The 133,538-nt window shown below is 40.7% G+C and overlaps 1 protein-coding gene and 2 pseudogenes across 10 annotated transcripts; 1 reads left to right on the top strand and 2 right to left on the bottom strand.

Annotated features, from left to right (window-relative positions):
* The first annotated feature begins 11,924 nt into the window (after positions 1-11,924).
* Positions 11,925-12,936, top strand: LOC139033540 (zinc finger CCHC domain-containing protein 17 pseudogene; annotated as a pseudogene).
* Positions 12,937-19,475: 6,539 nt separating this feature from the next.
* On the bottom strand, positions 19,476-82,026 carry LOC110122304 (adhesion G protein-coupled receptor E2-like). 10 transcript variants are annotated; one of them, XR_011486076.1, is made up of 21 exons: positions 81,784-82,020; positions 78,636-78,689; positions 78,199-78,318; positions 77,520-77,675; positions 74,231-74,362; positions 73,121-73,267; positions 72,503-72,649; positions 72,377-72,423; positions 72,186-72,263; positions 71,598-71,775; positions 59,746-59,853; positions 59,346-59,563; positions 58,976-59,155; positions 57,172-57,369; positions 56,662-56,897; positions 34,315-34,381; positions 33,950-34,041; positions 32,894-33,062; positions 32,702-32,812; positions 22,947-23,298; positions 19,476-20,992 (listed from the first exon to the last, which is right to left on the bottom strand). XR_011486076.1 is itself a non-coding variant. In XM_070462839.1 (20 exons), the coding sequence occupies exons 1-20, from the start codon at positions 81,812-81,814 to the stop codon at positions 20,984-20,986; spliced, it is 2,478 nt and encodes an 825-aa protein (XP_070318940.1). In that variant the 5' UTR covers positions 81,815-82,016; the 3' UTR covers positions 19,476-20,983. The 10 variants fall into 10 exon arrangements, 5 of the variants coding, with proteins under 5 accessions (XP_070318940.1, XP_070318937.1, XP_070318945.1 ...); XR_011486084.1 differs by having other exon boundaries at positions 81,804-82,019; XR_011486088.1 differs by lacking the exon at positions 73,121-73,267 and having other exon boundaries at positions 81,784-82,017.
* Positions 82,027-82,256: 230 nt separating this feature from the next.
* LOC110122303 (14-3-3 protein theta pseudogene) lies at positions 82,257-83,720 on the bottom strand (annotated as a pseudogene).
* Positions 83,721-133,538: the final 49,818 nt, after the last annotated feature.

Raw genomic sequence — 133,538 nt, 5'->3', positions numbered from 1 at the left:
GTACCATAGCTTTCTTATCCATTCGTCTGCTGATGGGCATCTAGGTTGCTTCCATGTTCTGGCTATTATAAACAGTGCTGCGATGAACATTGGGGTACACGTGTCTCTTTCAGATCTGGTTTCCTTGATGTGTATGCCCAGGAGTGGGATTGCTGGGTCATATGGCAGTTCTATTTCCAGTTTTTTAAGGAATCTCCACACTGTTCTCCATAGTGGCTGTACCAGTTTGCATTCTCACCAACAGTGAAAGAGTTTCCCTTTTCTTCACACCCTCTCCAGCATTTATTGCTTGTAGACTTTTGGATAGCAGCCATTCTGACTGGCGTGTAATGGTACCTCATTGTGGTTTTGATTTGCATTTCTCTGATAATGAGTGATGTTGAGCATCTTTTCATGTGTTTTTTTGCCATCCATATGTCTTCCTTGGAGAAATGTCTGTTTAGTTCTTTGGCCCATTTTTTGATTGGGTCATTAATTTTTCTGGAATTGAGCTTCAGGAGTTGCTTGTATATTTTTGAGATTAGTCCTTTGTTGCTTCATTTGCTATTATTTTCTCCCATTCTGAGGGCTGTCTTTTCACCTTGCTTATAGTTTCCTTTGTTGTGCAAAAGCTTTTCAGTTTAATTAGGTCCCATTTGTTTATTTTTGCTTTTATTTCCAATATTCTGGGAGGTGGGTCATAGAGGATCCTGCTGTGATTTATGTCAGAGAGTGTTTTGCCTATGTTCTCCTCTAGGAGTTTTATAGTTTCTGGTCTTACATTTTAATCTTTAATCCTTTTTGTGTTTATTTTTGTGTATGGTGTTAGAAAGTGTTCTAGTTTCATTCTTTTACAAGTGGATGACGAGTTTTCCCAGCACCACTTGTTAAAGAGGTTGTCTTTTTGACATTGTATATTCTTGTCTCCTTTGTCGAAGATAAGGTGTCCATAGGTGCGTGGATTTATCTCTGGGCTTTCTATTCTGTTCCACTGATCTATATTTCTGTCTTTGTGCCAGTACCATACTGTCTTGATGACTGTCACTTTGTAGTAGAGCCTGAAGTCAGGCAGGTTGATTCCTCCAGTTCCATTCTTCTTTCTCAAGATTGCTTTGGCTATTGGAGGTTTTTTGTATTACCATACAAATTGTGAAATTATTTGTTCTAATTCTGTGAAGAATACCATTGGTAGCTTAATACGGATTGCATTCAATCTATAGATTGCTTTGGGTAGTATACTCATTTTCACAATATTGATTCTTCCAATCCATGAACACTGTATATTTCTCCATCTATTTGTGTCCTCTTTGATTTCTTTCACCAGTGTTTTATAGTTTTCTATGTATAGGTCTTTTGTTTCTTTAGATAGATATACTCCTAAGTATTTTATTCTTTTTGTTGCAATGGTGAGTGGTATTATTTCCTTAATTTCTCTTTCTGTTTTCTCAATGTTAGTGTATAGGAATGCAAGGGATTTCTGTGTGTTAATTTTATATCCTGCAACTTTACTGTATTAATTGATTAGCTCTAGTCATTTTCTGGTAGAGTCTTTAGGGTTGTCTATGTAGAGGATCATGTCGTCTGCAAACAGTGAGAGTTTTACTTCTTCTTTTCCTATCTGGATTCCTTTTATTTCTTTTTCTGCTCTGATTGCTGTGGCCAACACTTCCAAAATTGTGTTGAATAGTAGTGGTGAGAGTGGGCACCCTGGTCATGTTCCTGACTTTAGGGGAAATGCTTTCAATTTTTCACCATTGAAGATAATGTTTGCTGTGAGTTTGTCATATATAGCTTTTATTATGTTGAGGTATGTTCCTACTATTCCTGCTTTCTGGAGAGTTTTTTTTTTTTTAATCATAAATGGATGTTGAATTTTGTCAAAGGCTTTTTCTGCATCTATTGAGATAATCTTATGGTTTTTATTTATCAATTTGTTAATGTGGTGTATTACATTGATTGATTTGTGGATGTTAAAGAATCCTTGCATTCCTGGGATAAAGCCCACATGGTCATGATGTATGATCTTTCTAATATGTTGTTGGATTCTGTTTGCTAGAATTTTGTTAAGGATTTTAGTGTCTATGTTCATCAATGGTAATGGCCTGTAGTTTTCTTTATTTGTGGCATCTTTGTCTTGTACCACAGCTTTCTTATCGATTCATCTGCCGATGGACATCTAGGTTGTTTCCATATCCTGGCTATTGTAAACATTACTGTGATGAACATCGGGATACACGTGTCTCTTTCAATTCTGGTTTCCTCAGTGTGCATGCCCAGCAGTGGGATTGCTGGGTCGTATGGCAGTTTTATTTCCAGTTTTTAAAGAAATATCCACACTCTTGATGTCTTATCACAGGAAGAATTCAGTGAGAGACAAAGTGATAGGTAAGAAGTGGATTTATTCATAGAGAAACACACTCCACAGACAGCACGTGGGCCATTGCAGAGGGTGACTGCTGTGGCCCTGAAATGTGGTGTGGTTGATTTTTATGAGATGGGTGATTTCATGGGCTAATTAGTGGGAGGTATTATAACAATATTCCCATCTGATATCTGAATAGCTGATGGGAAAGATATTTCCATCTGAATGCAGATTTCCACAGAATAGCAAGGAGAGATTAAAAAAAGCCTTCCTCAGTGATCAATGCAAAGAAATAGAGGAAAACAACAGAATGGGAAAGACTAGAAATCTCTTCAAGAAAATTAGAGATACCAAGGGAATATTTCATGCAAAGATGGGCTCAATAAAGGACATAAATGGTATGGACTTAACAGAAGCAGAAGATATTAAGAAGAGGTGGCAAGAATACACAGAAGAACTGTACAAGAAAGATCTTCATGACCCAGATAATCACGATGGTGTGATCACTCACCTAGAGTCAGATATCCTGGAATGTGAAGTCAAGTGGGCCTTAGAAAGCATCACTACAAACAAAGCTAGTGGAGGTGATGGAATTCCAGTTGAGCTATTTCAAATCCTGAAAGATGATGCTGTGAAAGTGCTGCACTCAATATGTCAGCAAATTTGGGAAACTCAGCAGTGGCCACAGGACTGGAAAAGGTCAGTTTTCACTCCAATCCCAAAGAAAGGCAATGCCAAAGAATACTCAAACTACTGCACAATTGCACTCATCTCACACGCTAGTAAAGTAATGCTCAAAATTCTCCAAGCCAGGCTTCAGCAATACGTGAACTGTGAATTTCTAGATGTTCAAGCTGGTTTTAGAAAAGGCAGAGGAACCAGAGATCAAATTGCCAACATCCGATGGATCATCGAAAAAGCAAGAGAGTTCCAGAAAAACATCTATTTCTGCTTTATGACTATGTCAAAGCCTTTGCCCGTGTGGATCACAATAAATTGTGGAAAATTCTTCAAGAGATGGGAACACCAGGCCATCTGACCTGTCTCTTGAGAAACCTGTATGCAGGTCGGGAAGCAACAGTTAGAACTGGACATGGAACAACAGACTGTTTCCAAATAGGAAAAGGAGTACGTCAAGGTTGTATGTTGTCACCCTGCTTATTTAACTTATATGCAGAGTACATCAAGAGAAATGCTGGGCTGGAAGAAGCACAAGCTGGAATCAAGATTGCTGGGAGAAATATCAATAACCTCAGATATGCAGATGACACCACCCTTATGGCAGAAAGTGAAGATGAACTAAAGAGCATCTTGATGAAAGTGAAAGGAGGAGAGTGAAAAAGTTGGCTTAAAGCTTAACATTCAGAAAACTAAGATCATGGCATCTGGTCCCATCACTTCATGGCAAATAATGGGGAGACAGTGGAAATGTGTCAGACTTTATTTTTTTGGGGTTCCAAAATCACTGCAGATGGTGATTGCAGCCATGAAATTAAAAGATGCTTATCCCTTGGAAGGAAAGTTATGACCAACCTAGACAACATATTTAAAAGCAGAGACATTACTTTGCCAACAAAGGTCCGTCTAGTTAAGGCTATGGTTTTTCCAGTAGCCATATATGGATGTTAGGGTTGGACGGTGAAGAAAGCTGAGTGCAAAAAAATTGATGTTTTTGAACTGTGGTGTTGGAGAAGACTCCTGAGAGTCCCTTGGACTGCAAGGAGATCCAACTAGTTCATCCTAAAGGAGATCGGTCCTGGGTGTTCATTGGAAGGACTGATGCTGAAGCTGAAACTCCAATACTTTGGCCACCTCATGTGAAGAGTTGACTCGTTGAAAAAGACCCTGATGCTGGGAGGGATTGGGGGCGGGAGGATAAGGGGAAGACAGAGAATGAGATGGTTGGATGGCATCACCAACACTATGGACATGGGTTTGGGTAGACTTTGGGAGTTGGTGATGGACAGGGAGGCCTGGCGTGCTGTGGTTCATGGGGTTGCAAAGAGTCGGGCATGACTGAGCGACTGAACTGATTATAATAATCAAATAATATTATATATTAATATAATACAATAATAATTATTCCAAGTATTTTGGGGAAGAGGTGGAGATTTCCAGGAATTGGGCCACTGCCCCCTTTTTGATCTTTTGACAGTACCTTGACACTGTCGTGGTGTCCCTGGGTGTGTCATTTAGCTTGCTGGTTGAGGATCAAGGTGTAGTTGAAGTTGACTTGGACTAGGACTCATTTGATTCTAATTGGTTTATGTTGTGTCCTTGGGCTACGTCATTCTTTCAAATGTTGTGCCCTGCCCCTTCCCTCCTGTTTCGTGAGAAGTCAGAATAGTGCCTACTTTGGGGAGTTATCAACTAGGAAGATGTTGAGAGGACTTTCTATGGGACTGGAAATGTTTTACATCTTGATTATATGGGTTTACACACATATAAAAATTTATTGAGCTGTGAACTTAAGTGCATTTCATGCACATCCTTAAATGAGTTTTATACCCCCCACCCCCATATTATGTGGGACCTATTTGCCCAGTTTGGGATTTTTTTTTTCTTGCTTTTTTCCCCTTGACTTGTTTTTGCAGTATCTGGAGAAATGAAAGAATAAATGGGAAAATAGGATTTTACTTTAATTAATTTCTCAGAGAGAAGACGATGACACTTTGGTTAAAGGAAGGACTTGGAAGTTCTAGGTGATTTGTAATTTTTTCACCTATGGGATTATTGCTTTGGGTTAAATTCCATGAATCTATTACCTTTCCCTCCCCAAATGTGTTAAGAAGGATGAGAAAGAAAGATAAGTAGTAAATCTATTGACTTTTTGTGTGCGATTGGATAATTTGAGGTACAATAGTGTAGAATGGAGGAGGACTTCCTTGAGATGTCAACTTTAATTTCTTTTTTATCTCAGGTGCCCAGTGAGTGTGTGGGTGTTCAGTACATGCTTTCTAAGTTGTTTCCTGATTGTGAGGAAATATTTGTCACACATGTATACACCATTCTTATTGGTTTGCTGTGGGAAATGCAATATCTGACCAGTAGCCACTTTTCTTGGTCAACTTCTGCATATAAAACATTGGCCTATGAGAAATTGAGTATTTCTTGCCATGTAAGTAAACATGGGTTCTCAGGTGGCTCAGTGGTAAAGAATCCTCCTGCAATGCAGGAGCTGCAGGAGTCATAGGTTTGATCCCTGGGTCAGGAAGATACCCTGGAGGAGGGCATGGAAACCTACTCCAGTATTCGCGCCTGGAAAATCCCATGGATGGAGTAGCCTAGAGGACTATAGTCCATGGGGTCGCAAAGAGTCGGACACGACTGAGCAACCTTATTAATGTGAGCCCTAAGGGAACATAGGAAGGAGAAGGCTACTTCCAATCTATCAGCCACCAGGCTATAGCCACTCCCTATGGTGAGCTCTGAGAAAAGGAAGCTCAGGATGTGAAAATACAGGATACTGGCCCCAGATAGTAGAGATGCATAGGGAATAAATGATTTCAGTGAGCTCAGACCCTTGCATCTTTCCAAAGAAAAGTGCTAAATTCCTTAATTTGGGATATCTGGTTTTACTTAATTAACAATAATCTTTTATGTTCAGACTGCCTGTCCATTGTTGTAAAACTTAAATATAGCTTGGCTCTTCCCTTTGCCTCTTTGGAGCAGTTATCTTAGGGCTACTTGAAGTGCTGCTTCCTGGTCTTGAAGTCCTAAAAACTCCCACTGAATAAAACATAACTCTCAATTTTTAGGTTTTGAATATTTTTAAAACCAACACCTACCTGCTATGGAGACTGTAAAAGCAGTAGAAAGCTTTTAGATGTTCATATATAATACAGTAAAAAAAAATCCATGATGTGAACTAATATGTAAAATCACATATCTGATACCAGAACTCATTTCATACTCTGGGAGTCACATTTTAGGAAAGGGCATAATGAGAAAATGAAAAGGGAATTGCTTGAGAAGCTTAGAATTTCAATATTGAAAGGAAAAATTTGGAATAGATTGTTGGATACAAGGGCTTCCCTGGTGGCTCAGCAGTAAAGAATCTGCCTGCCAATGCAGGAGACATGAGTTCCATCCTTGGGTTGGGAAGATCTCCTGGAGAAGGACATGACAACCCACTCCAGTATTCTTGTCTGGGAAATCCCATGGACAGAGGAGACTGGTGGGCTACAGTCCACAGGATGTCAAAACGTCAGACATGACTTAGCAACAAAACAACAACAAATTGGAATACAAATCCGCTCATGATTGATTTCACTGGTAGTGGAAAAGCTGATTTCAAACCATTATACATAATACATAGTAATAGTGTAATGAGTATATTAATGCTGCTGCTGCTGCTGCTAAGTCGCTTCAGTCGTGTCCAACTCTGTGCAACCCCATAGACAGCAGCCCACCAGGCTCCCCCGTCCCTGGGATTCTCCAGGCAAGAACACTGGAGTGGGTTGCCATTTCCTTCTCCAATGCGTGAAAGTGAAGTCTCTCAGTCGTGTCCGACTCTTCACGACCCCATGGACTGCAGCCTACCAGGCTCCTCTGTCCATGGGATTTTCAAGGGAATAGTACTGGAGTGGGTTGCCATGCTGCTAACACTTATTGAGCACATACTATTGTGATAGTTACTTTAGTAAGTAGTTTATGAGTCTCACTCGTTTAATCCACACACGTCTTGTGGGGCAAGTGCTGTTGTTATTCCAACTTTATGGATGAGAAAACTGAGGCAAAGGAAAGCTCTGTAACTTGCCTAAGGACACACACGAAGTGCTGGAGCCATATTAAAACCCAAGCAGGTTGGTTGGACAGGGAAGCTTGGCGTGCTGCAGTCCATGGGGTCGCAAAGTGTAGGACATGACTTAGCGACTGGAAATAGGTTGACTCCAGAGCCTGTATCCTAGATTCAGATCCAGCTTGTAGTTTCCTGCAGCTTGTATAACATTATCACAAACTTGATGGCTTTGAAAAACAGAAATCTTCACATTTCCATACCAGAATCAAGATATTGGTAGGGTTATACTTCCTCTGAAAGCTCTAGGGGAGAATCCTTTATCACCTTTTCCAGCTTCTGGTGGGCCCAGATGTTACTTGGCTTATGGCACTCCTCTCTCTGCCTCTGTCTTCACATGGCCTTTCCCCTCTTTCTGGGTTTCAGTGTGTTCTCTCCTCTTCCTATAAGGACACTAGTCATTGGATTCAGGGCCCACCTCGTTCATCCAGGATGACTGCATCTCAAGATCCTTAAATAATCACACATGCAAAGGCCCTATTTTCAAATAAGATCTCATTCTGATATGAATTTTCAGAGGAAACTACTGTTATCCACTGAGCTGCATCCCCTTTAAATGCTTATGTTGAACACTTGTGTGCTTGTGTGCTTAGTTGCTTCAGTCATGTCCAACTCTTTGTGACCTTATGGACTTAGCCCACCAGGCTCTTCTGTCCATGGGATTCTGCAAAGAGTACTGAAGTGGGTTGCCATGCCCTCCTCCAGGGGAGCTTCCCAAGTTAGGGACTGAATCCTTGTCTCTTACGTCTCCTGCATCGGCAGTCAGGTTCTTTACCACTAGCGCCACCTAGGAAGCAAAGGTTGAAGTCTCGTGTGCTAAGTTGCTTTAGATGATCTGATTCTTTGCGACCCAATGGACTGTAGACTGCCAAGCTTCTCTGTCCATGAGGATTCTCTAGGCAATGATACTGGAGTGGGTTGCAAGACTATAGGGCCTTTAAAGAAGTAATTAAGGTCAAGAGGGTCTTCCCTGGTGGCTCAGTGGTAAAGAAATGGCCTGCCAATGCAGGAGACACAGGTTTGATGACTGGATTGGGAAGATACCTTGGAGAAGGAAATGGTAACCCACTCCAGTATTCTTGCCTGGGAAATCCCATGGTTAGAGGAGGCTGGACGGCTATAGTTCATGGAGTCACAAAAGAGTTGGATATGACTTTCAGCACTAAACAACAACAAAAGGTAAAATGAGATCATACGGGTGGGACGCCTAATAGGACTAGTGTCTGTATAAGAAGAGAAAGAGATACCAGGAGTGTACGTGTGTGTGCCTGGAGGAAGGGACGAATGAAAGCATGACAAGAAGGTGGCCATTTGCAAGCCAAAGCAAGAGCGCTCAATCAGAAACCATCCCTGCTTGCAGCTTAATCCTGAACTTCCAGACTATGAGAAAATAAATTTCTGTTTTGACAACACTCTTGTCTCTGCTGTTTTGTTATAGCAGTCTTATCTGACTAATACACTATTCAGCCCACTTCATAGGTGATCTTAAGTTAGGGGGACTCACAGACTGAGTTAGTCACATGGTCACTCCACTCATTCTCTTCTTCTCACTGTATCCCACCGGGAACTCACCCCAACAGGGCAACCTCAGGGCCTTTGCACAGGCAGCTGAATCTGAGCAGGACTTTTAGATCTGGCAAGATTTTTCCTTACTCATGAGCTACATTTAGGCTTTGGTTAGAAAGGATCTTTTCTTGTTGTTGTTGTTCAATGCAAAGTATATTTTTATCATGGGTGTGCAGACAGATACCTCACTGCAGCTGGGGTCCTGGACACCACTATGGTCATCAGTTAAAAGAATGAAAACAGTCAGATTCACTTTGCTGTATACTGAAACTAACATAACACTGTAAGTCAACTATTGTTGTTGTTTATCCACTTAGTCATGTCTGACTATTTCATGATCCCTTGCACTGTAGCTCACCTGGCTCTTTCTAGCCATGGGATTTCCTAGGCAAGAATACTGGCTGCTGCTAAGTCGCTTCAGTCGTGTCCGATTCTATGCAACCCCATAGACGGCAGCCCACCAGGCTCCTCTGTCCCTGGGATTCTCCAGGCAAGAATACTGGAGTGGTTGCCATTTCCTTCTCCAATGCATGCGTGCATGCTAAGTCGCTTCAGTCATGTCTGACTCTGTGTGACCCCATGGACAGCAAACCACCAGGCTCCTCTGTCCAAGGGATTCTCTAGGCAATACTGGAGTGAGTTTCTATTTCCTTCTCAAGAGTATCTTCCTGACACAGGGATCAAACCCACATCTCCTAAACTGGCAAGTGGATTTTTTTTTTTTTAAACCTCTGAGCCACCAGGGAAACACAATCAACTATACCCCAATAAAAATTATAAAAGATAAAAACCATACTTGCCAAATGTACCCAAGTGGAAATGTGGGGAGAAGTAATAAATTAGGAGATTTAGATTGACATACACACTACTATATTTAAAATAGATAGCTAATAAGGACATACACAGGATAGCACGGGAATTCCACTCAATATTCTGTAATAACTAACCTATATGGGAAAAGAATCTGAAAAAGAATGGATATATATCTTTATCTATATATACACACAACTGAATAACTGATTCACTTTGCTTTACACCTGAAACTGAAAGGTTGTTGCTGAACGATAAGATGCGGGATTCTTGGCCTCCAGAGGAGACGAATTCAATCCGGGGCCAGAGACGAGGCTGGATCGCTCAGAGCTTTTGTGTAATAAAGTTTTATTAAAGTATAAAGGAGATAGAGAAAGCTTCTGACATAGTCATCAGAAGGGGGCGGAAAGAGTACCCCCCTCCTAGTCTTTAGCTGTAAGCTATATAGTCTGTTAATGAAAAGAAAGGAATGTCTTAGAATTTAGAATGGCACCAAATAATTAATCCCTGGCCATAAAACGATTGACTTGAATCTTGTAGAAGGGCAGATTACCAACAAATAATTTCATTTACATAGATTAGGGAACAATATCTGAGTAAGTAGGTTAGGCCATTTGGCGGAACCAACTTGAAGATAGAGTCTGGGGTACATTAACATAGCTTAAGACAACATTTCCATAAGAAAAAGAAATGTATTGGTTAACTCAAGGTTTGAGAGTAGTTAGCTTCAGGTGAAACCAGGTGTCATGGCAACACAGCATTTTAAGAGAAACCTTCTTTTAAATTTGTATAGAGAAGAAAAAAATATTGCTGGTTTGTTTCTTCCTGCGCTTTAGAGAGATAAAAATGTCTGGCACTTGTAGCCTATTTCCTCCGTTTGGAGACCTCCGGCCTTCCTGCCTGTTACCCTCTCAAAACTAACACAGCATTATAAATCTATTCAATCTATAAGTTTATATAATTTTTACTTCATAAAAATGTAAAACATTTAATACAATTTTAAAGGTTACAGTCCATTTACAGTTATTATAAAATATTAGCTATATTACCCATTTGTACAATACATAGAAAGGATCATTTCTTAGATGGAGTTGGAGGCTCCTTGAGGCAGGAGCAGTGTAAGATAAGCTGGCCTTCCAACATCCAGGTGTCAGAGGAGCACTGTCTGGTGTGGAGGGGAAGATAAGGCTGAGAAGATAATGTCAAGCCTCATCGAGGAGAATTCTCTTATGGGGTGTATTAGTTTTTAATGGTTTTATCACAAATTACCCCCCAAACTTACCAGCTTAAGACAACACAAATTTATTATATGACTTTCTCTGTGTCAGGGATCTGGTAAGCTGGCTTAGCTGGGTTGGAGAAAAAGGTGAAAACAATGACAGATTTTATTTTCTTGGGCTCCAAAGTCACTGTGGATGGTGACTGCAACCATGAAATTAAAAGACGTTTGCTCCTTGGAGGAAAAGCTATGACAAAACTAGACAGTGAATTAAAAGGCAGAGACATCACTTTGCCAACAAAGGTCTGTATCGTTAAAGCTATAGTCTTTCCAGGAGTCATGTCTAGATGTAAGAGTTCGACCATAAAGAAGGTTGAGTGCCAAAGAATTGATGTTTTTGAATTGTGCTGGAGAGACTCTTGAGAGTCCCTTGGACTGGAAGGAGAGCAAGCCAGCCAATCCTAAAGGAGATCAGTCCTGAATAATCATTGGAAGGACTGGAGCTGAAGCTGAAGCTCCAGTACTTTGGCCACCTGATGCGAAGAGCTGACTCACTGGACAAGACCCTGATGCTGGGAAAGACTGAAGGCAGGAGAGGAAGTGGGCGACAGAGAATAAGATGGTTAGATAACACCACTGACTCAATGGACATGAGTTTGAGCAGACACTGGAGATAGTGAGGGAAGGGAAGCCAGGCATGCTGCAGTCTATGGGGTCGCAAAGAGCAGAATGTGACTTAGTGACTGAACAACAAATATATGTGTGTGTGTGTGTATATATATATATACATATATATATATATATAATATCTATATTTTAGAAAACTTACAAATTTTTGCTTAGTTAAAAAATATGACATTTTGGCTTCATACTTTGACTAAATATGAATAGAATGCTAGTTTTCTAACTTATATTTGCCCAAAACTTTGCATAGTTCCACTTGTTCTGGCATCTATTATTACTGCTAAAAATCTAGAAAGCTTATTATTTTAGTGATTTTTTTTAAAAAAGAAATTTGATGAAGCTTGCAATTTCTGATCTACTTCTGAGAATATAAAGAGATGCTATGCTGTAAAAAAAAACCCCAGGAAATTAACATGGGAAACAGTATTATTGACTAAAGTACAGATTTTGACCAAATTTCACAGTATTTTTTGCTAGTGTTGCATCCATTATTTGTTTTCATACCTTATTCAAGATTTTCAGGCAATGCTGCGAGGGGAAGATCAGAAGCTGACTACGAGATACTTCAGTTAGCTTTAGCAGAAGAGAAATGGAGGAACCATAGAGCATTAAGGATGAATTCAGGAAGACCCGAGACCATGGAGAACTTGCCTGCTCTCTACACTATTTTCCAAGGAGAGGTTGCTATGGTCACAGACTATGGAGCCTTTATCAAAATCCCAGGCTGTCGGAAGCAAGGTCTGGTCCATCGAACTCACATGTCATCCTGTCCCGTGGATAAGCCCTCTGAGATAGTAGATGTTGGAGACAAAGTGTGGGTGAAGCTTATTGGCTGAGAGATGAAAAATGATAGGATAAAAGTATCCCTCTCCATGAAGGTTGTCAACCAAGGGACTGGGAAGGACCTTGATCCCAACAACGTTATCACTGAGCAAGAAGAGAGGCGGAGGCGGTCCTTCCAGGATTACACTGGGCAGAAGATCACCCTTGAGGCTGTCCTGAACATCACCTGCAAGAAGTGTGGCTGTAAAGGCCACTTTGCAAAGGATTGTTTCATGCAACCAGGTGGGACCAAGTACTCTCTGATACCCGATGAGGAAGAGGAGAAAGAAGAGGCAAAGTCAGCAGAGTTTGAAAAACCTGACCCCACGAGAAATTCTTCTAGAAAAAGAAAGAAGGAAAAGAAGAAAAAGAAACATAGAGACAGGAAGTCATCTGACTCTGACAGCTCAGACTCTGAGAGTGATACAGGCAAGAGGGCAAGGCACACGTCAAAGGACAGCAAGGCAGCAAAGAAGAAGAAAAAGAAGAAGCACAAGAAGAAGCACAAGGAGTGAGAGTGGAGAGCAGAGAGGGTGGCTGAGAGAAGGAATCCGGAGCCTGTGCTTTGAAGCTCTGGCTCCTAGAAAGACTCAGTGTGAGAATATGGCCTCCCACCCTCTTCTCTCCCATGGGAGATGGCGTCCCCTTGTGCCACAGGCAAGTCTGGGAGTTAGGTATCAAAAGCATCTGCCTGAATGAGTTGTTTCCTTATCCCTCTTGGTCCCTTTGCAAGTGACCCCTGCAGCTCACCCATTCATTCACCCAACTTCATTCAGCAGGAGGTCGTATTACCCTCTCCACCTGCCACTGCCAGAGCCATCCAGGCTAGAGCCACAGGAGCTGCTGTAGGGGTGAGTCTGGCTATAGTTGAGCAGAGTGATTGGCCCCTCTCTATTGGCCTGCCTGCCCTGGCCTGATTGGTGGATGGTCTCTGTTACATCCAGCACACGGGCAGAGGGAGATTGGCAGTATGAGGGAGAACACGGTAAGAAGTGGTGCTCACTTTTTTCATCCCCCAACATGATTCTGCTATGTTAGAAGTGACAGCCAGTGGTCACAGCCAGAAAAACATTGTTTGCAGTGACTTAGCTTGTTTGTGACATTCCACCAGACCACTGAACCAGACAGCTCAAGCCGAAATCATTGCTTTACTTTGTCTTCACTACAGTGTGAGTCAGTTGGTCCCATTTCAGGTTTCTGCTTAAATTCCTGGAACTAAATGGAAGTGTGTCTGGTTTAAAAAAAAAAAAAAAGATTTTCATATTGTATTGCGTTGCACTGAGTAACCTCAGCTAACTGCAACAAATTCTGATATATTATTTTTTCATTTTTATTCTGTTACAAATATTTTCTAATTTTCCTTGTTATGGCTTCTTAGGTACACCGATCATTTAAAAGTGGACATTTAATATTCAAATGCATGTGGTTTTTTTAAGTACCTCTGATATTCATTTTCTCATTTAAATACTTTCTTCTCTGCAATCATCCTCTGTGCTTTTTCAGTCTTTTAACTTTATTGAGGGTTTCAATGGCTAAATCAAATCTCTTGGTAAATGTCACATAGCACTTGAAAATATGTGCATCATTTTCAAATATCTTTTGATATTGATTTCTAACATTATTCCAGTGATAAAAGAAGAGACTCTATGATTTTAATACCTTTGGACCATGAAACTTTTACACCTTGTTTTATGTTCCTGGAAATGTTTCATTGTCTACTGGCTTATAGTCTATGGGAACTTGAATAGAATTTGTATCTTGCTGTTGTGTGAAAATTACATAAATTTTAATTATGTTGAACTGGCTCATAGTTCAACATAAATAAATTTTAATTTATCTACTTAAAAAATAATTGTAATATATAGTGGAATTATATGTAAGTTTGTTCTGTATTTTCCAAATCTCCTGTAAATGTGTTATCATAATTTCATAATTTCAAAAATTGAAGAAATAAAAAAGAGTGACAAAAAGGGCATTTTCTTTTTTTATGTCTCTTAATAATTGCTTAATATATTTTTGTGCTCATATATTAAGTCTGTAAATATTAATATTAATAACTATCATGTCTTCTTGATGAACTGCCCTCTTTATCATTATATACTGTCTGCATTTATCTCTTGTTACTTTTTTGGCTTGAAGCATATTTTGTGTGATATAAGTATGGCTACACACACATTTTTTTGGCTATCATTTGCTTGAAGTATCACCTCCTATCCCTTGACTTTGAGCCTATGTTGTCCTTTAGAATTGAGGTGAGTCTCCTGCAGGCAGCATATAGTTGGGTCTTGTTTTTAATCCATCTAGCTACTCTCTGTTTTTTGAATGAATTCAATCCATTTACATTTAGGATGATTACTGGTAGAGAAAAGAATTAGTAGTGCCATTTTATCTTTTGCTTTCTGGTTGTTCTATATATTCACTGTTCCTTTTTCCAAGTATTTCTGTCTGCCAATTTTGGTTTGGTGATTTTCTTAGATGTTTTTCTCAGTTTCCGCCTTTTCAATGTTTTGCTTCTCTGACTTAGATGTATGTTTTGTGCTTGCCATGAGGTTTGTATACAGTGTCTCAGATTAAATAGTCTTTTTTTTCTGTTGATAACATCTTATCTACACCTACCTACATGGATTCCATCTTTTAAATTTTGTGTTCTTGTTGTCTCATATCATCTGATTTTATATTGTGAATTTGTTACCAAGTTGAGGTAATTATAGTTATTTTCTGCTTTATTTCCCTCTTTAGCCTTTTTGCTCTATTAAATTGTTATAAACCTATTCTGATAAAGAGTTGCAATTTCCTGATTCTGTGCTTATCACCTTGCTCAATTTCCAGTGCTGTCTAGTGCATACTTCAACTTGTTTATTGAGTTCCTAAGCTCCAAAATTTCTGTTTGGTTCTTTTTTAGTTCAATCTTTTTTGAAGTATATCTTTTGTTCATTAATTTTATTTCTGAGCTCACTAAACTACCTTTCTGAATTTTCTCATAGCTGGTTGAGTTTCTTCATGGCAGCTGTTTGAATTCTCTGTCAGTTCAGTCTCTATACTCTGTGATGTTAAGCTTGGTATCTAGAGGATTATCATTTTCTTCCTGTAATAGCGTTATTCTGGTTCTTCATAGTGTTCGATGAGTTGTACTTCTGCACATTTGAAGTATGGGACACCTTTCTGCTTGTTTCTGATGATTCAATGCATCAGACATTAAAGACCTCTCTTTTGTTTCCAGTAGGTGGCGATATAGCATTTTGATTGTTTATTTCTTCTACCTGAGCTGCTGCTGCTGACTAAGTCACTTCAGTCGTGTCTGACTCTGTGCGACCCCATAGACGGCAGCCCACCAGGCTCCCCCGTCCCTGGGGTTCTCCAGGCAAGAACACTGGAGTGGGTTGCCATTTCCTTCTCCAATGCATGAGAGTGAGAAATGAAAGTGAAGTCGCTCAGTCGTGTCTGACTCTTCGTGACCCCATGGACCGCAGCCCACCAGGCTCCTCCGTCCATGGGATTTTCCAGGCAAGAGTACTGGAGTGGGGTACCATTGCCTTCTCTGAGTTGCTTCTACTAGTCTGTTTTTAATTTTATTTTTTAATTGGAGGATAATTGTTTTACAATACTGTGTTAGTTTCTGCCATACATCAACATGAATCAGCCATAGGTAAACACAGCTCCTCCGTCTTGAACGTTCTCCCACCTCGCACGCCATGCAGTGTCTCTAGGTCGTCACCGAGCACTGGGTTTGAGATCCCAGCATCATACAGCAAGCTCCCACTGGCCATCCTTTTACATATGGTAAAGTATATGTTTTGGGGCTTCCCAGGTGGCACTAGTGGTAAAGAACCTGCCTGCCAACGCAGAAGACACAAGAGACGTGGTTTTGATTCCTGGATTGGGAAAGTCCCCTGGAGGAGGGCATTATAACCCACTCCAGTATTTTTGCCTGGAGAATCCCCATTAAACAGAGGAGCCTGTGGGGTCTACAGTCCATAGGGTCACACAGAGTCAAACATAACTGAATCGACATAGTATGAACACATGCAAAGTCTACGTTTCAATGCTACCCTCCCAATTTGTCCCACCGTCTCCTTCTCCAACTGTGTCCACACAGTTGGGTGTTTTTCTTTTTTTATATTGAGTTCTATGAGCTGTTTGTTATTTTGCAAATTAATTCCTTGTTTGTTGTATCATTTGCAAGTATCTTCTCCCACTCTGTAGGTTGTCTTTTCATTTCATTTATAGTTCCCTTTTGGAGAAGGCAATGGCAACCCGCTCCAGTACTCTTGCCTGGAAAATCCCATGGACGGAGGAGCCTGGTTGGCTGCAGTTCCTGGGGTTGCTAAGAGTTGGACACGACTGAGCGACTTAGCAGCAGCAGCAGCATAGTTTCCTTTGCTGTGCAAAACCTTTCGATTTTAATTAGGTCTCATTTGTTTGTTTTTATTTCCATTACTCTAGGAGATGAACCCCAAAAGATACCGCTGTGATTTCTATCAAAGGGTATTGTGCCTTTGTTTTCCTCTAAGAGTTTTATAGTACCTAGTCTTATATTTAGGTCTTTAATCTATTTTGATTTTCTTTTTTTGTATGGTGTTTAAAAGTGTTCTAATGTCAATCTTTTATATATAGCTGTCCAGTTCTCCTAGCACCACTTATTGAAGACACTGTCTTTTCCCCATTGTACATTTTCCCTTCCTTTGTCATAGATTAGGTGACCATAGGTGCATGAATTTATCTCTGGGCTTTCTATCTTATTCCATTGATCTGTGTTTCTGTTTTTTTGTGTCAGTACAATGCAGTTTTGATAATTATAGTTAGTAGTGTAGTCTGAAATTAGAGAGCTTGATTCCTTTAGCTCTGTGTTTCTTTCTCAAGGTTGCTTTTGCAATTCCATACACATTAAAAATTTTTTGTTCTAGTTTTGTGGAAAAGGCCATATAAGAAAAACTCACAATTAACATCTTACTGAACAGTGAAAAGCTGAAAGCATTTTCTCTGATTAAAAATTTAAATGAATTCCTCCTAATCATCTGTGCCAGCTAGATCATTGCTTTTTGTGCTTTGCGTATGTGTATCTGTGTTCCTTCCTGATGGTCTCTCTGTGGATGATACTGTCTTTTCTTAGAGTTTAGGTTACTTTGTTGTATATCAGCTCTCTCTGAGTCCAAGAAAATGAATGACTTTGTAGTTTATTAGGATATTTCTTATGAGTTTTCTTTTACTGATTGCCATTTTTTATTTCCTAAGCAGAAGTGGAAATACCCTCTATTCCTTCTGTATTATAATAATGTTATTTTTAATTTTTAGATTTTATAGCATCACCATGTAGAAATAAAATTCCATATATTTATAAGATATCTATATACAAAGTTAGCTTTGTAAACCTAAAAATTCATTAGTATATATATTTTAGGAATTAAGAGTTAATTATGCATTTATTTTTATGATAAATTTTATTTATAAGTCTAAACAGAGAATTTTGTGTAATAACACACTAAAATCTTATATATACTCTACCTTGAGACCACAGGTATTCACATAATGCCATATTAAAAATCTTTCACAATGTATTTACACGTACATATATTTTCCTGCTAATACATGATTTTCAGGGAACATACTGTAACACTTTTTTCTTTACTATATCTCCATCAAATATTGAAGAATTTATAGAATATGCTCTACATAATTATAATACTATTATATAAAGATAATTCCATAATATCTTTAAATATCTCATGCATGTACAATTTATCCCAATTGTTTCCAAAATATTTTTATAGCATATATCCAAATCGGAGTCCTTCTGAAAGGCTGTTGCTGAGCCGGGAAAGACACCAGGATTCTTGGCCTCCGCAGGAGAGGAATTCAATCCGAGGGCCAGTGACAAGGCTTGATCGCTCAGAGCTTTTGTGTAATAAAGTTTTATTAAAGTATAAAAGAGATAGAGAAAGCTTCTGACATAGACATCAGAAGGGGGCAGAAAGAGTGCCCCCTGCTAGCCTTTAGCAGCATGCTATATACCTATCAGCAATCTGTTAATTAGAGAAAGGAGATGTCTCAAAACTCAGAGTGGCACCAAGCCCCTCACCCACAACATGCATTTTGAGATAACATTAGCACCAGATGAGTCATCCCGGGCAATAAAATGATTGACATGAATCGTGAAGAAATGTTTTCAAGTAAATATATAGATTCATTAATATAGATTAGGAGAACAATGTATGAGTAAAACATACAGGTTTGTTGAGCCCTTATTTGTTCTAAATCTTAAGTGAGACTACTTGAAGAAAGACGGAGTCTAGGGTAAGTACATAGTTCATTTACATAGCTTAAGACAAACATTTCCATAAGAAAAATGCTTTGGTTAGCTCAAGGTCTGAGAAAAGTTAAGCTCAGGTGGAGACAGGTGTCATCATGGTAACACAGAATTTTAAGAAAAAACTCTTTTTAAATTTGTATAGAGAAGGGGAAAAAAAATCTAGCCCTTGTTTGTTTCCTCCTGCCACTTAAGAAAGAGATAAAAAATGCCTGACACTTGCAGTCTATTTCCTCCGTTTGGAGAGCCCTGGCCTTCTTGCCTGTTAGCCTCTCACTACTAAAGTTGACAGTGAATTTGATGGCCATGTCACTTTTGTCACTTTTATCTAGATGGCCTTATGCACCTTTTACAATGATACTGACATTAGAAAACTTTCCTATGTTCTGTATTTACCTGTATGGTTATTTAACTTGTGTGCCTTTCCCCTGTGTTTCATGTGTCCTGAAAGTCTGGTCTGAAAGAACAGGTACCAGAAAGATCTTTCTAGAAAGGACCAGATGGTAAAAATGTTTGGCTTTGTGGTCTTGCAGACTGTTTCACAAGCACTCGACTTCACACTGTAGCCTGAAAGCAACTATGGACAATAAACCAGTGAATAATGTGGTCATGAACCATTAAGAGTTTATTTGCAAAGACAGGCAGCTTCCTGAATTTGCCTGAAGGTTATATGTTGCTAAGCGTTGGTCTAAAGGTTAGATTAGATATAGGTTAAATTAATTGGGCTTCCCCGATGGCTTAGTGGGTAAAGAATCTGCCTGCAATGCAAGAGATACAGGCAGATGAGGGTTCGATCTCTCAAACAGAGAGATCCCCTGGAAGACATCAATACTAGAGGCAACCTACTCTTTTATTCTTGCTTGGAGAATGCCATGGACAGAGGAGCCTGGCGGGCTGGACACGACTGAAGCGACAGCACACACACACACACTTACGATATGGACACAAACCTTTATTTAGCACAAATGGGATGTTTTCAGTTCATGTCTTATCAGGAAATATATAATGTCAGACTGATATTATTGATGTTAAGATTGATCATTAAGTTCATTTGGTGCCTATATTTGATTTAACATTATAAAAATACACTTTGGTCCTTGTAATAAATCAATAATCACTTAAGAGAATTCTTTAGCATTGTGAGATTGGCCATTCTTTCAACAAGATTTCCCCCAGTGCTTTTAGTGGCGATTCACTGGATATTGAAAAATTGTCATTATCTACTTCTGTCATATCTTCTACACTTATTTTCAAATAGGCTAAGTATCACTATATACTCATGGATATTTTAAATTTAACATGTTATGATCATTTAAAGTCATTTTTCATTTGGTTTAAATTGATGCAAATCTGGTCAGTGGATGTCCATGGGACATTTCTATGTCCCTCTGGACTTGGATCTTGCCAAGATCACATTCTGAGAGTGAAATAGTTTGTTATACATGTAAGTAAAACTTAAAAAATGTGCAGCAGCAATGTACTCTTTCTAACCCAGCACATCTTACAATTGTAAGGATGCAGAGACTTTATTTATTCACAGGGTTCTGATTTTACTCTTCACAAAGACTTTTCTCTAACATGTAAGCGCTGTAAAATTAGAAACTAGATCTCTTAATTTAGTGCAGTCCATGGTGTGTACCAAGCTTCCATGGTGGCTCAGATGGTAAAGAATCTGCCTGCAGTGCAGGAGACCAGACTTCAGTCCATGGGTCAGGAAGATCCCCTGAAGAAAGGAATAGCTATCCACTCCAGTATTCTTGCCTGGAGAATTCCATGGACCGAAGAGCCTGGTGGGCTATGGACTACGGGGTTACAAAGAGTCAGACACTACTGAGTGACTTACAAACACTCACACATATGGTGAGTAGTAAAATATATTTTTCTAATGCCTAAGTTAGTAATCTTTAGATGGAGGGTGAAGAAGTTGAAGCATGTATGTATTGAAACCAACTGTCCAGGTTGCTTGTAATTCAAGTGTTTTTAGGACAAAATCCAGGAAAAAGTTGGGACATCATAGCAACTGTTTACCCTCCATGTAGGTGTTTGAACCTTACTTTCTTGTCTTTCAGTATTTTAAGACAGTTTTCTGAAGCTTGTTTTCCTTATCATATACCTTCAAATATCTTCATATACCTACAAACTTGAGGAACTTTGTAGAAAAAGGTTGAAGCAGGTGATTTAATCTAAGGCAACTGAGGAATTGCATCAGAGCCCTTTGACTATGCTGAGAGTGAGGTGAGCATCACATATGGAGTAGAAAAACAAAATCCTCCCAGAAATCTAAATATCAAGAATTCCCATCATATTTCCTTACACAATGGTTCTGTGAAGAGTTCCTGTAACAAACGTGAAGACATATTTTAAAAGTTTTCCCAAAGATGACAGTTCAGAAATTTCCTTGCCGACCAGGATAGAAGATCATCTGATTTAGTCGTTAATTTAAGTCTCCTGAGAAGGAATGTGTAAAAATGACACTTTGTTAGAAAATGCAAAACTTTTACACTGAAAACTAAAGAAGATTCTCAAAAGAAGTCAAAGAAGACCCAAAGAAATGGATAAACACGCCACATTCATAGATCAGAAGACAATATTGTTAATATGGTAGCATTCCACCAAATCGACCTATAGACTCAATTCAATCCTTATCAACATCTCAGTAACCTTATGATGTTGAATAAATATCCCCAGTTTCAATCAACTGATATTACTTTGAATGTTTTTTGCACATGGCTTTGTGCTGACCCTGTGCATTAAAAATAACACGGGCAAGATTTCTGATTTCACAAACCTTACCATCTAGTGGGAAGATAAATACAAATGGTCAATTATATTTGTGAAAAGGGAGGTCCCTCTGCCCTGGTCCCTGCAGTGATGTCCCTATCTTTTTCCTGTCCATGAAATGACTGAGAGCATTCTCTGTCCAGATGATTCTCTCTGTGTAAATGAAAAGAAAGCAATGGACCTCCCTGGCCTCTTAGAAGATGTGATAAGTAGATAATGAACCTGATTTCACCAGGTACAGTAGTGTGGATGAGGGTAGTGGGAAGTGCATGAATAAAGATATGGGCATGAATTGGTATGCTGGGTCCTGGGTCAGGTATGACATTTATCAGTAAAATGTCGAATAAATAACAAGCCCTCCAGATGATTTTTATGCACTGTAAAACTTGAGAGTCTTAGTCTCACCAGGAGAATAAAGAGTGTTCCCCAACCCATAAGAAAAGTACTACAAGCTAATAGAAAAATATGCCAAGGATGTGAACAAGTTGTTTCCAGAGATTGAAATATTACTGACTCATAAAGAAAGCTGTTCCCTTCCACTAATAATAAAAAGGATACAAAGATACAAATCTTTCCCTAGATATACTATTTACCTTTCAGATGGGTAAAAGTACAAAACTTGATAAGAACCTTGTGGTGAGGCTGTAGGGAAACATGTGGCTCAGGATAAAAATCTGCCTGCCAGTGCAAGAAATGCAAGAGATGTGAGTTTGACCCCTAGGTTGGCAAGATCCTGGAAGAGGAAATGGCAACCCACTCTAGTATTTTTGCCTGGAAAATCTCATGAATAGAGGAGCTTGCAGGCCACAGTACTTGGAGTCACAACAGAGTTCAACAAAATTGAGCGTGTGCATACACATACTGTTGGTGGCAGGGTCCATGGAGTGACCTCAAGATGTTGAAATATGGAAGTATCTACAAACCTGAAGTTGTGAATTTGATGCAGTATCCAACCTAACTGCATAATAAAAAATGAGATCAATGAAGTAAGTGTAAACAGTTGCAATATTATTTGTATTAGCAAATGACCTAACAAAAACACTCATTATAAGAGACTTGATATGTAATTTATCCAACAGAAGGCCACATGGTCAAAAAATAATGGAGAATCTCTTTGTAGTCTCAAGAGAATAATCTATCAGATGTCTGAAAAAAGAAGGAACAAATAAGAAATACATAGATTGGATTTGCTATGTAAAATATCTGTTGACACGTGCAGGAGAAACCAACTTTGGTGTTTGGACCAAGAGGACCTCAGTGTCTGGGGTTCGAAATGAGATGGAGATGGTTCTTTACTTATTCTCTTGGCATTCAAAGCCCAAATACTTTAACTCTTCACTAAATGTAAAATGGTGTATTATGTATGGATATTTTGACATCTAGTCACATGGCTGTAGGAAACCTGGCCTTGGATTGTTGTTCAAACTTCTGGGGGCTCCTGTGATTCTTAAGCATTTTGTGCTACAGTCATTTCATGCTTACTTTCATGTGAATGCCACTTTTGTTTCAGTAAATTCCCCAGGTAAATTTCAGGTTGCCAGAGAGTCTTGGTTTTGATGAGCCAGAGAAAGTAAGCAGCTCACTTGGTCAGGTGAAGAGGCAAAGATTTCTCCTGACTCACCTGTACTCACCGGTTCTTCTGGTCCCCTCCGACCTCTGCCATCATCAAATCTTTCTTTCTATAAGCCCTTGTGCACTCCATTCCAGAAGAGTCTCATGGTATTGAGAATTCTATTGACAACCGTATCACTATTCTCTGTGGTATACATAACCACTTCCAGGTTTGAAGTCAAATGCGAATCTGGGTGGGCTTCCCATGTGGTGATAAAGAATGCAGTAAATAACGCAAGAGACATAAGAGGCACAGGTTTCATCCTTGGGTTGGAAAGATCCCATGGAGAAGAGAATGGCTACCCACTCCAGTATTCTTGCCTGGGAAAGTCCATGGAAAAGGAGTCTGGGGGGGCTACAACCTATTGGATGGAAAGAGTTGGAGATGACTTAGAGACTAAACCACCATGGCTAATTCACATTGTTTTATCACTGAAACCAACACAACATTGTAAAGCAATTATCCTCCAGTTTGAGAAAAATACAAACAAAAAAGAACTTCCTCTACAAAAAAAGCAAAAACACAAATTGAGTTGCTTTTTTTTTTTTTTTGGTGAAAAGACTCAAAGTTTAGAGACCTTTCATGTAAGGAAGCTTCTCCTGGTGGCCTCCAGATAGAGACACTGTGAGAGGGTCCAGGAGAGGCCACCTGAGAAGGAACACATATAGGCCCTGAGAGCTATACCTGCTCCCTTGCTGACAGATAGGAAGACAATGAGACCTCAGTCTGACAACCACAAGGAACTGAACTTTGCCAGAAGTCAGAGGGTTGGATGAGGACTCCAAGCCTCAATAAGAATGCAGTCCAGGTGGACAGAAAGATTTCAGCATTGTAAAAATCTGAGTAGCCATCCCAGCTATACCACGCAAGATTTAATTTTTTCTGGTTTTACATGTGTTGGAATTTGTTACCCAGCAGCACACATTGAATGTAGTCACTCTGAGGCTTCCTCTCTGCACTTCATAGTGGGCCATGAGGACAGCAAAGCTGCTGAGGTGGTGCTGATGTCTGTGGTTCCCACCATCTTGCAGCCTATGGTGGTCTGGTGGTCTGTGACCACTTACATTCTGGCCACGCTCCCAGCAGATGCAGTACACCTTCTCCTTTGGCCCAAGCATCACTGACTATAGGGACAGGAAGTAGGTGTGAGCTGTGTGGGTCTATTGCTCGGAAATGCTGACCCAAAGCTAGCTTATGCTGGGCTTTCCTGGGGATATGATGCACTCGTGGGGGAGCCCCCTGAAACCCAAGGCTCTGCCCAGGACCCAGGAGGACTCTTCCACATCCACAGCTCCATCCCAGCAGGACTCACATGCTGGAAGACCAAGGTGATGGGGGAGCTGAGGTTCGGGGTGTTATTGTTGCTGATAAAGGTGGATATGCCATCTGACATCAGGGTGGGGGAGATTTCCCACAGCAAACCCCTGTGTGTCTCTTGTGGAATTGCCTGTTCCTCAGTATCCAGGACCAGGGGGACTTTATCCAGCAACTTTCCCATCCCAGGTGTGGAGATAAGCCCTACCACGATAGGACCTGCAGGACAAGAACAAGGTTGATATCTGGGAGTGCCCAACATGACCCCTCTTTTAGATGGACTCTGTCTTTGTAGCCCCATCATAACTCTCAATTCCTTTTAAACTTTAATTTTTTTCTTGGTTAGTGGCCACAAGAGGCTGCTGTGAGTGGGGCAAGGTTTCTCTAATAATTTGATACAGGAAAGTGACTCAGTTATGCACATATATACATTCTTTTTATATTATTTTCCATCATGATTTATCATAGGTGTTTAAAGTTTTTTGAATGCCCTGTCGGACACAGTAAAATTCTGGATTTGCAGGAATTGAGTAACCAGTCCGTCCACCGTCCACCACCATGACTTCTTTCACACAGATGACATGATGAATTTCTTGAAACCCACAGAACACACAGATACAAAAGTATCTTTTGTCCTCACTTAATGGCTCAAAGAATAACACTTCAGGTTTTCCAAGGGGTAAGAAGATACAATTCAAATGATTTTTTTTTCTGCTACTCCATGCAGCTTGAGGGATCTTAGTTTCTTGAACAGGGACTGAAGCTGGGCACAGAGCAGTGAAAGTGCCAAGTCTTAGCCACTGGACTGCCAGGGAATCCCTCCAAAGATCTTTTTGAAATTAATTAATTTATTTTAATTGGGGGCTAATTACTTTACAGTATGGGGGTGGCCTTTGCCATACATCAACATGAATCAGCCATAGGTGTACATGGGTCCCCCCATCCTGAGCCCCCCTCCCATCTCCCTCTCTTCTGCATCCCTCCAGGTTGGCCCAGAGCACCGGTTCTGAGTGCCCTGTTTCATGCATCAAACTTGCCCTGGTCATCTATTTTACATATGGTAATGTATGTGTTTCAATGCTATTCTCTCAAATCGTCCCACCTTCACCTTCTCCCACAAAGCCCAAAAGTCTGTTCTTTATATCTGCCTCTCTTTAGCTGTCTTGCATATAGGGTCATCATTACCATCTTTCTACATTCTCTATATATGCATTAATATACTGTATTGGTGTTTCTCTTTCTGACTTACTTCACTCTGTATAATAGGCTCCAGCTTTATCCACCTCATTAAAACTGACACAAATGCATTCTTTTTTTTTGTAGCTGAGTAATATTCCATTCTGTATATGTACCACAACTTCCTTATCCACTCATCTGTTAATGGACATCTAGGTTGCTTCCATGTCCTAGCTATTGTAAACAGTGTAGCAATGAACATTGGGGTACACGTGTCTCTTTCAATTCTGGTTTCCTTGGTGTGTATGCCCAGCAGTGGAATTGCTGGGTCATATGGCAGTTCTATTTCCAGGTTTTTAAGGAATCTCCACACTGTTCTCCATAGTGGCCATACTAGTTTCTATTCCCACCAACAGTATAAGAGGGTTCCCTTTTCTCCACACCCTCTCCAGCATTTATTGTTTGTAGACTTTTTGATGACAGTCATGCTGAAAGGTGTGAGATAGTACCTCATTGTGGTCTTGATTAGCATTTTCTGATAATGAGCAATGTTGAGCATCTTTTCATGTGTTTGTTAACCATCTATAAATCTTCTTTGGAGAAATGTCTGTTTAGTTCTTTGGCGCATTTTTTGATTGGGTCATTTGTTTTTCTGGTATTGAGCTGCATGAGCTGTTTGTATAATTTGGAGTTTAATTCTTTGTTGTCAGTTGCTTCATTTGCTATTATTTTCCCCATTCTGAAGGCTGACTTTTCACCTGGTTTCTAGTTTCTTTCGTTGTGTGAAAGCTTATAAGTTTAACTAGGCCCAATTTGTTTATTTTGTTTTTATTTCCTTTACTCTGGGAGGTGGGTCATAGAGGATCCTGCTGTGATTTATGTCAGAGACTGTTCTGCCTATATTTTCCTCTAAGAGTTTTATAGTTTCTGGTGTTATGTTTAGATTTTTAATCCATTTTGAGTTTATTTTTGTGTATGGTGTTAGAAAGTGTTCTAGTTTCATTCTTTTACAGGTGGCCAGCCAGTTTTCCCAGCACCACTTGTTAAAGAGATTGCCTTCTCTCCATTGTATATTCTTGCCTCCTTTGTCAAAGATAAGGTGTCCATAGGTGAATGCATTTATCTCGGGGCTTTCTATTTTGTTCCACTGATCTATATTTCTGTCTTTGTGCCAGTACCATAGTGTCTTGATGACTGTGGCTTTGTAGTAGAGTCTGAAGTCAGGCAGGTTGATTCCTCCAGTTCCATTCTTCTTTCTCAAGATTATTTTGGCTACTCAAGGTTTTTTGTTTTTCCGTATAAATTGTGAAATTATTTGTCCTAGCTCTGTGAAAAATCAAGCATCTTTTAAAGTACCTTGTAAGGTAATATTTTAGAAATGATACATGAGACCATAGAAAGATACATATTTCCGTTGAAAAAAAGAAATTTCAGAAGCCTTTAGTCAAAAAAATCTCCTTGTCAGATGGACTTCTCAGTATAAGATCAAAATGCCTATCAGACTGGATGAAACTTGGTTGAGCCTGGTCTTTCTCAGAAGTCCCATCTCCTTACACATACTAACCCTGAAGTTATAGAATATAATAACAGGTAAATGTCCTACAAAAAAAAAACACACACACACAAAAAACAACAACAACAACTCTCTGTTTCTAAATGTATGTCTCAATTCCTCTGCTCAGAGTTTGGAAAATGTTTTCTTCATGGAGTCATAAAATAGGGAAGTTTGAAAATTGATAAAAGTCTAGAAATGTTATCTGCTGTTAATCACCTGAGATGTAAAGGAAAAGACACTGAAGTCCTTTTGGACAATCCTTGCTACCCCCAATATGAGTTATTTATTCCTAGGTCTATAGAAAGCTCAGGGAAAATTCTGGTGTTTGGGATGGGCAAGTTCACATGATTATCTCTACTCAAGAAGGTTTCAAATATTGTGCTCCAGGAAATTATACACAATGAACACAGATAAATTATTTTGTTTTTCTTGAGCAAGATGACAGAAAGCCATAGAAGAGATTCCAGGATGAAAGAAAGACATTCTTAACTTTTAAGCACAAGAGACACCAAATTTTAGGAGAGAGTAGAAGATGAAATTACATTAAGCCATGGATTTATTTGGTCCTTTGCCCATAGATAGTAGAAATAGCTGATCAGATTACTTGAAGTTTAGGATCCTTCAATGGCTATCTGATGCTATTACTGTGTTTCTCTGTATAGAAAGTATATTTTGTTTCTTCACCATGTCTATCATCTCTGCAGGAAGTAGAGGACAGTGGCAAATATTTATTCAAATATATATAATATGAAGAAGATTTCAGTGTTTCTACTATAAATCATGAAATTAAAAGATGCTTACTCCTTGGAAGGAAAGTTATGACCAACCTAGACAGCATATTAAAAAGCAGAGGCATTACTTTGCCAACAAAGGTCCATCTAGTCAAAGCTATGGCTTTTCCAGTAGTCATGTATAGATGTGAGAGTTGGACTGTGAAGAAAGCTGAGCACCAAAGAATTGATGCTTTTGGAGAAGACTCTTGAGAGTCTCTTGGACTGCAAGGAGTTCCAGCCAGTCCATCCTAAAGGAGATCAGTCCTGAGTGTTCATTGGAGGGACTGATGTTGAAGGTGGAACTCCAATATTTTGGCCGCCTGATGCAAAGAGCTGACTCATTTGAAAAGACCCTGATGCTGGGAAAGATTGAAGGCAGGAGGAGAAGGGGACGACAAAGGATGAGATGGTTGGATGGCATCACTGACTCAGTGGAGATGAGTTTGAGTAAACTCCAAGAGTTGGTATGGACAGGGAGGCTTGGTGTGCTGTAGTTCATGGTGTTGTAAAGAGTTGGACACGACTGAGCAGCTGAACTGAACTGAACTATAAATGAAACCTGTGTGCAATAGATGTGCTAGCAGAAAAATGATCCCACAAAGATGCCAACATCTTAACTCTGGAAGCTGCAAATATATTAGCTTACATGGGAAAATGAATTTTTATGATCTTGAGATGGAAAATTTATCCTGGATTACCCTGATGAGCCAATGTAATGATCAGGGTCTTCATAAAGGAGAGAGAGAAGTAAGAGACTAAAAGGCGGGGAAAGATATAATGATGGAGGTGAGGAAGAGAGAGAGAGAGAGAGATGAAGGAGGAGGAGAAGAAGAAGAGGAAGAAGGAGGAGGATAGAGGTGAGCTGATTGATCTGAAAAGCTACACTAAACAGACTTTGAAGATTGAGTGAATCACGAGGCCACTAACCATGGAATGCAGGCGGCACCAGGAAGTTAAAAAAAGGTGAATAAATGCATATTTCCCTAATGTTTCCAGAAGGGATACAGACATTTTGATTTTAGTTCCATAAGATCCATTTGAACTTTTGACTTCTAGATCTGTAAGATAAATTTGTTTGTTTCTAGCAGCAAGTGTGTGGTAACCTTTTACAGCAACAGTAGGAAACTATACTATGGAAGTACAAGTTTTCTTGGGTTCTGAAGTGAGGGAAGCTCAGATCCTCTTCTGGGTCTCCCAGGGACAGGGTTATACCCTTGCTGAGGGTGAGTTGACTCAAGAACATGGAGAGTTAGCATTCCCTGAAGCAGAGACTCATGGGTTATTTGTTCTGTTCTGCCTGAATGAGTGTGATCCATGAGTGGGACGGGGCTGTGGTAGAGCAAGGCACTGAACCTCTCAGGTCTGTGGGGTCCTCCCTATGTGGACAGCATCAGTTGTATGAGGGAAGCCACATTAACTCCTGCTAGGTTATACTCTGCAACCTTGGCTGAATCAAAATTTAGTGTAAGGAGGATGTTCAGCACCTCCCACCAAGACTTGACTCACTTAGAGTCTGCAAAGTTCCCTTTGCACATGGTTAGTTCTGACTGAGTTAATCTGAGGAAATGGCCTTAATTTGGAGGGAGGAGACAAATGAGGCAACTGAAGGTTTAAATTGTTTCACAGCTTGAAAAGCAATTTGACCAAGCTTACACAGCAAACACTTGGTTGAGCTAATATTTCATTCCAGATTTGTTTCAGCCTGGGAACTAAGATCTACACAATGCTCTGGGATCATAACGAAATACTTGGGTGTTAATTGGTAGACAGGATGGGTAATAATTAAAAAAATATAGTAGGGCAGAGAATTATCTTGATATTTCCAAAGGAAAGAGGCACCATAAAAGAATTAATAATTTTTTTGGATATTTTATCCCCTTCATGATTAGGGAGTTCATTCATTCATTCATCTTTGTTTAGTAAATAATTGCTGATCATTTGGAAAATGTTAAACACTGGAGAGAGAGATTGATGAATAAGACAGTTTCTGCCCCTTCTTGCCATTGCAGATTAACTTAACCAGTCACGTAGCAATTATGTATTGAGTATTTCTACATGTCTGGCACTGTGTGAAGTGTTGAAGATATAACAGACAGGAAAAGCAAAACGGGGCCTGCAGACACTAAATCTAGAAGGAAACAGATATTAATCAAACAGAGAAAACCAAGAGTAAAATGACTCTGACAAAACTCTCTAGGGGATATTGGAGAGAAACATGGAGGAATCTGATCTAATCTGAGCAGGTACAGGCTTCATGGAGGAATTGACATATAGAGATATGTCTGAAGGCATATATAGTTTTGAGTCAAGGGATAAAAAAGATCATTTTTAAGAGAAGGACTATGTGCAAAGCCTTTGTCCCAAAGAGGCACATTGAATTTTCAAAACGGAAAGAAATTTGATGTGGCTGGAATAATGGTGAGTACATGGTATATGAAGCTGGAGAGGAAAGCAGGAGATGAATCAAACAAATTCTCACTGATGTATGGCTCTTGGTTTTGACTCTATATGTAATGGGTTTATCAAAGAGTGCAATGATTTGTGTTTTGAAAAGATCTTTGTGATTTCTGGGTAAAGGATGTTTTGGGAGGTGACAAGGATAGAAAGAATAGTCAGTTAGGTGAGCATAGCTGGTGTTTAGGCAAGCTGGCAGCCTGGCTAAGGAGGAGGTGATGGAAGTTGAGATAGCAGGTGAGATTGTGGACATATTGAAAAGATAAGAACAAAAAGATCAAGGGTGGTAGGTTGTGATAATAATAAGATAACTGTTGAGAGTACCTTTCAGGATCCAAACTTGTGCCACAGGATGAATGTGGTATCATGAAGATTGAGAAGGACACCATGGGAAAGAACTGGATTAGGGTAAAGATTGTAAGCATTAAATTGGAAAGCTGAGTTGAAGATGACTTTGAGATACCAAAAATGTCAAATACTCCATACTCCTTTAGATTTCAGAGGAGAAGTCAGAGATAAAGAAACTAATGGCCATCATTTGCAGCTATTGTGACTGAATCTAAGGACTAAATGTTGTTGTCTAGGAGAAAAGAATAAAAGAGGAATTAAAGTTGTTCTGGAACCAATCCCTTGTAGGGAACTACAAAGGAGACAGAGAGAATAGCAAGAGAGAACAGAAGAAAGACGAAGAGGAATGTAGAAGTAGAATCTAGTGAGGATAAGGATGGAGTGTTTTATGAGAAAACAGTGGAGAATGGCCAGAAATTCTGAGACTTTCTGGGAGATGGAGATCATTGTAAATGTAAGAGATATTTGTTTTGGTGAAATACAGGGGAAAGAAACTATAATTTGCATGGGCTGAAGGCATGAGTTTAAGGCAGGGAAATAAAGACGGAAATGTCAACTCTTGGCTGGTAGCTAGAAGATGGCCAAGTAGTACATGTTTGTAAGACAGAAGAGAACCAAACATGCATCCATGGCTATGGGGAAAATACTGTTGAAAATGAGAGGAAAGAGTGAGGGAAGAAGGGTAAGGGGAAGAGAGAATGAGAGAATGTGTGTGAAAAAGAATGTAAGGAAAATTGATAAGCACTGAGAGTGGGATTAAAATCATAGGTGGAATAACTGTTTTCAGAGAGGAGAAGGATCATTGTCTCAATGATACAAGAGGATGCATGCTGATATTTGTTATGGTGTAGAGTTCACAAAGTATCATCATGACAATGTTGATTTTCTTTGTGAAATAAGTGCTGAGAACATTTGTTGAGAAAGGGAGAAATAGAAGATTCAGTGGTGGAATCAGTCCTTATGGAGGTTGGGGGGACAGGTAATGTGAGAAATGCAGAAGGACTTCCAGGCATATAGTAGTTTCCTTTCAGTGAGATGGAAGATTGAAGGCATTAAATAGAAGATGGAAGAGGTCAGAAAATATAAGGAAAATAAGTTTGTAAGTCTAAACCAGTACGTGTTGTTTCTTGGTCATCACTGCCATCATTGTTACTACTGCTTATCTTTTTCGGTTTTGTGGTGGGTAGAGGGTACCAAGGGGCTTCCCCAGTGTCTCAGGGGTAAAGAATCTGCATACAGTGCAGGAGACCTGCATTCAATCCCTGGGTTGGGAAGATCCCCTGGAGGGGCGCATGGCAACCCACTCCAGTATTCTTGCTGGAGAATCCCATGGACAGAGGATCCTGGCGTGCTACAGTGCAAGGATAGCACGAAGTCAGACACGACTGAAGCAGCTGACCGCAGCGCAGCACAGGGCAGAGAGTGCCCAAAATATCAGGCAGTCCGGTTAAGACAGTCTAAAGCTCCAGCTAACACCTTTCTCTTTGGTGCACAGATAAGTACACAATCTCCCCCCATTTCCTGCATTTTTGAGGGGTGCTGCTGAGTGTTATGTAGAGACAGGTGTACAGCAAAATGGTAGGATAATGTGACTCTGAATAGAATGAGCCTCACCATTTCAGATCATTGATAGTTGCTATTTAGTTAAGCATGCATGGCATGTAGTAAGTGTTCAATAAGAATACTGATATGAGTCAAGATGGACACAGTTCCCTAAGGAACGCACGTGAAATACATTTTGTAAACAAACTGAGACCACTGCTAATGGTTACTGTGAGTATGTGTGTGTGTGTGTGTGTGTATTCACACATGCTCAGTGGTGTCCGATTGTGTGCAACCCAATGGTCTGTACCTGCCAGGCTCCTTTGTCCATGGAATTTTCCAAGCAAGAATATTGGAGTTCATTGCCATTTTCTACCTAGGGGTTCTTTCTGACCCAGGGTTCAAAGCCCGGTATCTGGCATCTCCTGCATTGACAGGTGGATTCTTCACCATCAATGCCACTTGAGAATGAGTCAAACAGTAAACAAAGGGTAAGCCATCCTAAGACGTCAACAGCTCATACGCAGTTGTCCAGTGTGCTAGGCATGTGCTGATCAATGAATTGGTTAGTGAAGTGCTCTGGGGGCAGCTCATGATCTTACCTCACTGTGTTTGCAGCCATCAGACATAGTCCTGCTGGAGAGTGTGAACTTCTCAGATTTGGCTTTGGTTTTCTTGATCCTTTTCAACCACTTCCTGTATTGCTCACGCACCTGCAAAGCATGCTCTGAGCCAGCCCACCTGAGAGGAGTGAGGATGGGACGAGTCCTGAGAGGGAGTCAAGACAGTGGTACCTGTTGGCTGAGGAGGCAGTGCACCAGGAAGATGAAGACACCCTGCAGGCTGTTGATGATGGTGAAGAGATAGGATATGACGTGGGCAGCCGGTCCCACCTGCAAGATTCCCAGACTCCACGTGCATCCCAAGATGAAGAGCTGAGCTGTGGCTTTAAATGTCAGTATCCTGGTAGAAGGAGAAAGTAAGTTCTTGATACAACCAGAGCCACTCTTATCTTCACCCGTGGATGCTCCTTCCTTTCCCTGTTGCTAATGACTTCTCAGACTGAGTTGTGATTGGTTTTATTCTTTGCTGTCAATGATGCTCCATAATAGAAACGCCACTGAGGTCTAGAAAGACATTTTGATTTGGATGGAAAGGGAAGCGACACGTCATAAGTTGCAAAAGCTTTATGATCCTCCATGGAGGTATCTAATTTCATTCAACCAATGTTCCTGAGGAAGTACCATGCATCATGCTCTGTGTTGTGTCCTGGGCATTAAATATCACAAAGGTGAGATTTCTAGTTTCATAAAGCTCATGATCTACTCAAATGACTAAAACAACAAAACAGTAAGATGTGTAATTTGGAAAAGATAATGGTAGAAATGCAAAAGAAAGAGCATCATATATGCACAAGATTTTCTGGAACAAAGGGCTGCCTAAACCTCCTAGAAGATTTAATGTTCACTGGGATTTTTACCAGGAAGAGGAGTGGGAGAGAGGTGAGAATGAGCTTGAAATGTGGGGTGTGAAAGTGTACTAGACTGTGGATGTGGTCACAGATTCCTCTAAGTGCTTCATGGGAACATAATTGTTCTCTGCACATTTGTCATAAGACTACTGACAAAGTCCAGAGAATGTTGCTGAGGGAGTCGCAAGTTCACAAACTGGAATTAGAGATGAACAGAAAACATCACTGGGTCTGAACTTGCTGCCTTAGGACACTTCCATCCATTTTACTCTGGGTTTCCTTAGAAAACCTGAGGATGGACACAAGGAACTGTTCAGGCACATGCCTTCACTCTTGTGACCATACATCTGCAGAGTTGTCAGTCTCTTCTCCATCTTACCTCGTGTTCCGGAGGGTAGACACCTCACTGTTGAGGGAACAAAGTTTGCTTTTCAAAATCCAAAGGGTCATCAGAAAGAAAGCTAAATTGACCTTCAGGTAACCAGAAAAGAGTTATTGAATAAAATTTCAGTCCATTGTCCAGTCTGTCCAACATCACTTCTGCACTTAGGTAGTTTCTATTTTTAACCGTATTAGTGTGTTAAATTTTAAGAATGGTCTCAGAAAATGCAACAAAACCCATGATAACCCAGGAACACACCTGTTCTTGTCACCTCTGTCACCAACCCATGCCCCCCACTTTTAGTTCTCCTCTTTAAATGACGCTTAGCTGAGTATTAATGATGCTTTGATGTCATCACTCACAGAGAAGATGGCACAGACTGGTCCAAGGAAACCCCATTTAAATCCCTTTTCTGAGTGGAGCCAGCAACTGAGAAGGAAGAGAATAAAAAAGGCATTGTGGTCAAGAAGATGTGGCACATATTTACAGTGGAACATTAGTCAGAAAGAACAAAATAATGCCATTGGCAGTGACATGGATGGACCTAGAGATTGTCATACTGAGTGAAGTCAGTCAGATAGAGAAAGACAAATATCATATAATACTGCTTATATGCAGTGTCTTAAAAAAAAGTGTATAAATGAGCCTGTTTACAAAACAGAAATAAAGTCACGGATATAGAAAACAAGCTTATAGTTACCAAGGGGGGAAAGGGGGATAAGTTGGATGACTGGGATTGACATATACATGCTACTATATTTGAAACATGTAACTAATAAGGACCTACTATAGAGCTCAGGGTACTGTACTCAATATTTTGAAATGACCTATATGCAAAAAGAATCTGAAAAGGGACTGGATATATGTATATGGATAATTGATTTACTTTGCTGTAAAGCAAAAACTAACACAACATTGTAAATCAACTATATTCTGATGAAAATTAATTTTAAAATGAATTTGTATTGCATATTAGTGCATATATATGGAATCTATAAAAATGGTACTGGTGAATTTATCTGTAGATCGGAAATAGAGACACAGACATAGAGAACAGACTTGTGGACACAATGAGGGGAGAATGTAGGTTGAATCAAGAGAGCAGCATTGAAACATATATACTACCAAGTGTAAAATAGTTAGTGGGAAGTTGTTGCATAACACAGGGAGCTCAACCTTGTGTCAGACCTGTGACAACCTAGAGGCGTGGGATCGGGGTGGATGGGAGGGAGTATCAAGAGGGGGAAATATATGCATATTTATGGATGATTCACATTGTTGTATGGCAGAAACAAACAGGACACTGCAAAGCAATTATCCTCCAACTAAAATCAGATATTTAAAAAGTGACTCCCTTAAAAAATTTAAAAAATACATTTATCCTTAGGGAATCTATAATAATTATATAATTCACTCATTACTCAATAAGTATTGAGTGTCTCTTTTTTGATAGGTTCTGTGATTGTCTCTGACAATACAGTGGTGAAGAGGCTATACATGTTCTTAAATCCCATATTGGCAGGAGATAGACAATTTAATGATAAAAAAGGGAGGTTATGACCATGTATCCTTGAATGTAATGCTCAGTTTTGGGTCTAAGGAAGTAGAAAGGTTAAGGAAGATTCCCAAAGAAACCATGTTTTAGTAGAAACAAGACCAATGAGTAGATGTTCCTGAGATAAACAGGGTTGAAGCAGGGACGTCTGTAAATGTGTTAGTTTTTGGGAGTCCTCTGAACATAGCATAGTTTTAAGAGCTTTTCTTGCATTATTCAATTTAATTTTTTATCTGCTGTAGAACTCATCCAACTGCTTTTTTTAAAATACAGTTTCATTGAGATATGATTTCACATCCAATGAAATGTATCCATTAAAACTGTACAGTTCAGTGATCTCTGGATAGTCACAGAGATGTGCAACCATCACCACAGTCTGACTTCAGAACACTTTCAACTCCTCAAAAAGAAACTGCATTCACATTAGCATGAGGAAATCCTCATTCCCACTTCCATGCGTCCCAGCCTTGATCCTAGCCCCAGGGTACCATTAACCAACTTTCTGTCACTATGGATCTGCCTGTTCAGGATACTCACATAAATGGAATCATATAGTATGTGGTTTTCTGTGACTAGATTCTTTCACTTAATGTTTTCAAGGTTCATTCATGTTGCAACATGGTTTTATGGCTGAAAATTCATTTTTAGTCTTTCGTCATAGCTGGATAATATTCTATTATGTGGCTATGCTACATTTTGGTATACCTTCATCTGTTGATGGACATTTATGTCATTCTCAGGTTTTGCGTATTCTGAATAATGCTGCAATGAACATTGATGTAATTTTTTGTGTGGATATGTCTTTTTATATGTTTGGGATATATACCTAAGAGTGGAATTGCTGGGTCACGTAGTACCTACATATCAAAACTTTTGAGAAACTGTTTTCTACAAGTGGTTACACTAATTTCATTTCAACAAGCAACATATGAGGGTTCTAATTTTTCCATAACTTTTCATTTTCTTTTTTTTTTTTAAATTTTTATTAGTTGGAGGCTAATTACTTTACATCATTACAGTAGTTTTTGTTATACATTGAAATGAATTAGCCATGGATTTACATGTATTCCCCATCCCAATCCCCCCTCCCACCTCCCTCTCCACCCGATCCCTCTGGATCTTCCCAGTGCACCAGGCCCGAGCACTTGTCTCATGCAACCAACCTGGGCTGGTGATCTGTTTCACCCTAGACAATATACATGTTTCAATGCTGTTCTCTTGAAACATCCCACCCTCGCCTTCCCCGAGTCCACAAGTCTGTTCTATACATCTGAGTCTCTTTTTCTGTTCTGCATATAGGGCTATCATTACCATCTTTCTAAAGTCCATATATATGTGTTAGTATACTGTAATGGCCTTTATCTTTCTGGCTTACTTCGCTCTGTATAATGGGCTCCAGTTTCATCCATCTCATTAGAACTGATTCAAATGAATTCTTTTTTATTTCCTTTAATCATTTAAGTGGATGAGTATGAAGTGACATGTCCTTTTGTGGGTTTTGACTTGTATTTCCTAATGACTAATGATGTTGAACACCTTTTCATGCACTTATTGTCATTTACTTATCTTTGGAGAAATCTTTATTCAAAACTAGTTTCTGTTTTTGGGGAATGGTGGCGAGTGGTAAAGAATCTGGTTTCCAATGCAGGAGATGCAAGCAAGTCAGGTTTGACCCAGGGTCAGGAAGACTCCCTGGGTATGGCAACCCATTCCAGTATTTTTGCCTGGGAAATCCGTGGACAGAGGAGCCTGGCAGGATACAGTCCATGGGGTTGCAAAGAACTGGATACATCTTAGTGACTAAGCAAGCAGGCAAGGAATCACTGTTGAACTTAGTATTAGAGACAGAAATTCTGTTTTCAGAAGAACAGTACTTGACATAAATACTTAACCAGATTGAGAAGAGGGTCATAACTAGCAAACAGGCAGAAAAATTGAAGAGACAGACCTGGAATCAAACCCAAAGTGGACTTGGCCTTTGTGAGTCACAACCAAAAAGAGACCTACAAGTGAAAGGGAGCGTGCCCAGGGCTTCTGATTCAAGATGGAGGAGTATAAGATTCTGCTCATCTCCTCCTGCAAAAGCACCAAAATCACAACTAACTGTTGAACAACCACAGACAGGAGGACTCTGAAATCTACCAAAGAAAGATACACTAGGCCCAAAGACAAAAAAGAAACTGCAGGAGATGGTAGAAGGGGCACAATCATGATAAAATCAAATCCCGTACCCACGGGGTGGATAACCCACAAACTGGAGAATGATAATACAGAAGAAGTACTCCCACTGTTGTGAAGGTTTGGAACTGCACGTCAGGCTTCTAGCTTGGGGGCCCAACAAAGGAACTGGGAATCCTCAGGGACTCTGACTGGGGAGGGCTAGTGGGATTTGATTATAAGACTTCCACAGAACTGGGGGAAACAGAGACTCTACTCTTGGAGGGCACAAACAAAACCTTGCATACACCAAGACTCAAAGGGAAAGAGCTGTGACTCCACAGGAAACTGAACCAAAACTACCTGCTAGTGTTGGAAGATATCTTGTAGAGGTGTGGGTCAGCAGGGGCTCATCACAGGGGCAGAGGGGACTGTCATTGGCTATCTGGAAATGTCTCCTTTGGTGTAAACCCTCTTGGAGATTAACCTGACCATATAACCCATAGACATGAGGGTTGGGTCACCTCGGCCAAAAAACTACTAGAGAGGAAGTGCAACCATGTCCATCAGCAGATAATTAGATTAAAGCTTGATTGAGTAAGGCCCTGCCCACCAGAGCATGACCCAGGTTTTCCCACCACCAGTCCTTCCCACCAGGAAGATTACACAAGCCTTTTAGCCTCTTCCATCAGAGGACAGACAGAAGAAGCAAGAAGAAACAAAATCCCACACTAACTAAAGCAAAACCACACTACAGAAAGTTAATCAGCATGAAAAAGCAGAAAGTTACATCCCAGATGAAGGGACAGGATAAACCCCCAGAAAAAACAGCTTAATGATGTGGATGTAGGCAACATTCCACAAAAAGTGTTCAGAATAATGATAGTGAATATGATTCAGGATCTCAGGAAAAGAATGGAGGCAGAGATTGAGAAGATACAAGAAATGTTTACCAAAGATCTACAAGAACTAAAGAACAAAGAAGCAGAGATGAATAATACCCTAGAAGGAATCCATAACAGAATAGCTGAGGCAGAAACACAGATAAATGACCTGGAGGACAGAACGGTAGAAATCACCGCCATAGAACAGAATATAGAAGAAAGAATGAAAAGAAATGCAGGCAGCCTAAGAGACCTCTGGGATATTAAATGCATGAACATTCGCATTATAGGGGTCCCAGAAGGAGAAGAGAGAGATAAATGACCTGCGAAAATATTTGAAAAGATAATAGCTGAAAACTTCCCTAACAAGGGAAAGGAAACAGTCAACCAAGCCTAAGAAGTACATTGAGTTCCAGGCAGGATAAACCCAAGGAGGAACACAATGAGACACACGGGAATCAAATTGGCAAAAATTCAAGACCGAGATAAAATATGAAAAGCAACCAGGGAAAAACAGCAAATAACATACAAGGGAACTCCCATCAGGCTATCAGCTGATTTCTCAACAGAAACTCAACTAGCCAGAAGAAAGTGGCATGACGTATTTAGAGTGATGAAAGAGAAGAAACTATAACCAGGAATACTCTATCCAGCAAGACTCTCCTTCAGATATGATGAAGTCAAATGCTTTCCAGACAACCAAAATTAAGAGAATTCAGCACCACCAAACCAACTATACAACAAATGGTAAAGGAACTTCTTTAGGCAGGAAAAAGAGAAGGAGAAGCCCTACCTAGAGAAAATGCACCCAAAACAATTACAAAAATGGTAATAAGATCATACATATCAATAATTATCTTAAGTGTAAATGGATTAAATGCACCAACCAAAAGACATAGACTGGCTGAGCAGATGAAAACATGTCCAGGTATACACTTCCACTTACCACATCACTCTGCTTGACCCCCCAAAATTGTATGTAATTATTTTATATTGTTAGATTAATCATGTTTCAGTTATGGTTTGCAGTTGTAATCATCTTTTATTTTTTGTCTGGATATCGATTGTGAAAACTGATGATCATCTATTACTTCTGTGATTCTGTAACTATTAAATTGCCAACACCTGTTGGATCATAGAAAAAGCAAAAGAATTCCAGAAAAACATCTACTTCTGTTTCATTAACTATGATAAAGCCTTTGACTGTGTGGATCAACACAAACTGTGGAAAATTCTTAAAGAGAGGGGAATATCAGACTACCTTACCTGCTTCCTGAGAAATCTGTATACAGGTCAAGAAGCAACAGTTAGAACCAGACATGGTACAACTGACTGGTTCCAAATTGGGAAAGGAGTATTTCAATGCTGTATATTGTCACCTTGCTTATTTAACTTATATGCAGAGTACATCTAGTGAAATGCCAGACTGGATGAAGCACAAGCTGGATTCAAGACTTCAGAGAAAATTATCAATAACCTCAGATATGCAGGTGACACCACCCTTATGACAGAAAGCAAAGGGGAATTAAAGAGCCTCTTGATGAAAGGGAAAGAGGAGAGAGAAAAGCTGACTTAAAACTCAACATTAAAAAACTAAGATCATGGCATCTGGTCCCAGCAAACTAAGATCATGGCATCTGGTCCCAGCACTTCACTGCAAATAGGTGGGAAAACAATGGATACAGTGACAGACTTTATTTTCTAGGGTTCCAAAATCACTGCAGAATGTGATTGCACCCATGAAATTAAAAGACACTTGCTCCTTGGAAGAAAAGCTATGGCCAACCTAGACTGCATATTAAAAAGCAGAGATATTACTATTCCAACAAAGGTCCCTCTAGTCAAAGCTATGCTTTTTCCAGTAGTCATGTATAGATGTGAGAGTTGGACCATAAAGAAAGCTGAGCACCAAAGAACTGATGCTTTTGTATTGTGGTGTTGGAGAAGACTCTTGAGAGTCCCTTGGACTGCAAGGAGATCCAACCAGCCCATCCTAAAGGAAATCAGTCCTGAATATTCATTGGAAGGACTGATGCTGAAGCTGAAATTCCAATACTTTGGCCACCTGATGTGAAGAACAGACTCATTGGAAAAGACCCTGATGCTGGGAAAGATTGAAGGCGGGAAGAGAAGGGGACAACAGAGGATGAGACAGTTGAATGGTATCACTGACTCAGTGGACATGAATTTGAGGAAGTTCCAGGAGTTTATGATGGACAGGAAGCCTGGCATTGTGCAGTCCATGGGGTCACAGAGTCAGTCATGACTGAGCGACTGAACTGAACTATTACTTAATATTATTGTATCATGATTGGTCAACAGAACAATTATAGAATTCTGTATCACCAAAACTAGCATTTATTAGAAAAATCTGTAATCACTTTTTAAAGTCCATATGTATATCAGAATTATCTTGGAATATTTGGAAAATACAAATGCCCAGGTATTGAATTTTTTATTTTTTTTGGCCAGGGCTCCAAATATATTTCTAATGAGCAGCCATATTAAAAAACAACTGGACTATATCAGGATCTTTTACTTTTATCTAGTTTGTTTCACTCTTTCTATTTCATGTTCACAGTTCCCATTTCATTTAGTTTATGTTTTCCAATTTCTTCATCTCTTCTTTTTTTTTTTTTTGACATTCTTTCTCAAGCCCTTATCAAGTGTAGTACAAAAGCTTTTGTATACATATATACAAATGATATGTGTAACATACATTTTCAAAAACATTAAATTTTGCCCAACTAAAAAATTTATGACATTTTGATTCCACTTGCTTGACTTAGTATGAATAGAAAGCTAGATTTCTAATTAAAAAAAAATGGAAGGCAACAAGCAACAAAGGTTTACTGTATCGTACAGGGAACTGTAGTCAATATCTTGTATAATGACCTATAATGGAAAATAATTTCAAAAATATTATATGTGTACATGTATAACTGAATCACACACAAAAAAGAATTCTACTTTTTGAAATTTAGTAATGTTTATCTTCTTGCCAGTTTTCCTAAATGTTCTATGGCCATCTAAGAACAACGTATAAGATTCAAAGTTTTAAATATATGTGTGTAGTATATGATTAATATAAATGAATTAAATATGAATCTATTTTATTTAAATTATTAAGACATCATTCAAGATGCTCCTATATTATTTTTTCTGCAATTGATAAAACATTCTTAGAGAAATATTAATATGTCTCACTATAATTATATATTTTTTCTTTTTCCTTATATTTCTTCTGATTTTTGCTTTATGTGTCTTTGTTTCTTTGTCAATAAGGTGTGTAATGGTTTATGATGTCTACTGTCTTTGTGAATTGTACCTTGTATCATTAAAAATATTAATCTGTTTCTTTAAAATAAATAAATTTAAAAAAATGAGCATGTCCACAGCACTGAGACTGATGGGTTAGTTTATCTCAGGTTCCAGCAATGTCAAGTCTGGAGGCTTGTTCCCACTATGAGCCTGGTGAGTGAGCCCATCCTGGGATAGTTTGTGTGGCAAATGTGAGTGGAGAGTCACAACTTGGCAGGGGAGTTTCTTATGAGGTCCTAGGGCTTTCTACTCTCCCAACTCCCAAAAGTTGTGTCCATTGTTAAATTGGGTTATTTGTCTTTTCTTGTTGAGTTATTCAATTTAATTTTAACAACAGTGAAAAGCAGAAGTTCTCTTATCCAGTAACTGATTAGAAGCTGACACAGAGAACTTAAGTCTATTGCTCAAGGTTTTACAGACAGACAGTGATAGAAATCACTCTTCATCTTACATTACGGTACAATAGAGAGTGAGACATTCTAGAACAACAGAAAACATGGTGGGACATTACAGGAAAATATAGTAGCTGCTGAGAAGAATGAAGAACACTTCATTGCATTAGCATGAAAAAACTGAAGTGTTCAAGGATTCCTGGAGAGAGCTCAGTTGATACAGATAAACATCAACTTTAGCAGCATGGTGTGGTTAAACTTGTATGTTCTGGGAGAATGAAATCCTGAACAGAAGACTGAAGACCTTGGTAAACTTGAACTCCTACTAAAACAACCAAAATGCAAGCAAAACAACTAAACCCAACCATTTCAAAACTCTGGCAGTTATCCAAGGCCACAGAACAAATTGAAAATGATTGATCCAAGAGAAACTATGGAACCTCAATAAGATGGGGAAAAAACATCTGTAATATTTCCCTTTGAACTATTTCCATTCCATCTCTTCCCAGCTAAGTGGGACAGCAGCCAAAAGCTAATAGCACTGCAAGCAGTAAAGATGTGTGACTGTTTCTGAAGTGTCATTAAAAGCATTATCATTATACCCAGAGCACAGTCCATATCTTTTTCTGACCCTTTAGCTCCCTGGGAACTCTTTTTTTTTAAATAAGTAAATTTATTTTTTTTTATTATTATTTTTTCATTTATTTTTATTAGTTGGAGGCTAATTACTTTACAATATTGTAGTGGTCTTTGCCATACATTGACATGAATCAGCCATGGATTTACCTGTGTTCCCCATCCTGATCCCCCCCTCCCACCTACTAACGCATATATATGGAATTTAGTAAATTTATTTTTAATTGAAGGATAATTGCTTTACAATATTGTGTTAGTTTTTTGTCATATATCAACATGAATCAGTTGTTGACTAAAAAAAAAGGTGTATAACTTGAGAGTTGCGAGTTTAGTTTTTTTGGGGCAAAATGAGGACTGCAGCCCAGGGGGCAGCATCTCAGATAGCTCTGAGCGATGCTCCAAAGTGGCAGTGGGGGAAAGTCAATATATAAGGTTTTGGTGAAGGAGGAGTTCAATGCCATGAAACACTCAATTTACAAAAGGTTTTTGTTAGTCATGAGGATGTCACCATGAAGTGATTTAGAGCTTCTCTAGAGGAGAAGCTCTAAATGAGGAGATGCAAGGATTGAGATCATAAAATCTGTTCCTAAAAACATCCAACTATCTAAAGACCTGTCCCACCAGATTCCCTGGAGCACAGAGTGCTTCACCCCACCCTAAACTCCCTCAGGAATTGTTGAAGTCCAACAGCTATAGCAGCTTGGGGTTCCATTTCCATAGAGGCAGATGGCAAATGCCTTTGTTGTTCAGTCATTAGCAATGTTCTTGGTAAGTGCCAATTTGTAGTTGACACAGGCATAGGTATACCTATGACCCTTCCCTGTTGAACCTCTCTCTCACCCCATCCCACCCCTCTAGGTTGTTACAGAGCCCCAATTTGAGATCCCTGAAACACAGCAAATTCCCACTGAGTATCTATTTTACATACGATTATTAGGAGTTAGAATAGGGAAAAGGAGTCCAAAATGGTGGTGGCTAAAGGACAGGGAAGGGAAAAGCCCGTGAAAGGAGAACAAAGGAAGGTCAAAGGAAGGTCGGAGGACCGGAGTGAAGACCTCAGATAGAACAAACAGCACTCCTGGATAAGCCCAATTTGCATAGGGCAGGCCTAGGGGGAGGAAAAAACATATAAAAGGAGGGGCCAAAGCGCTTTCCCTCTTTTCCCTACCCCTCCTCTTCTCCCACGTGCGTGCACTCTTTCTCTTGCTCTAGTGGTCTCCCCCTCCCCCCACCATGTGCGTGCGCTCTTTCTCTCTCCCCAGCATGCTGGCGTGCTCCACCACTGTCTTCTCTTCACATCTTTGGGTTGGCATGTCCTCATGCTTTGAGGATGGATTCTCCTGCTATCTTCTAAATAAAATAGAGCTGTAACACTGATATGTCTAAGAGCTATAACACGGTCTGTCCAAGACCTAACAGCTGCGATGCGCCAAGGGTTTTAATGTCTGTCACTCCAAATCTTTGTTGTGACGAGACAGAACCAAGGAGCATACACTCACCTGACATTTATGGTGCCATGACTCAGGTTTAACCTGGCTGAAACAACCTCGGCGCAGCCCCTGCAAGGAGGAGGCCACATACAGCAGGAGCCCAACTCAGCGAAAGCTCCTGTGGTTGAAGCGGAACGCGAAGAAAACCCAGAGCAAGGGAACTGACAAGAGGCCCATCCTGCTGGAAAATGGGACAATGGAAAATGAACTCAGCAGAAAGCTCATGGGGCTCAGTCTCAGATTCCAGAAGACCTCCGGTTAAGGTAGGAGGTCCTCGCTCCTATGGCTGGAGGGACATTTGCCTAATGAAATCTTAATTCCTTTTGCAATCTCTCATTTCTTGTTTCCTTGAACCCCTGGGAACAGGCGGGCGGCAGTGGGCACAATTGAGGGACTCTAGAGAGGCTACTCTTTGGTATGTCCCAAAGGCACTATCTGCTGGGCCCCAATAGCTGTTACCCAAGCTGGTGGGGGTTCTTCTGTCCCTACTCTTCTCTGTGCAAGAATCATACCAATGAAAACTGAGCACAGGCCAGGAATTTAGCAGGTTTTCCGGCAGGTTATGAAGGGGATTCCTTGGTACGTTTTCCCTACTGCTTTTCCCTTCTGTCCTTCAGCTCTCCCTCCCAGGCCAACCCAGGATGACTGGCTTTAGGACCTAATGAAGCTCAGGCTCTGATGTCTCATTACAAAAATTCATTGAGAGACAAAGTAATAAGTAAGAGGTGGATTTGTTAGGATTCAGAGAGAAGCTCTTCTACTCTTCAGGGTGTAGGCCATTGCTGAGGGCAAAGGCTCGGGCCATGGAATTTGGCCTGGCTAGGTTTTGCTAGCAGGGTGAATTCATATGCTAATGATGGGAGGATCATCCAAACCTTTGGGGAACCACCCACTCCTCCCTCTTCTGACAGTGCCTTAGAGCTGTTCTGCTCCCTCTGGGTATGTCTGTTGGCTTATAGATTGGGGATTACTTGAATTTGACTTGTCATCTTGGACCCAATTGATTTTAATTGGTTTATGTTATGCCCTTGTGCTATGTCATTCTTTCAAAGGTTGTGCTCTGCCTCCTTCCCTCCTGTTTCATGCTCCTTTCCTCAGCCCCATCTGGGCCCATAATGTTGCCTCTACAATATTCTGGAGGGACAACCAGAAAATAGCTGGCCTTGGGAGGGAAATACTGTATAATATCCAACCCCTTAAACCTACACAGCACTGGTCACGCTGGAGAACTTGGGGATGCCAAAACTCCAGTCCCGGGGCCCCAGGAGGTCAACCTGCCTAGGGATCTGGTCCTTGAAAGGTTGTCATGCCTCAACCTGCTCAGGGATCCACCAGTCCCAGGGGTCCCAGGAAGTTGTCATGCCTCCACCTGTCTGGGGATTCGATCTCTAGGAGGCTGTCATGCCTCAGCCTGCCTGGGGATCTGCACCCTGACCCAGGGACACCTGGCTCTCAGGTTGCAACAGTACTGGGTAGGATAAGCTTACATCATGATGTCTATTCCCATCCATGGTGGGCAAACCAGCAATGAGTTAAGATTACAACCCCTTAATCCTACCCAGCACTGGTCACACTGGAGATCTTGGGGACACTCAACTCCAGTCCAGGGGCCCCAGGAGGTCAACCTGCCTTGCCCTGCCTAAGGATCTGGTCCTCAAAAGGTTGTCACACCTTAATCTGCTCTGGGATCCGCCAGTCCCACGGGTCCCAGGAGGTCATCATGCCTCGACCTGCCCAGGGACCCAATTCTTGGGAGGCTGTCATGCCTCGACCTGCCTGGGGATTCAATCTCTAGGAGGCTGTCATGCCTCAGCCTGCCTGGGGATCTGCACCCTGACCCGGGGATGCCTGGCTCTCAGGTTGCAACAGTTCTGGGTAGGATAAGCTTCAGAAAGACTCACCCCTAAGGAAGTCCACCCATGGAAACAGAAGGAAGCCTATTACTTGTGGGACTGTGCCCAGTCTCAGCAATAACTCAGGAGTCCAACAAGACCCTCATTGCCTTTCTGGAAAGGCTAAAAGAAACCCTCCAAAAGTTTACCAATCTGGACTTAGACTCTTATGAGGGACAGGTGATTTTAAAGGACAAATTCCTGTCCCAATATGCATCAGATATCAGAATTAAGTTACAACAGCTACAGCAGCAGGACCCTGCTGCTTCTTTAGAGAAGATGATCCAGACAGCCCCCAATACCTTTTATAACAGAGAATAGGAGAAGGAGGCCAAGGCCCAGGAGAGGAAGAGAAGGAAAGAGGCAAGACATGCCCAGATGCTGGCTGCCCTCCAGGGAAGCCCTATGGCACACCCTGAGTCCTTGAAGGACAAGGCACGAGGCGAATGCCTAATCTGTAGACAGGCAGGGCATTGGGCCTATGAGTGTCCAAACCGTGACAAGTCTCCTAAAATGGTTTGCTACAAATGCCATCAACTGGGACATTGGGCCTGCCCTGGGGACCCAAGAGACTCAAGGTCAAGCACCAAGCCTTCCCTCATGATGTTTCAACAGGACTGAAGTGGCGTGCTCCAGGCAGCTCACCTGTCACGGATAACCATCACTGGGCTGGAGCCAAGGGTGCAACTGGATGTGGCAGGTAGGTCCGAGAATTTCTTGGTTGACACAGGGGCTACCTACTCTGTCTTGATCTCCTACTCCGGAGCCTTCTCTTCCTAAACCTGTACCAATTTGGGTGCTACAGGAAAAACAGCTACTAAAAGATTCACCCAAGCACTTCTTTGTTGCTGGGTTGGACGAATATTTTCCCAAAAGATTCTGGTGGCCCCTGAGTGTCCTACTCCCTTATTGGGAAGAGATATACTCACTAAACTGGGGACCACCCTTGTGATGGGAAGCTTTTCAGCCCCTAGGGCCTTATAGCTTCTGGTTGCTACTGAAGAACCCATTACACCTTCTCCAGCAGAGAGGGACCAAAAACTATGGGAGGACAAAATTAACCCCTAGGTGTGGGACCAGGGAATTCCAGGATGAGCCCACCAAACTGAACCAGTTGTCATTGTCCTCTGAGATCCCACTCGGTTTCCTAACCGGAAAAAAATATCCCTTCAAAAGAGAGGCTCGGGAGAGACTACAGCCTTTAATAAATAAATTCCTTGCTTGTGGGTTATTGGTCCCCACCAGTTCACCATGTAACACCCCAGTCCTCTCAGTAAAGAAAAAGGACGGAGCCTGGTGAATGGTTCAAGATCTTTGGATCATAAACGAAGCCACCCCACAGTACTTAATCCCTATGTAATCTTGGGAGAAATCCCACCCAGTGCCAAGTGGTTTACAGTCTTGGATCTCAAAGATGCATTTTTTTTTTTTTTTTTGCATACCACTTGCTAAAGAATCCCAATATCTTTTTGCCTTTGAGTGGGAGGCCCCAGGAGAAAAATACCAACAGATTACTTGGACAGTATTACCTCAGGGATTCAGAGATAGCCCCCACTTGCTTGGACAAGCCTTTAGCCGGGATCTCCTAGATCTGGACCTGGGACCTAGTGGGAAAATATTACAATACATAGATGACCTACTAATCTGCTCTCCAGATGAGGAAAATGCCCCCAAACTTGCAATTTAGGTTCTAACCTTTTTGGCAGAAAGGGGATATAAAGTCTCCTATTCTAAGCCACAAATGGTTGAGACAAAGGTCACTTACCTGGGAGTTCAGATTATACACGGGTCCTGGAGGCTGTCCTCTGATCGGGTATGAGGAATCCTCCAGTTGCCCTCCCCCATGACTCAAAAACAATTGCGTGTTTTCCTGGGGCCAACTGGGTATTGTAGAATCTGGATACCCAACTATGGTCTAATTGCCCAGCCCTTATATGAAAGCTTAAAGGGACAGGATGATTCAATCCCACTGATGTGGGGGAACTCCTCAAAAGAAGGCAGAGGCTACACTAAAACAAGCCTTAACTCAGGCACCTGCCTTGAGGTTGCCAGACCCAGAAAAAACATTCCAACTTTATGTCCATGAAAGAGAGGGAATAGCCTTGGGAGTGTTAACTCAAAGGTTAAAATCTGAGCCCCATCCTGTAGCTTACTTATTCAAGAGACTCGATCCAACTGCCAAAGGCTAGCCCCCTTGCCTTTGAAATCTTGCAGCTATTGCAATCATGATAGAAGATGCTTTAAAACTCTCCTTTGGGGCCAAACTAAATATTTTTACCAGCCACCGAGTAAAACAACTCCTAAATGGGAAAGGCCACTTATGGATGTCTGATCAAAGAATCCTCAGATATCAAGTAATACTGATGGAAAATCCAGGCCTCACTATATCCCCTTGTGAGGTTCTTAACCCAGCCACCCTCCTGCCTACCCCTGAGGGCTCTCTCCCCTTTCACTCTTATCTAGAAACCTTGGACCACTGGACAAATCCCCGAGATGGAGTGTCGGAAGATCCTCTGACCAATCCTGAGGAAATCTGGTACACTGATGGAAGCAGCTTTGTCTTATATGGAAAAAGAAGAGTTGGCAGTCAAGGTACCAGGACATGACTCCTGGATTCAGTACTCATGAGTCAAGCCATGGAAGAAAACAGAAGAGGACACTGAATACACCTGTGAGCCCCTGGGAGATCTCAGATACCTATTCAGAACTACAAATGAGTGCCATTCTAATGAACACCCCCAAATCTTGGTTTCTGGGGACAAGATTTCTCAGGATACCTCTAAAGAGCCAACACAGCTTGGTAGAGATTGTACTCCAAAATAGGCAGGAGAGAAATCTTATGATCCCTGAACAAGGAGGGACTTGAGCCATCCTGGCGATGGGAATTTAGAATTGGCTAATGCCCCTACCTTTTCTTAATATGTAAACTGAGAACTTCCAGATGTTCAAGCTGGTTTTAGAAAAGGCAGAGGAACCAGAGATCAAATTGCCCATATCTGCTGGATCATCAAAAAAGCAAGAGAGTTCTAGAAAAACATCTATTTCTGCTTTATTGATTACGCCAAAGCCTTCGACTGTGTGGATCACAATAAACTGTGGAAAATTCTGAAGGAGATGGGACTACCAGACCACCTGACCTGACTCTTGAGAAACCTGTATGTAGGTCAGGAAGCAACAGTTAGAACTGGACATGGAACCAAAGACTGGTTTCAAATAGGAAAAGGAGTACATCAAGGCTGTATATTGTCACCCTGCTTATTTAACTTATATGCAGAGTATATCATGAGAAACGCTGGGCTGGAAGAAGCACAAGCTGGAATCAAGATTGCTGGGAGAAATATTAATAACCTCAGATATGCAGATGACACCACCTTTATGGCAGAGAGTGAAGAGGAACTAAAAAGCCTCTTGATGAAAGTGAAAGAGGAGAGTGAAAAAGTTGGCTTAAAGCTCAACATTCAGAAAACTAAGATCATGGCATCTGGGCCCATCACCTCATGGGAAGTAGATGGGGAGACAGTGGAAACAGCGTCAGACTTTATTCTTTTGGGCTCCAAAATCACTGCAGATGGTGACTGCAGCCATGAAATTAAAAGATGCTTACTCCTTGGAAGGAAAGTTATGACCAACCTAGACAGCATATTAAAAAGCAGAGGCATTACTTTGCCAACAAAGGTCATCTAGTCAAAGCTATGGTTTTTCCAGTGGTCATGTATGGATGTGAGAGTTGGACTGTGAAGAAAGCTGAGCACCAAAAAATTGATGCTTTTGAACTGTTGTGTTGGAGAAGACTCTTGAGAGTCCCTTGGACTGCAAGGAGATCCAACCAGTCCATTCTGAAGGAGATAAGTCCTGGGTGTTCATTGGAAAGACTGATGCTGAAGCTGAAACTCCAATACTTTGGCCACCTCATGTGAAGAGTTGACTCATTGGAAAAGACCCTGATGCTGGGAGGGATTGGGGGTGGGAGGAGAAGGGGATGACAGAGGATGAGATGGCTGGCTGGCATCACCGACTCGATGGGCATGAGTTTGAGTAAACTCTGGGAGTTGGTGGTGGACAGGGAGGCCTGGCATGCTGGGATTCATGGAGTTGCAAAGAGTCGGACACGACTGAGCAACTGAACTGAACGGAATGCTCCTACTAGTCCTTGTTACACCATACTGATTCTGCTTATGATTGTTCCATGCATTATCAATTGTCTAACCTGTTTTGTCTCTGCTCAGGTCAACAAGCTACAACATGCGGTGCCAGTTCAACAAAGATATGAAACTACAGCCAACCATCAGAAATATCACTCACACTTAGATGGACACCACTGAGGACTCTGAGGCCTGAGACTAGCGAGAGGGGGATACCCAATACCGCTTGCCATCCCATTTCAGTAGGAAGTAGCCAGAAATACCTCGATGCCCCTATTCCCAAAGAATTGGGCCTCTCATCTCTTGAAGAGGGAATGTTAGGTAGTTAGAATAGGGAAAATGTCCAAAATGGTAGTGGCTAAAGGACAAGGAAGGGAAAAGCCGGTGAAAATAGAGCAAAGAAAGGTCTGAGGAATGGAGAGAAGACCTCACGTAGAACAAACAGTACTCCTGGCTAAGCCCAATTTGCATAGGGCAGGCCCAGGGAGAGGAAAAAAATGTATAAAAGGAGGGGCCAAAGCACTCTCTCTCTCTCTCTCCCCCACTTCCCCTTCCCCCGCATGTGTGCACTCTTTCTCGCTCTCGCCCTTCCCCTTCCCCCGCGTGCGTGCACTCTTTCTCGCTCTCGCTCTCTTTCTTCCCCGCGTCCTCTCACGCTCTCGCTCTCTCTCTCTCTCTCTCCCCCCCATGTGCGTGCATGCGCATGCTCTCTCCCGCCCCCCCCCCCCCCGCCCCCCGCGTGCGTGCGCTTTCTCTTTCTCTCTCTCTCCCTGCCCTGCCTGTGTGCACTCTTTCTCTTGCCTTACGCGCTCTCTTTCTATTCCCCTGCGTGCATGCACTCTCTCTCTCTCTCTCTCTCTCTCTCTCTCTCTCTCTCTCTCTCTCTCTCTCTCCCCAGCGTGCTGGGGCACTCCTCCACTCTCTTCTCTTAGCCTCTTTGGGTTGGCATGCCCTCACGCTTTGAGGAGGGATTCTCCTGCTATCTTCTAAATAAAATAGAACTGTAACTGATTTGTCTAAGAGCTATAACATGGTCTATCCAAGACCCACCAGCTGTGACATGCTGAGGGCTTTAATGTCTGTCACTCCAAATCTTTGTTGTGATGAGACAGAACCGAGCAGCATACACTCGCCTGGCATGGTGATGTATAGGTTTCCATGTTGCACTCTCTATACATTCCACCCTCGCCTCCTTCCCCCCAACACCATCCATAAGCCTGTTCTCTATACCTGTGTCTCTGCTGCTGTTTAGTCACTCAGTCATGCCTGACTGTTTGTGCTCCCCTGGACTGTAGCCTGCCAGGCTCCTCTGTCCATGGGATTTAGAAGGCAAGAATACTGGAGGGGGTTGCAGTTTCCTTTTCTAGGGGATCTTTCTGACTCAGGGATAGAACCCATGTCTCCTTTGTTGGTAGGCGGACTCTGGGAAGCCATTGCTGCCCTGAAAATAGGTTAATCAGTACCATCTTTCTAGAGTCCATGTACACATGTTAATGTATGATTTTTCTTTTCTCTTTCTGACTTATTTCAGTCTGTATACTAAGTTCTAGGTTCATCCACCTCACTAGCACTGACTCAAATACATTCCTTATCATGACTGGGTAATATTCCACTGTGTATATGTACCACAGCTTCTTTATCCATTCATCTGTTGATGGACATCTAGATTGCTTCCATGTTCTAGCTATTGTAAATAATGCTGCAATGAACATTGGGATACTTGTATTTTTTTTTCTTCAATTTTGGCTCCCTGGGAACTCTTTAGTCTCCAAATTTGGTGGCTTTTTGATTTGGGTGACAGCTCATCTTAGTGAGGGACATAACAAAAGCCCACCTTTAGGACATTAGGAAAACAATACAAATTACTGTCACATCTCCAGTTTCCCAAAGATATGATCTCAGGTGGAGCCAACTAGATTGTGAATTTAGAAGGAAGTACTGGAGAAGATCAGGTACATGGGGAATTTTGAAAAGCTCTGAAATATTCTTAGAAATCTGTGGATTCACAAGGATATGCCCATTCTCGGTGAAGACCTGAGAAAGAAGACAACAGTCTCTTATCTGGCTGACCTTGAGGCTTGTGCAGTCAGGTAGTGAAAGCCCAGACTGTTAAGGAATCTTCCTGAAGTCTGAAGGTGTGACTTTTCACTCAGATGCTTTTGTGGAAGTGTGCAAAACATATAGGCAAGGCATTTAAGGAAATCTTATGATCGAACACTGGGTGGCCACTAGATTATACTGAACCAGATATGAGCTCATAGGCACCTAGAACTAAAAATAAAAACAAGAACCTAAACTAGAACTAAAAGGCCACACACTGCAGGGAATTATCAATACATAGAATTAGTCTAGGAATGGCATTAAACTATCAAACAAACAGCAGCAAACTAAAAAGAGGAAACCTTGGAAGGCAGAGGGATCTGATAACTGGAATGGTACAATGTATTATTAAAACAGCTAGTTTTAAACAATAATTATAATATCTCTGGTGGCTCAGCTGGTAAAGAGTATGCCTGCAATGCAGGGGACCTGGGTTTGATACCTGGTTTGGGGAGACCCCCTGGAGAAGTGAACCACTACCCACCCCAGTATTCTGGCCTGGAAAATTCTATGGGTTCTATAGTCCATGGGGTTGCAAAGAGATCGACACGACTGAGACTTTCACTACTTCTAAGCAACATACAAAGAAACAGGAAAGAATACTACATAGAGCAAAAAAAAAAAAAAAAAAAAAAAAAGGAAGTGTCTGAGAGGGACAGATTAAGAGGATGTGGTACATATACACAGTGGAAAACTATTCTGCCACAAATATAATGAAACTGCCATTTGCAGCAACATGGCTGCAACTAGCAATTATCACACTAGAGAAGTCAGTCAGGCAGAGAAAGATAAATACCATATGATATCACTTATCTATGGAATCTAAAATATGACACAAATACACTTATCTATGAAATGGATACAGACTCGTGGACGTAGTGGCCAGACTTGTGGTTGCCAAGGGGGAGGGGGTTGGGGGAGGGATGCAGTGGGAGGTCCAGGTTAGCAGATGTAAGTGATTACATGTGGAATGGATAAACAAGGCCCTGTTGTGCAGCACAGAGAACTGTATTCAATATCCTGTGATAAAGCAGGTTGCTGATAAACACATGAAAAGATGCTCAACATCACTCATTATTAGAGAAATGCAAATCAATAGTACAATGAGGTATCAGCTCACACTGGTCAGAGTAGTCATCATCAAAAATCTACAAACAATAAATGCTGGAGAGGGTGTAGGGAAAAGGGAACCTTGCACTGTTGGTGGGAATGTAAATTGATACAGACACTATGGAGAATAGTATGGAGATTCCTTAAAAATCTAGGAAATAAAACAAACATATGACCCAGCAATCTCACTACTGTGCAATTACCCTGAGAAAACCATAATTTAAAAAGACACATGTACCACAGTGTTCACTGCAGTGCTATTTACAATAGCCAGGACATGGAAGCAACCTAGATATCCACTGACAGATGAATAGATAAAGAAGTTGGGATATATATGTACAATGGAATCTTACTCAACTGTAAAAAAGAATGAATTTGAATTAGTTGTAGTGAGGTGGATGAACCTAGAGGCTGTTACCCAGAGTGAAGTAAGTCAAAAAGAGAAAACCAATATCATATAGTAATGTGGTTATATGGAATCTAGAAAAATAGTACTGATGGAGTTTTTTGCAGGGAAGGAATGGAGATGCAGACGTGGAGAATGGAATTGTGGATACAGTGAGGGAAGAATAAGGTAGGATGAAATGAGAAAATGACATTGACATATATACACCACCATGTGTACAACAAATAGCTGATAAGAAGTTGTAATAACACAGGGAGCCCAGCCTGGTGCTCTGTGATGGCCTGGAGTGGTGGGGTGGGGAAGGGAGGGAGACTCAAGGAGGGGTGGCGGCATATATGTATGTGATTATGGCTGATTCACACTGTTGTATGGCATAACCAACACAACATTGTAAAGCAATTATCCTCCAATTTAAAAAAATGCATAATTGAAAAGAATATTAGAAAGAATATATATGCATATTTTCATATATAACTGAATCAGTCTGTTGTGCAGAAGAAATTAACACAACATCATAAATCAACTAAATTTAAGTTTAAAAATAAACCAAAGAAATGATGAAATACTTGATATAGGCCAGTAATTAATATAATGCCCTTTGGGAGGATGTGACTTTTTATTCTGAAAAGAGTGAAAATCATTTTCACTTAAGATGGATGACTGCATCCCATAAGGTAGATACAAAAAGTGTATTGCTGTTGATGATGGATATATGGATATCTTCTTCAAGTATGTGTAGAAATATGTACATAGTTCTAAGGAGCCCAAGGAGTGGATTCTAGAAGTTACTAACTTTTTGCCTGTTGACTGCAGTAACATCCTGCTTTGTTCTGCTTTGTAGTATCATCTTGACCCTATAGACATTTCTTCCTTGAAAGTTGGCTTCATATCACGACTTTATGATAATCCAATGCCATTTTTTTTCTGAAAAGGCATTACCTGGTATTTTCAATGCCAATATTAATAAAATAAAAAGTTTCAAAAAAAGGTAAAATATTTGAATATGTGTTTCTCTAAAGAAAATATGCAAATGATCAATAAGCAGGTGAAAAGTTGCTCAACATCAGTAGTCATTGGAGAAATTGCAAATTGAAACCACAGTGAAATTTAACTCCATTCTCATTAGGATAGCTAAATTTTTAAACATAAGATATAACTATTGATAATAACATGGAGAAACTGAAACCCTCATATATTGCCAGTTGGGATGTAAAATGGTTCAGAAGCTTTGGAAAACAAGTGGTGGTTTGTCAGAAGGCTAACCAGATCTTCCATTTGACCCCAGGATTCTACTTGTAGAGTAGATATATAACCAGGAAAAATGAAACTTGTACATATATGTTTGTAGTGATCTCATTCATAATACAAAAAGGTAAATAATTTAAATGTCTATCAGCTGATGGATGGATAAACAAAATGTGGCATATCCATATAATGGAATATTATTTGCAAAATGATAGCAACAAAAACAACAACAAAAAGTGAGGTCGCGATACACACTATGGCATAAATAAACCTTGAAAACTTCAGGCTAAGTAAAAACATCCACGAGAGACCACATGCATAATTGCATTTATGTGAAATATCCAATAGAGGCAGAAAGTAGATAAGCATTTGTCAGGGGTTGGGGCAGAGGAGTGTGTAGAAGGAATGAGAAGTGAATTTTATTGCGTATGAGGTTTCTTTTGGGAGTTGAAAATGTTGTAATATTAGACTGTGATGATAGCTGCACTACTCTGTGACTAATCAGTGGTTTCTAACCACTGATTCATACACTTTTAAAGGGTGAATTTTGCAGTGAGTGAGTGAAAGTTGCTCAGTCATGTCTGACTCTTTGTGACCCCCTGGACTATTCAATCCATGGAATTCTCCTGGCCAGAATACTGGAGTGGTAGCCTTTCCCTTCTCCAGGGTTTCTTCCCAACTCAGGGATCAAACCCAGGTCTCCCACGTCTCAGGCAGATTCTTTACTAGCTGAGTCACAAGAGAAGCCCTACAGTATATGTAGTATATGTCAATAAAAATGCAAAAACATTGTCTAGTATTAAAAGCTGAAAATAAAAGTGTAAACTAAGAAGCTTGACTCTGAATATGAATTAAGCTTGGCTACCTACTAAATTGGATTAAATTGTGCACATTTCCACATTTACTTAAACTATTTGTGCCTCAGTTTTCTTATCTGTAAATAGGGGTGAATTACAGTGTCTACCTCATAGTATTGGTATGAGGATTAATTGAATTACCATACATTAAAATGGTTAGAAAAATGCATTAGCACAAAGTAAGCAACTTGTAAATTCTAAATTATGATACAGTCTATTATTTTAATTATTTATATCAGTTCTACTATTTCAAATGAAAGATTGAAACATCCTATAGATTTAGGATAAAAAAGCAGGTTATATTTTTCTAAATGATGCCCTAAGCACTTCCTTTGATTTCCTCTGTTTTATTTCACGAACAGAGGCTGAAGGCATTCTCCTTAATTATTATCCTCCACCAAAGATGACCTAGGGATTATTACTTAGTGTCTGTATATTATGATCTGTCATAATCAAATACTACATTTGTTCTACAACACATGAATGTGCTGGAGAGATAAGAACAGTTGGAATTTAATTTACCTGGTGGGGGTCCCATAAAGATAAGGCCTGGATGCTGCAGAAATGGCCACAATCACAGCCGGGACTCCATAGCCCACAGGGAACATGGCCTTCTTCATGAACCTGTTGATACTGGAGTAGTTGACCACTGTCAGGTTGCGTGCAGAGAGGAAGAGGTGCAGACCCACCAGCAGCATCCAGGTGAAGGAGGCCAGGTAGAGATAGTGTAAGGCACCTGCGATGATGGCACACAGCACCTGGGGGAGGAGGAAGGTGTCACCAGGAGGGATTGTCTGGGTGGAGCATGACCCCGGCACTTCTATAACTGGCCACTAGGGAGAATTTTGATGTATATGAAGGGGTTGTCAACAGAGTGTTTGTCTTCTAGTTGTGGCAGTCAATGTGAAACTGGTTACTTACCAACTTAAACTTACCTGGAATCCAAGTCCTTTTATTAAAGTGTCCAAAGCAGTGTGGCTCCATGAACTCAGAATCCCCTAGGGCAGGAGTATTTTGGAAACGTATACGAACCTTGTTCTCAGTTCTGTCAATGGCTGTGAGGAAGAGCAGGTGGGCCAGGAAGAGACAGAGCGAGAGCTGCAGGTGGAGCGAGGTGCTGGTGTTCTGGATGGCTTTGCACAGCAGGAAGGTGAGGGCCGCCAGGAGGAGGCACAGCAGAGAGAGGCTGAGTCCCACGTAGGTGATCACAGTCAGTGCGGGATCCTCCTCCTGGGACCCAGCAGAGAGGAGGGCACAGTCACGCTTTCCTGCTCTGAGTAATGACCCTTCCACCATTTTTATTTTTAGACATAGAAAAATCAGGAAGAGAAGACCTAGATAGAGTTGGTATATTTGTGGATAGCTTTCTCCAGGTTCTGAATGTTAGATTTTTATGGGATCTGAATGGTTAATTCAGTCCCTGGAAGGACAGAGGGACAGGAGACTCTTTAGTCAAGAACAAACTCTGGAACTCACGAGGGTTTATTTTCCTGTAGGCTTCTGAGCATGACTCAGCCTCCCAGTTACCACAATAAGTCCACAGAGGTATGAAACTTCATGCTGAGCACCACCGTCCATCCCCACCATGTGGTGGTGTGTGACAGATCTGTACCTGAGGCTCTCTGTCCAGGTATTAACCACCTGCCTTGGACGCCACTCACCCACCCCTGAAATATCCATTCTTGGAAGGGAACTAATGATTATAGATTAGAACTGAAACCCCGATGGAGGAAATCTACTGTATTTTGGCAATGATGGTAGAATAAAATTCATATTTTCTGGAGTCCCTCAGCACCCTGTTGTAAAGACCCCTGGGGTACACAGAATTTTAATTTGGCAACCACACCCTCATTCCCATCTTCTGCCAGATGTTCAGTCAAAAGCCAACCCAGGTGGTGCTGTGAAGAGAGTGTTGCAGGTGAAATTCAAGTCCTCCATCAACTGACTTAGAGTGTTTATCCTGGTTGGACCTGTTGTAACCAGAAGAGCCCTCAGAAGAGGTAGGCTCTTCTTTGAGAAAACAATTCAGAATTTGAGAGAGTTCTGTCATGAGGGAGTTTCTCCTGCTGATCTCCAGACAGATTCACTGGTGCACTGTGAGAGGTCCCATAGGAAAACTAGGACCAGAAAGAAGGCTGAGTGCCGAAGAATTGGTTTTTGAATTGTGGTGCTGTAGAAGACCTCTGAGAGTCCCTTGGACAGCAAGGAGATCAAACCAGTCAGTCCTAAAGGAAATCAACCCTGAATATTCATTGGATGGACTGATGCTGAAGCTTCAATACTTTGGCCCCTGATATGCAGAGTCCACTCATTGGGGAAGGCCCTGTTGCAGGGAAAGAATGAAGGTGAAAGAAGAACAGGACAGCAGAGAATGAGATGGTTGGGTGGCATCACTGCCTCAGTGGATATGAATCTGAGCAAAATATGGGAGATAGTGAAGGACAGGGGAGCCTGTTGTGCTGTAGTATATGGATTGCAAGGCTGGGAACATGACTTAGCAACTGAACAACAGCAACATATGAGAGGGAATGCAGGCAACCATGGAAACTGAGCCTGGTTCTCTGCTGCTAGAGATAAAGAAAACACTACCTCAGTCCTACTAACACCAAGAACTGATTTCTGCCAGAAATCAGGGAGTTAGTGGACAACCCCAATTTTCTGAGGAAAGGTTTGTAAGACTTGTAGGAAGCTGAACAGAAAGCTCATCTGAACCACGACTATTTGCTAGCTTGAAGAAACAGTGAGATAATAATAAACTTGTGTTTCTAAAGCTGCTGTGTGTGGGAATTTGTTACACAGCAGTAGCCCTTGAATGTTGCCTCTCTGAGGTTCTCACCTGGACACTGTAGTGGGCCATGAGGATGGCAAAGATGCTGAGGTGGGTGCACTGGCAGGTGGTGCTGCTGTCTCTGGTGCTGGTCACCCAGCAGCCTCTGGTGTCCCAATGACCACGTCCATTCTGGCCACGCTCCCAGTAAACACAGTGCACCTTCTTTCTTGGCCCAGGGGTCACTGACTGTGTTAACAGGAAGAGGAAGTTGGTGTGAGTTCAGGGTTCTGTTGCTCAGAAATGCTGAGCCAAAGCTGGCTTGTGAAGGGCTTTCCTAAACAGTTTATGCACCCATGGCAGAGCCCGCTGAAGCCCGAGGCTGGGCCCAGGACTCAGGCCTGTTCCACACCCACCACTCCATCCCACCTGGACTCACATGTTGGAAGACAAAGGTGACTGGGAACCTGAGGTTCTCAGTGTCCTTGGTGATAAAGGCAGATATGACATCTGACAGCAGGATGTGGGAGGTTTCCTGCAGCAAACCCCTGTGTGTCTCATGTAGAGTTGTCGGTTCCTCAGCATCCAGGACCAGAGGGGCTTCAGCCAGGAATCTGTGCATCCATGGAGTGGACAGGAGGCCCACCACAGCAAGACCTGCAGGACAAGGCTAAGGTTGACATCTTGCAGTACCCGAAAGGACCTCTTCTTCTACAGATGAACTGTTTCCTTTTGACCCACGATAGCCCACACTTCCCTTTAAACTTCAATATTCCATTTGTCATATCCTTGGTCATCTTGACACACAGTGAAGACTCACCTGCTGTCTCAGCCATTACCTGAGTCACCAGAATCATGCACTGTATCCCAGGTCAGCATCATCTCTGTCCGATTCTGAATCAAGGTGATATTCCTGTAGCATGGCGCCTGCACCACCAGTGACATTTCTATGAATTGTGGGAGTTAGATTAGTAAGTATGATTGTTTTGATGGCTATAACACCATGCTGTTCAGTTGGTAAGTCGTGTGCAACTCTTTGCAACCCCATGGACTGTTTCATGTCAGGCTTCCCAGTACTTCACTAACCCGTGGAGTTTGATCAAATTCATGTCCATAGAGTCAGTGATTTCTACCTAACCATCTCATACTCTGCTGCCTCTTTCTCCTTTTGCTTTCAATCTGTCCCAGCATCAGGGTCTTTTCCAATGACATACAGATATACTATATATTTTTATGTAGTATATATGTGTAATTATTATGGATGAAAAATGTTGTTTACCATATCAGCAAACAAAGGATGCTAGGGCAATCAAGCCATCAACCACAACCAACACCCCTGACTGTGAGACTGAGGGAACTCAGGAGGGAGCTAATAAGCCATCCACAGCCAAGCCCTCACCCGGCAGCCATGCACAAAAGTGCACCTGAGGGGACTCAGGATGGAAAAGAGAAGGATACTGGCCTTGGAGAGCTAGGGTGCATGTAAAAGGAGTGATTTCAATAAGCCCCAACTCTTGCACCTTGCCGTTTGTAGAAAAAGTGTTAAATTCACTTAATTGAGATATCTGCTTTTCTTTAAGTAATAGTAATTCTTTGATGTTCCAACTATCTGGTTTTTGTTGTGAAACTGAGCAACAGACCCCACATAAAGAACTACTATGGCTGAATTTAAAAAAGAATGATAAAATGCCATTTGCAGCACCAAGGATGGATCTGGAGATTGTCATACTGAGTGAAGTAAGTCTGAGAAGGAGAAATATGACATCTCTTATATGTGGAATCTAAAAAGAAATTATACAAATGAACTTATTTACAAATCAGAAAGAGACTCATAGCCTTAGAAAATGAATTTATGATTGCCGGAGGGGAAGGATGAGGGGAAAGGATAGTCAGGGAATTTGGGAAGGACATGTGCACACTGCTATATTTTAAATGGGTAACCAAGAATCCACTGTATAGCACAGTGATCTCTTCCCAATGTTATGTGGCAGCCTGGGTGGGAGGGGAGTCGGGGAGAATGGACATGTGTATGTATGGCTGAGTTTCTTTGATGTTCACTGAAACTTTTACAAGATTGTTAACTGGCTATGTCTGTGTGTGTTAGTCACTCAGTCATGTCTGATTCTTTGCGACCCCATGGACTGTAGCCTGCGATGGTCCTCTTTCCATGGAATTCTGTACACAAGAATACTAGAGTGGATTGCCATTTCCTTCTCCAGGGTATCTTCCTGATCCAGGGATCGAACCAAGGTTTCTTACATTACAGGCATATTCTTTACCATCTGAGCTACCAGGGAAGTCTTTTAAGTGGCTATAGTCCAATATAAAATAAAAAGTTAATTAAAAAAAAAAACCAAACTGCCATGGCTGAACAGAATCTTGGAAGCAGGTTGTGGGGATGCAATGATACACTTTCTCCCAAGATTGTCAATCTTCTGATTAAAGCTACATTTCCTTTCTATAAGCAGCTGCCTCTGGAGTATTAGTTTTTGAGCAGTGAACACAGGACATGAGTTTTGTAACACATACACCATCTGCATTTAGAGGATTTTACAAGCTATGAGTAAATTACTTAACTATAGTATAATCCCTGACAACTTAAAAAAAATATTTTAATATATATATTTATTTAATATATTTAATCATAATTATATAATATATATATTTATATATATATTTATTTATAATTATATATAATATTATATATACAATATATAATGTATATAATATAATATATAATAATTATGTACTTTATCTATAATAAATACATAATTTATGATATATAATATAAAATTATATAAATTAAATATAATTTAATCATATAATTAAATATATAAAAATATATAATTATAAATAAATAATTATTTATTATTATATTTATTTTATATTATATATATATATATATATATATATAATGCTAGTGCCTGACTTGGGCTTCCCTTGTGACTCAGCTGGTAAAAAATCGACCTGCAATGCAGGACACCTGGGTTCGATCCCTGGGTTGGGAAGATCCCCTGGAGAAGGGAAAGGCTACCCAATCCAGTATTCTGGCCTAAAGAATTCCATGGACTGAATAGTCCAGGGGAAGCAGAGTCTGACCTGACTGAGCCACTTTCACTTTCAGTGCCTGACTTAAGCTTTAATTGTCCAAGAATTCATTTCAAAGAGACACCCACTTCAAATACAGTTAACACATTGCTGGTCGGGGGAGAAGGGGACTAGATAAAGAGGCCACCTCCCCCTCCTGAGGCTCCTTTGTTTTAGCAATCTTCAATGATTTCAGTGACTGACCACTTATGCTGTTTGTTCTTATCTCTTCCCATACTTTAAATTCTGGCTCTTATGTTTTCAATTCACCAGAAAAGAGTGATCACGCCCAAATCCTAGGCCCCCACCCTCCACCCTCCATGGCAATAAAAGCACAACTCCAGGCCCCCCTCTGTCTCCCCCTTGTAATTTCACTGTGTGCCTTCAAGTGTGCTGTGTCATTTAGGTGCTTTGAGGACTAGCTTCCCTGGACTCCTTGTATGGTACCTTAAAATAAACACTGCATAGAAACCAATGAAAATGAAAAAACAACAACCCCAAACCTATGGGACACTGTAAAAGCAGTGCTAAGGGGAAGGTTCATAGCAATACTGGCTTACCTCAAGAAACAAGAAAAAAGTCAAATAAATAACCTAACTCTACACCTAAAACAACTAGAAAAGGAAGGAGTGAAGAACCCCAGGGTTAGCAGAAGGAAAGAAATCTTAAAAATCAGGGCAGAAATAAATGCAAAAGAAGCAAAAGAGACCACAGTAAAACCAACAAAACTAAAAGCTGGTTCTTTGAAAAGATAAATAAAATTGACAAACCATTAGCCAGTCTCATCAAGAAACAAAGGGAGAAGAGTCAAATCAACAAAATTAGAAATGAAAATGGAGAAATCACAACAGACAACACAGAAATACAAAGGATCATAAGATATTATTATCGGCAACAATGTCAATAAAATGAACAACCTGGAAGAAATGGACAAATTCTTAGAAAAGTATAAATTTCCAAAACTGAACCAGGAAGAAATAGAAGATCTTAACCCATCACAAGCACAGAAACTGAAACTGTAATCAGAAACCTTCCAGCAAACAAAAGCCCAGGACCAGATGGCTTCACAGCTGAATTCTACCAAAAATTTAGAGAAGAGCTAACACCTATCCTACTCAAACTCTTCCAGAAAATTGCAGAGGAAGGTTAACTTCCAAACTCATTCTATGAGGGTTCCATCACCCTAATACCAAAGCCAGGCAAAGATGCCACAAAAAATGAAAACTACTGGCCAATATCCTTGATGAACATAGATGCAAAAATCCTTAACAAAATTCTAGCAAACAGAATCCAACAACATATTAAAAAGATGATACACCATGACCAAGTGGGCTTTATCCCAGGGATTCAAGGATTCTTCAATATCCACAAATCAATGTGATACACCACATTAACAAATTGAAAGATGAAAACCATATTATTATCTCAATAGATGCAGAAAAAGCCTGTAGACAGGCTTTCTGTAGACAGAAAAAGCTTGCAGACAAAATTCAACATCCATTTATAATAAAAATCCTCCAGAAAGCAGGAAGAGAAGGAACATACCTCAACATAATAAAAGCTATCTATGACAAACTCATAGCAAACATTATCCTCAATGGTGAAAAAATGAAAGCAATTCCTCTAAATTCAGGAACAAGACAAGGGTGACCCTCTCATCACTACTATTCAACATAGTTTGGAAGTTTTGGCCAGAGCAATCAGAGCAGAAAAAGAAATAAAAAGAATCCAGATTGGAAAAGTAAAACTCTCACTGTTTGCAGATGACATGATCCTCTACATAGAAAACCCTAAAGGCTCTACCGGAAAATTACTAGAGCTAGTCAATGAATATAGTAAAGTTGCAGGATATAAAATTAACACACAGAAATCCCCTGCATTCCTATACACTAACAATGAGAAAACAGAAAGAGAAATTAAGGAAACAATACCATTCACCATTGCAATGAAAAGAATAAAATACTTAGGAATGTATCTACCTAAAGAAACGAAAGACCTATATATAGAAAACTATAAAACACTGATGAAAGAAATCAAAGAGGACACAAACAGATGGAGAAATATACCATGTTCATGGATAGGAAGAATCAATGTAGTGAAAATGAGTATACGCCCCAAAGCAATCTATAGATTCAACATTTTCCCTGTCAAGCTACCAACGTTATTTCAGAACTAGAACAAATAATTTCACAATTTGTATGGAAATACAAAAAATCTCGAATAGCCAAAGCAATCTTGAAAAAGAAGAATGGAACTGGAGGAATCAACCTGCCTGACTTCAGGCTCTACTACAAAGCCACAGTCATCAAGACTGTAGGGCACTGGCACAAAGACAGAAAGACAGATCAATGGAACAAAATAGAAAGTCCAGAGATAAATCCATGCACCTATGGACACCTTACCTTTGGCAAAGGAGGCAAGAATATACAATGGAGAATAGAAAATATCTTTAACAAGTGGTGCTGGGAAAACTGGTCAGCCACTTGTAAAAGAATGAAACTAGAGCACTTTCTAACACTACACAGAAAAATAAACTCAAAATGCATTAAAGATCTAAATGTAAGACCAGAAACTATAAAACTCCTAGAGGAGAACATAGGCAAAACACTCTCTGACAGAAATCACAGCAGGATCCTCCATGATCCACATCCCAGAGTAATGGAAATAAAAGCAAAAATAAACAAATGGGACCTAATTAAACTTAGAAGCTTTTGCACAATGAATGAAATTATAAGCAAGGTGAAAAGACATCCTTCGAATGGGAGGAAATAATAGCAAATGAAGCAACTGACAAAGAATTAATCTCAAAAATATACAAGCAACTCCTGCAGCTCAATTCCAGGAAAATAAGTGACCCAGTCAAAAAATGGGCCAAAGATTTAAACACACATTTCTTCAAAGAAGACATACAAATGTCTCACAAACATATGAAAAGATGCTCAACATCACTCACTGTCAGAGAAATGCAAGTCAAAACCACAATGAGGTACCATGTTATGCCGGTCAGAATGGCTGCTTTCCAAAAATCTACAAACAATAAATGCTGGAGAGGGTGTGGAGAAAAGGGAACCCTCTTAAACTGTTGGTGGGAATGCAAACTAGTACAACCACTTTGGAGAACAGTGTGGAAATTCTTTAAAAAGCTGGAAATAGAACTGTCATATGACCCAGCAATCCCACTCCTGGTCATACACACTGAGGAAACCAGATCTGAAAGAGGCATGTGGGCCCCAATGTTCATCACAGCACTGTTTATAATAGCCAGAACATGGAAGCAACCTAGATGTCCATCATCAGATGAATGGATAAGAAAGCTGTGGTACATATACACAATGGTATATTACTCAGCCATTAAAAAGAATACATTTGAATCATCAGTTCTAATGAGCTGGATAACACTGGAGCCTATTATACAGAGGTTAGTAAGCCAGAAGGAAAAACACCAATACAGCATACTAACACACACACACATATATGGAATTTAGAAAGATGGTAACGATAACCCTATATGCAAAACAGCAAAAGAGACACAGATGTATAGAACAGTATTTTGGTCTTGTGGGAGAAGGAGAGGGTGGGATGATTTGAGGGAATAGCATTGAAACATGTATATTATCACATATAAAACAAATCACCAGTCCAGGTTTGATGCATGAGACAGGGTGCTCAGGGCTGGTGCATTGGGATGACCCAGAGGGATGGGATGGGGAGGGAGGTGGGAGGGGGGTTCAGGATGGGGAACACATGTACACCCGTGGCATATTCCTATCAATGTATGGCAAAAACTAGTACAATATTATAAAGTAATTAGCCTCTAACTAAAATAAATAAATAAAAAAACTAAAGTAATATTTTACCATAAGTACAATATAATATAACCTAAATAGGTTTCCCAGGGGGCTCCATGGGTAAAGAACCCGCCTGCCAATGCAGGAGACACAGGTTCAATCCCTGGGTGGGGAAGATATCCTGGAGCAGGAAGTGGCAACCCACTCGAGTATTCTTGCCTGGGATATCCCATGGACAGAGGAGCCAGGCAGGATACAGTCCATGGGGTTGCAAGAGTTGGACATGACTGAGCACACACACATATATTTTAAGTATTGCATGAGATATACTTACATAATAAAATCATTCACTGTCTAAAAGTAAAATAAATAAATAAATAAACAAATAAACAAACACTGCATATTCCTTCACCACAATCCAGTTTCAGTAGGTTGACTTAACTGCAAGAGGAGGAGGGGACTCAAGTCTGGTTAGATAACAGGACCACAAAGACCAGTCCAACCACAACAGTGATTATGAATAGGGTGAGACCAGCACAAGCAATAATCTAGATGAAATGGACATTCCTATAGACACACAAACTACAAGAGTAACTGAAGAAGAAGCAGAAAATCTGAACAGACCTATAACTAGTAAGGAGACTGAATAAGAAATCAAAACATCCCCAAATGCAAAGCCCAGATTAGAATTCTACCAACCATTTAAGGAAGAATTAACATGAATTTTTGTAAACTCTTACAAATATAGAAGAGGAAAAAACACAATCAAAATAATTCCATGAGACCACCATTACCCAGAAAACAAAGCCAGATAAAGACATCACAAGAAAATAAAACTATAGATCAGTATCTCTTATAAACATAAATGCAAAAATCTTTAACAAAATATTAAGAACAAATTTACTCAAGGAGGTTCAAAACTTGTATACAGAAAACTACAAATGATTGTTTAAAGAAACTGAAAACACTCAATAAGAGGAAAGAAATCCAGTGTTTATGGATGGGAAGATAATGTTTGAAGATTGCAATATTCCCCAAAGTGATCTGCAAACTCAATGCAATACTAATAATGCTATGACAGCATTTAATTAGTTTTTGCAGAAATGGAAAATTTCATCCCCAAATTTGTATGGTATTGAAGAAACACAAATACTTAAACAATCTTGAAAATGAAAAACAAAGTTGAAGTATTCATCTTCCTGATATCAAAACTGACCACTAACATACAGTATTCAAAACAGTATTATACTGGCATAAGGAGAGACATATAGACCACCACAATAGAATTGAGAGTCCAGGAATAAACACATACACCTATGGTTAATTGATTTTCAACAATGGGTGCCAAAACCATTCAACAGGAGACAGAAGAGTCTCTTCCATAATATCTGGCTATATACCCAGAAAAAAAGGCTGTTGGACCCCTACCTCACACAATACACAGAAATGAGTTCAAAATGCATCAAAATGTATATTTAAAAGCTAAAACTAGAAGAGAAGAAGACATAGGGGTAAATCTGCATGATCTTTGATTTGGAAATGGATTATTAGATGTGATAAAAATGCACAAGCAACAAAAGAAACAATAAATAAAATGGACTCTATCAAAATTTAAAGCATATTTAAGCATATGTCCATCAAAGTGAAAAGCCTATGAAGAAAGTGGAAAGATGATCTACAGAGTGGGAGATCATATTTGCAATTCACATATATCACGTGGTCTACTAGTAGAATATATGGAATATATTATATATATTAAGAAGTCTTATATATAAAGAACTCTTACAGCTCAACAGCTAAACACCAAATAACTAAATTTAAAAATAGGCAGATGATGGAGGGTTCCTGTCCATCTAGTGGTTAGAACTTGTGCTTTCACTGTGGTGACCTGGGTTCAATCCCTGGTCAGGGAATTAAGATCCTGCATGCTGTATGCCATGGCCAAAAGAAAAAAAAATAGGCAAAAGGACTTGAATAGAAAGACATATTTCCAAGAAAGTTACAAAATGCTCAACAATGACATAAAAAATATTAAACATCCTTAGGTACTAGAGAAATGGAGGTTAAACCATGGTGCAATCTCTCCTGACAGCTACTAGAATGGCTAAAATGAAAGAAAAAAAATGGAAGCAACAGGTGTCACTGACAATTAGGAGATTGGAATCATTGTACATTGCTGTTGACAAAGGAAAATGGAAAAATAGCCACTTGGGAAAATAGGTAGTTTCTCAAAAAGTTAAAAATAGAACTATCACATAACTCAGCAATACCACATTGAGCTTTGTGACCCAAATGAATGAAAATAGATATTCAAGCCAATACCTATACAACAATATACACAGTAGCACTGTTCACAACAGTCAAAAGGTAGAAACAATCCAAATGTTTATAGGAAATATAATATATTTATTTCTATTTATAGGAACTATCTAAGATGGAAATCCATAGGGGCAGAAAACCAATAGCTGATTGCCAGTGCTGAAGGAAAGGAGAAATTTGTGGCTGTTTGGTGGACAGACAATACCTTTGGGATTGTGAAAATGTTTTAGAAATAGAGGTGAATGTTATACACCTCTGTGAATACACTACTACATGTCTCCAAATTGTGCATGCTGGTTAAAATGGTGCATTTATATTAAGTGCATTTCAACTTAATAAATAAAACAAATCAGACTTAAATAGCAAAAATACTAGATTTATACACTTCCAAATTTAATGCCTTGTTTTTTTTGAAAAGAAAGTGAAAGTGTTAGTGACTCAGTTGTCTGACTCTTCGCGATCCCATGGATTGTAGCCCACCAGACTTTTCTGTCCTTGGAATTCTGCAGGCAGGAATACTGGGAGTGGATTATCACTTCCTTCTTCAGGGGATATTTCTGACCCAGGGATCGAACCCAGGTATCCTGCATTGCAGGCAGATTCTTTACCATCTGAGCCACCAGGTAGTCTTGTTCTGAGGCCATTTATATTTTATTGTAAATTCTTCAGTATAATTGTTTCCTTTGCTGATACTTCATTTTACAATGAAAATTTAGTTTTTAATTTATTGTAAACCTTTTTTTCTCTCTGTTTTTCACTGAAGTACAATTGAACTAGAATATTATAATAGTTTAAGGTGTACAATACAATGATTTGATATTATCATACATTACAAAATGATCACCACACTAACTCTAGTTACCATTCATTTCCATATACTATTGACTACATTCCCTATGCTGAACATTGTTGGTGGTGGTTTAGTCACTACGTCGTGTCTGACTTTTGCGACCCCCTGGACTGTAGCCCTCCAGGCTCCTCTGTCCATGGAATTTCCCATGCAAGAATACTGGAGCAGGCTGCCATTTCCTTCTCCAGATTCTGTACCTTCAGTTCAGTTCAGTCGCTCACTCGTGTCCGACTCCTTGAGACCCCATGAATCGCAGCACGCCAGGCCTCCCTGTCCATCACCAGCTCCCGGAGTTTACTCAAACTCAAGCCCATTGAGTCGGTGATGCCATTCAGCCATCCCATCCTCTGTCGTCCCCTTCTCCTCCTGCCCTCGATCCCTCCCAGCATCAGGGTCTTTTCCAATAAGTCAACTCTTCACATGAGGTGGCCAAAGTACTGGAGTTTCAGCTTCAGCATCAGTCCTTCCAATGAATACCCAGGACTGATCTCCTTTAGGATGGACTGGCTTGATCTCCTTGCAGTCCAAGGGACTCTCAAGAGTCTCCTCCAACACCACAGTTCAAAAGCATCAATTTTTCGGTGCTCAGCTTTCTTCACAGTCCAACTCTCACATCCATACATGACCACTGGAAAAACCATAGCCTTGCCCAGATGGACCTATGTTGGCAAAGTAATGTCTCTGCTTTTTAATATGCTATCTAGGTTGGTCATAACTTTCCTTCCAAGGAGTAAGCATCTTTTAATTTCATGGCTGCAGTCACCATCTGCAGTGATTTTGGAGCCCCCCCAAAATATAGTCTGACACTGTTTCCACTGTTTCCCCATCTATTTTCCATGAGGTGATGGGACCAGATGCCATGATCTTAGTTTTCTGAATGTTAAGCTTTAAGTCAATTTTTTCACTCTCCTCTTTCACTTTCATCAAGAGGCTTTTTAGTTCCTCTTCAGTCTCTTTCATAAGGGTGGTGTCATCTGCATATCTGAGGTTACTGATATTTCTCCCAGCAATCTTGATTCCAGCTTGTGCTTCTTCCAGCCCAGCGATTCTCATGATGTACTCTGCATATAAGTTAAATAAGCAGGGTGACAATATACAGCCTTGATGTACTCCTTTTCCTATTTGGAACCAGTCTGTTGTTCCATGTCCAGTTCTAACTGTTGCTTCCTGACCTTAATATAGGTTTCTCAAGAAGCAGGTCAGGCAGTCTGGTATTCCCATTTCCTTCAGAATTTTCCACAGTTTATTGTGATCCACACAGTCGAAGGTTTTGGTGTAGTCAATAAAGTAGAAATAGATGTTTTTCTGGGACTCTCTTGCTTTTTCGAAGATCCAGCAGATGTTGGCAGTTTGATCTCTGGTTCCTCTGTCTTTTCTAAAACCAGCTTGAACATCTAGAAGTTCATGGTTCACGTATTACTGAAGCCTGACTTGGAGAATTTTGAGAATTACTTTACTAGCGTGTGAGATGAGTGCAATTGTGTGGTAGTTTGAGCATTCTTTCGGATTCCCTTTCTTAGGGATCAGAGTGAAAACGGACCTTTTCCAGTCCTGTGGCCACTGCTGAGTTTTCCAAATTTGTTGGCATATTAAGTGCAGCACTTTCACAGCATCATCTTTCAGGATTTGAATACCTCAACTGGAATTCATCACATCCATTAGCTTTGTTTGTAGTGATGCTTTCTAAGGACCACTTGACTTCACATTCCAGGATATCTGGCTCTAGGTGAGTGATCACACCATCGTGATTATCTGGGTCGTGAAGATCATTTTTGTACAGTTCTTCTGTGTATTCTTGCCACCTCTTCTTAATATCTTCTGCTCCTGTTAGGTCCATACCATTTCTGTCCTTTATTGAACCCATCTTTGCCTGAAAATTTCCCTTGATATCCCTAATTTTCTTTTTTTTTTTTCCATTTATTTTTATTAGTTGGAGGCTAATTACTTTACAGCATTGCAGTGGTTTTTGTCATACATTGAATTAGCCATGGATTTACATGTATTCCCCATCCCGGTCCCCCCTCCCACCTCCCTGTCCACCCCATCCCTCTGGGTCCTCCCAGTGCACCAGGCCTGAGCACTTGTCTCATGCATCCAACCTGGGCTGGTGATCTGTTTCACCCTAGATATACATGTTTCGATGCTGTTCTCTTGAAACATCCCACCCCCAGGTTCTCCCATAGAGTCCACAAGTCTGTTCTATACATCTGAGTCTCTTTTTCTTTTTTTGCTCTGCAGTCTTTCCCATTCTGTTGTTTTCCTCTATTTCTTTGCATTGATCACTGAGGAAGGCTTTCTTATCTCTCCTGGCTATTCTTTGGAACTCTGATTCAAATGGGAATATCTTTCCTTTTCACTTCTCTTCTTTTCACAGCTATTTGTAAGGCCTCCTCAGACAACCATTTTGCCATTTTTCATTTCTTTTCCATGGGGATGGTCTTTACATCTCTTTATTTATTTTACAACTACAAGTTTGTTCCTATTAGTCCCTCTCAACTATTTTGCCCTTAACCTTTTATTTTAATTTGTTTATGAGATTAACTGGAAGATATAAGCATGGTCACTTTGCTCTAGTGAGACTGGAAGAGCAAGGAGGCAGGGAAAAAGCAAAGCAGGAACCTGCGATCAGACTCAGGTATTGACTTACCTATGCCTGCAGATGAACTGAAGTTCCATGACCCTTTAGGCAATGCCTTGCTCACCCCTCTCAGGACATTTTCCAGGCCAAAGAGCAGGTTAGTGACTGCAAAGCGCTGCTCTGATAAGGGCAGGGTTTTCAGGTCCCCGGGGGTCTCCAGCAGATCACTCATCTCCTGTATGAGCACCTGGGGTGATGGGGACACAAAGCCAGGAGCCCATGCATCTGAGAGGCCATATAAAGGTATGAGCCAGTCACAGAAAACAGACTAAAGAGACTGGGTGATACAAGTGGTACAGGATGTGATTCCCTGGGTGATTTTTTGCCCCTGCAATCCAGCCTCTCAAGGTCAAGCTTTTTCATTAGTGTCAAGGATGATGTAAACCCAATATCCAGAAATAGGGAAAGGAAAGAGCATTAGTAGGTGTGCCGTGTGTTCAATAGTCACTACACTTGTCCACTTTTCCCACCCACCCTGTGGGAGAGGCAGAGCCTCAGAGAGAGCACCTTTGTTGTTGGGGTGTCCCCTTCCAGACCAAAGTTTCCCAAGGCTTCTATGGGATGCTTCCACCTGCCTCCCTTGGGTCCTGCCCTTACCCGAACAGTGTTCAGGACAGAGGCCGAACTGAAGTTTCTGCCCAGATCCTGGATTCTGTTAAAGAAGTGAGAGAGCGCCTGGGGGAGAAGACAAGGTGGTCAGAAAGTCTCATGTGAGTGTGGGAGCTTGGGGGAAATGAACAGGCTTTGCGGAGAGATTTCCTGCTGCCTGTCCCTTTGGGGCCACTCACCTGGCTCTTGATTCCAGGGGAAGCAGTCCAGGTGGGGAAGCGGATCTCTGCAGGGGACAGGGGAGCAGTTCATTAGGTGTGGCAGCATCTGTGTTTGCTATGGGTGGGTCAGGGCAGGATAAGTACCTTCGCAGATGGTGGTCATTTTCTCATCACTGAATCCAGGTTTGGGCACCCAGCCTTGGCGGCAGTGGCACGTGTATGAACCCACAGTGTTGATGCAGACGGTGGAGTTGTCACACTGATGCTTCCCGGAGCTGCACTCGTCCACATCTGGGGACACAAAGAAGGGAGTCAGGCTCTGCCCCAGTCTGATGAGGTTCCTCTCCTCACTGTGCCCCCTTACTTTCCAATTAGTGCTTCATTCCTCCCAGGAGGTGATGCCACCTCCTGGAATCAAGGACAGCACATCCTTGAGTAGTGGATGCTGTGAATATATATAGGAAGTATGTAAACAGCAGATGAGACAAGTACAGCTTGTGAAAATACTGACATATCCTCTTTACAGCTGGTAATTAGCTGTTGCCTAGGGTCCCTGGGAGCCTTCCGCTTGGTACCCCAGCTCCTTCTCTAGGACCCCCCACCCCTCCAAGATCTTTTCACATTTAACCTCAAAATGCTTAACACCTTACACAGCAGGGGACCCCCAGTGATCTTTCTGTTTGGTTTGTGTGGGTACCAATGAGTATGTGATTAGATGTTTTGAGTGTGGGTCTCCAAGAGTGTAGCATCTGAGCTCCAGACCTTCACAGACTGTGTTGTTTGGGCCATTGGAGGACCCAGGGATAGGCTTCCAGCCGAGGCGGCAACGGCACTCATAGCTGCCCACGAAGTTGAGGCAGTGGGTGGAGCTGTGGCATGGGTTTCTCCCAGAGGTGCATTCATTCACATCTGAGGAAAAAGCCAGAAGACCAGAACTAACCCCCTTCACTCACTGCACCCATTCTTCATACCCCTTCTCAGATTTCTTAGCGCTGCTCTCTGAGGACACCCTGTCTCTGTAAGCTACCTGGCCTGCTGGGATACAAATGTGTGATGGTATTTCCTAATGTAAAATTTCCATAAGCTCAGATCCTCCCCGCAGGGTGGACAGGGCACAACTTTGTGGGTGCAGGTGTGATCCCAGACCAAGCTGAGTCCCTTCACGTCTGGTGCAGGAGGCTCTGTGGGGGCACCTGTGATGAGCTTCTAACCAGGGAGGCTGTAGCACTGATCACAGCCCACGGGTGATGCGGTGGGTGAGGGGGAGGCACCACTGCCATCCGGAGCTGCATCCCTGCCTTCATTAGAATAGAACTCAGAGGACCAGTCCTGTCCAGCCCAGGTCCCCCAGCTCCTCACTGTCTGCACTGAGGACACACCTCTCCTCATAGTGCTGCTGCCTCTTCATTGCCAAAGCTTGTCATGGCAGCTTCCCTTAGGAATGTCCAGCTGGGACATTGTCCCTATTTTTAAGAAGAAAAATGAGGCAAAGGTAGAAACTGAGTCACGGCTGCTTGTCTCCTCCATCAAAGCTCTTACTCACATTCTCTTTAGCCCTGGACTGAGGTTCCCCCTCTGAAAGCCAGAGGTGACACCTCCCTCTGATCCTATGTGACAGATGAGGAAGGGATGAGGCCTGGGATGTTCATGGGGGTGGGGAACTCCACAAAGAAACCCCAGGCCCGGAAGGCTCTGCTCTCTCCCTGGTCTGTGGTGGGACGATTTGAGGAGGCGACCCTTGGGCGGGGCCCTGGCAGACCCTTGTGTCACAGGAACCCGAGTCTTGTCTCCTTCCTGCTTGGGGTCCCTGAGCCACCTCAGCTCCTTCCCCAGCTCCAGGCCCACCTCACCCTTTCTTCCTGGGGTTTCTACCTGTGCAATTCCTCGGGTCATTTGGGTTGAACTCCAAGCCGGGTGGGCACTGGCAGGTGTAGCTGCCCTCGGTGTTGATGCAGATGCTGCGGCCTTTACAGACTCTGGGTCTGTGCTGACATTCGTCCACATCTACAAGGGGATGGAGAGCCTTATGGATGCCTGTGGCTGTGGACAGCCTTCCGGCCTGGGTGTTATCCACGTTTCTTGGTATAGAAGCATCCAGAAGGGCCTCCCCTCTCTTCCTTGGTTAGTGGGGGCCTTCCCTCACTCATATGGAGGTATCCTATGGATGAGCATGGTGACCTGGAATTTCTGTTGTCTAGAAGTGGCCAGAAGTGGCCCAAGTTACCCAGTCTGCCATCTCTGACTCCGTGAGCCTCCCTGGGAAGCTCCCAGCTGGGATGGTGGCATCACAGCTGCCTGTGTCCCAGGCTAAAGATTTGGAAAAAGGCCTGGGTGGGTCTTCTTGGGAACCGAGTACAGCTGTGTTCCCTGAGCAGGGCCCATCTTGGCTCCCAGTGATGAACTTTGTCCTGACTTCCCCAAGGCGAATGCTGCCAGCTGAGTTCTCCTTGAATCCTGCTGACCCCGGCAGGATAGTACTTGTCCATCCATGCTAACTCTGAGACTCCAGCTCCATGGACATGGACAAAGACCCACCCCTGAGTCATGCAGCTCAAGGATGAGGCTTGTGGGCAGTTCCACAGAAAATGCAGATGATGATAAAAAGGCCAAGGCCACCCGAACAGTGGGCACCAGGCTGTGCTGGACAGTGGGTTTGATGTCTGGCTAGTCAGCTTTAGGGCTGTGAAGGTGACTTTATCTGATCCCCATGAAGGCGTCCCCCAGACTGGCAGGAAGTGATGAGAATCTGCAGCTGAGCAAGGCTTGTGATGGGCGAGGGCTGGGTGGCTGGAGCAGGGGGCAGGTGCTCATGGGCAAAGGGTGGCAGGTGTTTCTGTCATCTTGACACTTGGCCTCCCACTAGAGATGTGGACATGTGCACACTGCTGGGTGGGGCTCAGGCTCCACCTTCTGTCCTCACATGGTCTGGGTCATTGTGCAGTCTGGGTTGACCTCCTTAGTAGAGGGTCAGACCAGAGGAAATGGTCTCTGGTGACAACCTATCATTGAGACCAGATGGAAACCTCTTCATTTACCTGATTTTTCCAGTGGGTTGGGGATTGATGTCACCCTGCCACACCCCTGACGCAACATCCTCCCAGGCCCTAGTCATCAGAGCTACCTCAGGTCCATAAACTGAAATTATGGGAAAGGGTCAGGTGGAGCCTTGGGTGGGGAAATAAATGGAAGCTGAGCAGTTGAGATGTTGCATCAGGGTCCCAGGAGGCATCTTCTCCAGGCAGTTGGCTGGCAGGGTCAATGATCGCTGGGGACAGCGGTGCATTCCTTGAGTCTCCCTCCTCTCACATTTCTGGATGGGGCCCCAGACACCATGACCCAGGGTCTCAGAGGACCCAGTGGCAGCAGGTCTTCTCCCAGACAGCACTAACAATGGCAATGAGGACAGATAGTGTTCTGGACCACACGGTGCTGTGACCACACTGAGTATGGTGTGAATGTCACTTTCTCTTTTGTTTTAAGAAGATAAGATGCCATGTGACAGTGTGATGTTCTGAACATCCAGAAGAGACCCTCTGCAGATGTCCTGAGTCTTGGGGTTCAGAGAGGGTTGGGAGACTAGATAGGCACACAGGACAGCCGTCTGATGCCTGGAAAAGTTGAACAAGGAGCACAGGGACCCAGCCTAGGTCTTCTCATAGCAGACCTCACAGCCTGGACATGGATGGACATGTACTTGGGTGCAGCGAGGGCTGGAATGCTGAGGTGGGGAGTGCAAGACAATCCAGCTAAGCCTGTCTCAGATCTAGGTCTTCAGGCAGAAGGTTTTGATGCAGCAGGCGGCTCTCTCCCTGTCATCCACCTTGAGGCCTGTTGAGGTCCCCTCCCACTTCAGTCTTCTACATCTATGTCTCTGGAGGGTCTCACAACAGTGAGTGAGCAGCCTGCTTAGTGCAGACATACTGAGTGGGATCAATGATCACCACGTGCAGTTGTGCAGGTTGCTCACTGCAGAAGAGTATCTGGCCAATGAGGCAAATTGGGGGAAGAACGTCGACTCAATCTCCATTCCCCAAACACACAGTAGGCCTGGAGATGAGGGACCTTTACTAATTTACTGAAGGCTCTGTCTTCTGACCAGGTCACGAGTTCAAGCACAACAGCCACCCACCGAAGCTGCTATGGGCTAGCAGAGACTCCACACAGATGCAGGACCCTCTTCCCTCCTACCAGGGAGGCTCTGCTGCCCTCTGTCTGCAGGGCAGGAGGGAAGGGACTGGGCCCAAGGTTGCTGGCTCTTCTCCCTGCAGCAGGGTGGGTCAAAGAACACTCTTCAGAGTCCTCTGAACCCTGAGTTCAGCATCCTTCTCACGTCTCACCTTCACTCTCCTTGCCTCCCCATCCGCAGTATTCAGGTCTACCCCTGTTCATGGACCCCTCTCTGGAGTCCTATCTGACCCACTTCTGACCCCCTGTCCCTTTCTCTACCTGCCTGCTCCCCCTGGAAGTGGGACAAAGCCTGGTGATGTGTGGAGGCCATGCTCCTCCTGGTCCTGGTGAAGGAGGGGATGGACCAGGACCGCTGCTCCTGAGCACCCACCCTGGGCACAGTCCCCAGGGATGCCCATCCTGGAGAGGTTGTGTTAGATCATGATGACCATAATTTAAAAGCCCAACAGCCATCAGTGTTTTATGCTTTGTGACCTCATATACCTTTCAGCAATTCTATGAGGTAAACAGCATAATTCCCCCCCAACTTTTTATAGTTAGATAAGCTGGGACACAGAGATTATAGTTAAGTAAGCTGGGGCACAGAGAGAGGTGAAGTAACTTGTCCAGATCGCATAATGATCTTGACAAAGCTGCTTTTGGTTTTATTTGTGCTAGATAGGCATACCTAAAAAAGGAAACAGAAAATCACAATAATATTATCACATCTCCCATGTTAACAGTGATTTCTGAATAAGTATCCTGGCCAGTGTCACACATGCAGCTCTCAGGTGGCAAAGCCAGGACCTGGGTCCCTGCCTCGTACCATCTGCCTCTCTGTGCAGGTGGGACAGGTACCTGTAGACTGTCCCAACTCAGACCTGGGTGCTACACCTGTAACCAAGGTCCTGTCCCCTGGATGCTTCAGATATGACTCAGCATTTTGTCCCTGAAACCTCAAAATGAGAGGCGGAAAATGCAGCATCATTCTTACCTTGACATGTGTTCTCACTCTCATTCTGGAATATTGTTGCCCCAGAAGTAGGCTCATATCCTGGGCTGCATGTGCAGTAGTATCCCCCTTCTGTGTTCTGGCAGTCTGCTAAACTTCCACATTTCACTGGTGAGGGTGGCCCACACTCATTGATGTCTAGAACACAATAGGGCAAAGGGTCACCTGCCAAAGATGTGTGTCCCCTCAAGACAGATCACCATCCCCTACCTGACTCTGCAGCACTGGGCCTGACATGTAATCCATGTCTTTTTGGAACAATTTAGACTCTTGGGCAATACTGCTGAGTCTAGGATGCAGCTGGAACAAGCTAGCCCTGAAGCTTGTGCAGTCAGCTCTGATGTTTCTAGCCCTCTGACTGGCACCCCGGATTGGGATACAATGGGCAGTGCTGAAGTGGGGAGTGGGTAGAATTTCTGCATCTCCCTCCTCAGTCCTGAAAGGAAAAACTGAGGCTCAGACGCCAGACTCCTGAAGACCTAGCTCCTCTTCCAGAAGGTGTCCTCTCTCCACCGTCGTATCTTTTTGTTTTTCTTTTTTCTGTGCTTGACAGTTCTGAGGACAAAGCCTGAGGCACCCATTGAATACCCATGTCTCCCATGGGTACTGGGCTGTACCCCATATTCTCTGCATGTCCTTCCACCACCCCAAGTCTCCATACCATCACAGCTCTCAAAGGGGTCTGTGAAGATCTCCCCAGAAGAAGAAATGAATCCTGGAGCGCAGCGGCAGGCAGAGCCATTGACACATGAGGATTTCGGAGGGCACCTCAGAGCACAGGCTGGGGGGTGGAAAGTGGGGATGGAGACCATCATCAGAAGTTCCAGAGAATGAAAGAAAGCTATCATCTGGGGGTCCATGGGCAGAAGAAGGGAAGGAAGCATGAATGGGGGGAAGGGAGGGAGAAAGGGGGAAGAGATGATGCTATCCAAAGGGGAAGAGCTCAGAACACTCTGGGCACTTGGGTAGAAGAAACAACTTTTCTTGTTCCCAGAGAACCATTTCTGAACCTCACTTGAAAAATAAGTCTCCTTCTCTCCCTTGTCGGTGAGAGAACCCAGACCCTGGCATGCATTCTCCACCTTCCCCCAGACTCACCTTTACTGTTCTGGGCTGTAGGTCCCATTGGAAACAGCAGCAGCACCAAGTGTCCTGGGGCAGAAAGACAGAGATGACAAAGATATTGCCTTGTGGTGTGTCCCTGCTGCCCACCACTTTCCAGCAGCCTCCCCAAGGTTCCTGTGCTTTGCACAGAACTGAGGACTCTGCCTTTCCCCTGCATCTCCTGGGACTCCCCAAGGAATCAGTTACTGACAGGCACAGCCCTCATGGAACCACAGGTGCTAGATGTAAAGTGACAGAGTATACAGAGAGCTGATGACAAGGACACATCTTAGAAACTCCAACCTCTCCCAAATGAGGGGGCATATTTGAAGGAGGAAGAAAGTCCTCAGAGTGGGGTGCCTTTGCCCAAACTCAGGTTCTTTGTCCCCTGGCAGTGGCCAAAATCTCTCTGGATTTCTCTCCAGAATGGTTTCTCTTGTTGAAGTTACATGTTTCAGGACACATAGGAAGAGAATGGATATTGCAGTTAGACAGTCCACGTTTGGAGTTAGACAGTCCAAGCCCTACCTCATGATGATGTCAGCAGGACTTGGAACCTTGGAATCAGGAGAGGGTGAAGACAGGTAGATATGAGAACTAAGGTATCTGCAGGTAGATGCAGTCTGCCCTGGATAAGTGGCCTCTCTAGGTTCAGCAGCCGTGGCTGCTGTGATTCCCTGCAGATGAGCTCCTGGCCTTACTATAGTGCACTGAGGTCACAGCTCCTCTCCTTGATCTCAGTACAGCCCTGAAATGAATCATTGAGAGCAGTAGGCTTTGTGATATGAAACCATTATGGGTGTAAAGGATTGAAGTCTACCCTACAGTGAGTACCCAGTCTGTCATCCCATCCAAGTGAGCAGATGAACCCTAAGAAAACCTCTCAGAGCTGTGTGCCTTACAGGATCTTTCTTCTTAGGCAAAGATAAGAAAGAATTCCTCTTCCAGGCGGTACTGCCATTTCAAAACTGTTATGTGACAGAGGATCCTGGTGGAGAATGGATTTGAAGACTCAAGTCTGCAAACAAACTTTCACTTGGTGGCCACGTGTCTTTGGAGATGCCACCTGTCCTTTGAAGCACAATTTCCCCAATGCAAAACAAATTGTTCTTCAGTTGCTAAGTCATGTCCAACTAACTTGTGGCCCCATAGGCTGCAGCACATCAGGCTCCTCTGTCCTCCACTACCTCCCAGAGTTTGCTCAAACTCACATCCATTGAGTCGATGATGCTATCTAACCATTTCCTCTTCTATTGCCCTCTTGTCCTCATGCCCTTGATTTCCCCAGCATCAGGTTTTTTTCCAGAGTGTCAGCTCTCTGCATAAGGTAGTCTAAGTATTGGAGCTTCAGCTTCAGCATCAGTCCTTTCAATGAATATTCAGAGTTGATTTCCTTTAGAATTGACTGGTTTGATGAAATGAGTGCAATGGTAGTAATAGCATAATAGCATGAGCTTTATTACAGTTGTAGATGACTAAAGACTAATAAGGTTTAGTTTATATTATGGTTAATTTTATGTAGCAATGTGGCTGGGCCACTGTACCCACATATTTGGTCCCACACTATTCTAGACATTGCTGTGAAGGTGTTACATGAACTAGCATTGTTTGGTAGGAAAAATAATTTATTTCACTTTTATCTTATGTTGGACCATAGTTGATTAACAATGTTATGTTAGTTTCAGGTGTACATCAAAGTGATTCAGTTATATATATACATGTATCTGTTCTTTTACAAATTATTTTCCCATTTAGGCTATTACAGAATATTGAGCAGAGTTTCCTGTGCTATGCAGTAGGTTCTTGTTGATTATCTATTTTAAATATAGCAGTGGGTACATATGAATCCCCAACTCCCAATCTATCTCTCATCCCCCACTTCCCCCCATAATCATAAACTTATTTTCTAAGTCAGTGAGTCTGTTTCTGAGTTAACATTTAAATCAGTAGACTCTGAATAAAGCACATTATCCTCCATAATCTCGGTGAATCTCATACAATCAGTTGAAGGCCTAAGAGGAAAAAAAAAATTGACCTCTTTGAAGAAAAAAAAAAATCACTTCTGGAGGCCCTCGAACATGAGATGCAGCATCAGATCATCCTGGGTTTCCAGTGTGCTGCTGGTCCTTGGGATTTTTGGACTTTCCAACCTCCACAATCTCATGAATCAGTTTCTTAAATAAAATCCTTTCTCACCTCTATAGATTCATCCTATTGGTTCTGTTCCTCTTGAGAACTTGGGCTAATACAGGTGGTAAAATTAGAAATCTTTGTTAATTTTCACTAGGAATACATTTCACCAACTTGGGACTTTCCTGGTAGTCCAATAGGCAAGAATCTGCCTCCGAATGCAGGGGACACAGGTTCGATTCCTGGTCCAGAAGGTCCCGCATGCTGAGGAACTACTGTGCCCCGTGGGCCCCAGCTACCGAAGCCCACACACCTAGAGCCCGTGCTCTGCAACGACAGGAGCCACCGGAGTTTGGAGGAGAGTGGGTTCGTGTAGATGTATGGCTGAGTCCCTTTGCTGTCCACCTGAAACTGTCCTAACATTGTTAATCGGCTATGAAAAGTAAAAGTAAAAGTTGCTCAGTTGTGTCCGACTCTTTGGACCCCATGGACTATACAGTCCATGAAATTCTCCAGGCCAGATTAGTGGAGTGGGTAGCCTTTCCCTTCTCCCGGGAATCTTCCCAACCTAGGGATCAAACCCAGGTCTCCCACATTGCTTGTGATTCTTTACCAGTTGAGCCACAATGGAAGCCCAAGAATACTGGAGTGGCTAGCCTATCCCTTAATCAGCTATATGCCAATATGAAATAAGAAGCTTTTAAAAGAGAGAGTTGCCACAAAAATGAGAAGCCCGTGCACTGCAACCAAGAGGAGCCCCCATGCATGGCAAACAGAGAAAGCCCAGCACAACCAAAAATATAAATTAATTAACTAATTAAAAGTTTCACCAATTTTCTCCTTTGAGAACTTAACATAATTGAGTTAATACCCTTCTTAAATTCCTTCCCTGCTTTCCTTTGTAAAGATAGTGGGAAAACCAGAAACAAAGCAAAAGCTTCTAAAAGTAAAGAACAGAGAAAATTCTCAGACAGCTTTAGTTGTCTAACTCCATCGTTATAATCCTACTTACCTGGAAGCAAACTTAGATACCTGTTTCTCATGGTGCAGAGACCAGCAAGCCCAGCCACAGATGTCTTATCTTCCTCTGTGTGTCGGGGAGGGACTTCTGGCTTTCAGTATGACTTCTGCTTTTCACGGGGCTCTTCCGGGTGGTGGCTCTTCCGGCACTAGTGGTAAAGAACCTACCTGCCAATGCAGGAGACTGAAGATAGCTGTGTTGGGAAGACTCCCTGGAGGAGGGCATGGCCTGCTGGGAAAATCCTGTGGACAGAGGAGCCTGGCAGGCTACAGTCCATAGTGTCACAAAAGTCGGACACGACTGAAGCAACTTGGCACACACGCATGCTGCTTTTCATTATCTAACAGGAAATCACTGGTCTGGACGTTTCTTTCTCCTGTTTTGCCTGATGATTACTGCTCTGAAATTTCTAAGCATTTGCATAGCATTACTGGTATTTGTACTGCAAGACTCTTTAAAAGTGGTTTTTTTTTGGAGGTGTAAGTGATTTTTTATTGGGAAGGGAAGTTGTCAACTCAAACAGCAGCAAGTGAAGAGTGAATAAGGAAACTCCCTGTTGTCACAGATACAGAAGTCCTCCATCACATATATATGATACAGGAGGCATTTTAATCTGTGATCCCCCCAGCCCCAAAATGTCAAATGCTTTTCCATTCAATCTAGTACTTCTGGATTCCTACTAAAAAGGAATACATTAAGAGGATGGAAAAGTTGCTTACTGAAAGGAAATCTCTGAAGAAGAGTAAGGGGAGGGAATGTAGAAATTAAGAAGTTATGTAGAACACTCTTTAAATTGTAATTAGCTACATTTTCATATCTTCACAGTAATACAAAACACAGTCACTTGCAGAACTGGTTCAGATTACTTAAATACCAGATATATTTTTAGTCTTCTACATAAGTGTTTGGAAGTTACTTATGTTTGTATGAAATGAAGCTATTAATACTTTTCTACAGCAGTAACTGCACACCAGGAAGGCTAAGACAAACACAAATCAAGGAATGGAGTTTTCCCAAAGCTGCAGTGTGAAAAGACTATAAACAGCTGATTTCATACACATGAATGGGTTTCTTTGCTATAGGAAATCCAAATGGAATAAGGAATAGAGATGAGTAAAAAGGTTTCAAGGGGAAGAAAGGTGACACCCTGTATGCACTTAGTTTTCTGCCCCTTCTGCCGCATCACATTCTTCTCCTGCACTGTCTGATGTCCATAATGTGAGGCTGTCTCTCAGCAGCTGCATGATGAGGCTGCTGTCTTTGCACGAGTCTTCATTCAGTGTGTCAAGTTCTGCAATAGCCTCATCAAAAGCCGTTTTAGCCAGTGTGCAGGCCAGTTCTGGGTTATTGAGGATCTCATAGTAGAACACAGAAAAGTTAAGAGCCAGCCCCAGCCGGATGAGGTGTGTGGGTTGCATCTTTTTCTTGCTTATATCGAAAGCCTCTTGGTAAGCTCCTTGGGAATTATCTATTGTTTGCTTCCGATCATCACCACAAGCAACTTCAGCAAGGTACCGGAAGTAATCTCCCTTCATTTTCAGATAGAAGACCTTACTCTCTGGATTAGTTGCATTGGCTATTAAATACTTATCCAACAATTCCAGGACCATGGTGCAGATGGACCTCAGCTTGGACTCCACTTTCTCCCAGTAGTCCTTGATCAGCTGCAACTTCTTGTCCGAGGTGTGGTCTTCTGCTCGATGCTGGAGAAAACCCTCCAGGCGGACCGGCGGCCCCCGACCATGTTCTTGTAGGCCACCGAGAGCAGGTTGCGCTCTTCGTTGGACAGCTCGGCGCCCTGCTTCGTCACGGCCTTCATGCAGGTGGCCATGTCGTTGTAGCGCTCGGCCTGCTCGGCCAGCTTGGCCTTCTGGATCAGCTGCGTCTTCTCCATGGGGGCCGAGGGAGCGGACAGCGAGGTGGAGCGCGGACCCCGGGGGCTTCACGTCTCCGCGGCCGTGGCGCGAGTCCCCCAAACAGTGGTTTTTATATTGTTTTGATATATGAAGACCTCCTATATCAAACATGAAGACTCATTTTTTTTATTGGTCTTTTTACATGTATGAAGACCTTGGATCAGAGTGAAGATAGAATTATTTATTTGCTATATATTAACAGATTAAAAAATTTCTTTTGTGTACACATTTTGTTTTATTGTAACCAAACAACTTGTACACTTTTAACGTTTAAAACAGCATCATCTTTCCTTTCCAGTGAAACAAAAAGAAAAGTTTAAAAATAAACAGGAGCAAAATTACAATAGAGAATTTCAATTGCAAATAAGATCCTACATGTTCTGCTGATTCTCCCATCAAGTGGCAGGGCTCAAGTCATCATTAGGAGAGAATTTTATTTTGAAAGTGTCATCTTAAACTGCAAGGATTTCCATTAGACATCACAATTAAACATGCCAAAGGAAAAGCCATGTTGTCAAAATGCCCATTTAACCCACCCAAACATCCGAAAACTACCCTTTGCTAACCTTCTATAAACCCCATTTTAAAAGTATTTTTTCGCCAGGACATGGAAGTAACCTAGATGCCCATCAGCAGACGAATGGATGAGGAAGCTGTGGTAAATATACACCATGGAATATTACTCAGCCATTAACAAGAATTCATTTGAATCAGTTCTAATGAGATGGATGAAACTGGAGCCCATTATACAGAGTGAAGTAAGCCAGAAAGATAAACACCAATCCAGTATACTAATGCATATATATGGAATTTAGAAAGATGGAAATGATAACCCTATATGCAAAATAGAAAGAGACACAGATGTACAGAACAGAGTTTTGGACTCCGTGGGAGAAGGCGAGGGTGGGATGTTTTGAGAGAACAGCATCGAAACATGTATATTGTCTAGGGTGAAACAGATCACCAGTCCAGGCTGGATGCATGAGACAAGTGCTTGGGCCTGGTGCACTGGGAAGACCCAGAGGGATCGGATGGAGAGGGAGGTGGGAGGGGGTATTGGGATGGGGAATACATGTAAATCCATGGCTGATTCATGTCAATGTATGACAAAACCCACTGCAATGTTGTGAAGTAATTAGCCTCCAACTAATAAAAATAAATGAAAAAAAAAAAAAAAAAAAAGAGACAAAAGGTGTAGGGACAGAGATCCGTCTGGGAAGGGAGTCTTAAAAAAGAGAGAAGTTTCCAAACACCAGGAAACACTCTCACTGGCAAGTCTGTGGCGAGCCTTGAAACCTCAGAGGGCAACATAAGCAGGAGGAAAAAAAATAAATAATTAAAACCCACAGATTACGTGCCTAATGGCAACTCCCAGCGAAGAAGCAGCCCCGACGCTTGCATCTGCCACTAGCAAGAGGGCACTGGACAGGGAGTTGCAGGCTGCATTGCTTAGGGTAAGGACCAGGCCTGAATGCCCGGATGGCAATCTGAGGGAACTAACTTGAGACAGCAACCCAGGCTGTGGGATAGCTATCCCATGATTCCGTGCAAAGCCCTAACCTAAAACACGACCAGGCCCGCTGACAGAACAAAGGACTAAGCTGAGCTAGCCGGCTGTGTACCGGCCCATCCCCCACCGGAGACAGGCAGGCGAGGGCAGCCAGAGCTGGAAGGGGGCAATCGCGGCCCCAGAGAGGCATCCTCTACCAAACTGCAAGCGGGCTTCGTGGCTAACCAAGACTTCTTGGGATTCTGGACAATCGACCTCTGCTGGGAAGGTCCCAGCCAGAGATCAGCTCCCCAGAAGGGACACACGGCACACCTGAGAAGGCGTGCCAGTTGTACACCCAGAAAACTGAGTGGCTGGGATGGGGGAGGAGATAAGACACAGCCCCAAACTGGGGGCGACTGTGCTCGCCAAGCATATGGTTACCTGAGCTGCTCGGACCTGGGAAGGGCACAAAACGCAGGTCCAACCGAGTCTGTACCTTTGTGGAGTACTCGAGAAATTGAACCTGAGTGCCTTAGACCTGGGAAGTGCACGCAACCCAGGGCCCGCCTCAAGACAATTCCCGGCAGACCAACCTAGAGCCTGAGCAGTGTAGACAATGAAAGCACACACGCCGTGAGCAGAGGAAAACCCAGTGTGGCCCAGACACTGCGAGCGCTCCCCACACACGCCAGTGATATTTGTCTGCAGTGTTCCTCCCTCCTCACAGCACGACTGAACAAGTGAGCCTAAACAAGAGACCACATTCGCCCCCTTGTGTCAAGGTGGAAATTAGACACTGAGGAGACCAGCAAACAGAAGAAGCTAAAATGAACAGAGGGAACTGCTTTGGAAGTGACAGGTGCAATAGATTAAAACCCTGCAGTTAGCACCGACTACATAGAAAGGGACCTATAGGTCTTGAGAAGTGTAAGCCAGATCAAGGAACTATCTGAAAGTGAACTGACCCCACACTGTCCACAACAACACCAGAGAAAGTCCTAGATATATTTTTACTGTTATCATTTTTTAAATTATTTTTTAATTTTTAAGTCCTCTTTTACTCCTTTAATATTTATCTTTATAACTTACTATTACTTTGCAAAAAAAGGACCCTATTCTTAAAGCAAACATCATATATACATATATTTTATAATTGTTGTGACTTTGTTTTTTCATTAATATTGTATTTTTGAGAATCTAACCTCTACCCTAGATTTTTAATCTTTGCTTTTTGGTATTTGTTATCAATTTTGTACCTTTAAGAACCCAATCTTCAGTACCCATTTTTACATGGGAGCATGATTACTGGCTGGATTGCTCTCTCCCCCTTTGTACTCTCATTTTTCTCCACAGGTCTCCACTATCTCCTCCCTCCCCCGTCTCTTCTCTACCCAACTTGGTGAATCTCTGTGTGTTCTGGGCTGTGGCGAACACTGAGGGAATTGATACTGACTAGATTGTCTCTCTCCTTTTGATTCCCTCTTTTATCCTCCTGGCGACCTTTGTCTCCTTATTCCCTCTTCTCTTCTCTGTGTAACTCCATGAACATCTCTGAGGGATCCAGACTGTGGAGAGTACATAGGGAAGTGATTACTGGCTAGTTTGTGCTCTCCCCTTTATATTCCCCCTCTTCTCCTGGTCCCCTCTATCTCCCTCCTCTCCCTTCTCTTCTCTTCTCCATTTAAGTCTGTGTACCTCTCCGAGTGTCCCTCAATGAGGAGAAACTTTTCATCATTAACCTAGATGTTTGATCATTGGTGCTGTATAGATGGAGAAGTCTTGAGGCTACTGTAAGAATAAGACTGAAAAGCAGAGGCAGGAGGCTTAAGTCCAAATCCTGAGAACACCAGAGAACTCCTGATTCCAGGGAACATTAATCAATAGGAGCTCATCAAATGCCTACATACCTACACTGAAACCAAGCACCACCCAAGGGCCTACAAGCTCCAAAGCAAGACATACTATGCAAATTCTCCAGCAACACAGGAACATAGCTCTGAGCTTCAAAATACAGGATGCTCAAAGTCACACCAAATGCATAGACATCTCAAAACTCATTTCTGGACACTTCATTGCACCCCAGAGAGAAGAAATCCAGCTCCACCTACCAGAACACCGACACAAACTTCCCTAACCAAGAAACCTTGACAAGCTACCCGTCCAACTTCACCCACAGAGAGGAACCCCCACAATAAAGAGGAACCTCAAACTGCCAGAGTGCGGAAAGGCCACCCCAAACACAGCAACATAAACAAGATGAAAAGGCAGAGAAATACCCAACAGGTAAAGGAACAGATTTAATGCCCACCAAACCAAGCAGAAGAGGAAGAGACAGGGAATCTACCTGATAAGAATTTTGAATGAGAGTGAAAATGATCCAAAATCTTGAAAACAAAATGGAGTTACAGATAAATAGCCTGGAGACAAGGATTGAGAAGATGCAAGAAAGGTTTAACAAAGACCTAGAAGAAATAAAAAAGAACCAATATATGATGAATAATGCAATAAATGAGATAAAAAACACTCTGGAGGGAACGAACAGAAGAATAACGGAGGCAGAAGATAGGATAAGTGAGTAGAAGATAGAATGGTAGAAATAAATGAAACAGAGAGGAAAAAAGAAAAAAGAATCAAAAGAAATGAGGACAACCTTAGAGACCTCTGGGACAATGTTAAACCCCCCAACATTCAAATCATAGGAGTCTCAGAAGATGAAGACAAAAGGAAGACCATGAGAAAATACTTGAAGAGATAATAGTTGAAAACTTCCCTAAAATGGGGAAGGAAATAGTGACACAAGTCCAAGAAACCCAGAGAGTCCCAAACAGGATAAACCCAAGGCGAAACACCCCAAGACACATATTAATCAAATTAACAAAGATCAAACACAAAGAACAAATATTAAAAGCAGTAAGGGAAAAACAACAAATAACACACAAGGGGATTCCCATAAGGATAACAGCTGATCTTTCAATAGAAACTCTTCAGGCCAGAAGGGAATGGCAAGACATACTTGAAGTGATGAAAGAAAAAAACCTACAGCCCAGATTACAGTACCCAGCAAGGATCTCATTCAAATATGAAGGAGAAACCAAAAGCTTTACAGACAAGCAAAAGCTGAATTTGCTGAATTCAGCACCACCAAACCAGCTCTTCAACAAATGCTAAAGAATTTTCTCTAGAGAGGAAACACAGAAAGGGTGTATAAACTTGAACCCAAAACAATAAAGTAAATGGCAATGGGATTATACTTATCAATAATTACCTTAAATGTAAAGGGGTTGAATGCCCCAACCAAAAGACAAAGCCTGGGTGAATGGATACAAAAACAAGACCCATATATATGTTGTCTACAAGAGACCCAGCTCAAAACAAAGGACACATACAGACTGAAAGTTAAGGGCTGGAAAAAAATATTCCACACAAACAGAGACCAAAAGAAAGCAGGAGTCGCAATACTCATATCAAGTAAAATAGACTTTGAAATAAGACTGTGAAACGAGACAAAGAAGGAGACTACATAATGATCAAAGGATCAATCCAAGAAGAAGATATAACAATTATAAATATATAAGCACCCAACGTAGGAGTACCACAATAGGTAAGGCAAATGCTAACAAGTATGAAAGGGGAAATTAACAATAACACAATAATATTGGGAGACTTTAATACCTCACTCACACCTATGGATCGATCAACTAAACAGAAAATTAACAAGGAAACACAAACTTTAAATGCTACAATAGATCAGTTAGACCTAATTGATATCTATAGGACATTTCACCCCAAAACAATGAATTTCACCTTTTTCTCAAGTGCACATGGAATCTTCTCCAGGATAGATGACATCCTGAGCCATAAATCTAGCCTTGGTAAATTAAAAAAAATTGAAATCATTCCAAGCATCTTTTCTGACCACAATGCCAGTAAGATTAGATGTCAATTACAGGAGAAAAACTATTAAAAATTACAACATATGGAGGCTGAACAACATGCTGCTGAATAACCAACAAATCACAGAAGAAATAAAAAAAGAAATAAAAATATGCCTAGAAATGAGTGAAAATGAAAACACAACAACCCAAAACCTATGGGACACTGTAAAAGCAGTGCTAAGGGGAAGGTTCATAGCAATACAGGCTTACCTCAAGAAACAAGAGAAAAATCAAACAAAGAACCTAACTCTACACCTGAAACAACTAGAAAAGGAAGAAATGAAGAACTCCAGGGTTAGTAGAAGGAAAGAAATCTTAAGAATCAGGGCAGAAATAAATGCAAAAGAAACAAAAGAGATCATAGCAAAAATCAACAAAGCTAAAAGCTGGCTTTTTGGGAAGATAAATAAAAAAGATAAACCATTAGTTAGACTCATCAAGAAACAAAGGGAGACGAACCAAATCAACAAAATTAGAAACAAAAATGGAGAAATCACAACAGACAACACAGAAATCCAAAGGATCATAAGAGACTACTATCAGCAACTATATATCAATGAAATGGACAACTTGGAAGAAGTGGACAAATTCTTAGAAAAGTGTAACTTTCCAAAACTGAACCAGGAAGAAATAGAAAATCTAAACAGACCCCTCACAAGCACAGAAACCGAAACTGTAATCAGAACTCTTCCAGCAAACAAAAGCCCAGGACCAGACGGCTTCACAGCTGAATTCTACCAAAAACTTAGAGAAGAGCTAACAGCTATCCTACTCAAATTCTTCCAGAAAATTGCAGAGGAAGGTCAACTTCCAAACTCATTCTATGAGGCTTCCATCACCCTAATACCAAAACCAGACAAAGATGTCACAAATAAAGAAAACTAGAGGCCAATATCACTGATGAACATAGATACAAAAATCCTTAACAAAATCCTAGCAAACTGAATCCAACAACATATGAAAAGATCATACATCATGATCAAGTGGGCTTTATCCCAGGGATTCAAGGACTCTTCAATATCCACAAATCAATCAATGTAATACACCACATTTACAAATTGAGAGATAAAATCCATATGATTCTCTCAATAGATGCAGAAAAAGCCTTTGACAAAATTCAACATCCATTTATGATAAAACTATATTATTATATATATTGTATTGAAAACTACAAAAGCCTGTTGAAAGAAATTAGAAACTCAAAGTAAATAATAAGACATCCTATGTTTATGGATTGGAACCATCATATATCTCAAAAGTCCCCCAAATAATCTATAGATTCAATGCAATCTGTATCAAAATTCTGACATCATTTAACTAATTTTTTCTTAGAAATGGAAAGTTCATCCTATAATCTATAAAGGATTGCAACTGGCCTGGATAAACAAAGCAATCTCAAAAATGAAAAACAAATTTAGAGGAGTTATAATTTCTGATTTCAAAACTTACTGCCAACCCACAGTATTCAAAACAGTGTGAAATTGGCATTTGAAGACAGATCAGTAAAACAGAATTTAGGATTCAGTAATAGATTCATTCATCTATGGTCAGTTGATTTTTAACAAGCAGTAACAAGACTCATCAATGGCCAAAGAAAAATCTGTTCAACAATGATGCTGAGACATTTGGCTTTTCATAAGCAAATGAAGGAATTCAGTGTCCTACTTCACACAATAAATTTTTAAAAAATTAACTCAAAATAGGTGGAAGATCTACATTTAAAAGTTAAAGCTAGAACAAGTAGGATAAAAACACAGGGGTAACTCTTCATGACCTTGGATTTGGAAATGGATTATTAGATATGAAAAAATATGCAGAATAGCAAAAGTTGCAATAGATTATATGACCTTCATCAAAATGGAAACATCTATTCATTAAAGTGAAAAGATCATAAAAAAGAGAAAAGGCAATCTACAGAACATATTTATTAAGACATATCTGATAGGATCTACTATTAGAATATATAAAGATCTCTTACAGCTTAAAAACCAAATGCCAAATAACTGAATTTGAAAAGAAAGAAACAATACTTGAGTAGATGATCCTCCAATAAAAGATAGACAAATTCAACAATGACATGAGCCCAGGTTGGATGCATGAGACAAGTGCTCGGGCCTGGTGCACTGGGAAGACCCAGAGGGATGGGGTGGAGAGGGAGGTGGGAGGGGGGACCGGGATGGGGAATACATGTAAATCCATGGCTAATTCATTTCAATGTATGACAAAAACCACTGAAATGTTGTAAAGTAATTAGCCTCCAACTAATAAAAATAAATGGAAAAAAAAATAAATGGAAAAAAAAAAAAAGAAAAGGTGTTCAACATCTTTAGTTACAGGGAAATGCAGATGAAGCCATGATGAGACATCACCTGACACACACTAGCATGGCTACAAGGAAAAGAAAGCAAAATGGAAGTAACAAGTATTGCTGAGGATGAGGAACTTGAAACCCTTGTGCATTTCTGTTGAAAATATAAAATGGAGAAATAGCCACTTTGGGAAACTAGTTTGATGTTTCCTCAAAAAGCTGAAAATAGAACTACCACATCACTAAGCAATTTTAAACACTAGGATGTGCCCTAAAGAACTTTATTCAACAGTTATTCAAACCAAAACTTATACTACAGGGATTTTCTGAACTGAAATGAAGTGGTAAGACTCATCATCTGAGTGAGGCCAGCTTTGTGTGAGGGCTGGGTGGCCAAACAAGGGAGCAGGTGCTGATGGATGAGGAGAGGCTGGCGCTTCTGTCTTCTTGGCCCTGGGCATCCAACTAGGGAAGCAAACTTGTGGGCTCCTTCTGCACAAGGCTCAAGTGGTCTGGGTCAATATGGGGCCTTTGTTGACCTACATAGAGAGTTGGGCTAGGACAATGAAGCCCAGTGACACTCTCTCTTTCCATCTGCTCCAGATGGGAGCCACTTTGAGTATGTGTGGTGTGGTTCATGTCACCTACCCATTCTGACATAACATCCTGCCAGGTCATTTGAGTTTCCCATAGGCCTGTGAATTGAAATTATTGGTCAGGGACATGGCGGATCCTTGAAAGGAGAAATAAACAAAGGCTGAGTGGCCAAGGAACTGGGTCAGGGCCAGATGTGGTTGCTGTCCAAGGATAGGGCTGGCTGGGGAATGTGGGACCACCTTGAATATCCCCCTTCCAACATTTCTAGCCAGAGTTCTTGGGTCCATCATCTCAGCAGAGTCTGAAAGTACCCCTGACTTGCCCAAACCTGTATGGGATCCAGTGCAGGATGGTCTCTTCTTGGCAATTAATGATGAAGAACACAGATAGTGCCCTAAGGACTCATTGCACTGGAGGCCAACTCCTGAAATGTCTTTAACACCACCCCTCTGTTTGTTTCAAGAAAATGAGATGCCAAGTGTCAAGGGAGCATTCCAAAATTGAGAAATGACCCTCTGTGAGAGGTTCTGACCCTTGGAATTTGGAGAGAGAGGGGTTACAATAGATGCTGAGAACAGACCTCTGTGGCTTGGAGTAAGTGGCCAAATCTTGTGAAAGAGGAAATGAAAGAATGGGTTCCTTCTCATCAGAACATGTCTCAGTACACTCATTCCCAAACACTTCTTGAGAAAGAGATATGTCTCCTCTGCTTTGACGGTAGCTCTTGTTTAAGTTCTGGCAGTCTATATATATTCCACAGGATACTTTCCATGATGGTCCACACTTGCTGATGTCTGGAACACACCAGAACAAAAGGTCACCTCACAAAGGTGTGAATTCCATTGTGAATTCACATGACTCTGGCCTCCATCCTTATCCTGACACAAGGACTGAACTGACTCAGCTCCTCAGTAGCTCTCCTAGAATTGGGCTGAGCTAGAACCAGCTGCTCCAGAAAGCTGGCTCATCTCTGCTCTCTGGCTGTATCTGAGTGTACCTCAATTCAGACACCCATATGGGGGCTGGAAGGAGGTCTGCATCCCCGCTGCAGGCCTTTTGGGGTAGACAGAGACAATGACTCAGTTCCAGACCATCCTCTTGGTACTGTTCAAACCATCAGGGACCTGCATGTGAGCTCCAGTCAGTCTTAAGTGTGAGTGACAGAGACATTGAAAGCTTTCTATGATGCTGAGGAAATGGAGGGGAGTCAGGGCTGGGGTATTATCCAGAGTGATAGTGATCATTTACAATTGAGGTTAGAGCTAGGTGGTCAGGCTCCTACACATCGCTCTCTTCAATCGTCCCTTTAGCTATAGAATCCCTAGCTGCTGCTGCTGCTGCTGCTGCTAAGTCACTTCAGCCGTGTCCAACTCTGTGCGACCCCATAGACGGCAGCCCACCAGGCTCTGCCATCCCTGGGATTCTCCAGGCAAGAACACTGGAGTGGGTTGCCATTCCCTTCTCCAATGCATGAAAGTGAAAAGTCGCTCAGTTGTGTCCAACTCTTCTCGACCCCATGGACTGCAGCCTACCAGGCACCTCCGTCCATGGGATTTTCCAGGCAAGAGTACTGGAGTGGGGTGCCATTGCCTTCTCCAATAGAATCCCAAGAATACCCTGCCATCCTCATCAGGCACTTCCCCAGCTCTCAATTTTAAGACTTCTCAAGATGTTCGAGGAAGTCTCTGGGGGAGTCTTGCTGCTTCCACTCCTGGAGAAATTCCATTTTATCAGAACCTGTTATGCATGGGAAACGAGAAAGCAGCAGGAAGCCGCTCATAGCTGAGTCAATGCAAGTGTTTTCTGGCATCTTACCTCTTCCTGTTCCTAAACATAAGAAGAAAGATGCCCATGACACAGGTCTCCTTGAAGTAGGTCGGGAAACCATACAGCAAGTGTTAGATACCAATGCTAAGAACAACACCACTTAGTAAAAATGCTGGAATAGGATGTTTGGGCCTTGTACATGTTTGAGCTCCTTCCAGTCAGGAGACTGAAGACATTTAGAGCCTGGAAGGACTCACAGGGTCATGATCAGTCAGGGAAGACAAGTGGTCTTCCCCAGGTCAGAATTTCTTATCCAGACTCTTGATGTTCCCTTCTAAGGCCCCAGGTCCAGGCTGTGGGTAGTATTAACATAAGGATATGAATGGAAGGGATGGAAGAGGGAGGGACGCACAGCTGAGGAATTCCTGTTCGGCCCCCATCTGAGCACTGAGACTTCCTCCTCTCAGATGATGGCAATAGCTGGAGACCCCTATTAAAGGCTGAGGGTTAGGAAGGAGTGAGTGGGGTCATATGGGAATGAGTGCTGGAGGGGAAGACATGAGGATGGGAGATTCCTCAACCTGACAAGTATGGTCCAAAGAAGGAGCAGCAGCCAGTTACAGAAGCAGCCAGATTTCCTCTCCATGTTCAAGAGTCTGCATATCTCTGTAAGACACAGACACACATTTTGTGTAAGTGCACAAAGGAATCTTTAGGATTCCTCCAGGGTCATGTAAGGGCTGTGCAGTAATCATAACATCTTTTTTTCTTCTTTGATAAAATTTACTTTCTTCTAAATTTTAAATAATACATGGATACTTAGAAAACAGAGAAAAAGTAAAAAAATGGAAAAAAAATCACTCAAAAGTCTAGTATCCTAGAATATTGTAGGATTTTTTTTTGTCATTGTTTCAAATATACTAGGAATAACATTTTATTAACAATAATAAAGACTGTTTTGAGTAGATGAAGACTACTTCATGACGAAAAATCATATAATTTTCTTTTCCCCTCATTTTAAGAAAAATTGTGGTCAAATGCCCATAACAAAAGTTTTCATCTTAACATTTATGTTTAATAGTTTCCTTTTCGGATTCTATTTTGTTGAAGAATAAAAACTCCTCGGCTTTAAGCATGGTCTGTTTCTACCACCTTATTAGTTATATAACTTTGGATCAGTCACTCAATCTGAGCCTGAATTTGATAATTAGAAATCAAGACTATCATGAAATCATAGAATTCATTAAAAAAATCAAAATGTGTAAGCTCCTTGACACCGGTCTTGACAATAATTTTTTTTTTTAATTTGACAGCAAATGCAAAGACAACAGAAGCAAAAATAATGAGGTGGGACTCCATCAAACTACAAAACTCTGTACAGCAAAGAAAACTATCAAAAAATGAAAAGACAATCTACAATTTCAGAGAATAATTTACAATTCATACATACACAAGGGGTTAATATCCAAAATAGATAAAGAACTCATATAAATCAATGGCAAAACAAACAAACAAACAAAGTGATTGAGTAAAAAATGGGTAGATGACCTGAATAGACATTTTTCCAAAGAAGACTACCAAATGGCCCACAGGTACATGAATAGGTGTTCAGCATCACCAATCATCAACGAAAAGGAAAGCAAAACCAGAATCAGATATCACCTCATTTTTGTTAGAATTATTATCAAAAAGACAAGAAAGAACAAGTGTTAGTGATGATATAGAGGAAAGGACTTTTTTGCATTGTTGATGTCAATTAAATTTGCAGCCCCTCTGGGACCGCCCACTTCTTTCTCGCTTTCTTAATGTGTCTCCTTTCTTATTCTCAACAAAGTGCTTCCGAGCTGCCTTCAGAGCTGAATGCTATAGATGTACCACAGCGTCTCCCCAAATCTGTCTGAGCATTTCCATCACCCCAATGCTCTGTACCATGGCAACTCTCCAAGGGGTTGGTGGAGATGTCCTCAGATGCAGAACTGAATCCGGGAATGCAGCGGCCGGCATCAGTGTTGGCTCACGGAGGGTTTGGAGGGCACCACCAAGCACAGGCTGTGAGGGAAGAAGCAGTGGGGATGGAGACTCAGTCAGAAGGTCAAGGAGGAACAAAGCCTGCTTCAAGCTGGTGGTCTAGGAGTAGAGGAAGGGAAGGAACGGATGGGATGGCTTCCATTAGAAGTTTTTCAGACACTAAGTCGTGTCTGACTGTTTGTGACCCCATGGACTTTAGCCCACCAGACTCCACGGGATTCTCCTGGCAAGAACACTGGAGTGAGTTGCCATTTCCTTTACCAGGGAGTTTTCATTATCCAGGGATTAAACCTGTGTCTCTTACATTTATAGATACATTCTCTATCACTGAGTCATCTGGAAAGCCCTCGCTGGAACAAGAAAAGACAAGAACTTCTGAGTATGTTGGGGTGGAGAGGAATAGGTTCTCTTACATTCATAAAACTGTGTCTGAGCCTTACATTCAGGATAATCCTACCTTCCTCTTCCTTTTTTGGTAAAAGGAAGACCCCGGCAAATACTCCACAGTTAATGTCTTTAATGGGCCTGGATGAGCAGACTTGTGTTTCTTATTTCAGGGTGTGGATTCCAGTGGCAAAAACAGCAACAGAAAGAGGACAAAAATAGTAGTGTAACATACAATTTCACCTCCTGTTCCCATAGCCATTGCCTCCTGGGGAGATGGTTCCGGGCCCTGCATCCTTGTTCTTCAGTGGCATCCCATATCCTCCTGTACTGTACTCATAATTGAGAACTCAGCCTTTCACCTCTAACTCTTGGGACTCCCTGAGGAGTCAGACGGCAATGGATACAGTCCTCATAGAACCTCAGATGCTACAGGTAAAGGGCAGAGCATACATAGACTGACAGCTGATACCAGCAGCACATCTTAGAAATTAAGTCACTTCTAATGGGAGAGTTAAATTGTAGAGGAGAAAGTTCTTTAGATTGGTGCGCCTAGCTTCTTTGTTCTCTGGCAATGGCAGCAATATGCTCTGAAGATTCCTCTTCCAGCATTTTCCTCAGGTTAAGCATGACACAAGATGAGCATGGATAGTAGAAGTGAAACAGCCTTGAGTTTGAGCTCAAGCTCACGATTATGTCAGCAGGGCATAGAGCCCTGGAATCGGGAGACAGGGAGCTGAGGACAGGTGATAAGTAAGAACTAAGGCAACTTCTAAGGTAGAATAACTAAGGTATAGTCATTATCCCCTGGTTAAGTGGCTTCTCCACATATAGCACAAATGACTTCTATGAAACTGAAGGAAAATGTTAGTCATTCAGTCATGTCTGACTCTTTGCAACCCCATGGACTGTAACCCACCGGGTTCCTCTGTCCATGTAATTCTCCAGGCAAGAACAGTGGAGGGGGTAGCCATTCCTACTGATAGTTTATGGTAATGGTGTCAGATTCATGATCTCCAAAGAAGAAGATTTAAATTTGGGACCAGGGACCAGCCTTGATCACTCAAGAACTTTTGTGTAGCAGAGTTTTATTAAAGCATAAATAGGGGCAGAGAAAGCTTCTGACATAGACATCAGAAGGGGGATGGAGAGTGCTCCCCCTGCCCCCACTAGTTTTAGCAAGCTGTTTTATGTCTGTTAGAAAGCTATTAATCAGATAAGAGAGACACCTCAAGGCTGAAGGAGTTTCACCAGGCCCCTCTTCCACAGTATGCATTTTTGAGATAGGATGGCATGAGGTGTGTTATCTCCAAGCCATAAAACAATTGATATGAATACTGATTTGTTGAGCTATTATTAGTCCAAGGTTTGAGAAAAGAAAAAAAGTTAGTCTTAGGTGGAACCATTTTGAAGAAAAGCAAATTCCAAAGCAAATGCATAGTTTCATTAACATAGCTTAAGAAAAACATTTCCATAGGTGTTGGGGTCCTTTAATGGACCGGAACCTGGTGGTACGGAGTCGATGATAAGAAAGTAAAAGAGAGAAAGAGAGAGAGAGAGAGAGAGAGAGAAAAGAGAAAGACCCAGGGACCTAAGCTCTGATGGAGCAAAGGTGCTTTAATGATTTTCCTATGAGTATATATAGGCTGTGGTACAAGAAACTTCTTTTGGGAATGATAGAGATCAGAAAACCGAACGGACATCAACCGTTACCAAGGGAACAAGGGGTAATGTTAGTCACAAGGTCAGGAGGCAATCCATATCTCAAGAAAGGGGAATGAGACTAAGCAGTTTTGTCCTAAAGAGAATGTTTACTAAAGGAGGCCCAAGCCTGCCTCACACAATGACCTCAGTCCCTGGGAGCAGCGTGCTGTTCCGCTTGAAGAGGGACAAAGGACTCAAGAGAGACAGCACGGAGGAATCCTCCCGTCAAACATTCCCTGACAATTCCCCCTTATTTATTTATAATATTTGTAAGAAGAGTTCTGACCATCATAGTTTATTCAGTTTTGACAATCTTTGCATGAAGGCAACAGTAGACAACAAATATAATTGTTAAGACAATCACCAAAATTATAGTTCTAGACGCAGTGCTATGAGTAAGGTTTTGAAACCATCTATGTGGGTCTAGCCCAGATAATTGATCAGCCAATTGTTTAGCTAAAGTTCCCATACTAGTGGAAGAGGGCAGATTACTAGAAAAGATTTCACGTATTTCTTTTTTATAATAACTGTACATTCAGAAAGGCATTATCATATATGTTTTTCTAAAAATGAAACTTGATTTGTTTCCAGTTGTAGCCATTATTATAGAAATGAACAGGAGTAACATGACATTGAGTAGAATTTCAATCACATTTTAGCATCATCTGTTTTTGTACATCTGTTCATTGATCTCCAATCCATTTGATAGCTATTCTCAGTTCCTGTATTTCTTTTTGAATATCCTCATCTATTTGAGCCTGAGTGGCCCACATAGTATGAGCATCTTTAGTCCAATTTTGGATAAAATTATGTGTTTGAATTGAGGTTTGTAAAGTAACACTAGTGATGACAGCAATGGTGCAAATAGTTATTAATCCTATAATGTCAAAAATCAGCCATCCAATGAATCATTTAGATCATTAGAGCAATTTAGTAAATAACTAGGAAGCAAGTCTAGCCTTGGGACCTTCTTCCCAGGGCCACTGGAGATTTATTGGTAACCATAGATTATGTCGAGATGGAAGAATCAAAGGGAGTCATTTTTTAAGGAAATAGAGGAGTTAAGACAAGCATATAATTTACAATATATGCAAGTTACAGAATGTAAAGTCTTATTGAATTGTAAATTTGCTATAGCTACAACAAAAGGAAGTGGAACATAGGCTTGTATAAAATATGATTGATTATAGTGAAAGAAGTAATTGCTATAGCTATGATTGGTCCCTGTGAAATGTCTGGTCCAAGTCCTAAGTTCTTCAGTGTTTGCAGCAAGTTTTCAGATGTCCCATTGTTTAGGCCCAGTCTGTTTGTCAAGGATGATTCGAGGACCAGATGGGGGCCGTTCTATTGTCAAGCTAGCCAAGAAGTCCTCTGTCATGGTAATGTTACACTGTAGTATTAGTAACCTTCCATGTTACTTGAGTAATATAATCATATATAGTATTGTTAATATCATCTGAGCAGTTCAATAACCACATACTATGGGGTCCCCAATTGACAATTGTATGATTAGCTATAAACATTAATTTTCCTGATTTGGCCTGACATTTGTCTTAATGAACAGGAATATATTTAAAGTTCTTATTAGTAAACCCTTTGCATAGTGTTCTTTGTTCTTTCTTTAATTCTTTTCCTAAAGTTTTAGTAGTATAAACATGACTCATGGACAAAGAAAGGGCAGTAAGTAATCCAAGAAGCATCAGAAAGTCCTCTTTTGGAGGCAGGGGAAGGCCTAATTTTGTTGGTTAACATTTATGGATAATTCTGTTATACCCATACACAAAGGAAGGATTTCATAACCTAGAAAGATATTAATTAGTTTTTCTTTTTCTTCAGGATGAGAGGGCCCCTCCAAGTTCCAAGGAGGGGGCACATGTGTTGACTCATTAGTGGATATGATTGGTTCTATATCTGTCCATTTTACAACCTACAATAAAAAAGGGGGGTTAGGTATATAAGTCCAGTAAGTGTGATCAGTCAAGTCAGCCTGAGCTGGGGAAGCAAAAGCAAGCAAAGCAAGCATAGCGAAGAAAAATATTTTCAGGATTCCGAGGCATTCCCTGTTGAGAAATCAGATTTTCAGTTTGATTAGTAAGGGTTTTTATCTGTCCCCAAGTAGGGAGATCATAAGGTCGATGACGTCGAGTGCAGCGTTTTTTGGAAATTTTTAATGTCGCCATGGCTTGTATTAGAATTCTTTCTTACTGGGTTTTTTGCTGTTTCATCTCTAGTCTGAATGCTGGGGGCCCCCTCAGGTTGAGTCTTCTGAAGAGGAAGTCATGTGAGCTCATTGGATCCATCTGGAGAAATAGAAGCATATCCTTTCCCTGTAAGATTAGTTTCTTAGATTTCTGTTGATTAGTTAACCCGTCTTGATATCAAATGGGCAAAGGAGGGGAGGTGTCCTTTAATGTTTCAAAACTTCTTTTTTTGTTTGTTTTTTTTGTTTTTTGCTTTTGTCAAAACATCTCTTTGTAGTAAGTTTAAAAAGTTTAAAACAAATAAGGCTATATTAACAATAGTTATAAAAAGAAAGGAAAGCAATAATGATGAAAACATTCTTAGGAAATCTTTCAGTCTAAAAGAAAAAAAATCATTCAGAAATCTATTTGGGACTGGTATTTGGCTGTGTTTTGTGTTATTTGGGGCAAAGGATTAGGAGTAACCATTCAAATATTTTTTTTCCTAAGTGAAATTATTGAAAAGGTGATGCAGAAAAACTTGACAAATGAAATGTTGCTCACATCCAAATATATTTGACCTTGTCCTTGAAAAAGAAATGCAGCTTAGTAACTGTTGAATCTCACTGTTCAGTGTGTTAAAGAAGATGACTACACTTCCAAGACAGACGTGAAAAGAAGGTGAACATTCCACATTTCTGATATTCTTAGGAACAAATAATCCATTCAGGAAATGGTGTCTTTTTTTTTTTTTAATGCTGTTTTTGCCCTGCTTTAAGAATCCTACAGATTGGAAACAGAAATAAAGTCACACCAATAATAGTTATAGGCTTAAAGACTACACTACACCAGAATCTAGTAAAGTTTGCTCTGGACAAGGAAGACAAAAGTGTTCCTGTGTATTTCCTCTTATTTAATTTTTTATTTGCAGTTACAGTGTGTAGTTTTTGTCCAATCATGTATTCTGTTTGTGGACTATAAGGAATGTCTGCAATCTGTTTAATAGAGAATGAATGTAAAAATTGTTTGAACTGCTTAGAAATATAGGCAGAGCCATTGTCTGTTTTTATAGAATTAGGTGTTCTCATTATCGTAAAGTAAGTTGATAGGTGGGTTATAACATGTTGTGTAGTTTTACCTTAGAGAGGTGTTGCCCCTAGAAAAGAAAAATTTGAATTGATCGAGACATGTATGAAGGAAGAGGAAGAAAGTTCAGGACAATGAGTTACATTTATTTGCCATAAAATTTTCTTTCATTTTTCATAAGCCTTTTTAAAATTCCAGCACTAAATATCTTTAAAAGTTAAGAGGGCAAAACAAAATATGATAGCACAATAAACAAATGCAATGTTTATTTCAAATAAACACATCATATTTTGTGGTTTTCTTTTTTTTTTTCATTTATTTTTATTAGTTGGAGGCTAATTACTTTACATCATTGCAGTGGTTTTTGTCATACATTGAAATGAATTAGCCATGGATTTACATGTATTCCCCATCCCGGTCCCCCCTCCCACCTCCCTCTCCACCCGATCCCTCTGGGTCTTCCCAGTGCACCAGGCCCGAGCACTTGTCTCATGCACCCAACCTGGGCTGGTAATGTGGTTTTGTTGTGATCCACCCAAGCATTTCAACTGAATTTTCCAATATATTTGCAGTCTGAATGTATCTGCTGACCAAAGTTAATTCTGTTAAATGTTGTTTCCCCAGAATTTTTCTTTTGTTTCTAATTTGTCCTAATTTGGAGAAAGAACATTTGCTGTAGCTAGAACGACAATGAAAAACTAGCCTAGCAAAGTCTATGCAAATACTATTTTATTCTATAATAAATGTTTCAACAATTAAAAAAATATTTTTGTATTCATCATTTTATTTGCTATTTCTTATATCTTTCTATTAAAAGCATATATTTTACTTTTCTATAGCAACCAAGAAATATCTTGTATGTTAGCATTTTATAGATCATTGAACATATTTATAAAATCATATTATATTGTACATACGTCCATTCCAGTACAAATATATATTTATATTCATTAACAGCTCAAAATCTCTTCAGCTCTTCTGCAAGAAAATCCCCTTGTAAGAGTAAGCCAATGTTCAGCAATTAACACTTTAAAATCCTAATTCATTTTAGGAAATGACCCAGCCATTCAACAAATTCTACTACTTAGTTCAGCACAACTCCAGCAACCTAAGTCACTCTAATCCCAAGAGACTGCTCCAGATTATAGAGAATAGATCATTTTATCAAAAATACAATTCTTTTTAATAGAGCTTATCTAAAAGTTTTCATCTCATCTATATATTTATATATATATATATATAGAGAGTTACCTTTTTTTGGACAATCGTATCTTACCCCAAACCAAGGCATAACAAAAGTATTATATAATGTTGATGACTCAAGACATGTCCCTACTAGATTAACAAATAATTATATTGAAATCACATTCACAATTAAATAAACATTATACCCAACATTGAACACCCTTCAGTTCATGTAAAGCTGAATCCAAATAGAGCCCATTAACTCCACACTATCTAAAAACAAAAACATCCATTGAAACATAGATAAATTTAGATACATAGACACAGTTCCCCTTATGAAATTTAAAATATCTTCTTGTTTTATTTATTTATTTTGAGCTCCACCAATTTGCTCACTGCTGGAGTCCTAGATAGAGTGGGCTCTGTATCCCAAGGAAATGATAAGAGTTAACTTAAGGATTTTTCTTAGGCCTATTTTTGTTTCCCAGGCAGAACTGGAGTTCTGAAAAAAAAATTTTTTAACAAGTTAACCTTTCCTTTACTACACGTGCATCAAGTACCGGTTTTGCAATTTCAATAAAGATTTTATTTTCATCAGTTTTCACTGGAGTCTAAAGAATATCATAGCCATTCAGTGTCAAAAATGTCCTTTCTCCTTTTTGTAGCTATAGTATATTATTAATGATATATGCATGAGGGAATTTTTGTCACATAGGACGTAAAGCCTTGGCTACAAAATTTTGACAAATGCTAGGACTGTTATGGAGACGGCAATGGAACCCTATTTCAGTACTCTTGTCTGGAGAATCTCAGGGATAGGGGAGCCTGGTGGGCTGACATCTATGGGGTCGCATAGAGTAGGACACGACTGAAGTGACTTAGCAGCAGCAGTAGCAGGACTTTTAAGCATACCTTGAGGTAACATAGTCTACTGAAATCTTTTATGAGGCCCGATATGATTAGGAAAAGGGAGAGAGAAAGTTAGTCTCTCCTGGTCTTAAGGGTGTAAAGGCATATTAAAAAATCAATCTTGTGAATCAGTAATAATAATGTGCCAATTTTGAGGAATAGTAATAGGTGATGGGATCTCTAGTTGCAATGTACCCACAGGTTTCATAAAATAATTAACTTTTCTAAACTCTGTTAAGAGACACCACTTGTTATATTTCTTTTTTATAACAAAAGTAAGAGAGTTCTAAAAAGAGCAAGATTCCTCAATATGTTTCCATTTTAATTGTGTGTTTATAAGTTCTTTAGTAGCTTGTAATTTTTCTTTCATAAGGGGCCATTGCTTTGTCTAAATAGGCTCATAAATTTTCTCAGTTATTTTAATAACTGTTTTGTTTGTAAAATGAGCAGTGGCCCCTAGGAAGAAATGTGGAATGTATATCTGAGTTTGCCATTGCATAAGTAAGTCTCTTCCTATTAGACCAAGGGGTGCATCCATCACATAAGGTCTTAATGTTGTAGGTTTTCCTTTTGGTCTATCATGTGTGAAGATTTGAATATTTTGATAAATTTATTGTACTTTGGCTTGAGAAATTCTTGCAATTTTGGCAAGAGACCTTTTGTATAGGACAGGATTTTGGCCAAAATAGTTTGGAAATGATAATATTAGACACATTGCTGAGGGTCCAGAAAATCGTTTACCATTAATTTTGATATTTATATTTGGTCTGACATATTTAAATAACAATGATGTCCACAAGGATTGTCCTTGATCTGTATTGCCAAATCTGCCCGTCCACACGTCATTAGAGGTGTTAACAGAAATGTAAGGCAAAAGAAGTAATTGAGCAATTTGTCCCCCCTTTTGAATTGCCATAGAATCTGAGCTGACATCATAATTTGAATTTCTCCTTTATAATTTGAATCAATTATTCCAGGGTGAACAGTAATTTCTTTAGAAGCCAAATTAGATCAGCCAAGTAAAAGACTGAAGGTCTGTGGGGCAGGGGTCCAAAAACTCCAGTAGGTATTCTAGAAGGGACTGCTTAAGGGTAAAGGAAAAAATCATTTAGGGCTGGTATATTAATGGCAGCACTGCTGGACATTGAGGGACATTGAGGGAAAAGATAGAATTTGCCCCTGGTTTTTGTTGTAGGGGACCTGGGAGGTCCCCTCTTTGGAGTTTCTTGGAATAGGTTTTCCTTCAATATCAAATTTAAATTTACTGTCTTTGGCCCAGTGCTTTCCTCTGTGGCAGCAAGGGCAAATTTTTGGAAGCTTTTTATTAGCCTTCTTAGGGCAGTCCCTTTTTAAACGGTATTTATCTCCACATGTAAAGCATCCTTCATTTCTCTTTTTAAAAGCTTGTAGCATTGTTTCAACTAGTATTTGCATCTTTTAAGTTTTTGATCCTAGATTGTGACAAGCCTTTAAATAATCAATAATAATCCTAGTCTGACAAATTGCAGCTATAGCTCTTTGACATTTCTGATATGCATTCTCATAAGCAAGTAATTTTTCTAGCTGTTTTTTGGTTTCTTCTCCGATTACAGTACGGGAAATAGCAGCTTCTAGTCTAGCTTAAAAATTAATGTAACTTTTCATTAGGTTCCAACAAAGAGACTTTTGGAGTTGCGACTGTTGGCAGAGGAGAAGCATTTGGAGCAGCCAGGGCAGGGCTAGCAAGAAAATTTTGAGATATTTTGTATTGTTTTAACTGAGCCTTTTGTAAAGTTTAATCATTTAATTTATATGTTTATAATAAGTGTTTTGTCTGTTGCTGAATATTGGAAGGGCTAGAATATACCTTTAAATGGCAGAATTACAGCTTTAATAAGAGCGCATAGGGGCTAGAGATCAGTTGGAATAGTTTTTCCTTGTTTGGCTGCTCATTTAACATTTTCTTTGACCCGGAGCCAAAATTTATAAGTCAAAACTGCATTTATCAGGAAACTAAGGATTATATTCAACTACTGTTTGAAGGCAAGCCTCTATTCATTGGCGTGAAACCAGAAGTCCCTGAAATGTAAAGAAGTGTGAAGTAAAGTAGAAAAATAATGGGGCTGGCCAGCCTTTTAACCCAAGCCTTAGTATTTACAGACCTCAATAGGTCCATGAGTCACTCCACCCGATATAGCCACGTATACCAGTGTCCCTGTTTTTTGGCCACATTTGCTGGGGTCCTTTAATGGACCGGAACCTTGTGGTACGGAGTTCGCGATCAGAAAGTAAAAGAGAGAAAGAGAGAGAGAGAGAGAGAGAGAGAGAGAAAGACCCGGGGACCTAAGCTCTGATGGAGCAAAGGTGCTTTAATGATTTTCCTATGAGTATATATAGGCTGTGGTACAAGAAACTTCTTTTGGGAATGATAGAGATCAGAAAACCGAACGTACATCAACCGTTACCAAGGGAACAAGGAGTAATGTTAGTCACAAGGTCAGGAGACAATCCATATCTCAAGAAAGGGGAAAGGGACTAAGCAGTTTTGTCTTAAAGAGAATGTTTACTAAAGGAGGCCCAAGCCTGCCTCACACAATGACCTCAGTCCCTGGGAGAAGGGTGCTGTTCTGCTTGAAGAGGGACAAAGGACTCAAGAGAGACAGCACGGAGGAATCCTCCTGTCAAACATTCCCTGACACATAGAGAAACCTCCTTTTAATTTTGTATGGAGAAGGAAAAAAATCTGACACTTGTAGTTTGTTTCTTCCTGCTGCTTAAGGGAGAGATAAAAAATGTCTGACACTTGCAGCCTATTTCCTCCATTTGGAGACCCCTGGCCTTCCTGCCTGTTACCCTCTCACTATCTCCAGGGGATCTTTCCAACCCAGGGATCAAACCTGGGTTTCCTACATTGCAGATATATTCTTTACCATCTGAGCCACGAGAGAAGCCCAATGATCTCCCTGGTTCTTTCCAAGTGAGCTCCTGGTCCTGTGCATCAGGGCACAGCCTTTTACCTTGATCTCCCAGTTCAGTCTGAGAATATGAGTTGCTGATTAAGGTTTCTGTTATGAAAACAACCCTTATATGTGGTATCTAAACAGGAATGATACAAATGAACTAACATATCGGAAAGTCTCATATAAATAGAGATTAACTTATGGTTTCCAGGGGGAAGGATGGAGGGAAGGGATTGTTAGGGAGTTGGGGATGGGCATGTATGCACAGCCATATTGAAAGTGCATAACCAACAAGGACCTACTGCAGAGCACATGGAAATCTGCTCAATGTGATGTGGCATCCTGGATGGGAGGAAGTTTAGGGGAGAACAGATACATGTATATGCATGGTTGAGTCCCTTCACTGTTCACCTGAAACTATCACAACAATATTAATTGGCTTTACTACAATACAAAATAAACAGTTTAAAAAATAAATAAAAAGAAAACAACTATGAGTGCATAAATAGAATTTATTCTTTGAGGCAATATGTGTACCACTTGGTAGAGTCTTTCATCATATACATATGAGCCAGTGAACCCTATGAAAATCTCTTATAATTTGTGATTCTGCACAGGATTTTCCCCAAATATATCCAGCGTTAAGAAATGTCATGTTCCACTTATCAGAAGATACGAAATATGGCTGTTCTCATAAAAACCAGGAAACAACTTACATTCAAGGAGGACAATATGACTTACTAGGTAAAAGGAATTATTCTAAACAGTGAAGATGGTTGGATGGCATCACTGACACAATGGACATGGGTTTGGGTGGACTCCGGGCGTTGGTTATGGACAGGGAGGCCTGGCATGCTGTGGTTCATGGGGTTGCAAAGAGTTGGATACGGCTGAGTGACTGAACTGAACTGAAGAAAATAAAGACACATCAGAATTAAGCTGACCTTACTGATACATTTTCCCCCACCAATTCACTGTTGTTGAAAGTGTTAGTATCTCAGTTGTGTCTGATTCTTTGCCTCCCCATGGGCTGTAGCCTGCTAGGCTCCTCTGTCCATGGAATTCTCAGGCAAGAATACTGGACTGGTTTCCTTCAAATCATTCCATCCCACATAAAGCCTATAGACTATGTAATCTTGCTTTTTCTTATCCCATTAGAATTTTCAAATAGTTTGGTTTCTTACTCTTGTGAAAAAAACAGATATTTTATCAGCTTGTCTCAGCCATAGTATCAGATGTTTGATCAAACACTAGCCTAGATGTTGCTGTGAAGGTTTTTTTTTTTTTAAATGAGATTAACATTTATATCAGGGCTTCCCAGTGGTAAAGTGGTAAAGAATCCACCTGCCAAGCAGGAGTTGTGGGTTCAATCCCTGGTCTGGAAAGATCCCCTCAAGAAGGAATTCACAACTTGCTGGAAAATTCTTGCATGGGAAATCTCATGGACAGAGAAGCCTGGAGGGCTACAGTCCACAGGGTCCCAAAGAGTCTGACACAACTGAGGGACTGAGCATGCATGCACACACACAATATTTAAATCAATAGACTTTGAGTAATGCAGATTACCTTTCATTATATAGTTGATCCTTTTTTCAAGCAGTTGAAAAACTTCGAGTGATGAGGCAGCAAAAGAGACACAGATGTATAGAGGAGTCTTTTGGACTCTGTGGGAGAGGGCAAGGGAGGGATGATATGGGAGAATGGTATTGAAACATGTAAATTATCATATGTGAAACGAATCTCCAGTCCAGGTTCGATGCATGATACAGGGTGCTTGGGGCTGGTGCACTGGGATGACCCAGAGAGATGGGATGGGGAGGGAGGTGGGAGGGGGTTCAAGTTGGGGAACACATATAAACCCATGGCAGATTCATGTCAATGTATGGCAAAGCCAATAAAATATTGTAAAGTTAAAAAATTAAATAAATAAAACTGAAAAAAAGAAAAACAATAACAACAACAAAAAAACCAAAACCAAAAACCAAAACCAAAAACTTAGAGTAAAAAATTGACCTCACCGAGGAAGAGGGAATTCTTCCAGATGGCATTTGGACTTGAGAAGCAGCATCAGGTCATCCCTGCTTCTCTGTTCATCCCAGCTTGCCTCTCTGCCCCACGGATTTTCAACTTTCCAGTCTCCACCATCCCATGAGCCAATCCCTTAAATAAATCCCTTTCTCTCTTCCTCTCTATACACATTCTAGTGATATCTGTTTCTCAGGAGAACCTGGACTAATACTGGTGGTAAAATGAGGAATCTTTAAGTCCCCAATTTGCCTAGAATTAAGTTTCACCAGTTTTCTCCTTTGAAACTTACTATACATGTGCTAATATTCTTAAAATTTCTACTGTCTATTCCCTTATAGAGATAGTGGGAAAACAAGTCAAACATCAAGGAAGAAGAGATAATATTTGCAGACTGGATAGGGAGTTTTCAGACAGTTTTACTTGTCTATTCCCCGTGTTATAATTCTGCACACCTGGCAGCAATCTTATGCATGCATTTTTCGTGATGTAGAGACCAGCAAGCCCAGCCACGGAAGACATCTGACCCTGGTCTGTGTGTATTGACAAGGCTTCTTGTTTTAAGTCTAACTTGTACCCTGCAGGTGCTGACTTGGAAAAGCACTGATCTGGATTCTTTCTTCTCCCTGATCTCTCCTATGATTAACTTCTTAGAAACCACAGTTCTATTTTTATTTTTATTTATTTTTATTATTATTTTTTAATTTATATATTTTCCCCTATTATTTTTACTAGTTGGAGGCTAATTACTTTACAATATTGTAGTGGGTTTTGCATACACTGACATGAATCAGCCATGGATTTACATGTGTTCCCCATCCTGAACCCGCCCCCCACTCCCCACCTCATCCCTCTGGGTCATCCTAGTGCACCAGCCCTGAGCACTTGTTTCATGCATCCAACCTGGGCTGGTGACCTGTTTCACCATAGATATTATACTTGTTTCAATGCTGTTCTCTCAGATCACCCCACCCTCGCCTTCTCCCATAGAGTCCAGAAGCCTCTTCCATACATCTGTGTCTCTTTTGCTGTCTTGCATATAGGGTTATTGTTACCATCTTTCTAAATTCTATATATATGTGTTAGTATACAGTATTGGTCTTTATCTTTCTGGCTTACTTCAGTCTGTATAATGGGCTCCAGTTTCATCCATCTCATTAGAACTGATTCAAATGTATTCTTTTAAATGGCTGAGTAATATTCCATTGTGTATATGTACCACAGCTTTCTTATCTATTTGTCTGCTGATGGGCATCTAGGTTGCTTCCATGTCCTGGCTATTATAAACAGTGCTGCGATGAACATTGGCATATACGTGTCTCTTTCAGATCTGGTTTCATTGGTGTGTATGCCCAGGAGTGGGATTGCTGGGTCACAGTTCTATTTTTAAACTATTTGCATGGTGAAAGTGAAAGTCGCTCAGTTGTGTCCGACTCTTTGCGACCCTGTGGACTATACAGTCCATGGAATCCTCCAGGCCAGAATACTGGAGTGGGTAGCTGTTCCATTCTCCAGGGTATCTTCCCAACCCAGGGATTTAACCCAGGTCTCCTGCATTGCAGGCGGATTCTTTACCAGCTGAGCACAAGGGAAGCCCAATTGCATGTATCTGTACTGAAATACTCATTGAAGGCTGTATAAGATATAAGAAAGTGTGATACCAAGTATAAGAAAATCTCCCCAGCATGAATAATCAATACTGGTCTTTTTATCCCTATGAGGCCCTCAGGTCAGAGTGAGCAGTGAACACAGTGAAGTTGCTCAGTCGTGTCCGCCTCTTTGCAATCCCATGGACTGTAGCCTACCAGGCTCCTCCATCAATGGGATTTTCCAGGCAAGAGTATTGGAGTGGGTTGCCAGTGAGCAGAGTGACGTATTTATTATTCATTAGTGGACATTAAAAAAAAATATGGTATAATGAACACACAACATGATACTAGTTTCAAATGTGGAACATGATTATTTCATATTTATATGTATTGCCAAATAATTCTAGTTAACATCCATCAACACATAGTTACAAATCTTTTTGCTTGTGATGGGAACATTTAAGATTTCCTTTTTGGTAACCCAGTAACAAAACAGAGCTTAACTAAATTAGGCAAGTTAACTCATAAGCAGGTGTTCTGTGATGTCCCTCACATTTATTTTCTTAGTCCTCAAGGTCCAAGATCTCTAGTTACTCACAACCACCACCATCACCTACATCATTTCTAACGTACATTCTGTTTGACCATAAACAATTATGGTGTCTCATCCCCAGTCAGAGATTGGTTTCAGAATGGACTGGTGATTCATTCTTGCAATGAGGACAAAAATGCATGGGGCTTCGAGTAAGATTCCACCTTTCTAAAAAAAACTTTGAGTCCCTCCCGTTGTAGACATTTCTGTCTGGATGCAATGCTGGAAAGACTCCATACAGCAGCCTGAAGGTGGCGCCAGTCCAGTCAGAAGGGCAGAGCAGAAAAATAGACCTTGATGACACTCTTGACCAGCTAAATCACCCAGTGTTGAAGCTTGTTTGGCCTCAGAACTTCCCCATATGTAAGATAATAAATTTCCCTTTTGCTTAAGCTGGGGAGTAGAGAGAGAGAGAGAGAGAGAGAGAGAGAGAGAGAGAGAGAGAGAGAGAGAGCTCATCACTGTGATTATTGTCCATAGATAAGAGTGATTTAGAAGAATCATTAAATCATTCCATTCTGAATGGAACATTAAAAAAATAAAGAAGTTTGCTTTGTTAGAAAATTTGCAATACGGTATTATTAACTATTGTCACTTCATTGCACTTTATATCTGCATGACTTCTTGATTCCTTTCACCCAATGCACCCACTTTCCCTTCCTGGCCTTTGTCCTCTGTATTTAAAAACTTTTTAAAAAAAATCTTCCTTCTCTCCAACTTTTATGTCTTATTTTTGTCTGATATATGAAATGTTTGTACATATTTTAGCTGTTTCTGTGTTTTAAAATAAAGTTTTTTAAGCTATGAACTTTGTCCTCGAAGTTCCTTTGGTCTGCGATAGTTCTTGGGGAGTTATTTAATGTCATGGCATGAAAATCCAAATTTTCTTTTTGGCTGCTGTTGCATATAACCAGATTGTTAAATATGAAGAAATTATATTTTTCTGTTCTTCATTTTTTTTTTCTTTGCTGGCAAAGTAATGTCTTTGCTTTTTATTTTTTTTATTATTTCATTTATTTTTATTAGTTGGAAGCTAATTACTTTACAATATTGTAATGGTTTTTGTCATACATTGACATGAATCAGCCATGGATTTACACATATTCCCCATCCCAATCCCCCCTCCCACCTCCCTCTCCAACCGATTCCTCTGGGTCGTCCCAGTGCACCAGGACCAAGCACTTGTCTCATGCATCCAGCCTGGACTGGTGATCTGTTTCACTCTAGATAATATACATGTTTCGATGCTGTTCTCTTGAAACATCCCACCCTCGCCTTCTCCCACAGAGTCCAAAAGTCTGTTCTGTACATCTGTGTCTCTTTTTCTGTTTTGCGTATAGGGTTATCATTACCATCTTTCTAAATTCCATATATATGTGTTAGTATACTGTAATGGTCTTTATCTTTCTGGCTTACTTCACTCTGTATAATGGGCTCCAGTTTCATCCATCTCATTAGAACTGATTCAAATGAATTCTGGTGATGCCATCCAACCATCTCATCCTCTGTCATCCCCTCTTCTCCTGCCCCTAATCCCTCCCAGCATCAGGGTCTTTTCAAATGAGTCAGCTCTCCACATCAGGTGGCCAAAGTATTGGAGTTTCAACTTCAACATCAGTCCCTCCAATGATCACCCAAGACTGATCTCCTTTAGGATGAACTGGTTGTGTCTCCTTGCAGTCCAAGGGACTCTCAAGAGTTTTCTCCAACACCACAGTTCAAAAGCATCAATTCTTTGGCACTAAGCTTTCTTTAGAGTCCAACTCTGACATCCATGCATGACTACTGGAAAAACCATAGCCTTGACTAGACGGACCTTCGTTGACAAAGTAATGTCTCTGCTTTTTAATATGCTGTCTAGGTTGGTCATAAATTTCCTTCCAAGGAGTAAGTATCTTTTAATTTCATGGCTGCAATCACCATCCAGTGATTTTGGAGCCCAGAATACTAAAGTCAGCCACTGTTTCCCCATCTATTTTCCATGAAGTGATGGGACTGGATGCCATGATCTTAGTTTTCTGAATGTTGAGCTTTAAGCCAACTTTTTCACTCTCCTCTTTCAGTTTCATCAAGAGGCTCTTTAGTTCTTCACTTTCTGCCATAAGGGTGGTGTCATCTGCATATCTGAGGTTGTTGATATTTCTCCTGGCAATCTTGATTCCAGCTTGTGCTTCCTCCAGCCCAGCGTTTCTCAAGATGTACTCTGCATATAAGTTAAATAAGTAAATATATATACTCTCTCTCTCTCTATATATAGAGAGAATAAATATATATATGCATATAAATATATATTACATTGTGATAAATTCTACAACTCTTCTATTTAATGGTACTACATTACCCAGGTGCTACAGGATAGAATCAACTTCCTATATGCAGTTAAAACTTTTGCTAACATACTTCTTTTCCTTTTCATTTTTAATATAAAAGTTTTTGTTGTCAGTTGGCTTAAGTGACTTATACGTACTACTTCACTATTTATCTCCTTTACAAGAAAATTAATAGAAGACTAAGATAGCGGAACTTAAAAATGTTAGGAAGTTGTATTCATTATATATTAGATGGAATAGAAAAAGGAGTCCAAGCTGGAGGCTAGAAGACTCACACAAACAGCAAACAAGAGAAAAAAACCTGTAAAAGAGGAGGCTGAGGAAAGGGGTGAGAGCCTGTGGCAGGAATACATGCCCGGAGCACATCCCATTCCTTGGTTGGCCTTGAGCATATGTCCATTTGCATTCCCTTCCCTGATTGGTGGTGGGTACAAGCACTATATTGAGTAAGGCTGAACCAATCACACTCGAGGAGGAAGAGACAGAAAGTATAAAGGCAGAAGACAAGAGGGATCAAGGCTCTCCTATGGCATCTGTCTGTTCTCACATCACGAGTGTACTGTCTGTTGCCTGCTGCCTGCTGCTTGCTTGAGCTATAACTAGCCTACTAGAACTTTAACTACTGTCTCAATGAAACAAGAAGCTTTAGGGTGCACTGCCTGCAGCCTCCTTAATTAAGCCTGCCTACTTGAGTTATAACTAGCCTACTTGAGGTTTAACTAGTATGTTGATGAGAGGAGAACCTTGAGGAGAACCCTGAGGCTGCACTGTCTGCTGTCTCCTTAACAAATCCTGCCTAGTTCAGCTGTAACTAGGCTATTGTCTCAAGTCCTTGCTATGACCAGACAAGAGTCAAGAAATCCTGCCTGCTTAAACTGTAACTAGTCTGTCATTACAAATCTTTGTTATGAGGAGACAAGAACCAACGTGAGAGAAATAAACTGACCTGACATAACTGTGGATACAAAAAGGTCAAAACTTCAAGCTTATGAGCCACTGTCTCTGAAGGAGCACAGGTTTTATCCCCCTCAACAGAATGACAGTACACAATTTGTAAAGAACCAGTCTAGATAAGTTGTAGAGAAACTTTCAACTTTACATTTATAAGATTCTGTAAGGCTTGCATTTAAACATTAGGAGACTTAGGAATCTTGAAATTATACATTATCACATGCTTTCAACTTCCCCAATTTAATGGATAAACGATTTTAATTTCAGAAAAATTTGTATTTCTTTGATTACCAGTGTAGTTGAAATTTTCACATATTTTTGTATTTTCAAGGTACTCTGTGAATTATATCCTCGTATCTTTTGCAAACTCTCTATTTTATTAATTGTATTTACTTACATTGTTAAGAATATATACATGTGCGTGGTGTGTGTATATGTCTTTTTTTTTTTTGAAAAAACATAATGCAGATTTTTTAATGGTATCACATCTTCAAACTCTGATTGTGGTGTCTTTTGTTACCATATTTTTTCTCTGAAAATTTGTTACCTGTTTTATTCCTGGAGAAGAATAAACAAAAGAGAGAAGATATTCACTTTAATTTGGGAGGTAGCTGTGTTGGAAGCAAAAGTATCAACCATTTAAAATCCCTAAGAATATTCTCAGCAGTAAAGGGAATGGTGAATCATCTTTGGAGACTAGAGTAAGACCATCCATTTTCATTGGGATAAAAGAATGAAGAAAAACAAGCTCAATAATACTACATGGGGTTTTAACACAGAAATTAGCACCAGGTTACTTCTTTCAAATGCAGATTTTTAAAATGAAAATATGTGTATAAGTCACAGTTGTATTTCCTCTGAATTCAGTTGTTCTCCTACCCATAGTAGGAGCCTGAAGAACAAAGGTATTAGTTTTATCTTAATTTTGTTTTTTCCAACCAATTTAGTTTTTAATTGAAAGATATTTGCTTTACAGAATTCTGTGTTTTTTTTTGTCATACATCAACAAGAGTCAGCCATAGGTATCATGTTCCCACCCTCCAAAGCCTCCCTCCCGTCTCCCTCCCCACCCCACCTTTCTAGGTTGTCACAGAGCCCCTGTGTGAGTTCCTTGAGTCATACAGCAAATTTCTATTGGTTGTCTATTTCACACATGGTATTATAAATTTCCATGTCACTGTCTCCATGGGTCTCAACCTCTTTCTCCTCCACTCCCTCCATGTCCTTAGGTCTGTTTTCTATACCTCTCCATTGCTGCCCTGAAAATAAATTCATCAGTACCGTCTTTCTAGATTCCATGTATATGCACCAGTATATGATATTTATATTTCTCTTTCTGACTTAAATCACTCTGTATAATAGGCTCTAGTTTCGTCCACCTCACTAGAAGTGACTCATATGCATTCTTTTTTATGGTTGAGTAGTATTTCATTGTACATATGTACCACAGCCTCTTTATCCATTCATCTGCCTATGGACATCTAACTTGCTTTCATGTTCTGGTTATTGTAAATAGTGCTTCAGTGAACATTGGGGTACATGTGTTTTTTTTCAGTTTTGGTTTCCTCAGGGTATATGCCTAGTAGTGAAATTGCTGAGTCATATGCTATTTTTATTCCTAGTTTTTAAGGAATCTCCATACCATCCATCATCCATGATGGCTACATCAATTTACACCCCCACCAGCAATGCAAGAGGCTTTCCTTTTCTCCACACCTTTTCCAGCATTTATTTTTTTGGTAGACTTTTTGATAATGACCATTCTGACTGGTGTGAGGTGGTATTTCATTGTGTTTTTGATTTGCTTTTCTCTAATAATAAGCGATGCTGAGCATCTTTTCAAGAGTTTGTTAACTATCTATATGTCTTCCTTGAGGAAATATCTGTTTAGGTCTTTTCCCCACTTTTTGATTGGGTTGTTTGTTTTTCTGATATTAAGTTGTATGAGCTGCTTGTATATTTTGGAAATTAATTCTTTGTCAGTTGTTTCATTTGCTATTATTTTCCTCCCATTTTAAGGGTTGTTTTTTCACCTTGTTTGTAGTTTCCTTTGCTGTCCAAAAGCTTTTAAGTTTAATTAGGTCCCCATTTTTTATTTTTGTTTTTATTTCCATTACACTAGGAGGTGGGTCATAGAAGATCTTGCTCTGATTTATGTCATTGAGTGTTCTGCCTATGAGTTTTATCATTTCTGGTCTTACATCTAGGTGTTTAATCCATTTTGAGTTAATCTTTGTGTCTGGTGTTAGGAAGTGTTCTAATTTCATTCTTTTGCACACAGCTGTCCAGTTTTCCCAGCACCACTTATTGAAGAGGCTCTCTTTGCCCCATTGTATATTCTTGCCTCCTGTGTCAAAAATAAGGTACCCATAGTTGCCTGGGTTTATCTCTTGGCTCTTCATCTTATTCCATTGGTCTATATTTCTGTTTTTGTGCTAGTACCATACAGTCTTGATGGCTTTAGCTTTGGAGTATAGTCTGAAGTCAGGAGGGTTGATTCCTCCAGCTTCATTCTTCTTTCTCAAGACTGCTTTGGCTATTCGGGGTCTTTTCTGTTTCCATACAAATTGTGAAATTTTTGAACAAAGGCATTATTAACCAGATACAATCAAGTCAAGCCTTCTAAACTGGGATATGACTACTAATGGACTGTCTAGCTCACAGCTGCCTCCAGGGATGGGAATCAGTAAGTATGTTGTCAGGAAAGACAGCTACTGAGGATGAACCAGTCAAAACTTGAATGCTGTGCAATGGTTCCAAAATGATTTTCACACTCTGTTCACTGCACATTTTCTGACCTCTATGGACAGGAGTATCTGGGAACACCAGGCTCACTTGATGATGATGCATGCTCATGTTTATAGCAAACTGGGTAAATATCATCCCCATTACAATTGTAATAAGATGAAATTGGCAGTTATGTCATTACAAACTTTTATTTTGGTCTAGGTTTTCAATTATTTACTATACGGATTTTGCTTTAGTCTTGCCTAGAACATTGTCTTTCATCTTCCAATGTTTATTTGGTAGGTTTTTAGTATCCCTGGAATTTGTTCAGTCAGTAAGTTTTCCTGAATAAATAACCTGCTGTCTTAATGTGATTTATTAAAGAAAGTATTGTGACTTTTCTGACTTCACATGTAATTTTTCATAACATAGATTTAAAATACCATATCTACCAAACATTAAATTTCTATACATGATGTATTTGTGATTCTGTTTCATGAATCCACTTTTCCATTTCCAGACCAATGTCATGATTAAAATGCTTTAGTTTTTTTTTTAATAGATGTTATAAGGCAAATTTGTGTATTTTCTTTTAAATTATTGTAAATCTGGTTGGATAAGAAGACACTTTCATCAAGAAGTCTATTGCAATAGGGAAAATGCTCTGATCTCAGAAATCTGTGAGCATCTCAAAATCATACAGAAAAAAAGTTTTTCTTTTATAGGGTAAAGGAGGAAGTAGGCAAAAATAAACTTAATTTTAGGGGGCTGGTGGACAAATAAGGGGAAATTATTCCTGGTTTGTGACAGGAAATGTATCTTACTGTGGTCAGCCATTTTGCAGGAGAAGTTATAAATAAAGGCATGTTCCACTTTATTTTGGTGCTTACACAGGCTTGTGGATAAACTTAGTTCAGGGACCTTTAGGAAAGAGAAACACCTGTTTCAAGTTTGATCACTGGCAAAGCAGATGGTAAGAAATATCAGTTATGAACAATTAATCAGTGTCATTCTTTACAACTGTGCTATTTCCCCTTTCACATTTTTCTTCTATAAACTTTAGTTAAGTTTAATAAGTTCTGTAAAATGTCTTTTGATTTTGATTGAACTGGTTGTGTAGATTAATTTGAAGGTAATTGACTCCTTATAAAACTAAGATTTCCCAACACCACCAGTATAGCTCTCTATGTAGTTTATGATTTCTTTAATTACACTTTATAGTTTTCTCCTCAAGAAATTACTGCATTTCAACAATGGAAGATTGTTCCTAGTTTTATTCTTAAATTTCAAATAATTTTCATACATTAAAATCGGATTTTCCCTTGATAGGAAAACCAGTAGACTTTCCATGTTTATCTTGGTATAGATGTAGAACTCTCTATATTTTTCAGGAAACTCTCTGAAGTTTCTTTGGTAGACAACTATTCCTTCTGCAAATAGTGTCTATTTTGTGTTTTTCTTTAAAGTCCTTGTACTTCTGTTTTTTTTCATCACACGTGTGTGCATTTTGCAGTGAAATAAAGATTTGTGAGACAATTCAATTATCAGTGTTCAAAATATTTTGAGATGAACATTTAACATATGGTCCATGAGGTTTCACCACAATAAATCCTGTTTCCTAACAATGGTAAAAGCTCAATTGCTACTGAGTTTGAAATTGTAATTTAAGAAAATATATCATTTGAATCAGTTCTAATGAGATGGATGAAACTGGAGCCCATTATACAGAGCGAAGTAAGCCAGAAAGATAAAGACCATTACAGTATACTAACACATATATATGGAATTTAGAAAGATGGTAACGATAACCCTATATGCAAAACAGAAAAAGAGACTCAGATGTATAGAACAGACTTGTGGACTCTGTGGGAGAAGGCGAGGGTGGGATGTTTCAAGAGAACAGCATCGAAACATGTATATCTAGGGTGAAACAGATCACCAGCCCAGGTTGGGTGCATGAGACAAGTGCTCGGGCCTGGTGCACTGGGAAGACCCAGAGGGATCGGGTGGAGAGGGAGGTGGGAGGGGGGACCGGGATGGGGAATACATGTAAATCCATGGCTGATTCATGTCAACGTATGGCAAAAACCACTACAACATTGTAAAGTAATTAGCCTCCAACTAATAAAAATAAGTGGAAAAAAAAAAAGAAAATATATCAGATGTTTTGTATGCATAAGGAATTTCAAGAAGTTTTGTTGGTAGAGCACAAACAGAATATGTTTGTGCCTCAGAATATGTCATGACTTAGATGGTGCTTTTCAGCAACTATATTCTTGCCTTATCAATATTGAAAAAATAATTTTTGATACCAACAACATGAATAAATATTGGTCGAAAAAAATATACCCAAAACACAAAAGAGATTACTACCTTGATCTAGGCTTCCTTAAATAGTTATCACCTCTTATCACAAAATTATAATTTGTTCTGGTAAACATAGAATCTATATTTTAATCTTGAACGTTATATAAGATTTCCTGCAAATATTCAAGTATTAATAATATACACTTTAAAATTATGAAGTATTTTACTGAAAAATCACCCAACAATCTGACCTCTCTTTATTGTGTACATGAAAATTGTTCTGTGTCAACATAGGTAGAAATTATTGTCTTTGGGTCCATGAGCCAGTATTCCTTAAAACTGAGATGACTTTTCATTTTGCTATAACTTATTAATGGTTCATTTGAGTAGCTTGTGTTTTCTTCTTAAAATGCTGCAATGAACAAATCTTCTCCATGAGCTCCCTAGTTTAGAAGTGTTGAGAGCAGAGACTTTCTATTGTCTGATAGACAAAAACAATCTTTTCTAAGATTTCACATCTGTTCTGCTGATTGCTAGAAGCTAGTATTCTCAGGGATCTGGAAACCATAAGTTTGTGAGTAGAGGACACTGGGAACCACATACTGTAACTTCCTTAAATGGAAACCTGAGACTAAGAGGAATTGAACTTGCGGCTTTGGGCCTCCAGGAATCCAGAAGTATAACTCAGGAATCTAAGGCTTGATCCTCGAGGATGTTAAGAACCCAAGAAATAGTTCTGCTCCTGGCGGATATGAAACACATATGTTCTTAGATGTGAACACATTAAACTGAGAAGTGGAAGTCAGTCAGTCTGTTCAATCGCTCAGTCATGTCCGACTCTTTGTGACCCCATGAAAGGCAGCATGCCACGCCTCCGTGTCAATCACCAGCTCCCGGAGTTCACCCAAACCCATGTCCATCGAGTCAGTGATGCCATCCAATCATCTCATCCTCTGTCGTCCCCTTCTCCTCCTGCCCTCAATCTTTCCCAGCATCAGGGTCTTTTCCAATGAGTCAGCTCTCTGAATCAGGTACCAAAGTATTGGAGTTTCAGCTTCAACATCAGTCCTTCCAATGAACACCCAGGACTTACCTCCTTTAGGATGGACTGGTTGGATCTCCTTGCAGTCCAAGGGACTCTCAAGAGTCTTCTCCAACACCACAGTTCAAAAGCATCAATTCTTCAGTGCTCAGCTTTCTTTATAGTTCAACTCTCGCGTCCATACATGACCACTGGAAAAACCATAGCCTTGAGTAGACAGACCTTTGTTGGCAAAGTAATGTCTTTGTTTTGTAATATGCTGTATATGCTGTCTGTATATGCTGTCTAGGTTGGCCATAACTTTCCTTCCAAGGAATAAGCTTCTTTTAATTTCATGGCTGTAGTCACCATCTGCAGTGATTTAGGAGCCTAAAAAAAAAAAAAAAAAAAAAATAAAGTCAGCCACTGTTTCCACAGTGTCCCCATCTATTTGCCAAGAAGTGATGGGACCGGATGCCATGATCTTAGTTTTCTGAATGTTGAGCTTTAAGCCAATTTTTTCACTCTCCTCTTTCAGTTTCATCAAGAGACTCTTTTAGTTCTTCTTCACTTTCTGCCATAAGTGTGCTGTCATCTGCATATCTGAGGTTATTGATATTTCTCCTGGAAATCTTGATTCCAGCTTGTGCTTCCTCCAGCCCAGAGTTTCTCATGATGTACTCTGCATATAAGTTAAATAAGCAGGGTGACAGTATGCAGCCTTGACATACTCCTTTTCCTATTTGGAACCAGTCTGTTGTTCCATGTCCAGTTCTAACTGTTGCTTCCTGACCTGCATACAGGTTTCTCAAGAGGCAGGTCAGGTGGTCTGGTATTCCCATCACTTTCAGAATTTTCCACAGTTTATTGTGATCCACACAGTCAAAGGCTTTGGCATAGTCAATAAAGCAGAAATTGATGTTTTTCTGTAACTCTTGGTTTTTCGATGATCCAGCAGATGCTGGCAATTTGATCTCTGGTTCCTCTGCCTTTTCTACAACCAGCTTGAGCATCTGAGAGTTCACGGTTCACATATTGCTGAAGCCTTGCTTGGAGAATATTGAGCATTACTAGTGTGTGAGATGAGTGCAATTGTGCGGTATGTTTGAGCATTCTTTGGCATTGCCATTCTTTGGGATTGGAATGAAAACTGACCTTTTCCAGTGAAGTGGAAAATTATTGATAAATGTGCTTTTTTTTCAATGAAAAAAATTCATGTTTAATACTAAGTCATAAAAAATTTCTCATGTATATATTTCCATCAGTTTCATCATATAGGCTATCCATTGGGTATACAATTTGATTTTACTTTACTTATCTAGTTAGTAAGCTGATTTGAACAGTTTAATGTATTCTGGCAAAAGACATGAAACTTCTAGCTAGCCAAGAGGCAAAGATTTTGTACTCACAGTACAGAAATCAGCATAAACATCAGCATCTTTCGATTTACCTCTCTTTTCCTCCAGTCCTTAATATGTGACATGATTTGGCCCAAGTAAATGCTATGTGCACAGCCACTATCTGTCACAGGCTCAGGGACACTGAACTTGCGGAATCTATGTCTTGCTATTATGTAGTAAGTAAGGCTGCTCCTGATTGGGGGATGGGAGGTAAAGGGTGAGATCAACATATTTCTATTTTTTTTTTTTACAGCCAAGTATTTGCCCCCCACCATTTGCATTTATTTTTATTAGCTGGAGGCTAATTACTTTACAATGTTGTAGTGGTTTTTGCCATACATTGACATGAATCAGCCATGGATTTACATGTATTCCTGATCCCGATCCCCCCTCCCACCTCCCTCTCCACACAATCCCTCTGGGTCTTCCCAGTGCACCAGCCCTGAGCACTTGTCTCATGCATCCAACCTGGGCTGGTGATCTGTTTCACCCTAGATAATATGCATGTTTCCATGCTGTTCTCTTGAAACATCCCACCCTCGCCTTCTCCCACAGAGTCAAAAAGTCTGCTCTGTACACCTTTGTATTATTTTCTGTTTTGCATATAGGATTATCATTACCATCTTTTTAAATTCCATACATACGCATTAGTATACTGTATTGGTCTTTATCTTCATGGCCTACTTCACTCTGTATAATGGGCTCCAGTTTCATCCATCTCATTAGAACTGATTCAAATGAATTCTTTTTAATGGCTGAGTAATATTCCATGGTGTATATGTACCACAGCTTCCTTATCCATTCGTCTGCTGATGGGCATCTAGGTTGCTTCCATGTCCTGGCTACTATAAACAGTGCTGCGATGAACATTGGGGTGCACGTGTCTCTTTCAGATCTAGTTTCCTCAGTGTGTATGCTTAGAAATGGGATTACTGGGTCATATGGCAGTCCTCTTTCCAGTTTTTTAAGGAATCTCCACACTGTTCTCCATAGCAGCTGTACTAGTTTGCATTCCAACCAACAGTGTAAGAGGGTTCCCTTTTCTCCACACCCTCTCCAGCATTTATTGCTTGTAGACTTTTGGATAGCAGCCATCCTGACTGGCGTGTAATGGCACCTCATTGTGGTTTTGATTTGCATTTCTCTGATAATGAGTGATGTTGAGCATCTTTTCATGTGTTTGTTAGCCATCTGTCTGTCTTCTAAGGAGAAATGTCTGTTTAGTTCTTTGCCCCATTTTTTTGATTGGGTCATTTATTTTTCTGGAATTGAGCTGTAGGAGTTGCTTGTATATTTTTTAGATTAATCCTTTGTCTGTTGCTTCGTTTGCTATTATTTTCTCCCAATCTGAGGGCTGTCTTTTCACCTTGCTTATAGTTTCCTTTGTTGTGCAAAAGCTTTTAAGTTTCATTGGTAACATTTGTTTATTTTTGCTTTTATTTCCAATATTCAGGGAGGTGGATCATAGAGGATGCTGCTGTGATTTATGTCGGAGTGTGTTTGCCTATGTTCTCCTCTAGGAGTTTTATAGTTTCTGGTCTTACATTTAGATCTTTAATCCATTTTGAGTTTATTTTTGTGTATGGTGTTAGAAAGTGTTCTAGTTTCATTCTTTTACAAGTGGTTGACCAGTTTTCACAACACCACTTGTTAAAGAGGTTCTCTTTTTTCCATTGTATATTCTTGCCTCCTTTGTCGAAGATAAGGTGTCCATAGGCACATAGATTTGTCTCTGGGGTTTCTATTCTGTTCCATTGATCTATATTTTTGTCTTTGTGTCAGTACCATACTGTATTGATGACGTGGCTTTGTAGTATAGTCTGAAGTCAGGCAGGTTGATTCTTCCAGTTCCATTCTTCTTTCTCAAGATTGCTTTGGCTATTCGAAGTTTTTTGTATTTCCACACAAATTGTGAAATTATTTGTTCTAGTTCTGTGAAAAATACCGTTGGTAGTTTGATAGGGATTGCATTGAATCTATAGATTGCTTTGGGTAGTATAGCCATTTTGACAATACTGATTCTTCCAATCCATGAACACGGTATATTTCTCCATCTATTTGTGTCCTCTTTGATTTCTTTCATCAGTGTTCTATAGTTTTCTATGTATATGTTTTTCTTTTTAGGTAGATATACTCCTAAGTATTTTATTCTTTTTGTTGCAATGGTGAATGTTATTGTTTCCTTAATGTCTCTTTCTGTTTTCTCATTGTTAGTGTATAGGAATGCAAGAGATTTCTGTGTGTCAATTTTATATCCTGCAACTTTACTATATTCGTTGATTAGCTCTAGTAATTTTCTGGTAGAGTCTGTAGGGTTTTCTGTGTAGAGGATCATGTCATCTGCAAACAGAGAGAGTTTCACTTCTTCTTTTCCTATCTGGATTCCTTTTACTTCCTTTTCTGCCCTGATTGCTGTGGCCAAAACTTCCAAAACTATGTTGAATAGTAGTGGTGAGAGTGGGCACCCTTGTCTTGTTTCTGACTTTAAAGGAAGTGCTTTCAATTTTTCACCATTGAGGGTAATTCTTACTGTGGATTTGTCATATATAGCTTTTATTATGTTGAGGTATGTTCCTTCTATTCCTGCTTTCTGGAGAGTTTTAATCATAAATGGATGTTGAATTTTGTCAAAGGCTTTTTCTGCATCTATTGAGATAATCATATGGTTTTTATCTTTCAATTTCTTAATGTGGTGAATTACATTGATTGATTTGAAGATATTAAAGAATCCTTGCATCCCTGAGATAAAGCCCACTTGGTCATGATGTATGATTTTTTTAAATATGTTGTTGGATTCTGTTTGCTAGAATTTTATAAAGGATTTTTGCATCTATGTTCATCAGTGATATTGGCCTGTAAAATATGGTTCTTTTTCTTTGATAGCAATTAAAAATTTTGTCATACCACAGATATGGGTATTCTCTTTCAAAGAAGTTAAATACGTATTGATACAGCAAAATACAAAAAAAATCATCTTACACACAGCTGATGACAGCAAGATACAAAATATTCCCTTACACCGCTAATCTGTCCAAAACACAGTCACAAATGGACTTGCATTTTCTTTCTCACTTATGAAGGTACTTATGATTTACACTTCATAATAATACATTACTTTTTCTAAATATTAATTTACGTGGGTTTGTGTATCTATACATTTTAAAACATTTGTATCAGACTACACGTAGGATTCTTTGACTCACATTTTTCTCTTAAAAATCTTCCTTTCAAGTATATATGCCTTTGTTTTTTATTCCTAGCTGTATATATTTTCCTATTACATCCCTGGTGGCTCAGATAGTAGAGAATCTGTCTGCATTGTGGGAGACCTGGGATCAATCCCTGGGTTTGGAAGATCCCCTGGAGGAGGGCATGGCAACCCACTCTAGTAATCTTGCCTGAAATATCCCATGGACAGAGGAACCTGGTGGTTTCCTGTCCATGGTGTCGCCAAGAGTCACACATGACTAAGCAACTAAGCACATTATAATTGAACTCAAATTTAAGTCTGCCTTGTTAGCAAATGTTTAGTTTTAAAGGAGAGTTACACATTTGAGGTAGATGCATATTTGATATGTACATGGACAAGATATCAGAGTGGCAGAGGGCAAAGACCCGATATCTGTCTGTGAAATCCTTGCGCTATTACCCAGATATGCAAAAAAAAAAAAAAAAAAAAAAAAAAAAAGAAAAAAGAAAAAATAAGGCCCACGATTACCTGTAGAATGCAGGGCTTCAGTGTTCAGTCTCAGTATCATTTCAGCCCTCAGTCGTGTCCGACTCTTGTGATCCCATGAACCACAGCACGGCAGGCCTCCCTGTCTATCACCAACTCCCAGAGTTCACACAAATCCATGTCCATCGAGTCGGTGATGCCATCCAACCATCTCATCCTCTGTCATCCCCTTCTCCTCCTGCCCCCAATCCCTCCCAGCATCAGGGTCTTTTCCAATGAGTCAGCTCTTCGCAACAGGTGGCCAAAATATTGGAGTTTCAGTCTCAACATCAGTCCTTCCAATGAACACCCAGGACTTATCCCCTTTAGGATGGACTGGTTGGATCTCCTTGCAGGCCAAGGGACTCTCAAGAGTCTTCTACAACACCATCATCATCTCCAACATCCAACAGCATCAATTCTTCAGCGCTCAGCTTTCTTTATAGTCCAACTCTCACATCCATACATGACCACTGGAAAAACCATAGCCTTGAATAGATGGAACTTTGTTGGCAAAGTAATATCTCTGCTTTTTAATATGCTGTCTAGCTTGATCATAACTTTCCTTCCAAGGAGTAAGCGTCTTTTAATTTCATGGCTGTAGTCACCATCTGCAGTGATTTTTGAGCCCCCCCAAAATAAAATCAGCCACTGTTTCGACTGTTTCCCCATCTATTTGCCATGAAGTGATGGGACCAGATGCCACGATCTTAATTTTCTGAATGTATTGGGAGGTAGGAAAAGTTGAATGGCTCAGAAGAGTATTCTCCTTAGGGAGAAGGGAGAGGGTGATCCTACAGACACCTCACCATGTCCTCTGACTTCCTTTTGCCTATAGAAGACTTTAGTCAAAGAACAAGTTTAATCAGAGAAGTGAGAGATTCTGAAACAAAGGAAAACAGACAAAGGAGACTAAATTATAATAATGTAGTCTTTAAGCATTATCAAGAGAATTAGTTCTTCTCAAGTGCTGTAGATCATATTCTGAGTCATATCTTGTGAGCTGTCTAATAGATACTAAAACCTCAGGTGAAAAAGTTAACTACATGATGACCAGACTCTATCCAGGACATGAGCTACCACAATTCCACGAACTGACCACAAAGAAGTGGGAACAAACGGACCCTGGAACTGAAGATGAACAGTACACAAAACATTAAAAATGATGCTGGTAAGACCTCTGATGACCAAATTGAAGGTGACTGTTAGAGATGACTGTGCTCTTTCTGCATGTACCCCCACCCCCACAATCTGTCTATAAAAACTCTCACTCCATGCTCTTCGGGGGGTGGGGAGGAGTCAGGCTTTGAACAGATGTTTGCCACCCTCCCCCCAGCCAGTTGCTGCATCTGAAAAAAAGCAAACTTTGCTTTCTACCCATCTGGCCTGTTTATTGGCTTTTGAGTGGCGAATAGCCAGGGCTGCCCCACACCCTCTTTTCAGCAACATTATCTTATAGTTCCCCCTGCCAGAGCATCACGACTCCCACACTTTAGTTCGAATTGTGTTCGTCTACAACCACAGAGATAAAACCGGGTACATCAGAAATGTCTGTGTTCCCAGTGTACTGCTCTTCCTTGTATATTTTAACATTCTCATGTATATGTATCTTTTGCTTTTCTCTCTGATCTTTATGTCAAAACATCAATAGTCACAGAGAATACTTGAATTATTTATGCAAACACTCAGAAGATATCTCTTGTTCTTTATACTCTGTTTATTGTAAAGTACACAAGCACTAGGGCTTCCCTGGTGGCTCAGATTGTAAAGAATCTTCCTGCAATTCAGGAAACCCAGGTTCAATTCCTGGGTTGGGAAGTTCTCCTACCCACTCCAGTATTGTGTAGAGAATCCCTTGGATAGAGGAGCCTGGCAGGCTACATTCATGAGGTCATGAAGAGTTGGACATGACTGAATGACTAACAGTTTCACTTCACACAGGCACTAATTGCTTATGCTGTCTTTTAAAATAACTTAATAGAACTGAGAAATTGTTCCAAAATGATACTTGAACACTGTCCCAATCCCAGTACCTACAAAAGAATTTTTATCTTTTATAACTAGGATTTGTATTCTATCTTATAAGCTCAAGACAAAATTTGTTGCTCTGTTGTTCAATTGTTAACTTGAATTGCTAAGTGTCTGACTCTTTGTGACCCCATGAACACCAGGATTCCCTGTCCTTCATGTCTCCTGGAGTTTGCTCAGATTCATGTCCACAGAGTCAGTGATGCTATCTAACTAAGCCTCCGCTACAGCCCTCTTCTCCTTTTGCCTTCAATCTTTACTGGCATCAGGGTCTTTTCCAATGAGGCGGTTCTTCTCATCAGGTGACAAAAATATTGGAGCTTCAGCTTCAGCATCAGATCATTCAATGAATATTAAGGGTTGATTTCATTTTGGACTGACTGGTTTGATCTTGCTGTCCAAGGGACTCTCAACAGTCTTCTCCAGCCCAACAATTCGAAGGCAGCAGCTCTTCACCACTCAGCCTTCTTTACAGAGGACTTTCACATCTGTATGTGATTACTGGAAAAACTGTAGCTTTGACTATTGGTACCTTTGTCAGTAAAGGGATATCTCTGCTTTTTAATACATAATCTGTTAATTACATTGGTAAAATTTATTCTTGCTGAAACATCTCGGACATTACAAAAGTTAACATGCCTCTAATCACTGCCCCAAACTTGGGCTCTTTACTTTGCACCTGTAAAAATAGAATACTTTACACTTTATAAAGAATTAACCCAGTAATACTGTGCACATTGTATCTCAAATTGCTTTATTTTAAACTCAGCTAGGTATATTGAAGATCTTTTCTTGCCTTTATAGAAGCTATGTGGCAGATATATGCATTTTATTCATTTTTGTTCATAGAGACATATCCCAAAGTATTTTGGCATTTTTTAATGAATGGATGCTTGAATATTTAAAACAATTTGAAAATTATTTTAGTTAAAAAAGTAAGAATCTAAGTAATTGGAAAGTACAACGAACTGCAAACAATTTGATTTTTTACATTTGATAGAGCATCCTTTTCTCTAAGCTGTAGGAACTTCAATTATTAGGAAACATGTTACTGTGCAAGAACTCTCCAATCGTATCAAGCATTGAGGTCGGATTTTTTTTTTTTTTTTTTAGACTACTAAATTTAGATTCCTTAGAGAACTCCAAAAAAACATTGTTTTCCATTTGGATGTATATAGAGATATTTACTTAAATTATTTGCAATGCAGGTCAGGAAGCAACAGTTAGAACTGGACATTGAAAAACAGACTGGTTCCAAACAGGAAAAGGAGTACGTGAAGGCTGTATATTGTCACCCTGCTTATTTAACTTTTTTGCAGAGTACATCATGAGAAACTCTGGGCTGGAGGAAGCACAAGCTAGAATCAAGATTGCCAGGAGAAATATCAATAACCTCAGATATGCTGATGACATCAACCTTATGGCAGAAAGTGAAGAACAAAGGAGCCTCTTGATGAAAGTGAGGGAGGAGAGTGAAAGAGTTGGCTTAAAGCTCAACATTCAGAAAACTAAGATCATGGCATCCAGTCCCATCACTTCATGGCAAATGGATGGCGAAACAGTCGAAACAGTGGGTGACTTTGTTTTTTTGGGCTCCAAAATCACTGCAGATGGTGATTGCAGCCATGAAATTAAAAGACACTTACTCCTTGGAAGGAAAGTTATGACCAACCTAGACAGAATATTAAAAAGCAGAGACATGAGGAGGAGCTAAGATGGCGGAGGAATAGGACAGGGAGACCACTTTCTCCCCACCAAATTCATTGAAAGATCATTTGAACACTGAGCAAACTCCACAAAACAACTTTTGATTGCTAGCAGATGACATCAGACATCCAAAAAAGCAGTCTATTGTCTTCAAAAGGAGGTAGGACAAAATATAAAAGGTAAGAAGAGAGACAAAAGAGTTAGGGATCGAGATCTGTACTGGGAAGGGAGTCCTAATAGAGAAAGTTTCGAAACACCAGGCAACCCTCTCACCGGTGGGTCTGGGGGAAGTTTTCGAATCTCACAGGGCAACCTAACTGGGAGGAAAAATAAATAAAACCCACAGATTACATGCCTAAAAACAACTCCCAGCAGAAAAGTACCCCAGACGCTCTCATCCGCCACCAGCAAGTGGGGGTTGAATGGAGAGGAGCGGGTGGTGGCATTGCTTAGGGTAAGGACCGGGCCTGAAAGCCCTGATGGCAATCTGAGGGAGCTAACGAGAGATAGCAACTTAAACTGTGGAATAGCAAGAGAGAGAGAATTAACCTGGGAAAAGCCCTAAACTTAGGCACTACCCACCCGTTCCCAGAACAAAGGACTGAGCGAATACCAGAGAAAAGCTAGCCAGCTGCAGACTGGCCCATCCCCCGCCAGAGGCAGGAGGCAGAGGGGAGGGGAAAGGGGCAAACTCAGCCAAGAGACAGCATCCCCTACCAAACTGCAAGCAGGCTTCCAGTCTCTAACCAAAGATTTCCTGAGATTCTGGATGGTTGACATCCACTGGCAGGGTCGCAGCCAGAAATCAGCTCCCCAGAAGAGATACAAGGCGCACCCAACCGGCGCACCTGGAAACTGAGGCTGGGACCACGGAGGGAATAAGGGGCACTGCACCCGGGGAGAGTGTGCTCGTCAAGCTCCTGGCTGCCTGAGCTGCTCAGGTGGGAAAGGCACAAAACACAGGCCCAACCTAGTCTGTGCTTTTGTGGAATAACTGAAAACTTGAATCTGAGCGGCTTGGGCCTGGGAAGTGCACTCAACTCAGGGCCCGCTCCCTATAGAGCAGCCTGGAGCCTGAGCACTGTAGATGGGGAAAGCGCACATGACATGAGCGGGGGCAAACCCAGTGTGGCCGGAACACTGCGAGTGCTCCCCACACACACCAGTGATATTCGTCTGCAGTGCCCCTCCCTCCCCACAGCACGACTGAACAAGCGGACCTAAACAAAAGACCACCCCTGCCACCTGTGTCAGGGCAGAAATTAGACACTGAAGAGACCTGCAAACAGAAGCCAAATAAGCAAAGGCAACCACTTTAGAAGTGACAGGTGCAACAGATTAAAATACCTGTAGTTAACACAGACTACACCGGAAGGGGCATATAGATATCGAGAAGTGTAAGCTGGAACAAGGAGCTATCTGAACCAAACCCACACTGCCCACAATAGCTCCAGACAAATCCCTAGATATATTTTTACTATTATTATTATTTTTTTAATTAAAATTTTTTTTTCTCTCTCTTTTTTAAAGTTCTCTATTACTCTTCCATTACTTCTTAAATTTTCATATTTATAACCCACTATAACCTGGCAAAAAAAAAAAGACCCTATTTTTTAAAATCTTGTTTTATTTATTTATTTATTTTTTCCATTTATTTTTATTAGTTGGAGGCTAATTACTTTACAATATTGTAGTGGTTTTTTGCCATACATTGACATGAATCAGCCATGGATTTACATGTATTCCCCATCCCGATCCCCCCTCCCACCTCCCTCTCTACCCGATCCCCTCTCCCACCTCCCTCTCTACCCGATCCCTCTGGGTCTTCCCAGTGCACCAGGCCCGAGCACTTGTCTCATGCATCCAACCTGGGCTGGTTATCTGTTTCACCATAGATAATATACATGTTTTGATGCTGTTCTCTTGAAACATCCCACCCTCATCTAAGACCCTATTTTTAAAGCGAACTTCATATATATTTCTTAAATTTTTTTTGTGTTTTTTTTTAAATATTGTATTTTTAAGAGTCTAACCTCTACTCTAGATTTTTAATCTTTGTTTTCCAGTATTTGATATCAATTTTGGACATTTAAGAATCCAACCTTCAGTACCCATTTTTACTCAGGAGTGTGATTACTGGTTTGATCACTCTCTCCCCCTTTTGACTCTCCTTTTTCTCCCCCAGATCACCTCTATTACCTCCCTCCTCCTTCTCTTCTCAATCCAATTCTGTGAATCTCTGTGGGTGTTCTGGGCTGCAGAGAACACTTCGGGAACAGAGTACCGCTTAGAGCTGTCTCTCTCCTCTTGAATCCCCCCTTTTCTCCTCCTGCTCACCTCTATCTCCTTCCTCCCTCTCTTCTTTTTCATGTAACTCTGTGAACCTTTCTGGGTGTCCCTCACTGTGGAGAATCCTTTCACAATTAACCTAGAAGTTTTATTATCAGTGCTGTATGGATGGAGAAGTCTTGAGGCTACTGGAAGAATAAGACTGAAATCCAGAGGCAAGAGGCTTAAGCCCCAAACCTAGAACACCAGAGAACTCCTACAGGGAACATTAATTAATAAGAGATCATCCAAAAGCCTCCATACCTACACTGAAACCAACCACCACCCGAAGAGCCAATAAGTTCCAGAGCAAGACATACCACACAAATTCTCCAGCAACACAGGAACATAGCCTTGAGTGTCAATATACAGCCTGCCCAAAGTCACACCAAACCCATAGACTCATCTCAAAATTCACTACTGGACACTCCATTGCACTCCAGAGAGAAGAAATCCAACTCCACCCACCAGAACACCGACACAAGCTTCCCTAACCAGCAAACCTTGACAAGCCAAATGTCCAGCCCTACCCACTGGCAGAAACCTCCACAATAAAAAGGAATCACAGACTACCAGAATACAGAAATGTCACCCCAAACGCAGCAATCTAAATAAGATGAAAAGGCAGAGAAATACCCAGCAGGTAAAAGAACATGAAAAATGCCCACCAAGCCAAACAAAAGAGGAGGAGATAGGGAATTTACCTGAAAAAGAATTTAGAATAATGATAATAAAAATGATCCAAAATCTTGAAAACAAAATAGAGCTACAGATAAATAGCCTGCAGAAAGGGATTGAAAAGATGCAAGAAATGTTTAGCAAGGACCTAGAAGAAATAAAAAATAGTCAATTAAAAACGAATAATGGAATAAATGAGATAAAAAACACTCTGGAGGGAATCAAGAGTAGAATAACGGAGGCAGAAGATAGGATAAGTGAGGTAGAAGATAAAATGGTGTAAATAAATGAAGGAGAGAGGAAAAGAGAAAAAAGAATCAAAAGAAATGACAACCTCAGGGGCTTCTGGGACAATGTGAAATGCCCCAACATTCGAATAATAATAGACCCATAAGAAGACAAAAAGAAGACAAAAGGAAGACAAAAAGAAACTTAAAAGCTTTTGCACAATGAAGGAAACTATAAGCAAGGTGAACAGACAGCTCTCAGAATGGGAGAAAATAATAGCAAACGAATCAACAGACAAAGGATTAATCTAAAAAATATACAAGGAACTCCTGCAGCTCAATTCCAGAAAAATAAATGGCCCATTCAAAAAATGGGGCAAAGAACTAAACAGACATTTCTCCTTAGAAGACAGACAGATGGCTAACAAACACATGAAAAGATGCTCAACATCACTCATTATCAGAGAAATGCAAATCAAAACCACAATGAGGTACCATTACATGCCAGTCAGAATGGCTGCTATCCAAAAGTCTACAAGCAATAAATGCTGGAGAGGTGTGGAGAAAAGGGAACCCTGTTACACTGTTGGTGGGAATGCAAACTAGTACAGCCACTATGGAAAACAGTGTGGAGATTCCTTCAAAAACTGGAAAGAGGACTGCCATATGACCCAGCAATCCCATTTCTGGGCATACACAGTGAGGAAACCAGATCTGAAAGAGACACATGCACCCCAATATTCATTGCAGCACTGTTTATAGTAACCAGGACATGGAAGCAACCTAGACGCCCATCAGTAGATGAATGGATAAGGAAGCTGTGGTACATATACACCATGAAATATTACTCAGCCAGTAAAAAGAATTCATTTGAATCAGTTCTAATGAGATGGATGAAACTGGAGCCCATTATACAGAGTGAAGTAAGCCAGAAAGATAAACACCAATACAGTATAGTAACGCATATATATGGAATTTAGAAAGATGGTAACAATAACCTTATATGCAAGACAGCAAAAGAGACAGAGATGTATAGAGGAGACTTTTTGACTCTGTGGGAGAAGGCGAGGGTGGGATGTTCTGAGAGAACAGCATTGAAACATGCATATTATCTAGGGTGAAACAGATCACCAGCCCAGGTTGGATGCATGAGACAAGTGCTCAGGGCTGGTGCACTGGGAAGACCCAGAGTGATGGGATGGGGAGGGAGGTGGCAGGGGGAATCGGGATGGGGAACACGTGTAAATCCATGGCTGATTCATGTCAATGTATGGCAAAAACCTCTACAATATTGTAAAGTAATTAACCTCCAACTAAAAAACAAACAAACAAATAACAACAACAACAACAACAAAAAAAAAACAACTGCAGAGGACACAAGAACTCTCAGTCTGTCACGTGACATTCTACAACTTCACCATGGCTCTAAAGATTTGGAAGTCCTAGAGATGGCAATCTGAAAAGAAAAAGAAATAAAAGGATTTCAAATCAGCAAAGAAGAAGTAAAACTGTTTGTATATGACATGGCACTATACATAGAAAGTCCTAAAGATGCTACCAAAAAGTTACTAGATCTCATCAATGAATTCAGAAAAGTTGTAGGATACAAAATTAATACACAAAAATCTGTTGCATTTCTATACACTAACAATGAAAGATCTGAAAGAGAATTTTAAAAAAGCAACCTCATT

Source organism: Odocoileus virginianus, chromosome 3 (assembly GCF_023699985.2).
Source record: "Odocoileus virginianus isolate 20LAN1187 ecotype Illinois chromosome 3, Ovbor_1.2, whole genome shotgun sequence".
In the NCBI taxonomy this organism is placed as follows: Eukaryota; Metazoa; Chordata; class Mammalia; order Artiodactyla; family Cervidae; genus Odocoileus; species Odocoileus virginianus.
The sequence above is the reverse complement of the archived record's forward strand: the minus strand, read 5'-3'. Positions and strand labels throughout refer to the sequence as shown.

What these genes read in the sequence shown, in the direction of transcription:
- LOC110122304 (XM_070462836.1), bottom strand. Translation starts at nt 81,814, where the DNA reads ATGAGAAACAGGTATCTAAGTTTGCTTCCAG. An exon ending in TGGCCCACTACAGTGTCCAG is followed by an intron (nt 57,370 to 58,975) that starts GTGAGAACCTCA and finishes GCTGGGTCCCAG; the next exon opens with GAGGAGGATCCCGCACTGAC. An exon ending in TTGACAGAACTGAGAACAAG is followed by an intron (nt 56,898 to 57,171) that starts GTTCGTATACGT and finishes CTCCTCCCCCAG; the next exon opens with GTGCTGTGTGCCATCATCGC.